The 144,179-nt window shown below is 41.9% G+C and overlaps 1 protein-coding gene across 1 annotated transcript; it reads right to left on the reverse strand.

The window, feature by feature from the left end:
• Positions 1-24,646: 24,646 nt before the first annotated feature.
• On the reverse strand, positions 24,647-100,179 carry ca10a (carbonic anhydrase Xa). The gene is made up of 4 exons (XM_030078419.1): positions 100,064-100,179; positions 90,261-90,335; positions 26,559-26,701; positions 24,647-24,703 (listed from the first exon to the last, which is right to left on the reverse strand). The coding sequence occupies exons 1-4, from the start codon at positions 100,107-100,109 to the stop codon at positions 24,647-24,649; spliced, it is 321 nt and encodes a 106-aa protein (XP_029934279.1). The 5' UTR covers positions 100,110-100,179.
• Positions 100,180-144,179: the final 44,000 nt, after the last annotated feature.

Below are 144,179 nucleotides of genomic sequence, written 5' to 3' on the forward strand. Positions count from 1 at the left end.
CTTCCACCTCCACCTCTCAGGGCTCGGAGAGCTTACAGAGTGGAGTGTCTGGAGAGTGCACTCGAGTCCTTGGTTACCCTAAATCATAAAAATAGACATTTTCAGTTTACTGGTGTTTATCTTGTGCCTGCGAGGGCCACCGAGGATGACCAGTCTACATCGCTTAATCCTTATTGGATTTCCCAAACCCATTCTCTCTATTTCATGCATTCTCCAAAAGACCGGCCTGTGTGAGGCGCTGAAGGGGAAGGCCAGTAACGAGGTTTAGGAGAGAATGACAGAGAGAGTTTGGGATAGAGCGAAAGATAAAAGAGAGGGAGGATGGCGTCAGAGAATCGCAAACACGGACATATGGAAAGGAAAGAGCAAGGAGGACACGCACACACTCAGGAAGAGGAAGAGAGGAGACAGGGAGAATAAGGCAGCCAGACAAACAACAGATAGCTGGGTGCTGATGGGAAAACAGCCCTGGCATGAGCTGGAATGAAGAAGTGCCCTCCAGTGGCTAGGACTTTGGAGAGAATAAATGCCAGTGTTGCAAACAGCCCAAACCAGTATTAATCTCCCCGATAGCCTTCATGCCCGCCGTGCATTAGAGGAAATAGCGTGCTAAGCCAGAGACCCATTCAATCTTCCCTGCACGCTCCCAGAGAGCAGCCTGCAAACAGCCAAGGCCCAATGCAATAAGGAATGATGGAGGACCAGGGCATACAAGCAGCCCCATCCACTGCGCAGTTTACATTTTAATCACATCACACAATAAGACAGGTGGAAACCACGTATGGGCACGTAGAGGCGAAGCAATTAACAGTGACACAGTAGAGACAGGGCGGGTAGAGAAAGAGAAAGAGAGAGAGAGGGAGATAGAAGAGGAGAGTGGAGAGTGGAGTGACAGAATTAGAGAGAGGAGCGTGAGGGGGAGTTAGTTTAGGGAGGGGCATTTTGTCTTTTTGTCATTTGGGCCTTTATCAATGTATAAAAAAGGGGCTTTAGAACAGATTTAGAGGCTTTTAATTCTCTGGGCATTGATTTAAGGTTGGATGCACACAGAGCATTTGATGGTAGCGAAATTATGGAAAGTGTTCAAAGCCATAGGAAAGAGGATTAGCGCTTTTTTGTCCGGTTAGAGGACTGTGACCTTGGTTACTAAAAACCTCAAAGAGCCACATGGGTAAGAGGACGCGCACACCAAGACTACTGTTGGAGCCTCTGGTCACTGTTTGAAGGACAAACTGAGAATTAAGTCCTCAACCGCGAATTAATTGCTCATCAGGCCTCCGCTTTGTAAAACCAGGCTGCTTGTTCTTTTTCAGATCTCAGGAGGGTCTCATCGCGGCGCAGACAGGGGGTTTGGTTTGCTTTACGCAACGAAACCTCCCAAAACTCCGCAGCAGACAGGAGAACACCCAAAGAGACCTGGGTGTAATTCTCCAGGCACCCGGCCAAAGTCAAATGGAGTCTTATGGAGTCAAATGGAAATCTTATGTTTTCCTCATTTTCTCCCGACTCCAGTCATCAATCTTTTAATCTGCGGTGAAGTGCAGTCAGGGTGGTTTCTGCTGGGCTCCTACAGCACGCTGCACTTTCAAGGTTTTACTGCTAAGTGTGACAAATGAAGAGTGGGACCGGGCTGCGCACAGGCTCCGCCGCCGCCGCCGCCTTGCACACTGATGTTGGGGCGCAGGCGCCGTCAGCTTGAGTCAAAACCAAAGAGAAAGCAAAGGCGTGGAGGCATCTCAGTGACGATCAGAGGTAAACTGGAGTTCAAGTTCAAACTCAAATTGAAGTTTAGTGCACGGTGCCTGTTATAATTCTCAGTCACGCGGTGGTGGTGAAGACAGCATGTCTGCATTTTGACAGGAGCTGCAATGGAGTGACAGCAAAGAGCACAATATAGGGAGCTGAAGTCCCGCCCCCACTTCCTGCTTAGCCTTTGTTCCCGTAGCTTCTGTTCCACTGTGCATTTCCCCATAGGAGCTATTCATCATCAATACCTTAGGAAAGCAGAGACATTACAGTGGGGGTACTCTGCTCATATCCAAACTGTGGGTTTCCACTACTGTCTTTGTGAATAAAAGAATAGTTATTTATATAGTATAGTATTTTATATTTTTGTTTTTTATTTTTTATCTTCCCATGAGTTTTGATGCCACTCAAATAATATGTCAATGGCAGTTAATCAGCTTGGGTTCTGCCTTCTGAAATAGCCAGCCGCCAATTTAAAAACCACTTATGCCTGAAGACAGCCAGCCTTTTGTAGGCTTTCTGGTAAAGAAGCAGCAGATTTTGGCGTGACACCGGTCTGTAAAGTAAGCTGAAGTTAAAAGTAAGGCCAATTTGGACCATCCTGGACTATGTTTTAGTGCTTGTTCATTTTTGATTATGGGTCTTTTATTGGATGATGAATGGCAAATCATTTTTTGTTACTTCTGGACCAAAACTCTTCCATTTTCACCTCAGCTTCCTATTAATGAGTACAAACCTTGGACCAATGGAGCAGCATGATGGTTGCCTTCTTGAGCACTAACCCCAATAGCCATTCCAGTGTGATTATGGATTTATCGGCTTCCAGCAGTGTCATTCTTTGAAACTGATAATCCACCAAAAACAAATGTATTAATCTGGATTTCATCATATAGTCTAAATGGGTTTTCCACCCTGACAACAGTCAAATACAGAGGGAAAATTGACAATTGAGGAAAAGAACATGATCAGCCGCCGACAGCTTCAGCTGAAAAACATCAACAGCGCTATCAGCCTCCAAGCGCATGTTGGTCAAACCAGGAGCGTAGAGTACCTCATGACACTGAACAGTTGAAGCAATTAAAAAAGTGAAGTGCAACTCAAGGAGCAGGCTTTGTGTAGCCCTGAGCGGACTGTATGAGCACTCTGCAGAAGACATGTCAGGACTGTCCCTGCCGCTGCTGAGTGAGCATGTTAGTCTCGGGCCCTGCAGCTAAGGGTTAACAGCAGAATGAGAGCGGCCAGGCAGAGTTGAGAGGTCAAAAGCAGGGGTCGCTGAGGAAGTCGCGGCACTAATGGGGTGCTCGGCTAACTTTGCACCAGCGCACACTCGCACGAGCGCACAGGCTGACACACACGTCTCCCCTCTATCGATCGGATGCGATGGATTTTCCTTGTGCCTCGGCTTTCACTGACTTTAACATTTCAGAACCTGTATGTATGCGTGTCTCTCTGCAGTATGTGATATGAAGACATATATTCACTTCATTATCCGGCTATCCTGCCTATGTAGCTCGCTGAGGAGGGGGTGGTGACCTTTTGCGCACCATCATCCTGCACCTCCGCTCACCCACGTCTTTAACCACCAACCTGTGGACCCTGACCGCCCTCCCCCAACAGCAGAGCCTGGTGGAGGTTACACAGAGACAGGCAGCGAGGAAGGGCGGGGGATACAGAGATGGATAGAGAGCGAGATGGCAACAAAGCGAGATGGTGAGAAGGCGGGATGCCCGTAAAGGTCACATTTGCCTGTTCCCCACCGTGACTTCATCCCTCCTGCCTCTCTCATTAGTACTGAATGCTGCACGGAGCAGAGGGAGGGATAGGTAAACAACTTATCTTTAAGAATACACTGAGCCTCTTACTAAACTACCCAACAGAGGCTCTTTATGCCGTGCCTCAGCCTGACAGAGCAGCATATGTTGTTTGCATGCTAAATTAGGAAAATCTTGTGAATTTTTAAGATGGATACAGTCTGCTATGTGGCTACCGTCTGCAGGAAATCTGCAGCAACAGCAGATTAGACCAACTGTTTTTGGCTTTGGGAGGTAGGGTCAGACTGGATTATCTGTTTGTTGACATATCATGCTGATTTTGGACTTTTGTTGTTTATTTTGATTTCATTTATTTGGAAGTCTGACCAGAGAAATCATTCCAGTGCTGTGTTGGAGGACATTACTCAAAATATTCATGAGTGTCAGTCTGTAAAATCAGCAATTAAAACGGCTTCGTCCTGCCTTAAGAAGCTGCTAGCCCCGCTGAAAGAATTTATTTTTTATGGCTTTCAGTGGAAAGTTTCAGCATCTCATAATGGCCTGCTTGCTGTTGCTGTTTCTTGCTGTTTCCACCCCGTCAACATGAACCCATACCATTATTCACATTTTTGGCATGAAAATAGTTAGATCTAAATATACTGAATATTTGCACAAAATCATGAAATTTCAGCATCTGTATTCTTTGGCTGTAGAAAAGCCGTATCGAACCCTCTTTTGTTGTCTTGTTTTTTGTCAAGGCACATTTTCAGTGGTGATCTTTACTCATAAAGACGGTGGAACAAGGCTCTAATTAAGTTTCAGACACATACAGCAGCCTGATTTTCCATTACGACGGCACAGTATCTGTATCAATAACTGATTCGGCACGGGCCTGTGAGCATAACCAGGTGGCTCCGCGGCAGACCTGCCATGCTGGCTGGGCTGAGCCTGTCCAGGGACACATTACGAAATGAAATAGCTTGATGGTGCCTGAGGGATTAAAAAGGCAATGCAGAGCCAGAGTGAGCAGACAATAGAAACTCAGGTTAATAACACTTAACCGATTAGAAATCGCCGAGGGAGGGAAAGAGGTACGGGTGTGTGCTGTGGTGTAACAAGATGGTGGTACGACTGAGGAGGATGAGAGAGGCGAGAAAAGCTGAGCAGATGGCTGTTTTACCAAACCTTTAGCAAAACTGAATCGACATGCTTCATTTCGCCGCCGGTTTGGACTAGGAGCTCAATTCAGTTCAATTCGGGTCAGAATACTGTATTAATCCCAAAGGGCAATTCATTTCTACAGACTCTCCCATTCATGTAGCTAAAAATAAATAGATAAGTGCATTAGGAATCAGACAACCTCCATATCAACAACATCAATCAGTGACAAGTGCACGGATCAACCAACTAATGATTTTCCTACAGACACATTTGTGCATTTGTGTTTAGACAATGGCAGCATTTTATCAATCACAGTATCTGGGTATCTCCAACTACTGTGGCATCTCCAACCAACCAAAAAACAGCGTTCCTTGTACTTAAAAGTGAGTCAAGACTGGCAGGAAATGTCTGCTGTGCTGCCCTCTAGGGGTTGAAATTTCCAGCCGCGTTGCACCTGTGGCCACAATCAATCAGCGACCAACAGCAGCAATTGATGAATGTTAAAGCGACCTGCTGCTGCATCACTGATTGGGTGCGGCCAGAGGTGCAAAGTTCCTGAAAGTTTCAACCACTAGTGGGCAGCGCAGCAGATGTTTTCTCCTGTGCACCATTTTGCCCTGAGTTACTCCATAATGCCATAATTATCACAGTAAGGTTTGTGGTTTGTGGTTTGTGGTGTATATATATTTGTCAGCTGAGTCTGAATGGTAATTGCTTTTTTTTTTTTTTTCAGTTTCAGTTATTGTAGCTTTAAATGAGCAGACACATGTTTGTGTTTTCTTTTTTTTTTTGGTAGAGTGAAAGTACAGAAAATAGTTTTTTCCTGGTTTTGGCATGGATGTCGCAAACTGGGATGTTATTTCAATAATGTTAAAAGACGGTGCTTGTATGAGGCTCTCTGTGGGAAATAAAGTCACCAAACACAACAAGCCAAGTCAGAATTGGCCCAAGTTGTTTTGTCACACCTGGGTCCCATCAAAAACCAGCCAATCACTTAGACTCTCAAACAGGCATCAGCTTTTAGGAGCCCTGTGGTGTCGCAGCCATTGTGAATATGATGGAGAACAGCGATGCCACCATGGAAATAAAATATTTCCTCACATTTTATTTCATTTAAACATCGGAATTTTGTTTTTTCATAGCATTTCATCATAAAAAATTGCCAAAAATGATGAAAGTACCCCCCTTTTAAATGGAAATCTGTAAAAGACCCACCTGCACAACACAGTATTGTCTCAGCTGTCTCTGTTTCTTGCCTGCTTGCTTTATACAGACATCACTTGCATACAGCCGATTGTCCAATAGTCCTGACTGTGATGCAAATGCGAAGCCCCTATAGTGCAGTTGGCTAATTAAGGCATACTGCCAGGTTTAGGGGTTTCATTCTAAACGTGAGAGAGAGGCAAGGGAGGAACCTGCAGATAGAGGGAAACAAAGAATTAATGAGAAAGAGAGACGAGAGGCCCTCATTGCTTCTGTAATGTGTAATGTAGTAAAACACCTTGACTTGCACCAGGTGTTGGTCAAAGCTATGGCGTCAATGCCAACTCATTTGGCAGTTCCAACAAATGTTCACCCTTGCGCACAAACACACACACACACACACACACACACAAACAGCCTCGTGCATGCAGTGTTCCTTGTATTTGATCTAATTAGAGAAGGAGCAGAACGCTTCCTGCGTCCACAGCTGATACTGGCCTCAGTGGAAGCCACAGGGCTGCACAGTATGGACGTACACCATGTCTTATCAACCCGCTTCACTGACCGTGATCTGGCTTAACAGCAAAACATGACGCACTTCCAATTTTCACTCCTCCAGCTCCAGCTTTTCTTTCTGCGACCAGTGGCAGACTGCATGTTATGGCATGCAGCCATGGCATGCTTTTTTCCCCCCATTGCCTTTTGTTGGCCGTAGTTACAGTTACATTGTGTGATACTGAGAGTGGGAGTGGAGGTGATGGTGGGTCAGGGATGTTCAAGGAACTACTTGCTGATCCTTCTGGAGCGGTTGCGGATGTAATTCAACTGAATACCCACTGTACAACAGAAGATGCAAACTTGAAAACCGTGGTGGTGCATCCGCTCTCACCCTTTTTCCTGTCACATTCAAACCAGGTTTCTGCATCCGGTGTTCATCCAGTGTTCAAGCAGCAGATAGAGCAAGGGTTAGTCACATCAGAATGTGAGAAAAAAGAAAGGGAAAATCAAACAAACATATTAAAAAAGACCACACCATTGATTTTGTCCTGTGTGTTGTGTTTGTCCTGATTAGTACAATTTACCCACATTTTCATGCGGGGGTACTAAAGATTTCACAACATGTAATTAAAATCCCTTGATTATCAAATTTGAATTTTTTGGATGAAACATCAACCATATTATAGGCCTTGTTTACTAGTCGTTTTTTTTTTTTTCTTAATTTGTTCTAAATAAAGGTCCTAAAAGAGTTGAAATGCCTATGCCAGATTCATGATGCCCTGCCCCACGATGCATGTTTGCACCTGTATTCTTAAAATGATGAATCCAATTCTCCTCGTAAACTAAAAGCATGTGCCAGTTGATTCTAATAAGCATAGGTAAACCAAATTCCCCCCAAATAAGGGGGCATGAGACTGCAGGGCCATGTGCATGCACAGAAATCACACACACAAAATGATGAGTTGAGAGAGGTCAAGAATGCCCAAAGCAAAGTCTAAAGAGGTGGAGAATCGGACTCCAATCACTAAAAAAAAAAAAAAAAAAAAAAAAAAAAAAAAGAACCTTCAATAGTTCTGAAGTGGAGCCACTGCTGCAGGAAGTGAGCTGTCATATTCTGTAGTGTCAGATGCATGGGATGCTATTACTTGTTCAGTAATCTGTATCTGGAGAACGACGCACAGCTGACGAAGTAAAAAGAAAAATAGTTCTGATCTCAAACCTGAGGCCAAGAAAAAAAAAATATTATTGGATGGCATGGTTCCTAATTAAAATAATTCATGTGAACTGAAGTCTTATTATAGTATCTATTTTAAATTACCATAATGCTTTGTAAAATAATGAAAATAATTATAAATAATATGAATATTATTGTTAATTAAAGCCTATAATATTATGCAGCTGTAGAGTAAACATGCAGAATCAGTAGTATGGTCCTTTAAGTCCCAAGTCAGTTCCTGGTAGAGTAGCTGTCTGGTTAATGAGTGAACATGATGAACAAATGAATATGGCTGGTTGAATAAATAAACATATGTTGTTTCTGCCTCTTTCTCGTCTTTGCTCTCTCTTTCATTCCCACATGCTCTTTCTGGGTTTGGCTTCATCATTTCACCTCTCTGAAGAGCCTGCTTAACGTGCTGGAGAACGCACATACATGCGTGTTAATATGTGTGTGCGTCGTGGGTAAACATAGCTCAAAGAAAGCGTGTGGGTTGCCGTGCTGTTTCAGAATAGAATGCATACAGGCGCTTCCACTTGACATCCAGGCCATGATATTCTGGGATGGACTGCAAAAGCGACCCGCTATGTACTGCAGTATACTGCATACAATAAATCTCTGTGGCCGTAGCCAAACCATAACATAGATCATATGACTTAAATCCTTGCACAATAAAGGCCTATCGACGCTCATTTATGATAAATGACACCGAGGCGATGAGGAATTCATGTAAATCGTATAAATGGAGAATAATTATGGCCGAAAAGGCTCTATAAAGTTTTGTGCGGTCACGCCACAGTATATCAAAGGTCTCATCTTTATGGCTGAAAATGCAACCTAGTCGCCCCTCTTTCCCCACACAGTATTTCAAAGCACTGTGGTGCACGGTGCAAAGTAAAACTCAATTTATTATGGAGGAAATGTATAAGAAAAAGGCAGAACTAAGCAAACATCAAGGACCAGGGAGCATCCCTGTGATCTTCCTCTAAAGAAGGGGGACTGTATATATTCTGCAAACTGCTGACGCCTCCCATGCACTCTATACTGTACAGAGAGGGGCGTGTTGCACATGAAGTACAGCAAAGAAGCAAAGCGCGGAGGGGGATTACTCGCTTTTGGCTAATGTTGACAATTTGCCCATGTTAGCGTTTCTTTTTACCAGATTTTTATGCATACGTGCGAAATAAATTCCTGTCACAGTGTGTAATGAGGGCTTCTTCCAGCTGTTCACTTATCAAAGCGGTGGCTGTCCACTCTGCACTGCTGCTCTAAAAATACAAAAAGACACCGGTGAGGGATAAATCTGACAGTGGCAGTGAAAACGGGGAGGAAAATAGCGACTTCCATCTTGCCGTGGCACATTCAAGGTAAGAAGCAGTTGAGGAAAGGAGGGGGGATGTATGGCTTCCCGTCCTTCATTTGTCATTAGTGATACACTTCCGCTCTATGGCACTCATTTTTTTTGGAGTGTCTCTGCAGGAGGAGATGACAGCGCGACAATCTCCGTTTAGACATCGCACTTACCTCATCAGTTGCTCACCTTGCGCCTCTCTGCCGCAATTAAATTGAAATTTCCATCTTTCACAAAGGTGGCAAATACTCTGCATGCAAAGGCCATTATGGCATCGTGCACCATACCTATAATTCTGAAATATGTGGCGAGGCTGAGCAGAACGAAGCACGCCTTTATGTAAATGCACGAAATGAAACAGTTTAGCGCGCAAAGTGCTGCCATCTCAGAGCATTTACAGGTACGAGGGAGAAACTGCTTGTCGACAGAAAGGGTTTTCTCTCCCAGCTATAGTTATGGAACGCTACAAGACAAGCGAGCTGCCTCTTTCATCTGAAGACCAGCACGCTCCGTCTCTAATTAGTTCTCAAAACAAATCTCGGCGTCTCAGGAAATCACGCAGCTTTACGCACACAGAACAGACAGAGAGACGGAGGCAGGGAGGGTGTCGTTATGTGAAAGAAATGGAGCTGTGGGTAGTGTTCGTTCAGGTGTAGGCTGGCCAAGGACGGGAGCTGAAGCAGGACAGGACTATAGATTTCAGAGCAGTGCGAGCCGACCCTGCCGTCATTAGCAGTGGGATCACGTCCACCCCGAGGCCCCTCGCTCTTTCCCTGACCTCGTCCTTCACCTCCCCGGCCTAGAGATGGAGAGCTGGCGGGCTGCGTTTGGACACACATAAGGAGTCTGGCTGATTTTCACTCACACACAGCCATACCGTTACATACCGACACACATCGGGCAGGAGGTATTAAATTCAGCTCTGCAGCACCTTGTGATGGGAGTGAGCACGGCTCTCCCAGACGGACAAAAGATCCTCGGCAGATTGATCGCTAGCCCTCTGCATCCTCTACTGGAAGTGTTGCATCACACACACACACACACACAGACACAAAAAAAACAACACGCCGCTAGCACCCATCTACACCTGTGTTTCATCTCACACCATGCTGAGATGACTCCAAACTGAAACTTCTTGCTCTTGCTCTGCTCTGTCTTTTTGCTCTGCTCTGTCTTTTTGCCACTGGTTCTCACTGTGACCCTGATGTAAAAATTCCAAGACCTTTCCCAGCTTAGCATATAAATATATGTACAGTGGTCCCTCGTTTATCGCGGGGGTTACGTTCTAAAAATAACCCGCAATAGGCGAAATCCGCGAAGTAGTCAGCTTTATTTTTTACAATTATTATAGATGTTTTAAGGCTGTAAAACCCCTCACTACACACTTTATACACTTTTCTCAGACAGGCATTAACATTTTCTCACTTTCCTCTCTTGTTTAAACACTCTCAAAGTTCAAACCTTCGTAGAAAAATAAGGAGGAGATTGATTGACAATGGTCTACAGTCGCTTAGCCAATCAGGACGCAGAACACAATGCGCTGTTAAAAAAAAAAAAAAAAAAGCATGCCAAATTGCACTAAAAAAAATCCACGCAACTGCGAGGCCGCGAAAGGTGAACCGCGTTATAGCGAGGGACCACTGTATATTAAAAAAATCTTCCATTTTGGTTAGTTAAAGGACCATGCCAGTAGTTTTGAATGTTTGGTCTGTGTACTGCAATTTATCCACATTTTGCAAATCATGGCGGGGTGCTAAAAATTTCACAACATATAATCAAAATCCCTCAATTTTCCAATTTCAGTGTTTGGTTGAGACGCCCACCTTGTAATGTTCTGCTTCTGCAGCTAACAAAGTCTTCAACATTCATAAACCACAGCACTGATCATTGGCTGTGATAAGTGCAAAGTCACTTTAAAGCCTCACTATGCACGCTGGAGACACCAAATGTCAGCAAAACATATCAGTCTGCAATAGAGATGTCCCACTCCCGCTTTTTTTTTTTTTTTTTGTCCCCAGTTCCGATCCCAGTCATTCATTGTAGTATCTGCCGATTGTGAGTCCCGATCCAATCACAGCTACACTCTGCGGCTGCACTCAAGCGAGTAAAACCAGCCCAGAATATTGGCAGGTTAAGCTTATTAAGCACCTATTCTGCTTTAAGAAAAATAGCCCACATCATGACTCTTTCTCTTATTTATAATATGAGCCTTCATTGTGTTGTAAGAGGCTCTGTTCTTACCGCCTCTAGAAATGCTTGCGTTGCTGCTCGCAGTTTGTAAAGCAAAATAATTCCACCCAGCTGACATTTCAACAGTGTGCCTCTCTCCTCAATCATGTTGTTTACTGCCACAAGTGGTGGGAAATGACGCTGTGTGGCACTACGTCTTATGACAGTTGACATAAATAGGGCAGAAGAAGGTAATTATAATGATGGAATTTGATCAGTATTTTGTAGCCGATCCTGATCCCTTTAAAATGCCTGGATCAGGCCCTCACACTGGTCTTTGATAAATAGGGACATCCCTCGTTTGAACATTAAGTGCCGTTAAATGATCACGTCCGTGTTTAGCAACCTGGCCAGTCTGTGATGCTTTATGCTTAAGGATACCAGAGCGACGACCAAGGGAAAAGATCTAACCATGCTGTATCCAGCTGTCCTTGCATGGGGCAATCACTATCCACAATCCACTGTGTAGAGAGATTATGTTTTGCTGTTAAGTTTTCTTATGCCACTACCTGTTGAACAAAAGTGCTAATCAGATTTCTTGCCAATAAGCATTGCAAAATCTGATTTTCATTTGGGCAAATAAAATCAAACTATGCCATCTTAATGAGGCAGGAAAGGACAATCTCCTTTGTATTCCCCTTTGTGATTTAGCCAATAAGATGGTTGTATTTGCATATAAAACTCTACATGCATGCAGCTTTACTACTGAACCCAGAAAAGTCCTACAAAGATGAGGTGAAAACCATCTAACCATCTCCATCGAATGCACTGATTGTGTGAACCGAGTTGCAAAAGACGTGCACCTGTGATTCCTGTAAAATTCCTTGTTATTCCCTGGAGATTTTTTTTTTTTTTTTAATCAAATTCCCAGAGTTTTCTGCTAAAAACTCCATTGATTTCCAAAAATTCCAAAAGCAAAAAGAGCCGTGAACTCAAGTGACAGAGGGGAATGGGTGGGATGTGCGGTGACAGCGGCAAAAAGGTTATTCCCAGATGAAAGAGGCTGAATGATAATAGACCTCAAGGCAGGCCCAGAGATGATTAATACCATTCTCCTTTCCCATTTGCTGTTCATTAACTCACTGTCTGCCATAATGGCCTGCGCCAAAATGGAAGGGGAGGGGAGAGGAGAAGTTCGGGTTCAGCGTCATTAGAATGAGTGGAGATGGAAAGAGAGAATAAGAGAAGGAGAGAGAGAGGAGGGGAAAGAAGGGATGAGAGTGGAGAAGTAAGGGCGCTGATTAGTGCAGCAGTTACCTACATCTTAATCAAGCACAGCATTGCTCTCTTGCCCTGAAGAGGCCACACAATGACAAAACACAGCCTCATTTAGCGTAGCACTCCACCTCCAGAAAACTCTTTTGTAACTGCTGGTGGGTTTTATTGTCTGCATCACCTTGTGGAATAAATATTCAAGAAATGACATACAAAATAGAATAATTTTGGATGGCAAAACACAGCTTTTTAAGGCGAGCACCGAGTGTCAAAACCTAGCCGGTGCAGAGCCGGGAAAGCTGGCGTCCAATTTTGAGATATCTCTCTTATTTTGCTCGTCGCTAAGCAGTGAGCGCCTGGAGGGAGCATGTGAAGTCAGGTGGATGGGAACGGGAGAAAGGCAGATAACACCCGAGTGGATGTACATTCAGAGAGGCGTAACACATAGCATTTCAGTTACAGTAAACCTCTGGCAGAGATAAAAGAATCAGGCATTATGAAGGCCTTTTTGCTTGTGCATTAAGGGTTGAAAAAGACAGACGTGCAATTCGATTTGGAGGGCTGCCGCAATGTATTTCAATCTGCGTCAAAGCTAACCTTATAAAGTAGGAAAATATTGAACTGATAGAGAGGGTGGGAGAAAAAGCACCCAGGAAAGACAAGACTGGGTAGAAGACAGGATGGAAAAATAAGCAAGGAGGAGGGGAAAAAATGCCAATGTGTGAAAATAAAGAGAGTTTCTGAGTGAGCCCCATGCATTGTTGCCATGAAACCAACAGCCTTGATTCAAATTCTACAGATTCATACCTTCCATATGCAGTACAAATCCCCTTAAACCCTTTAAACCTCAAGTTCTTGCACAATAGGGCCGATGAAACATGCCTGTAAAGCAACCAGTAAAGGGAGCTGATCTCTGAAATCTCAACATGTGCACTACACCTAAGAGCCGTGCGCCTAGACGGGAGCCACTTCGATATTTCATATTGTAAATGGAAAAGTCATTATTTTTAGCGATACAGCGGCGTTCATATTTAATACCCTTCCGGCACTGTGTCAGTCCCTTAAGTGCATCCCTACAGCTCCAATAACATTGCCAAATGCATCATTATGTCATCAGCGTCGCTAAATGCCACACTACGGGAGGGGAAGGGCTAGGTGGGGGTCTGGACAAAAGGGAGAAGGTGACCTTGAGGTGCTGCCCCACTGCCAAGGGGCCACAATTATTTGTCTTTGAATGTGTGTGGGCATCGACTGTGAAGGGAATAAGCGGAGTATTTATTTTAATTAAGGGAAGGTGCAGTGGAGAGACCACTGAGGTGCCAAGAGGTGAGGTGATAATGTAAAGAAAACTGGACACTGTGTAAGTTCACATTTTCGTAGCTATTACTGCAACAAAAATGGATGGCCTCCCACCAAGTACCGTTCAAAAGGCACATTCTGAATTCATAGGTCTTACATGCCGCAATATACCAACCATGCAATGGCAGGAGGCAGGACCAGCAGCAACACATTAACAACACATATTTAATTAGACTTTGAAAGGCTGCTCGAGGGAGATCCCTAAAAATGAAGAGCGGTTTCATTTCAATATAAATGAAGTCACTTGAAATGATTCTAATTAGAGAATGTGTACGAATAGCCACTGCAGTCATTCACTCTTGCTGCTATTATCTCCTAATATAATTTGGACAGTTTCAAAATCCTACCCACCACTAGTCTTCAAAATCAAAAAAAATCTTGGGGGTCCGTGACATGGGAATGTGCGGTTGCCCCTTCTTTTATAGCAGCAAACAAACAGCCGACATAATTTCCCACTGTGCTCACTGTTCACCGTGATGCCACCGCTGCTCTGTCTGACAGATTACTCGCACGTGTTCAACGTCAGCTCCAGTGGAATGTCACAACTGTTTTGACAAACAGCAACGGAGTTTAATGCAGAGTTTTAAACGGTAGGCGTGGTTTTCAGCGGGAGATCAACTTGTTGCCGGCACACAGCTGCGGCAAAAACCAGGTCACCCAGAAAGTGAGGCTGCCAAGAGGTAGCAGAGCTTTCTGTCTGTGAAGTGATAAAATAAAAGATCATCGCTCTGTGATGCCTCTGGGGACCTCGACTGGGTGTTGGCATATTCCTCTTCTGTAATGCCCACTGTCTTACAGATACAGAGAGCAGGAATCAAACAAAAACAGGTGCCATTTGGTAAAAATGACTCCCTATTATATTCCTCTCCCTTGTGAAATACCAAACCCATAAACAGAGCTATCATTACTGCACCATCAGGGTCCTAGAATGCTCTATGGAGGACTGAGTGGAATGACTGCTGAGAATAAGGGATTATGGGAGAAGGAGATGGAGAGGGAAAAAGAGAGGAGGAGTGTGTGAGTGGAAGGGAAGAGTGATGGACCAGGTGGACTCCCATCCATCTTGCCCCTACGCATGGATATATATGAGCGGCAGCCTCGGGCTTGCCGTCAGCCACTGTGATGGATGAGAAATAAGTAGTGAAAAACCTGCATGTAGATTCAAGTGACAACCATGCAGAACCATGCAAATGTGTCCTAAAATAAGAGTGGACACGGCTAACAAGCATGGTGAATCTTCAGCTCTATGCACAGCTAGCACAGCTCTGAGCGTGTTTATGTTTCAGTCATTTAACTACATTTCATATTCAGAGCCATTTACCAACAAGGTTTTTGGGGATTTGCTTGTTGGCCAACTTACTGCATCATCGATGAGCAGACTAGCACCAAAATCAAACGTGTGCCCCTAGTAGATCATTTACACCAGAGCCCTATGCTCACTGTTTAGCATAAAAGTGTTCACAAAGGGCACTAAAAACACTAAAAACCTGTTTCTGGGTTTTATTATATGGAATGTAGGTTCATATAGTTATACATTTAATTATTATTGACTCAGTGTGGCTCATGTGGCCAGGTTTACCTCTGAAACTACTTCAAGTGAGCACACATTTATCTGCTGGGGAGTGATTTTTTTTTTACTGTACACAGGCTGCCATCACCTACTAATTTTACTTCCTATGGAAAAAGGAAATTAAGCAGTTCCTGGTAGTTCAAAACAGAATGGTGTTCATTTATCGTTCAATATAATTTATCATATAATGGAGATACCAGGTGCATGTAATTAGCTCTGTATATGTGTATATGTGTTGATGTACTAAATCATGCCACTGAGGGCAATGTGATATCCTTTGTATAGCACATTGCACTGGGGCATTTTCCACATTACAGTGAAAGCAATCTTTTTTCCCTTGTGTCAAATAGTGTGCAGATTCTGTGTGATCTAAAAAATTTTTACCAGTCTCATACACAAAATTGCCTGATGTCAATGAAGCCCAAGAGCAAGCAATGTACTGGCAAGACATGACTTTTGGTGCCTATGTTCTTATCACTTTACTGGTAAGCTGACACTTCATGGCCAATCCCCTGTAATCTTGGCATCAGCCTGTTCCTTTTAGTGGAGTGCAGGAACCACAGCATCAAACCTCGGGCTTTCCACTTCTGAGTAACAGCCTCTCTAACCACCAGGCTACACTGCTGTCCAAGAGCATGTTCGGCACATCACCCCGATGCCATGTCTTGCTATTCATTATAGAGACAGAAGATAAGCTGGTTATGGTATCTCGAAAATATTGCTGCAGTTGTGGTATTTATACCCACAACCCTGAGGAGATTAGAGTTGAAGGTTGAAGGTTTCTTGGTTGGTTTTCCTAGTGGGTATGACATGGTTTTCAGATTTTGCCACCTTTTATGACATGGATAAGTTTAGCACTGAGATATCAAAAACCTCTAAACCCTATATGAGCTGGATCGCAGCCTGAGGTCCTCAGGCGGTTTCTTATCGGCAGTTCCAAAATCTGGATGAAAACCAAGATGTTGTTATTGGCTGTTCCAAATTATAAATAAAAGAAAGAGGTTCCTATTGGCTGTTGCAAACTCTGGGTTGAAAACTAGAGCAGCCGCAGGCTTCTAAATCTGAATTATCTTTTATATAATTCCTTTAAGTCATTTTTATAGACTTTATATAATGATCTTTGAATTGCTTTTGACTTCCCTTTCACACTTCTTACCTCACTTTTATGGCTAGTATGGTTGATTTTATCTGTTTTTTGCCATTTTACTGAGCACTAAAGATTATTGTTATTATTACTATTATGTTTCCCCATAAATCAGCACAGAATAGCATCGGACCTTGAACTGTTCCAGTATATGTGCTTATTTCATCAAACTGTGTTTTCCAAGCCCCGTCTCTCCTTCTTCCTGGAGCCTCGGCCTCCTTGTAAGCCTGCAGAGCTGTGTAGATGGATTGATATCTACAGTGGTGGAATATACGCCCCTGTTCCTTCTTTCATCTCATCTGCCAGTCTGTCAGTGAGCTGTCTGCTCTGTTGCAGCTGCCAGCTCCATCGTGGCCCCCCACCCCCACTCCTTGGAATGATGTTACTGCTATACCCACGGTGCATATGTGCCTGTGTGTGTGTGTGTGAGTGTGAGTGTGTGTGTGTGTGTGTGTGTGTGTGTGTGTGTGTGTGCATGTGGTGTGTGTGTTCATGAGACACTGTTGGTGTGACAGACCTGCCAGTAACTGTGCTCTAATTACTGGTTTGCATGTCCAAGTTCCAGGAAGTCTCGTAACCTTGTTAGGTTAAATAATTCGTCTTCATCAGGAACAAAAGACTTGCAGACAGTTCCGATGGCTGCTGGCTTGACTTCATCAATTAAAACAGCCACGCTTCTTTAGATCAGAGTCATATATGTCACACAGGTATTAAGAAAAATCAGATATCAGCCAGTCATTATCACCCACCAATGCTATTATGGAAATGAAGTTGTTTGGATCATGTATTTGATGTCTAATTGCTCATTAGTACACTGGTTATCTAAGTCCTTAACCTGAACTGATTCCATTATTGTGACTAGATTCCTAACAAGTAATGCCAGGAAACATTAATATTAGCCTAAAATGGAGTTTTAGCAGCCTGTGGTTTGCATTTTTCCAAAAGGTTTTCCACCCACAAAACCCTTGTAACTCTTGAAAACAGTTACCGTGATGAAAATACTGAATATCTGCTACTGGCACTTTCAATCTAAGAGTGTTAGTATCAGTATCAGGCTTCAAAAACTAACATCGGCCGTGGCCTAAACCCATAAGATAGAAGACTACTGAACTTATTCCTTCGAGATGTCATTACCAGCACTTTGAAAGGGTATCCATCAGTGGAGGGAACAGAGGGAGAAGTTTTCAAACAAGTCTGATAGAGGCGAACAAGCAAGATGGAATGGCTACAATGTGCTAACATGGGACAGAATCCAACCGAGCTCACAGGAGACACAGTGACTCACTTTGATTTGAGAACATTGGAAAATCATAGATCCTATGTGGTTTACTAAAGATAGAATGTTCTCCCTATAGCAGTTGCATAATCACAATAAAAACTTGCGATGTTCATATTTTTTCTAATTCAATTCTTCTAGGATTAGCATGCTTTTTTTTTTTCTTTCATCAACCCTCTGAGAGCTATTTGAAAAGGCAAGATGGAGGCCTTGAGCCTCAGTCATCAGCTCACGCTGAGTGGTGGCAGAGCCCTCCCCCTGCCCGTGAATCTGTGGTGTGAAACTGCACGATGGCGGCAATAAAACTACTCACCCTGACCCACTTCTTTGTGAATCATGCTGCCATATGCTACAGTGCTGCACACACACATCCTATACATACACCATCTCTTTGTCTCTCTGCCTCTCCCAAACAAAGACCCCAAATCTCCCCCGCACCTTTCACTCCAACAGCCTCAAGATGCAAGTACAGCATTAAACTCATTAAACCGGTTATACAATGACCTACAGTATGAATAATAATGAAGTATAAACAGCTTGCCTGTAAAGCTCTATTTAACAAACTGGATGATGTGCAAGCATTAACAGAGATTTAAAAAAACAACAACATGGAACAACTGTAGTTCTAACCAATTTTAAACAGGGAAAAAAAATCATCATCATGAATTCACTGTATGGTTGTATAAACAGGCCTTTGCTATACTGTACATTAAACTGACTGCAGTGAAACTCCAAAAGATCACAATGTAATATGGCTTGCAGAGTGCAAAGTAAGGCCACCATTTGCCCCACTTGCATCTATGTGGCCTGCAGCATGCTAAAATAATAGGGTTCATGCAAATCCTAACCTCAAATCATTGCGTTATATCATAAAGACTATTTAGTGGGTTTGCTGGTTTGTTGATCTGTCACCTCCACCAAGGAGATTATGTTTTCACCCATTACTGTCTTGTTGATTTCCATGAAATTTAGTGGATAGATACCCTTCAACTGAGGACGAATTGATTCAATTTTGGTGATCATCCAGATCTGGGATTCTTAACAGAGACTTCAAAATCCTATGTCTATGTTTGCAGGGTTACGGAATCAACTATTTAAGTGATTCAATGATTTCTTTAAGTGAAACAGCAAATCGGAGATCTGCTCAGCGTTGGAGGAGGTTCTGCTACCCAGGTGGCTTGGGTTTTGAAATTCAATCTGTTACAGGCAGTGCTGGCTAAACTGAAGGGAATGGTGGACTTGGACAATGAGTTCAAAGACAATAAACAATAAAATCAACATGTTGAGTGTTAATTCTGTTTATGCTCAAAAAGGAAGGCATTGCAGAAGCTGACTTTAACCAGCTGGCTCTTGCCTTAGAGTCTATCATCAGAATTTCCTCTCAGCATGGGCTGTTTGAACTCAAGTAAATGAAACGCAAAGAAAAATGTAATGGTTTCACAAAGAACCTTTCAAACAATGGATCTTTATAGAAAACATTTTCTAAATGGTTCAAAGGTGCCTCAGAGAACCATGAAAAAAAATCTTTGAGGAACCAGCGATGATTCAGACCACGGTTCTTTAAAGAACCATTTCTTTAGATCATTTTTCAAAGAATATCCAAAGTTGCTTCAAAGACCCATCAAAATAGTTCTTTCAGGTGTTGGTAAAATGGTTCTTCAAAGACCTGGAATTCCCCTGGATCCACACAGTCTTTAAAAACTATTTTTAAAAAAAACTTCTGTGTGCAGTTCACAGTTGAGAGAGACAAGAAAAACTTCTTCCTCTGTCCTCTGTCCTCCTTCTCCTCTACTGCTCTGTTCTGCAGTTTGTAATTGAGATTCAGGCCCACAGATGGATATGCCATGGATGGCGGCTCTGACATCAGTGCTACACGTCCAGCTATCTGTGGAACCGGAGACATGAGAAGAATCCCTGGGCTTCAAGGCCCCTGCATCGCAGAAGCAATTAGAGCAATCGGCCGCTCTGAGAAGTGAGAACGGAGCTTCACTCAGACAATGGTAATTGCAGTTTTCATGTGTGAGCTCGCTCCCTTTTGTAATGCTGTGACAACCTTGCAGGTTCAGCCAACCCAAACTTGTGTCTAATTAATTTGAATCGGCAATTTGCATAATTTAATATTTACGTTATCATAATGCCTTCCCCTCTTTTGCGATAGACATCTGCTTGTGTTTGCAGAGGCTTGCATTTGTCAGGGCATTGACTCTTCCGTGTATATCAACAAACATTTGTACATGACAGGTGTTTGAACGTAACACTGTCGCATACAAAAACCTGCCAAACGTTTTTCAGATTCAGTGTCATGTTTGCACAGTGTAATGTAATGTGATAAATAAAAGCCATCGAAGTTGCATTGCAAATATTTTGAAGGGATGGTGAACTAAAATATGTCATTTTTCTTTTAAATGTTTTTATTGTCATCTTTGGGAATAAAAAACATCATGAAACTGCATGTGGTAATCTAAATTCCTTTCTGTTTCTATGAGTGGCTGTTGATTTCTCCTGAGTCAAACCAGCAGTTTTGCTGGGGATACTTGAACATGTAAGGGTGGAGTGATCCAATCAGTGCACCACACAACAGTTTTTATCAACATAACATGCCTCCAAAGTGGACATTTTTAGCAAAAGAGCTCTACAGCAAGCAATAAAATCATTTTGTTGCAGCACAAAACCCAGATCTATTTCAGTTCCAACAAACAGGATATTTTGACTGTACAGGACATCTGGTTGGTCTTACCAGGGTCCAGACAATATAGTTACCCTGCAAGGGTGGCCATGTTTTCCCTACAAGGTGAAGTATAGCCACCCAGCCCTGCTGCAATGTATCACTGCAGAAAATGAAGCCTCTAAAACTCCATTTTACTATAGCGAGTGACTTTAGGAGCTCTCAATTCTTGGTGGTTGATGAAGATAGCACCCAAGAATAATACTAGATAACAAAATCCACCTAACTTTGTTAGGGTGTTAGGTTGTGTAGCTCCCTGGGTGTGATGAGTCCACATGGTGGTGAAATATCCTCATTAGTTGCTCTGTGCTGCCCAGGGCTGCTAATCCACCAATACTCGATTTTTGTGTCTCCATTCACTTCCACAGTGCGACAAAACTGGTCCCAAAAATGACACTTTCCGAACACAAACAAAGTGCATTATACTAATATAAAAACAAGTTCCAGTACGCATTTGTTTCCATGTAATTATTACTGCAAGCACTTGGTTGTTTCTTCTTGGTGCAAGGTTAGCATGAGGAACTTTCCAGCAGATGTGTCCTGCTGGATCTATTTTCCAATTCAAATAGGAAGCAAAACAAGCAACAAGCTGCTTAATTTCCTCAAAAATGGTTACTGGGACCTATTGTTGTTTATATTGGTATAATCCACGTTGTTTGCATTCATTTATGCTCTAAAAGTGTTGCTTTGGGACCTGTTTTGCCACACTATGGAAGAGAACAGAGATAGAAATACAGTATTACCAGCCTTGGGGAGCAAAAAACAACTAATGAGGATATTTCACCACCATATGGTTTTTTTCTTTAAAAGTCAGGTAGATGTAAGACTGCAAAAACATATAGGGTACATCATTTTCCTGCACAGATAACTGCTATGCTATTTTGTTCATGCCAGCAGTGGTTGGTAATTGAAAGACATCTGGACGCATGGCGGCATTACAACTGAAAAGCCTCTCTAAACAGCAGAACACAGGCTGCACTGTGGCCCCTTCCATGAAATCAGAACCCCAAAAATATTATCTAGAGCCCAAAGCCACATCTTTGGATGCCCCCGGCAATCTGCAAACATCTGCGGTGAGCCGCCCTGGAAAGGACCCAACATCACCAGCAGAACCAGTACTGGCCCGTAGACAACTTCACAGACAGGTACACACTGAGGGTGATATCAAACACCTGGTATCAAACACAGGATATTACAGCCTCATGCAGAGAGAGCTTTACTGACTGGTTGGCTGGCTCCCTGACTGATATCTGATTGGTTGGCTCACTGGCTGGCTGCATAAACTGGAGACCGCGGTTCCCTCCAGAGCGGAACTACAGCTGCCATCCAAGTGCCAGGCGTTTGTTGTTCTACCTAACACTCCCTGTAATTAGGCAGATTCAGGGCTGCCAGTGCACTACACGCAAGATTCAACACAGACACATACACACACACACATACACATGCGCATGCCTGCATGTCAACCTGCCAGTGAATTTCACTCCCCGATTGTCACTCCTTGTCATATCTCCCCATCTGGCTGAGCGGGCCTTCTGCAGGACAGGAAGGCCTTCTTCATCGGCAGTCGAAAAAGAAAGAAAAAAAGCTCGAGAAAGACAAAAGAAACTGCTCCTTTTGTGTTGGGAGATTTGTCACACAGGCTTTCGGAGCTTGTTTAGCAGCACAACTATGATTAAAGGCTCTAAAATCTCCATCTTCGCTGCCCTCTGAGTTTTCGTTTAACTACACATCATTACTAAATATCCTCTTTATGGAATATTCCACCTGGCACTAACGCTGTTGATCACAATGGCTTCTCTGCTTATTGCTCCAGATACGTCTGACTTCAAAGCGCGAGAACAAAAGCAGGAGAGAGCCCCGTGTCCCAAATGTGAGGAACACTACCAATTTCACAGCGCTAATAGATTCCCATGCAATTGTTTGAAAAATAAACCAGCAAAGGACAAAAGAGACCTAATCCTGTTTCATAAGTACTATTCATAAACTTGAAAAAAAAAAAAAAAAAAATCCTCGACTTCGTGGAGAGCAGGACTCACTGGGCGTTTTCCACCACCGCAGCCCCAAAGTGATTGAATTCATTAAAATCTCTTCAAGTAATTGCAGCTCATCTATGGCAGAGTAAATATTCAATTAATAGGGACATTTTAATAACTGTGATTCCTTCAATCCGCTGTGCACATAACCTTGATGCATGTCTCCTTCGTTAATTAATATTTCTCTTTGGAGGTCAATTTAATTTCCTTTAACTATTCATTAGCCAGCCATACAGGGCAGCACAAAAACTCATTAAAAGGATGGTTCATCTCGCTCTCCATCCCTACTTCCTTCACTCTGTCCCTTTCTCTTGCCTTTGCTCTCTTTCTTGTGCTGTCTCCAGGTGTGTGTTTGAGTGAGTGTGTGGGTGGGAAGCGTGAGGAGGGGTTTAATCTTTTCTCTTTCCTTTCCTCCTGGGCAGAAAGTAGGCTTAGGCTTTCTGTGTTGAGGTGGCGAGCGAGCGGCTGAGCTGAGCTGTACCGAGCCGAGTGGAAGCTCTTTACTGGTCTCCGTTGCGTGTTTGGCCAAGGCTGACTGGCTGCCAAACAGCCAGAGACAGAGCGGGGATGAATCAGCACTGACAAGGTGAAGCCAACTTCGTGTTCACCGGCTGACAGCTCAGGTGCTCAGAGAGATGGAGACACAACAGATTACATTTAGGCCGCTGCAGAGAGAGAGGGGGAGAGAAAGGGAGAGAGAGAGAGACAAGGAAAGAGTCCAAAATGGCTTTTGGACACCGCAAACTTTTCTCAGTGATAAATGAGAAAGTTGTACTTGGGTGTGTATGGGCAATAAATGTGTGATGATTCTTAACCCTGCCAAACATGCCATGCAGAAGCAAGCAAATAGTGTTTTTTTTTTTTTTTTTTTTTTTTGTGAAACCTGGGGGGCAATATAGATTTATCTCTCTCTGCATTCATTCATTTAGTTTGCTTGTCATGTGCAATATCTTGACACAACTCATCCCTGACTTTGATTAAACCTGAAATGTTGCATCTCAATACCGTATTCTGGGATCTTCAAGATTACACTGATTGGCTCTAGGATGTTCCTATGATTATATTTTTTTATTTAATAGCGACAATAGAGCGAGACAGGAGAGGCAGGGGGGACAGAGACAGAGGATGACCTGCAGCGAGAGGGTCAACAAACGACTTAGAGAAGTGGTACACACACCAGGTGAGCTACTGGGTCCACCCCGCACAAGTCAAACTTTGAAATGTCAAGCGGACAGTAAAATACACACATTTTCCTCCAAATGTCTTTAACTAGGATCACTGGGTGTAGAAAACACCATCCAGCTGCAACAATCTGAAGAGAGAGAGGCCTGTCGGGTGTGCTGGGGATTAAAAGCTACTTTCACAGGTAAGAGTGCGGTGATCCAATCAGAACACACCTTGGTTTTTATTCCACCAGCTCTCATTTAATGGACTTGTGCATCTGTTATCCTCCGCTTGCCTCAACAAATGGTAGGAACAGTAAGGCCGATTGTTATCTTGTTAGGATGCCACGTGGATTTTGTGGTGTTACATTAGAAGAGAGAGAAGCAAAGAGCTTTAATGTAACGCGGAGCTTTCGCGAAGGCATCAGTCAAAGATCGTCTCACATTAACTCCACAACAAGCTTGCATAATGTCCGTTTTTAGCAAGTGAGCTTTAACACTTTGTTGCAGCACTAGAGCTGTAGCTATTTCATTAAAAAAAAAAAAGAGCAAGATATTTGGACAGTTGTTGGTCTTCAGCGTCCAGACAGTATGGTTACCCTGCAAGAGGAACCAAAGCCCACCCAGGCCTGCTGGAATGTATCACTGTAGATAATAAAGCCCCAAAAAACTCTTAGGAACATTTGGGAACTGTCAAATCTTGGCAGATGATGAAGATAGAGCTCAAGAATAACACAAAATGACAAAAGCCACATCTTAGACGATCAGATGTGTGTTACTGAGGAGCCCGGAGGGGGACTGCATGATCCATAGGGGACGAGATGTGTGTGTTTACTGTAGTCCAGTGTCAAAATGTATTTACCACGGCACCATCCCTTAATGTTTGAGCTTCAACCCTAAATAGCACAGAGCTCTCTCTCACTCCTTCCCTCTCTCTGCCCCCTCCATTCCCTCTGATCCATCCTAATAGTGATAAAATTGGGCTGTTGTGAGTGATGGTCTCTCCTCAGGCCACAGGGCCGTGGCTCTCAAATGGAGTCCTTGGGGGGCCTCCGGGGGATCCCTAGCAAAATGAGGAATCGTTTAATTTCATAGTAATTTAATTCAGCAGAAATGACCCCGGCGAGAGAATGTATAAGAATGACTGCTGTAATCATTGGTTTGAGTCCCACCATTATTATCTCCTCTATGCACAGTGTGGGCAGCTCCACAATTCAATACTAAATCATCAATAACAAAAGCCACATGGGTCCCTGAGACAAAATCGGATCAAATGCTGGTCTGGACGTCTTCCCATGCGTCGATTCGAAGATCGGTGAGATAGCAATGTTTGAGAAGCGCTACCTTAGGGAGTAATCTGCATTGTAAGCCGTGTATGTCAGCACTGTCATTGCCCCGAGCTAACCCTGTACCCACCGCTGGCATGTAAACATAAACTAATCATAACATTAATCTCACCATGCAACTGTACACTCTTGAAAGCAGCCCATCTGTGAAGGTTTCCCAATTAGCTGCTGTCATATGGCACGGGATAGAGCAGATTTTTGATACACACTGCCCTTGATAAACCACACTGCAGAATAAGAGTGCACAAAAACATACTGTTATCCACTGTGAGGGTGTAAAATGTCATTTGTCACTGCCATAAGATAAAGTTGAGGCTTCCTTCACGCCAGTGCATATTGTAAGCTCTCACAACCAATGCACGTTGGAATAGTAGGGGTGTGATTATGGATATCAAAAGTATCGATTCAACCAAAACGGAGTATTATCTTGAGAAAATAAGAAAAAAAAAAGGATCCATATCTCTCTTCTAGGTTGTACCCATTTTTCCTGAAGTTCAAGTTCATTGTTTTGCACCACTAAACACTTACACTTTGTTTATATTATTATCATTTTTTTTTTTATGATTGTAAGATTGCACATTTTTGTTATTCACCAATAAAACTGCCCTGTGTTTTCTCATGCATGTGATTAAATACAGTAACTAACCGGGAGCAGTAGCAATAATTTGGGGTAATATAAAAACAAATGCTTCATGTTTGGCAAATAATTTGATGCTGACAAAAATGCTAACAAAATGATGCCACATCACTCTCCCTATACATGAATGTATATTGGTGGCTTTTTAAATCACACTTTTTTTGGATATTCCCCTATAGACAGTCAATTAAATGTCAACGGATATATAAGTTAAATATCAACATGACTTATGTCAGCAGAATATCAATAAGCCATAAGTTATATTTCAACAACATTCAGTTGTATGTGTTTGCTGTTGTAACAAACATGTAGGCCTAGTTGACATCATTGCTGGACGCCTGCTGCATTTTTATGAAACCCACCAGAGTGCTTGCCCACAACTAGGGTGGGATCCATAATAACACTTACGTTATTGAAATGTATTTTACTGCTTATTGATATTCTTCTGAACTTGTAGGTATTAAACTATATATAAATTAACCTTCGGTCGAATGTCTATAATGGACTATCCAAAGAAAGAGTTACTGCTTTATAAAATCAAAAAATATTGGTACTTAGTGATTCTGGCCCTAGTGTTACCTGGTGTTGAATCAAAACCAAATTTTGTGGTATCATCCACCCCTATTGAATAGGTGCATTGTTCTGCATTTTATCTCTGAGAGAGCGCTCACCTCAGACAAATAGCCCGCTTTGTCTGCCAAGAGAAACAGTGGTCAGGAGCATCGATCAGCAAAAGATGCTTACCATACTGTACAATACCACGGGAAGAAAGAACACGCACAATAGCAAAGTGTGGCAAGTGTGTGAGGTTGCCCCAACAGCTCCGAGATGCAACCACCAACAAAGAAGACAAGTCAACAAAGCAGCAGCATTCATTTAGCAGACAAACAGGAAAATAACATGGGCTTGTGTGTGTGTGTTTGTCTGTTTTTTACCTTCCGTCCACCTGTATTCAGCTTTATGGGTGTGAGGAAGGGGTCAAAGATCATGTGGCTGGTCTCGATGTTGACGGGCGACTGCCTCTTCCCCACCGAGCACAGGTTCCAGGCCGAGTTCACCAGCCCCCAGAACGACGGCACTGCAACACACAGACACAAGGTGGGCGTACAAAAGGGTTAGCATCTGCACGGATGAGATAGGACTGCATTCTTTGGAGAGGTCGCAGGGGAAAGGAGCGAGTTTGCGCTTCAGCATTTTTATTTCAAACCTGCCAGCCTTACTGTATGCGCTCTGGCAGCGGTGGAAACATAATTAGCAGGGCTCCACCGATATGAGTTTGTGAAAGTTGATATGAATGCTTTTGGACTCAAACTGGCTCATGACTGATGTTTCTGCTGATATTTTTTTTAAATGGGACCATTTTCATGAAAAAAAGAAAGTCCCAAATTTCTAAGGGACTCAGTTTTTGTTGCTGAATTTTATTCTTATCAATGTGAAAAAGTCATTGAAACACCATTTAGACCATCATGCAATGCTAAAAATCAACATTTGACTGATAGTAATAATAATAATAATCATAATTATCACTATCGTCCTTATCATTATTATCACCATCTTCATAAACATATTCACACATATACAGAATCTGATCCAAACATTGCATAAGAATCCAGTCAGGTTAAGGTCTTCTCATACACAACCAGTGCAGTGTTGATCAATATGTATCAATCAAAGTGCATCATATCAGTATATGGATACACCTTGTTTGATACTGAACCTCAGTGCTGTGACATAGGACCACCTAGCCGTTATGTCAAAGGCACTCTCTGTAGGAGACGGCTTAACATTTTGACCTTTGCTACCCAGAAAAATATCTTGCAATAATGCAATAAACCACTGGGCTGATATTTGAATTCATACCGATGGAGCACTTAACATACAGGCTTATGTGCAGTACAAAACATTTTTTACAAGACTTCGTCACCTTTCCTTAATTATCTTGGTCAAAGAATTACTAATATTATGCTAAAAGGGTTGGTAGATTGTGAGAGTGAAAGTCAGCAAAATGATAATTGATAGTTTTAAATGATAGGACCGCAAGATTTTTAATACAAACAATAGTTACATCTCCAGAGTGACCTTTCATTTTCACAGGCTGTTGCTCTGCTGCTGACTGTGACTGTGACAGTGTCATAAGTATCTATCTATCTATCTATCTATCTATCTATCTATCTATCTATCTATCTATCTATGTGTATGTGTGTATATATATATGTATGTATGTATAGATAGATAGATAGATAGATAGACAGAAAGAGATAGATATACGTGTGTGTGTGTGTGTATGTGTGTGTGCACATGTAGTAGTAATGTACATTTTTTAGGCATTTCATTTGTTTTTGTTTCTATGTTGTGTTTGTGTGTTAAAGTGAAAAGCATCATCAAAATATTAAAAAAAAAAAAAAAAAAAAAAAAAGTATAACATATCCATCAGATCAGTGTGGATGATCCTGACTGAGGTACTCAGGTATCAGCCACACATATGAGCAAACTGTTACCCTGGTCTGAGAGCCTGATAATTAACATGACCTATATTATGGTATTCTCTTGTGCCACATACAGTATATGGCTCCCTGGGTATGAGATCAGGCCACAACAGTGTCCTTTGCACTTAGATTATGTTACAAATCAAGGATTATGGCGATTCAAAGCCACAGCAATGACTATAACTCCTTATCAGTGCAGTGGGAGTCAGTCAGCTTACAACCTCCCTTAGCTCCATTTGCATTTGACTCCACTGCCTATCAATTTTTTTGAAAGCTGCTCCATCAAACATGTCATTTAACTTTGAACATCAGGTTCATGTCCGTATCATCCATCTCCAAGACAGCGAGGACTGTCAGAGCGACGCTGCGGGCAGACACGACCGAAATCAGAATCACAAGCCTTTGTGGGCGAAACTAATCTGCGGTGACTTTTAGCATTTTGGCCACTATCTTCATCTGAATAGAGGAGATATTATAGAGCTGCTCCCTCTGAGAAAAGTATGATCGGCCTGCATAATAAGCTAACACATGTACCATAAAGCTGACAGGATGGGATGACACAGTGAGAGAATGTCAGCACCGTGGGAGTGATAGGCATCTAAGCCAGTTATTTTCTTATGTAAGAGTTGGCTACTGGGGGCAAGAATTAATTTCCTTTGCGGGGCAGGAAGCGTGGCTTATCGCTCTCAACTCCACTGGAGTAAGAGGCAGTTCCACTACAATATCTGCTATAGCCTGAGGCACCATTTTCCATTTAGGAACATGATATTAAGCATATGAGTCACTGGGATTGTGCTACGCATAACTACGCACAATTCCACTGTAAGAGATTTCTAACAAAACCACAGATAATTTGAAAATATGCAAATCAACAGTGAATCACGGGGAAAGGAGACACCAGACAGTGTCTCCGAGTTCACAGTCAAAGACTCAGCAAGTCGACAAGTCCTGTGAGAGTTTGTTTGCAGTGCTAACAGACACGCTCTGTGGAGAAAGCACTAAATCACTGCTCAAATGATACCGTGGAGTCAAGAGAAACAGGTGGCAATGTATTCATCACCCTCTCTTCCATGCACATGGCCTTACTTGGGGGTATGTGCGGATTTCATGGTGTTTCCCACACTGAGGAAACATCCACTGCAAGCCATTTACCTAAAGAAGTTCACCAAGCACAACTAATTGAGTTGTCTGAGCTAACAAAAGCAAGTTTGTACTTTATCTCACCTCAGATCATGAAGCTTTCAACCGTTTAAGCCAGTTACAAGATGAAGTAGACTTGAGCTGGCATTAATGTGAAGTCAGCATTTTTCTTCTGGGCTCAGACTTCGCAGGTGGAATTAAACGTGGGATAGTAAATATGGGAACTGTAGAGCAAATGCAAAATTTTTTAATCCACTCCGTTTACAGAAATTAAACAGTGGTGACTTTATGAAGTTAGCACAACTTTACATTGCATTTCAATTTAACACCGACAAAATCCTTTGAAACATTTTAAGGGGCTGTTATTGGAACTATTTGTATTGAAAACTAATAAGAACAAATGTCCCAGGTCATGAATCTATGGCATAGCGAGTACAAGGTATTCAACTTTGCCCACTGAGAAAGCCACACAGCCTGGTAAATGGCTTTTTAATGCACAAGCAGAGACCTCTTGTTGCATATTATTAAACAAAAAGTTTCCCTGAAGCTTATCTATTATTCAACTGAACTCACATAAAGCAGCATTAGTGCAGTACGTTGATACAGTGTTAAAATTACACTAATGCATTATTATGGTCACGGCAAACACATTTATGAATTACAAATCACAGATATATTATTTGAAACAACAATCCCCAACTTAGTTTTTCATTTAGTGAATTATGGATGATGGGAAATGCCATATCAAACAGTAAAGTGACTCCTATAGGCTTAGTGCACTAGCTTCAAAACACTCAGACATTTTTTCAATATGTGTAATTGTTATGTTGAGACTCTATCACTTTTTGCAGAGTGCTGTGAAAAGCTTCGCTTGGTATTTGGTAATCCTACTAAAAGTGTGAGCCTTCCCTGGGTGCTGTCAATACTTTGACACTCTAACACAACTGCAAAATAAATGTAGGCCCACTGCAACATGCCACAATAAACACCATGCTCTTTAACATTTGGCCACAAACACAGATTCAGTCGCCTTGCTTGCTTTCTTGCAGAGGGTGCCTTACAATGAGCGACACATGACTCTTGTGGGAACTGAGTCGGTCATCTTCCAGTTACAACACTGCCACCCTAACCACAAGGCCAGACCTGCTCCCAAACGCAGCATGATTACTTGTGCTTACAAGAATGAAAAGCGATTTCTAGCCGGCGCTCCATGGGTCGAATGCATTCGCAAATAGCCCTTGCTGCATTTAAAGAGGCATTAAGTAATCTACGACTTTCATCAACCTCTATGGGCGATTGGTAGGAATTGCAACAACCGGTCCCTGTAATTGACACATTGTCGCACGAGAAAGCAGCAAGCTGGCTAATTAGAGCGGAACTTCAACCGAGGAGTCCAGTGAGAAGGTAATATATATCATAATGAAAAATAATGGAATGCTAAAACTGTTCTGGCGTTTGCCTTTTTGACTCGAGAACAAGACAGTTTAACCTTTGTAGCTGTAATGTGTTTATTCGTTTGTAGCGCCGTTCTCCATCCTTGGGCGGCTGCAAATGGTATTCTTCTCATCAGCAGCCCATTTTGTGCTACGAGGTAGAAAAACTCTTACTTATTGCCCTTTTAAATAAGCCATATGAGTGAACAGAAGCCTCCCAACAGGACAGGACTGTGCTAATAATGGACTGTGTGGAGTGGGAGACAAGCACAGACTAACAGGCAGTGCTGTACATATGCACTTACTGCTTAACAAGTTGTTTATTTGACAAAGTGCATCTGGCCAGTGTGCATATATATATATGTGTGTGTGTGTGTGTGTGTGTGTGTGTGTAGGAGACTATAGACACATACACACATATCAGTATATGTTCTCACAATGCAGCATCTCACCGTGTTAGCACATCATACTAAAGCCACCCAACAACCACTGTTCATTTCAAAGCCAGGATCCCTGCTGTCAACGGAAAATTACTCCATCTCACAAAACTGCCTGGTGGGGAAGCAAGAAGGACCGAAAAAAAAAAAAGAGCGAGAGAACGAAAATACATTAGAGATTTGTTGAGTCATCACTTGTTAAAGGTAGCATTGAATTGGGCTGTAATATCTTTTGGGAAAGAGGGAGGGTGTAGAGGCAGAAAGAGAGAGAGAGAGTGTGTGTGTGTGTGAGAGAGAGAGAGAGAGAGAGAGAGAGAGAAAGACATCCATTCTGATGCAAGATCCTTCATGGAAACGACAGGAAATCCATGGCCAGAATGGGAATTGGAGTGTGAGGGAATCGATCCATTAAACCCGGGCCCTTGTCGTAAATGTACACATAATTATTAGCCGTTGATAGATTCCCAAATGCGACCACAGCGGCAGGGGACATCATTCACTGCTGACAGAGGCACAACCAGCACTGCCAATAATCTACAGAGACCCTCCTATATAGCAGCAATACTCCTATATATCACTTAGTCCACTAGCGAGCATTAGAGACACTTTCATTTCCTATTGGCAAGCTGTAAAAGCGGACAGGGATATATGGAGTGGCCTTTTGCAGATGTCGGCCATACTAGATGTGTTATGTGCAAGTGAAAAGGGCAACAGAGGGCGGGGGGGCTGCTGTATATATGACCAGTCCTTTCACTCTCCTTATTTCTCAAAGGGCCTTGACAATAGGGATTTCACATGGTGGAATATATTTGGAGCTATTTAGTCACACTGCCAAAACAGTAATAAATATCTTTCCTCCTTTCAAATGCCTCACTCCTCCCAACTGTCCTCTCTTTCCCTTTGACTGTAGTTACTGTACGCAGAGTTTAGTTAAAGTTGCATTAGGCAATTTCACACGTTGGTGGCCCCAAATGGCAGCGAGAGGCAACTTTTTAATTTAAGAATTTCACTAGCAACGGGTCATGAGATGCGGCATGAGAAGCAAAAGATCCATCATTGGTGAGGCCAGCTTTTTATGTATAGAGCGCTCACCTGCTGCTGTTTGTATTAAAGAGATAGTTCACCCATTTTGAAAATTTATATATTATTTCATTCCCCCTCCAGCTGTTCTGTAGGACGGTAGTGGTGCTATCTTCCTCTCATTGTTACTGAGTGCTGGATACTGGCTGGATGCTCCCAATGCTAACTGTCAGCCTCCTGTCATTGAAGTGGACCTCCCCCCAGCTAACGTTCTTAAAAATAACCACCTTAAACCACTCAAAGAAGACTTAACATCACTTTACAAGTGGTGCTCTCCAAAAACTAGAATGCACATACAACTACTCAGTGCACACTGATGATAGGTGCCAGGGGGCTAACAGTTAGCATTTGGAGCATCCAGCCAGTATCCAGCACTCGGTAACAATGAGAGGAAGATAGCACCACTACTGTGTTACAGAACAGCTAGGGGGAGTGAGATAATATCACATTTTTCAAAATGGATGAACTATCCCTTTAAGTTACTATTCATTACTTCCTGTGGGCGGAGATCATTTCCCCAGCATAGACTATACTGTCAGCAGAATTTCATTAAGGCAAATGGGGTGAATCTATGGGTTTTCAGTTAGCAGGGAGGGGATGATCTTCTTCTCTGTTGCAGCCCCGCTTTGCCATTTAGCCTGATAAGACGAGGATATTTTTACATAAAGAAAATCTTGCCGGTGCAGCTTTAGGCTCGGTCCTGGGTGCAGGTGTGCGAGGCCCTGTTTGCAGACTAATTATGTGGCTGCCTTCACTGGGCCTAAAGAGTACATTGGGTCGTCCCTGTGGGCTTATTAGAGTTCAGGGTTGAGGTGAGGGTGGGATCCAAGGTCTGAGGAGACACACACTGCACAATTAGGCCCTTCATTAATTACTTCCTCAGCCGAATATCTCACAGCTAGCAATGTACTCATAAATCCAAAGCCTGGAGAGACACACTTTCTCATTATAGCGGGCCGCTCTGAAAATGCCAGCATCAAACTGTGTTCTATGGACACACACAGATACACCCATAGGGGTTAAATTGGTAGAGGGAGTGAGCCAGTTCCTGTGCCTATGCCAGGCCAAATTCATCAATAGTATAGACTTCAGCAGGAAAATTAAAGGCAAGGCTCCTCCAATTTCCCAATTTAACCCAAATGCAAACAGACACTACACTATATGTGCACGCACACACACAAACACACAGAAGACATTGTTGCTGGCTGCAGAGGTATGCATTTCATTAAATAGGCCCTGGCGCAGAGATAGCCTTAATGAAATGTCTTTATTCTGTCAACTGGATATGGATGAAAAGTTAGAGTAATAGTCTTTGGGAAACAGGAGGGAATTGGAGAAATGCAAAGTGCATACGCATGCACGCTCAGATGCACACACATACATGCACATTGTGTCTATTTCTCTGTCATTTTCTCTGCTTCTCCCTCCCTCTCTCTCTCTCTCTCTCACTCTCTCTCTCTCTCTCTCTCTCTCCCCCCGAGACCCAAATGCATTCTGTACATCAATTTCTTGGATGAGCATCAAGAAAGTATAAAAAGTGCCTCCCTTTGTAATTGCTGATGCAAAGCTGTGTTGCAACTTTGTTCGCAATGGGAGAGAAGGAGAGACACAGAGAGAGAGAGAGAGGGAGAGAGAGAGAGAGAGAGAGGGAGGGAGAGACAGAGAGAGAGAGATGAACGAGACCTTACAGCTTGGGGATATCTGCTTACTTAAGCAGGTATGGAAAACAACATCTTAATGATAATGAATGTCTGAGAGTAGCATTAAAGAAAATGTCATATTCCGTTCGCTCTAAATTTGAAACACTGCCCTGACGCTGCTGGTTCCATCTTGTTTACTCACTGGGGGGGCATTTTAACAGACATCTTGGTGCTGCTGTGAACAGAAGGAGATGTGCTGTATATAGAGGCTCTGGACAGACACCAGGTGCAATTCATCTATGTAAAACTTTTCATCCATTTTTTGACACATTTGGGAACCTGGATGAAGTGAGAACAGACTGCATGGATCTTCATTTGCACTGCTGTAATCATGTGCCACTTTTTCAAATGAAGAAATGTCTATTTTGCAATCCAGTTCATGAAAACCTTTGCATTTGCTGTTCTAAACATCTGGTCCTGGTACCTCTTCCTCTGGAAAACTCTCTTCAGCACAGAAAATGATGTGTTTCGGGCAGCAGCAACAGGCATTTTGTTTGGAATAAAGAGAAGAAGAAATGAGTATAGCATGACCAGTGATAGCCACAGTGGCTGAACAGACAAGGAAAAGGAAAAAAATCCAAGGAAAGGAAAGTAAGTGTCTCTGAGGCAGAACCAGACAACATCACTACTGCTTTCCTCAGATAGGGGCCGGTGCAAGACGCTAAAGCCGCTTATCACCAAGCGTGTCACCTCAATCAGGAAAAACAAGAATCTTATCACTTTAAACAAGGACTGTGTCACTCTTTTTGGGGACCAACCGCACCTGTAATTCATTTCTTTTGGTATGGATCATTAAAGAAAAGTTTATTTTGATGCATTTCATTTGGTTTGATAAAATTCACACTGTCTAACTGAAGGTTTGCCAGAGCTAATAAAAAGAAGTCACATGACTCACACAGGGAGTAATGGGTTACAAGTAATGGTGTTTCACAATGTAACAGTTACAGTTACTGAGAGAAATGTTAAAATTAAATTACAATTACTCATCAAACTGCTGGTGCTTATGAGTTTCAGTAAAGAAAAAAAAATGTAGAATTTAACATTCATTCTGTTGCATATCATATATGTGCAGGCATGCATATTTTGAGACAATGAGTGTCAGCAAAGCCAATGGGGGAACGAATTTCGGCACAACACCAAGGAACTGTCTCTACTTAGTCTGGGCAGGCTCCATTCATTTGGCAGTATTCACTCCGACTCTGAGTGTGGTTTTTAATTGGTTCTCATATTTGAATTCATAACGCCTCTCAACTAAATGTTCATTGCTCTCAACTTGGAAGCCATCAGAGTCTGGTGTTAGCCTGGCTACATAAATAAATAAGTTATATATTACATATATTTGTTAGAAAAGTGATCAAAGTGTTCCTTTACTTAGATGATGTAATCAGAATCGCTCCATTGCTTATTACACTTTTAAAACAGTAACTGGTAATCTATAACTGATTACATTTCAATAGCAGCCCTCCCAACACTGCTGACCTATACCTATGTTCCTAAGGCCCTATATTCCTCCCAGTTACTATTCTGTTAATAGATATTCAATATTCTTTTAACAGAATATAACCCTAATCCCCTGAATACAGAGCTGGGGAAGACCTTGTTCAGGTTCCCATTATGTGTTATATAGAGCTGAGAAACATAGGACCCTGGGAACATAGGACCCTTTGTCATGTTCCTCTTATGTGCCATATAAATCTGGGGAACATAGGACAGAGAATATAGAATATAGGAGCCTGAGAACATAAGAAAATGACTCCCTGACAGCTCAGTTGTTTATTGGAGTTCTTGTAAGCCATTGTTCTGCTAGGTAAGAGGTTTTGTTGGTGGTGGGAATTAAAATAAATCTGCTTCCAGTCTCTAGCCGAACATGACAGACTTATCTGTGCTATTTGCTGTAATTTTCCTCCTCTGGTGTTCATACCACTTAATAACACATGAAGAAACAGCTGAATATGAGCTTTAGTTCAGCTTGTTATTCCTAGCTTTCCACACTGGCTATCAGATGTTAACATCTGTCTCCCATAGAAAATGGGGATAGGTGTGAAGAGAATATGTTCCCGTGCGTGTGCTTTTCATGAGTCTTTTATCTCTTTACCTAACTCTACATCTAATGCATGCCTAGCCCTTTGTAGAGGAACATCTGATGGGCAGGAATATAAAAGCACACATGGAAACACACTCAGATGGTGGCTGCTGCAGGTTAGGCACTGCAGTGTTGCAGTGGAGACTTTTAGCACCTGGCCCACTAGCTCATTACCACAGTTCATCAATGGACCCTTTTCATCAGGTGTAGCATTAGCAGTAATGGGGCTAACACTGGTGTTGCTGACGATTAGGAGAGCTGACTGTAAATCATTGAGCCTCCATTACAAGCAGGCTAACTACCTCAGGGGCTAAACACCTTTCAAAACCCATGAGTTGAGTGACGTTCAGTGGATGTACGTGAATGTGTGTGTGTGTGTGTGTGTGTGTAAGAGTGAGGAAGAGATAGGGCCCAAGAGGAATGCAAGAGTGTTTATATTAATTGCAGACTGCAGAGTTTGTGTGAAAGCTGTCTCTACAGATGTACATCTCATGCAATGCTGCCATCAAGTGATGTTGGAAATATAGTAATTATGAGCTGAGCACCCATGAATGGCCTAACAACGTGGCAAATAGGACTGGGAAAATCAGGACCTTTTCAGCGTCATAGGAGTTTCAAAGTGTTAATTTTGACAGTCAATTATGATTTAGTTTTAGCCTTAGTCTTTTGATTAAAATGCATGTCAGTTTGAGTCACATTTTAATCATTTTTTCCTCTGTAAATTTCAAATTAAAAGATTTGTGAGTGACCTATAACACAGATTGATCTACATTATAGCTTCTTGTGTTTTGCATGTAGTTTTTGATTTTATCCTGTACTTAATCAAAAGTAAGGTTTGCCCATGTATTTGTTCTCTTCCACACTGAGATTGGGATGTTGTGTTTTTATTCGTCTATATCTGGATTTTTTAAATCTCTTTTGGTTTTGTTGATGAAAGTGTCATTATATTTCATCATTGTTTTTGTTTGTTTTGATCCTGAAAAAAAAAAAGTTTTGTTTACTAACACTTTTTCAGGCAATGAATTTAACACTGGCTTCAGAGGTGTGACATTCAAGGTGCATAGATCAGGCAGGTGCCGTGAGATGGCAAAAGTGATGTTTATCACCAAAGTGACACAATTAATTAAAAAATCAATTACATGCCTGACGCACATTTTCTCTTCTTTGTTCTGCTGCTGCGGCACAAAGTGGCTCCATGCTGCTTAATTTTGAAAATAAAACAAACAGCCACTAAAAATGACTTTTGTCACAGGGTCCACTTTATTAGAATCACTTGGGACCAAGTGCACTGAGCTGATGTAGGCAGGATTACGAGCTTCAGAGGTGCACTTGACTGCAGAATGAGTGCAGCATGCATGTTCAGGTACGTTAATGTGTTTGCGCGGTGTAACAGCAGTGAGTATGTGTGCACGTATGTTTTAGGGGATGGGTGTGTGTGTGTGGGTGTGGGTGTGCGTGTGTTTGTGTGCGTGGAGGTTTCTCAGTGAAATGCTTGGTGACAGAGGTTCTTGTTTGTGCTTGTCCTGTGATGCTGGGGTAATCCTGCTGGCCCAGCATAGCGTGAGGGCCTCATTAGCACTGCCCAGTCAACAGAACAATAAACATGCCAGTCAAGCTAACTCCTCCTGTCATGTTGTTAATGGTCTGGGATATACAACCTGGCGGCCAGCAGAGGCTTTCGCTCTCTGGGGTGGAATAACAAATACAACGTTCCACGGGGAGGGAACGCACATACAGATCTATCATGGGCAGAGTTGGAGGAGTAGTAGAGGAGGAGGAGGAGGCGGCTCCAGGGCGGTACACTATACTGGACTACAACATAAGTGGAGTGAGGAGTGTAGTAGTGCATGTTTTTTTGATGTCATGGGATACTGGGAGTTGAAAATAACTGAAAAAGGTAGTGCTTTGAGGGTTGGGGGTTGCACAAATGAAGGTGTCAGTACATTTCTACATGAGTGAGGACAAGACTACATGGACTTTACTCTGAGACGCCACCCTACTGAATGGACTGTGCAAACACTGGACAGCATGCACTTATTGGCTGGCATTTGAATGTAATTTTTTATGCATCTTGTGCTGTACAGCTTGACAAACAATTTGTTTTTAGGGAGCACACAACTGATCACCAGTGTGGCTGGTTTGGGTTTGGAGAACACACATTTGATGACCACTTGGGTTTTGAGAAGACACAGTTGGTGAACATTTTGGGACTGAGGAACACAAATCCAATTGGAAACACACAAACAAGTGTGTTTCCAATTGGATTTGAAAACACACTTGGCGACCACTTAGATTTGGGGACACACTGGATGACCAGTTGGGTTTGGGAACACAAACTTGGGAACTACTTTACACTCCCAAGATTGAACACCACTCATGTCATGTGTCTGCTATCTTGCTGTAGATAAACTCAGAAGAATGAGCTGCCTGGAATGGGAATCATGCAGTTTAACAAATAAGCAGAGGCCTGACTTATGTAATTCCAAAATTCTGACACCGTCAAAAAAAAAAAAAAGGCGAATAGTGAAAACCTTACAAATTCTTAATGCCACGACTTACTAGAGTCAAGCTTCCAAACACTTTGCACACTGCATAAGCAACTTATCTGAGTTGTAATGCAGCTAAACAGTCTCATCCCTCAAAGGCAGAGAGAGCAAGAAAGAGAGTGACACACAGAGAGAGAGCGAGTGTGTGACAGTCATTTGGTGTGTTAATTACTGGCAGACTCCAGACTGCAGAGGGCAGACTCCAGATTGCGCTTGGAAGCCAAACCCCCGACTGATAGACACCTTGCGACTTAGCAAAAGCACTTTCATCTCAGGAGTTTTGCAGCACTAACTTTGCCCCCATAGAGACTAAAGACAGGTACACGCAGAAAAAAAAAACAACTGTAGTAATTACCTAAAGGTAAAAGACCCATGGTTTTGCCAGTGTGTCCTGGGGATAATCTGTTTTTTGCAGATAGCTACCATGTGAAGTGGTTTAAATTAAAAAGGCAGACGTCTTGCGGGGAACCGAAGCATAATGGGCAAAATGCTTAATGGTCCTGTTTTAAAGGAGAGTTTATGATATTGGCTTAACGTACCACAAGGGTGGCAGCTTACACACCAGAAAGGAGTATGACAACATTGCCTGGGCATACTGTAGAACAGGAGCAAGTGCTGGGTTCTCTTCCAATTTCCCACGTCTTTGTGTCTCCATTTCCATCACGGCAGGGTGCTTCAGCTTTCCCCACAGTCCATGTCATTACATTTTATTGTGGTCTGCCGGAGTACGTGTCAAGCATGTCCAAGTATGTACGTGGGCTTTATATGTGGCTTCAAATCCCTGCGAGAATGTGCAGGGCTAATCTCTGTCTCAGTCTCTCTCTTAGCTGTACATCTAGCCAGCACTTGGCCTCCTGGTCTATATGGACGAGGAGGGGGATGTGATTAAAACACGCAACGACACACTCCAGGCGCCAGGGGGGTCAAAATGCACAGCTCTTCAAGAAAGTAAATGAGAAAAGCCAGGAATAGCAAAGAATTAATAAGCAGGGTAAAGAAGCTTACAGCTCAGTGACTCCTCACTCACTCTGTATTTACGTTTTGCTTTTGCTTCATTGTTCAGTCTGAATGATGTCCTCTCTGCCATCCCTGGAGTAGCTGTCAGTGACAACAAAATCCAGGGCATTCAAACCCGATTCAATAGCGACTGGATCGTCTCCTCAACCCACAGAGAGTCTCAGCCGGTGAACAATCGGCGGCCCGGCATTCTCTATGGGTTTGGCAAACCCACTGTTTCTGAAAGGGTGCTGATAAGTCAGAGCTGAAGTTCACTGAATTTCATTTGGCAATACACCGAGAGAGCCGGCGAGGACAGACCCTGAATAACAAAGAAATTTTGAAAATGTGGCTATTGATTGAAGGGCCAGTTCCAGGCTAATGAATCCATTCCTTTTTTCGTTTGCCTCTCACTTATAAGCCAAGAATGAAGCTGAATTTCAAAAAAGACTTCAACACTAAAAAAGAGTGAATTACTAGTACTAATCTCTTGGCTAAGCACCCGATAAGGTCCGGTAATAGAAATCATTGTGTCCTCTTTCATGTCCCCCAAAAAGGGACTTCAATGGCAACACATGATGAGGGTCCATATGCCTCTTCTTTTTAGACTCATTTCAGAGGGGAAATATTAATAAGGGCTCTCCTTTGACTTTGTCTGCCAGTGAGTGGGTTTTTTTAAGCGTAACGGCAGCGGAGTGACAGCATCTTTCAACTTGCTGTTCTCTCTCTCTCTCTCTTTCCCACATCCACACAATCTCCCACTGTCACACACGCACACGCACACACACACACACACACACACACACACACACTGTCCCTGCTAATGAGGGGATGGAGGGTATTAGAGCTGAAAGGCTCAGCTGCTCACTGTTGTCGCTGGTATTAGAGACTTCTTTCCTCCCACCAGCGACATAAAGTCTCACACACCCTCTTTACAGGATGTGGGCACTCACAACCTGATGATAATAATGCGATATGTTACTGATCGATGTAAGGAAATTCTGTTTTCCACAGGGAGGTTCAAAGGTCAGGCGCTGACGTGGAGCTCGCGGGGATTCAGCGCCTCGCTCGAGCCAGCGGGAATTGAATTTAAGCCCAATTTAAAAACCACAATAAATCAAGAAAGGTGCCAATTCCTGATAGAAAACGGCTAATGGAAATTGTGTAACTGGAAATGGTAATTATACGAAAATGAGCGACAGCAAATTATTAAGCAACATGAACACCTACTGTGTTTAGTACACCAAATATAATGAAGAAACATGTTTTGCATATTGTACTGTCAACCCTAATCTTTATTAACATCAGAGTGGGTAGCAGCATAAAGAAATGATGAAAAATGTAGTAATTCTATTAAGCATTGTTAACCCATTTTACATTCTTAGCTGAAGGTCTTTCCAGGTTTTTCTAACACCTGTGGCTGCTCCGTATGTGAAAAGACTTTAAGACCCCTTATTGGTAATGCTCAGAGGGATATCTTTATGTTGTATATCACTGGTGCAAGCCACAATAGATTTACAACTAATCAATGGCTCATTTTTTACACTGATGGCACACTTTCACACAGCCCTCATAATGCATTTGTGTTCTGTCTTGGATGAAACATTTTGTCTGTAATGTCTCCAGACAGGCTTTTGGAGCCCCGAGTATACTAATGTACATTCCCATTATTCAAAGGCATCTCAACAAAGAGATATGAATTGAAGTGGGAGAGTGTGTTATATCGTGTTGTATCATCCAGGATGCGTTGGAACACTCTTCTAAAGACAGTGTGGGAGTGCGAGTGGGTGGAATGGAGACTTGGCTGCTCATTAATCTGGTCACCGTAGTCAACACTCAGTGCTAAAACAACCATAAGAGGCTCACATCTTGCAGAGATGCTATTCTTCCTCTTTCAAATGCTAAAAAGGCCCCATGAAGCTGACATTTACAGCAACCTATTTTTCTTATTTTCTCTCTTTCTATCCCCCTACATTACCCACACTTCTATTGAATCGTTTGCCAGATTCAATAAGTGCTTATGTCAGCTGTCTACTGTATGGCATCACATCGAGAGGCCCGTCCACGGAATCTGTTTTACATTATCATACAAATAGCTGCTTCTATGCATGGTCGAGGATCACATCGAGATAGCAGCCACGGAGAGATAAACTGACAATGAAGTCAAACGCCTCCATAGATCTTCGTTAATATTTTTTTTTTTCTGGTTTTTGTCGTGTAAAGGTCAGAGTGGTGGTAGCACAGCATCATGTGCTCTGCAGTGGGTCTGCGCCATGCATGTCCCCGGTGCCACACACACAAACAGGCATGTGTACACACACACACACACACATTTTTTGTTTGTTTATGTGTTTCTGTTGTTTTTGTTTTTTTGGGGGTTTCTGGTATTATCCGCTCAGCATATGGATTGGACATATGGACTGGACCGGAAGAAACTGAGTAAACAGCTAATCTGTTCCTGTGCTCCAAACACGTGCGAGGATGGAGAGAGGGATGGATGTAGAGGGTGTATGAGAGAGAGAGAGAGAGTGAGAGAGAAAGAGAGAGAAAATAAAATCTAATCAGCTCTGAAGAGGAGAGTCAGATCTGGGCTGGATGCCTGGTAGGGGAGAGATGACAACAGATGTGCAGATTTGACTTCTCTGCGCAATCCTGACCGACGCCGCCTCGCTGCCGGACATCAGGCTCAGGACAAACGCAGGTTTGCGCTCATATCTGGCACACTTGGAGCAGTTTATTCCCTGCAAACATGCTTGGTGCAGTTTCATGCTGGGAGCAGTTTAACTCTGAAATCTTCACACCTTTTTGGCTAGGTGAGAACTACGCCAATTTAAATATTAAAGGGACAGAGAACCCAGTCAAAACCAAAGATTTTCTCATTTAGCATTATTCTTGAGTTCTGTCTTCACTATCCACCAAGATTTGAGAGATCCTAAAGGTAAACTGTAGAGTTTTAGGAGCTGCATTTTAACAAGATTGTCTGGACCCTGGTCAGACCAAACAATTGTCCAGCAAAGTCAAAATATCCTGCTTGTTGGAACTGAAATAGCTATGGGTTTTACTACTGCTGCAACACAATGCTAGCAAATGTTTTCCAAGCGAGCATTGTTGTGGCTCACTCACTAACAAATTCCATGACCGATGCCATCACTATGTTAGATTGAAGCATGTTGCTGGGCCTCACCTGCTCTAACACAGAGAACAGTCAAACAAACGGGGGTGGGAGGAATAAAAACTGAGGTCATGTGTCGATTGGATCGCTCCACTTCTACATGTTGACAGGCCCTTCTCTGCATAGAAAGGACCTCAGATTATGGCGTTTCATTAATAAGTTTTACACACCCAGTGATGACAATTAAAAACATCTAATGAAAAAACACATATTTTACTTTACCATCCCTTTAAAAATTGCACCAAGATGCCTGAGAATGTATCTTCAAAGAGAACCGGCGTGTGATTTATTAGGAGTGAAAAAGAGAACCAGTGAACCAATGACAGGAAAACACACCAACACACACAGGTTCCTGGTAAAGGAACCCAAATGTCGGCGTGTTGATAGCCAGCAGCTCCTCTTGCCTCAAGCCCTACATAACAACATCTGGACTGATGCTCATATCAGCTATTTGTTCTTGTGTTCTTAAGTAGTATGAAAACCAAGAAGGGAAATTACAGCAAACAGAGCAGACAAGTACGTCCTGATTAGTTACAGGGACTACAGCCACGCTTGTTTTGACCTCCACTGACCCAACTGTACGTACTATGCTAATGTAGCTATCTGGACTATAGGTTATCAAAGCAAGCAAGTGCAGTTCATGTAATGTCACTCTGCTTATTCATATGGCATAGATAAAGAGGCAGTTTCGCCTGCATTACAAAAGCAGCATTAAAACATTTGTACTGAACCAAGAAAAACTGATCTTTCATAGAGGATTATGGTTTTGCCTCATCTTCAAAAGCTCATATAAGACTACATCTGGTTTAGCATGCACTGGTATTGTGAGACAGTCATAATCAAAATGAACAACAAAAAGATTACCAGTCACAATCTCTGTTTCAGCTTAAATTGCAAAGCTCCTTGGCCAGTGCCGCTGATGCACACTACATTGTATGCTGAGGAGTGTAGTGCACTCACGGTCTCACAATTAAGGCTGAGTTGGGATGTGTGTGCTCACATGCATGTATGTATGTGTGTGTGTGTGTGTGTGTATGCGCACACATCTTTGATCTACATTGGCACATGTGGATGCTTAAGGAAAATGAATGGAGTATGGTGCGTGTCAAAGTGTTTTAATTATTCTGAGCTATTTCCACAGATTATCCCTGGTGTCATGTGTCCCCAGGGCTGCAAACAGCCAGGCACATCAATGAAACCTAATCTGATTTTCCTCTATCCAGATAGCGCTTCCATCTATTCATCGTGCTTGGCCCCCCATCCCACCCCACCCCACCCCACCCCACAGCGACTGATGGTTCCTTCCTGAACATAAACCGAACAGTTTTTAAAAATGCATTACATGGGACTCCGGTGTGACAGATAGTGGATGATGTATGATATTGTGAGGTAAAGTAGATGAGTCATCGTTCAAGGTTGCAGGCCATTAGGGACAATATATGTGTTTTTTCTCCTCCCTGCGTGTCCCGAGCAGAACTTTAAGAGTCAGTATTGTGCTGTGTGTCTGAAGCTGGGGGCTAGCCCTAAGGCTGGTTCTGGCAGCTGGGCTACGTGGGGAATACTGAGCAGACAGGGAAGAAATGCCTTCTGCTTTGCAGCAAGTATTACACATCTAAATGTTGACTTGGCTCCAGAATACATTGTGAAGTGCTCAAACCAGACAGTACAAAGCCCTCTGCTGAAGTCAGACATTGTCTTCCGTCGCCTTTAGTCTCCGATAAAGGTCAAATGGGGTCCTATTTGCTGTAGGATTATTTCTGTATTTACAGCAGAGTGAAAACTGTCGGGTCTGCGGGTTAACAAGGGAAGGCGACAATCAGGCTTTGTGAACATATCCAAAACAAAAGGATATTCAGTTTATCCAGACAGATATATCCCCTGATTTTTTTTCCCCTGCTGATTCCATGATACAGCATGTCTAGCAGAGGGGTGTATTCAAACTCGAGATGTTCATGCTGCTATTTCTGTGCCAGTACAGGTGTATTAGCTTTATAAATCATGGTGAAAACTTCCTAACTATCCAGATGTCCATGGTAGCAAGCATGACATTTGATATCATAGGAATGTGTACATAAAAGTAGGCTTAAGTGCTGTATATGTCATGAAAACCTGAATTACTAATTACGCTATAATGTCTATGCCCATGCTGGTATGTGTTTAAAATGTTCAAAGCTGTAGTAGGCAACATTTTATGTAAAAACACCCAAATCACAAAGTGAGATGGCAACAGAAAAGAGCAGTAATTAAAGAGTAACCAAACCCCAAACCCAAATCTGTGTGAAGCCTTACCTCTAATGGTGATAAGCTGCATGCCTGTTCTTTGGTGGCAGCTGATTACACCACCAATGGAGTACAACAGTCGGTGATATCACCTTTCGCTAAAGACCAGGCATGCTACTTTTCACCATTAGAGGTCAGGCTTGTCAGAGATTTAGGCTTGAGGTTTAGTTACTTTGAAGCCTGAATTCGCCATACTTCCCCAAGCAAAAACCACAGAAAGCTGGTCTCACCAATGCTAGATCTTTTGCCTCTCTTGTCCCTTTGGTTTAAAGCAGCAGATGTGTGAGATGAGCCTCCTGAAGGGGGCATCTCTTTGTCTGCAGCTGGAAGATATGTCAAACAGCAACATTAGGCTGTCTTAGCTTAATTTCTGGGTGTCTATGGGATCAAACAATAGCTGATTCCAGAGAGTCCCAGGAATGGAGCTAAGCTAGGGGACCACCTTTTTTTTTTTTAAAAAAAAAAAAAAAAGATTTGAATGAGGGGAGGGCCAGAGTCTCAGCCTTTCAAACCACAGTCTTAAGGCATCACACACTGCTCAGGGTCGTAAAGCATGTCAAAGGATTTTGGGGAACTGAAGTTAAACGGTTTCAAAATGTTATCTCTTGCTGCCATTTGGAGCCACCAACATGTGAAGCTGCCAAGCGCAGCTTCAAAATACAACACTAAGTCAGAGGACAATGCATCCCCTGTCTGAAACATAATCTTATACTTAGTCACAGTGAGTTAAACATTCAGTGCTATTGCCAGGAACAAAGGTTACAATATTGTAACCCTATTTCTTAAAGCACTGGCTCTTGCCCTCTAACTGGGCTCTATGGGCAACAGCTCCTCTCAAATCACATGCATGGACTCACTCACTGAAATTTTGCACACACACTGGCCTGTGAAGTCATGACTACAGAGTGTGTGTATACCCAGAACCATATATAAATGCATACTCACCCATACTCACATTTGCAATTGAGTCTTCTGAGAGTGGCGGGGGAATCTTATTAAAGGGCTCCACCTGTGCCTGTAGAACTAGAGTTGCAATTTCATAACGTTCGCTCTCTCACACACAGGCTCTCGCCCTCTAACTGGGTTCTATGGGAACAGTGGGCTGAGCCCGATTCATTACTCCTGATGCGACAGAAGCCATTGGACTCAACACCACACTAATGTCCTGAACAACTATAGTTAGGTCAGCATTTCAGTAAACTTTAAGTTGCCAAACACCGTAGAGAAACGGTTTTGGGAATATCAGTGAGTATGGATTTATATATGGCTTTGGGCACACACACAAACACACACACACACTCTCTGTAGGCGCGTCCTCATAGGCCAGCCAGCTTGAAAAGGAGCTATTACCCATAGAGCTCAGTTAGAGGGCGAGAGTCTCTGCAAGATAGAGACAGAACAAAGCCATAGCATGACACTAGAATTACTACCAACGACCAGTGCAACAGAAATCCACTAAAACTGCAGTAATGTGATGTCTCTTAGCTAGTTAAAGGTTTCACTGCTGCATGTTGTACAAGCTGCCTGTGTAAGAGGACCTTTTCACTGAAGATTTGCAGCAGCTTGAAAGAGTTGAGATTAAAGCACGGCTGATGTTCAGCAGATTGCCAAAAGATAAAAACTGACTAATTCTGCACCTTGGAACATGCTCTTGTTTGGCCTTTTGTGGCAATGGAAGAGTGTTGGTAGAGGTAGTAGAACCCCTCACCACTATTTTAATCCCACTCTTTCCATGTCCTCCACACTATTTAACACTCCTCCTTCATTTGCCACCCAGGACAGAGGGCCACAAAGAACTGAACAAGAGCATGGATCTCTTATCTCCATTGTATCGATATCTCATTTCCAGTCCTTGTGAAATCCAGGAACCACTATTTCTGTGTCTATCCACAACTAAGGAGAAGCATCAGTAAGCTGCCTATGTTGTAATTCATTCATTAATGTGCTGGCGAGCCATGATCATGCATCCACTAATCCAGAGGGCATTAAACAAGCATGTGGCCCATGAATGGATTGGACAAGGCCGTCCAACTTTCTGTGTCAATACTTGTGTATTATCAGTCACTATGCATTGCCGGCTCTGGTAAACAGCTTAGGTCTTCTCACTCAGAAGCTTATGGTCATGTGCTCTGATTTATTGCATATATACAGTCCCTGACCTATGGCAGCAGTGGCCTTGTTTGACTTGATAGATCTAGAAGGCACGGACCTTCCATAATTGATCTCCTCGACTTGTGTGAATGACTCGTACGAAGATAGAGGGCGTCCAAAATTGGGAATTAAGACGCTCAACCGGCCGAATGAATGCGCAGACAAATAAATGGATAAATGACCAAATTAAATGCCTTCATGAGTCATCCGAGACGCACCATTTGCTTTCAAATTATGAAACTCCATTAGTTGAGCATGCACTTAATCAAATAATCTCTACAGATCACACCAATCTTGCTATACTCCTCTCCCTCCATTCAGCTCTTTAATTGCTATGAAGAACGCTGACGTCACAACAAAGCTTATGAGATTATAAAAGCTTGTGTTAGTGCAGAAAATGTCTAGAAATGATGGGGAAATATACTGTAGGCGTGGAGGGACCTGGCAAGTCATGGGGAAAGCAGTATCTGAGATATCACATAAACGTGAATTCACTGAAAAAACAATAAATGCAACCAACGAACATTTGTGCCAGAATGGATTCTTACTCAAGCACAAAGAAAGACCACAACACCAAATTTAAAATCTTCATATTGGCCACCTGTTGATTTCACAGTGGATATGAAAAATTTGATGGATCACTTTCAGATTTGACCAACGTATGGCTGTGGATTAGTTCATTGCCATCCAGGGTCCTAGATTCAGCCTTCCCGAGGAGCTGAAGCTGCTAAATCTGCTGCTAAATCTTTGAAATCATCTCTTCAGAACACTTTTGTAAAACTACTTTGGCACAATGACTTACTAAAAAATTCCACCTTTTGTTGTTTACTTGCTTTTATATTTTTCATTTCACCTTCATTTCGGTTGCTCTCCATTATATTTTTGTTACTCCTTTGTGAAGTGCTTTGTCACTGTGCTTTGGAAACTGCTACATAAATAAAGATGATGATTATTACCATAAACATCTTGGGTGAGTTTGGCATACATCCCTAGATTAAGATAACTCAAAATTTCATGCAATGTAATAAAAAAAAAAAAAAAAAAAAAATCACTCCGCATCTGGACAAATTCTAACACATCCATTTTAAGCAATACAACATTGTGGTCTTAAGAGTGTTGCGCAGGTAGAGATCCATCTGTGAGAAAGCCCAGATGGACCGATGGTGCTCAATGAGAGGATTCACAGTGAGCTAGTGTCCAGCTCTAAAAGGAAGATTTCCCATGATGCCTCAGTTAATGGAGCACTTCTCAAGGAGCCCTGTCGTTCTCAGAGGACCCCAAGGTCTGCTGGTCTTTCATCAGTCTCTGGGCATCTTCGCTGCTGCCTGGGAAATAATTACTGAACAGCTGAAACACCAAGCAATATTTCTCCTGTCTCTACTCCCCCTCCTCTGCAGAACAACCCCCGAGGCCTGATTGCCAAATCATTTGAAGTATGATATGAATGAGGCAAGAGGAGCTGGAGCCTATGCATGAATAACAAATAAGGGATATAAGTTTCATGCCTGTTTTTTCTTCCCTCCCCCATCGCAATTCCCTTAAAGTTTGAGATAGGGATTTGATCAAACATGTTGGGATTTGTATTCCTCAAATATATATCAAAGGAAATTGAAGGCAATCATTGGCACACAGTAAATCATGACTTGAATGTGACACTGTTGATCTCTGCAGCAAAATTAGATTTCTGAGGACTTGAATTGTGCATACAGCTCGTCTTTTGAAGGGGACATGAATGCCTTTGATCAACCAGCTTCATGACAGCCGTATCTCTTTCACTCTCTCTGCCTCTGCCTCTCTCTCTTCCTTCCCCATTCTTCCCTTTCTCCTCTCCTCTCTGATTTGATGAATCATTCTTTGCCTGCCTCTCCTCTCTCCACACTGGACTCTCTTGTCCTCCCTCTCTCTTACTCCTGGCAACAGGATCTTGCTGTCGTTTCTTTCATCATCGCCTCTCTCTTTGACTTTTCTCTCCCTCTTCCTCCTTCTTCCTCTACGGCTCTGCTAGCAGAACTGCCACTCTGGAAACTCTTGCAGCACTTACAAAATGGACACCCTGCTGCGAGCAGGCACCACTGCTGGTATGAGTGGGAGATGAGAGGAATGAAGAGAGAGAATAAAAGCCAGAGAGAGAGAAAAGTGATGAAAGAAAAATAAAGAAAAAGCCCTTTACTGGTCCTAAATCATTGTCAGTCTGCAGGTAAGAGTGTTGAGCACGGGGATAGCTGCTCTGTCTCCTCTGGCATGAAGGAAGAGTAATTGTGGCTTCAGCTTCTAGGGCTTTCCTTGTAACAAGAACGAAGACACACTGACCTGAAATCAGTGATGTAGTAAATAAAACAGGTGGATAACTGACAGTATGACCTGCACTTAGTGATCATAATAACGAATTACAACTGTACCAATATGAGCAAACACTTGTAAGGATAACACTTGAAGTGCAGTGTGATATTTACTATCAAAATAATATAAGTTAAAACATAAAAATTGTAGAGTCTTTCAAGGAAAAATATTATTTTCAAGGAAGGGCATTCTAAAAACATTGTAAATACATTATTATTATTCTACACAAAACATACACATTGCAGAGAATATATTTATTGGTAAGTTGTATGCATAATGTTCTGATTTTAGATTTATGGCCAATTTCTGGTGTTTACCTGATGAGAATATTTGTAAGAAAACGTTATCTGCGACTCAGATAAGCTCATAATCTGCTTGTACTTATATTTATGGATGTATGCAAGACTAAAAAGACTAAGAAAAAAAAAAAAAAAGACTGACTTTAAACAGGGTCACCGTCCATAATATCCCCGCTTCAAAATACCCTTGCAAAAAGCCACGTAAAAAATTCAGTTTGAATTCAAAACAAATGTGCTTTTTGTTGATTTTCACTTCAGAAAATGTGAAAACTGCCCAAGTCAGATGGACAGTTTCACCTGTGAACTGTTTCTCTGCATTGGGAAACAGAGAAATGTTTTATGTAACAGCTGGTGAAAGTGAGAAAAACATGGGAAAGAAATACTTAGCATATTCAAATTTAGAGTAAAAGCTCTCAATATTGACATCAGAACACAATATGACACAACTTTTTCACAGGAGCCATTTTGACGTGAAATAGCAGGTAAATACAGATGCAGATGATGCTTATGATATTAGTTACAGTTCTGTTCTACTGAAGTCTACATATAAATGTCATTTAAAACACCTGTGTGTATCTGTTATTTCATGCCAAAATGGCTGCTGTGAAAAGGCTCTATTATTCATATAAATAAAGCAAGATGTGTAAAAAAAAAACAAAAAAAAAAACATATGTGCTTTGATCCCATGTGTTTTCTGCATATGGGTTTTTTGTAAGGACTTAATTATGAATCATTAATCATACTCAGTATCTGTCCACCAGCTACCCACATTAAAAAAAAAAAAAAAAAAAAAAAAAAACTCTCCAGAATCTAATAATATCTAGCACTCTTTGACCAAACGTGAAATCACCACTTGACCAGGATGTCATTGACAGAGCAGGTAAAACGTGACTCCTAAAGTAGGTTGCCATGTTCGGAGGTTGAGGCAATGAGTGTGTGTGTGTGTGTGTGTGTGTGTGTGTGTGTGCTAAGGTGTGGAATGTGTGCTCAGCGGTTATCACACTGAGAGTGGAAGGCCACCAACGCACACAGGAGGCTAATGGCCTGAAGGAGCAGACGTGGCCGTATCACTTGATGTAGGGCTATAGGTGCACAATTGCTTTTGTAATCCCGCGGGCCTCTGTGACCTGGAAAGGTACGAGTACAAAGGGCCAGGGCTATACTTAGCCCCGCGCTTTCTCCCATCAGTCACCATGCGTTTACCTTATTGCTGTGGAAGTTGTGCTACGAGTCCAAGACTGGGGAGAAAGTGATGGAGGTTGGAGGAGGGGGGAGAGGGGAGGGTTGCACAGAAAGGGTGGAAGAAAGCTGCACAACAATCCTCTGCCTGTCCGACATCTAATTCGCTCCCAGACCATTTTCAATAAATACTCGGTATTATTTCCCATCAACCTTTGTTTTTGCTGTGAATCTGTGAATCACTGAAATCTCCTAAGAACATGTTGCAGAAACAATGCAATGTTGGAGCTGGACCCACATTTGATTTAGTTGTCCCTGGCCATCGATGTTGTAAATATAGGGATGTAGTGGAAGGGAAAACCCACCTGACCACACTTTACCCACTTTTATATGTGCAGAATACAGTTGCTGCTAGGCTGACTTCAACCTTCAGGACTTAGCCTTGATTCATAGAAGGGCAAACCATGAACTCCACATGGTCACATGTTATTACTATTGTTATAATTTATTGCAACAGAATGACCGTGACACTCACAGTCACAGTCATAAGAGTCAGTTGTTTTTTTTTGTCCTGATAAATGAACATATGTGGCAACTGTCACTTTGACTAATATACACAGATGGGACAACATGCATATCTTGTGATGTGATTCCATGAACAACTGGGGGTTCATGATTCAATTCAACAGGCAACCGTGATACAGACAAAATCAAATATCACAACATCTTTGACCAAATACCTCAGTATTGATATTGTATATAAGATATTGTAGTTATGAAGTTTGGGCTTTCCAGAGCTGCAAAGTAACTTAAGTATTTTTTTTTTCCCTGAACACTTTCATTGCTCTCTATAAACTAAAATCTTGTAAATGAGAGGTGCATTGACACATTTGGTAAAGAGGCAGCACAGTAATCTGGCAGTTGTTTGGGCGACTGAAGGGTCCTGCCAGCGCCTCTGCTCTTACACACCGGTGCTGCTAAGTAGCTGTCAATAGCGATTAATATGGGCTAGTGAGATGGCGGTAGCAGCCAGGCCTTCCAGCAGCGACGCTGCCCCAGCCCCACCTGCTCCAGATGGTGAGGAAGACGAGCACCCGTGGTCAGATCTAAAACCAATGTTTGCTTGTGTTGACGGTAACGATTCATCGAACCAGATTAAACGTCTCTTACGTGTGCCACAAAATTAGGAAAGGTTCCTGTAAAAAGTTGCTATCTTGTGCACCTCCCGCTATCCGCAAAACACCTCCGCTACCCGCTATATTATGTATAGGTGTGTTTTGTCAATAAATTAGTTTACACATAGTTCCACCTCTGCCTCTTGTGTGTGTGTGTTGTGTGACCCGGGATTTTACTCAATCAGTACAACCTTGTGACACGTCCACTTTGACACATGCGGCTCCACCTCCCGAATTAACTCGCCTATAATATAATATATAATATGTATATAAAGCCAACTTGCTTTAGCCTCAGTAGAAGCCCTGAGAAATCTACCTCCCTCTCTCCATCGCGGGTTTAGGATTTAGGATTTAGGATAGTGCATCCTGCCCTTAAGGCATGACACCTGGCACACTGATTGGTTTAACTGGCGTAACGCCCAAAACATGCCTATGGCATAATATAGAACAGTTTTAGGGATGCAGCACATCGTGATAACATTTTGTAACACTTCACATTTTATGTTTTTTATTTTTATTTTGGAAGAGTATGATATTTAATATATAGCCTACATAAATATATACTGATAGATACAGAAAATGCCTTTTGATACGTAAGCACATTTAATATCAGATACTTTAAGACTTTATTCAAGTAATATTCTTATGGGTGACTTTCACTTTTACCAAAGTAATATTTTTGCAAGATATCTTTACATTAACTCATGTATGACTTTTGGATACTTGTACAACAATGGTGCGTTCATATTTCCACAAGAGATTTTTCATAATACTAGATCCTGGTTCATCCACTATACCAGTTTTAATTTCCTGTACAATATGAATTTTTCATATACCACCATACTTTTGAATAGCTGCAACAACCGATGTAACTCTTCAATAGGTAGCAAAACATATAATATCGCTCACTGTGAAGAGTGCTATGGTCAGGTCAAGCAGTGCAGAGTGAGAGGGGCCTCTACTACTACCGCTTGTAACTTCATAACACAACGATTAAAGCCCACAAGTAACTGCCATTAACAGAACAAAACACCCTGGCACACAACATTTTGTGACACATACACAATTTGTAACACTAATAATTGCACATTTACAGAATTACACTGCCAAACGGCATGCTGGGTACAGCTGGCTACCTCGCCAGGTAACATAACATTGTGTGAACACCTGGGAGCGGCTCCATCGCCACAGTACAGTCAAGAAGAGAAAAGAGAGATGTCAAGAGAGATGGGTTCAGAGCAATGATTAAAACACTGGACTCAAGGTATGTGTTAGCAGCAGCTGAACCTGAGGTAAAAAAAAAAAAAAATAAAAAAAAAAAATAAACCTTTAGGCTGCTTTTTCCAAAAAGCAGGGCAGCAGCAGCACAGCTGAGAGCAGAGCAGCTCTCTCAGAGGAGGAGACTATTAAAGTGGAGCTGAGAAGCTACCTGCAGACCGTGGAGGTCAACAGCGACACCGGCCCTTTGGAGTGCTGGAAATGCCACAGAGCAAATTTCCCTCACGTAGCCAAGCTAGCCAAGAGGTATCCGGGTATTCCTGCCACCAGTGTCCCGTCCAAGGGAGCTTTCAGCACGGCAGCACACTGTCACCTGCCACAGGCCAGCACTGAAACCAGGTGCCGTGGACAGGCTGGCTTTCCTGCCACGAAATCTGGAATGTCTCAACGAGCTTTAATCACCAAAGCCTGTATTTCTGCAGGTAATGTTCACACTGTTTCCTGTATATGTAGCAGGATAGCAGGTCAGTTTCAATGTGGATTTTTTTTTTTTTTCCAGTGGAAATACATGAGCAACATAGCCCTTTGAATACTCGAATACTGTACCTTGAAGGATAATAATAATGCAAATTAAAATCTGCGATGTTTTATTTGTTAAAAGGGGAACCAAGGGAATTGTGGCATGTCTGCTGCAGGAGAACGCATCCATTATAATCCACTGAAGCTGCTAGACAGATCATGGAAACTGATCTCTATTTTTATGCGGCTGGTCTATTTTTTTTTTTCTCCTCTACAGGCGGCTACGTGGCCCTCCAGGTAAACACTACACAGAGCTGTGTAAAAAACTGATGCATAATCCGTTTAAAATAAATAATTTAAATAAATACCTCATGGTACCAGAGGCAATATAATTTCCCACCCCTACACACACACACACACACACACACACACACACATATATATATATATATATATATATATAGATGCATATCCACTTTGAGTAATCAGCAGTGCGAAATGATGATAATATCCTGCAATCAGTGTTTACCACAAGGAAAACAACCACCGATGCAATCAATATCAGTCATCATTTTAATGTAAAAAATAAATAAATAAATACATTAAATTGCACTTTGCAGATTATGACAACTTTATATTACACATGTGTGTTGAAAAATAAAGTATATGGGGAAACTTAGTGAAAGTGGGTTTGTGTGCAATTACATGAAACACCACAGTGGCTTCAATCAGGGAAAACATTCTGGCAAACGGGGAACGTGTGCACGGGCAAAACGAACAGGAAATCCCTTCTCTTTCATCCTCTGAACCCCCCCTGCCCCCCAACCACCACCTCCACCGCCCGTCTGACAGGGGTGTTAAAGAGAAACAGGAGTGAATCCACCCGATGCAGTCGGAGCTGTGCCTTTTAGCCCGGCTTCACAATCACACGAGAATGGCCGGGCACAGTGTGAGGAAATGAAAAGAGCTAAGACTTTAAAGAGGATTTTTGAAAGTAGCCAGAAACAAGAATAAAGGGGAAAAAAAAAAAAAAAAAAAAAAAAAAAAACTTGGGCATGGACTGAGGTGCACACCGAGGAGGCAGCAAATGAGCTCGCACTGTGCACAAAATATTTCAGCTCAGGTGAAAGGCTGCAACAGAAAATCCTCTTCATCAAGCTGTTATTAATATTACCATATCAGCAGGCAGTCCATTGATTTTGGGTGCAACATATGGAAGGTGTGCGTAATAATCGGGAGAGTTGCTGTTTTTGAGGCATTTCATGTCCCATATAATTCTTCACTAAAACTCCTTTCTGCTCTTTAAATGTCAGAGCTGTTTTCCAGCTGCATGCATCCCACGTTTGGCCGTATATATCTGCTTTATCATATTTACCATATTTTCTCCTCTGAATAAAGTAGCTTTGCCTCAGAAAGATAATCTGTCAGTTTCCTGTGGTTTAGTGGTAAAATGATGGGCAGCTTTTCCTTGTCATTTCTGTGCTTATGTGCATGTGTGTGTGTGTGTGTGTGTGTGTGTATGATAGTAGCCTGTTGTGGTGGCTGACCTTGCCCCTGTGCCGCTGCACTTGCCCAGCTTTCCTCAGGATTTAAACTGAATGTTATTCTTACTTGCGAATACAAAATTTGCCTCCTCTTAATCTTGTCTACTTTGTTTACTACAACACACTGTAGCACTGTAATTAAAAAGCTGATGCAATAACCAAGCACCATGTTAACTTTCCATCAAGGCTGAAATGTTTATGCACAGTGAGAGCTCATTTGTTGCCTCGGCTGAGTGTGCCACAGTCTCCTTCACGCCACAGTCTTCTTTATTCCTGTTTCTGGCTGCTTTTAAAATCCTCTTTCAAGTCTTACCTCATTTTGTCGCTTCAGAGATCACAGCAACCGAAAAAGAGCTTGTGATTTACCACAGGAACTATTGTCTCACTTTCCGGGCAGCGGGGACACTTTTCATTCATTTTTACATTTAATTTCAAAGTGCTCACTGATGGTTTTCTACTTCAAAGTATGTGATACACTGTGATCTAAGACTTATTACCAATGCTTTTGCTATAACTATTCAACATATTTGAATTTTTGTGTTTGCAGAGTGTCTCTAAAAATCTGTTTTTGTACAATATTTGCATAAAACAGGTTATGTGTAAGCAGCCCTCCCAGTGATGAATTGTGTACAGCCTGTATTTTCATTCATCATTTGTCACATATAGTCTGGCCCCTCCTGACTTTGAACCAGTATTCATACCCAAAACCCAAACAAAAATAAAAAAGTGGGAAAAAATATGATGTAGACTAAATAACACTAAATCTTTGGACTTAAAAAACTGGAATAAGCACATAATTTGAGGGTTGAGGCTATGTGGATTCGTCAGTCTACATATTCATTACCTCAATCAAACCTTAATTATGCGTAGTGCACCTTTTTCATGAACTTTTTCATATAAATAAATGTCCATTTTTTGCTGTTCTCTACCACTGATGGAAGCCATACAAACGTGACACATCCTCTCTCACATGGGAAGTGATGTGTTTACATTTCTGGCTGGGATTTGAGAGCTGCTTTCCAGTCCGGTCACATCACAGTTCCGGTGAAACTGTTGTAAAAATGAACACTGGGGCATATGGAGTGAGGAACAGCCTTACTGATTGTCACTTTAAAGCAAAATTGAACTTTGGTAGAGAGTTGAATTGTATGGTTCCATGTGATGTGAGTCCACATGCTGATGAAACATCCTCATTAGCTGCTCTGTGCTTCTCTGGGCTCCATCCAATTCTATAGTACAGCAAAACCAGTTCCAAAATAACATTCATATAACAGGTAAATGAATGCAAACAAAGTGGATTATGGCAATATAAAAAACCAAAAGTACCAGTACCTATTTTTGAGGAAATTAAACAGATTTTTCCTTATTATTTTCCTATTTGAAATGAAAACTAGATTCGGCAGGAAACGTCATGGTAACCTTGCGCCAGACAGAAACAACCAGATGGTAGTTTCACAAATAATTGTACTTGGGTGAAAATAATGGGCACCAAAACTATGGCGTAATCTTCTTTGTTCGTGTTTGTTAATGTACTAAAGGTGCTACTTTGGGGCCTGATTTTCTGCACTATGGAAGTGAATGAGAGACACAAATACAGTTCTCATTCTCAGGGCGTCAAATACAGCAGCTTGGTCACACCCCTCTCCGATACTGACGCCAAAGGCACCCATTTGAGCCCAAAGACATCCTGTGGCATCCATATGAGATGCAGGGGATGGAGATGGTGTAAACCACGGGACCTTCACACATGAGATCCTTCTGAGACCTTTCATGTGGCCCAGACCATGTCCAGTTTCCATTTTGTTACCTTAACATAATCTTATCCTAACCTTGACCGAGTGGTTTTGTTGTCTAAACATAACCATGTGATATTGACACATGATCAGAGTGTCTCATTTTGATGCTGAAGGGTGCCTTTGGCTTTGGTATTGGACATGAAAGGGGCATGAGCTAATTTGATGACCTGGGAATGCAAATGTGTTGACTGAGATGTTTCATGACCATGTGGATTCATATCACATCCAGGTCACAATACAACCTAACACTACCAAAATTCAATTTTTCTTTGAATTAAGTTTTTTAAGGACTTAGGCTCAACAAAAACACTCAGCTTTTACAAAAGGAGAGGATTTGGGTCAAATTTGTTTATTGTCTTTGTGGCTGGTGTACTTGTGGGGATAACTACCCTCTAAAATGAAAATTATGCAAACGATCCTTTTCAGATTACCATCTGGCAACTTAAAGTTACTCAAGTTTCTGGAGAAATCTTCAAGCGGCGATGCTGTTGAGATGCTAGAAAATGCCTTTCTGGCACAGTTTAACACAGACACATCATCTTCAATCATGTCAGTCATAAAATGAGATTAAAAGAAATTTGGATTGTTGTAGTGGTGAGGGCAGGGACAGAAATAAGAATAGAATAAATTCATTAAACAAGTCCAACAAGAGAGCGTAGAGAGAAGAGTGCAAATGATAAATAAAGAAAGAACGATGAGGCATCTTCATTGACAGATTTACAGGCTAGCAGCAGATGTGCCACTATGCATCATTACCCCTTCATATTATTAAATTTAATGTTCTCCTAAGTCATTATTTTGATAATTCCTGGGAGGTTTATGCATGCTTAATTGAAAGGGCTTTAATGATGACACACTGATAGGAAAGAGTGGAAAGTATGGAATATGTGGCAGAGTCGACTGAAAGCTCTGTAATCCCTCCATATAGGAATCCATATACCTGCTTATGCATGCCAGTCGTTCTCTACTCAGATGTGTGTGTGAGTGTGTGTGTGTGTGTGTGTGAGCATCAGTGTCATGGTGTATCACAACACATGCTTTGAGCCCATTGCCCCAAAGTGTTAAAGTAGCAGACGGCATCTGAGTGGAGATGCAATCACTGAGTATGTGTGTGTGTGTGTGTGTGTGTGTGCGTGTGTGTGTGTGTGTGTGTATGTGTGTGTATGTGTGTCGGGGTCGGGGGTCAGAGAGGACCATGTCTGACCGAGTGTAAAAGGAGTCTGGCCGGTCAGACCTACTGTGGAGTCTCTAGGTGAAATCACATCACATCTGCTGTCTCCCACTGTTAGACACACACACACGCACACACACACGCACACGCACACACACACACCTTACTGGTCACATCATCAACAGACCAGTCTCATCACACACCATACTGTTAATATTATGTAACTAAACCATTGGAAAACATCAAACAGTAATGTATTATGGCAATTCATTATACAGTTTTCACCCTAAATTACATGTAAACTAAAACGCACCCAGAAGAACAATTTCATATTATTTCATTTGAATACAAATGCATAACTATGGGAGTTTGAAATCTCACAGCTAAGGTGTGAAGATTAATTGCTAAAGTTAAATCGCTCCACACACAGTATCTTCTTTTTTTATTCGTTCGATGGCGCCCAGTGAAGAACAGACATGATTTGTAGGAGAAGATTTTCCTCTGCTGGGATGAAATTTGAGAGCAGCCCTGGTAGAGGAGGAGAGTATCTACCCGGCTGATTAAAAACTTGGATCTTTAAGAGGAGAAAGGGCAAAGGAGGAAACGGGTAGGGGGGAAGAAAACATCTCACACACACACACACACACACACACACACACACACACACACCACAGCCCCCCTAAGGTTCTGGCATCCCTCCTCTGTTTTCCCCTTTCCTTCTGTGACAAGGCATCTCAGGGGAGAGCAGCTCCACCTGGCAGCCTCTGTGGCTCCCCGGGTCGGCTTATTAAAACACTGAGACGCAGGGAGCATCAAGCGCACACACACACACACACACACACACACACACACACACACACAAAACCCTTCACAGACACGCACACACACTCATAAGACATTCACCTGGCTGTGGTCTCACTTCTAGGTCCCTCCAGAGACACTAAGGCCTGGGGTGATTCATCACTTCCCAGAACTCTGTGTGCGCACACACACACACATACACACACACACACACACACACACACACACACACACACACACACACACACACACACAGACACACATATACACATGCAGACAGGCATGCACACATACATGAATGATACTGTGTATGTAAGGAGACACACACGCTCACACACATAAGTAGGAGGCACATACACACATGCGCTTAAATACGTATGCACAACCTTCTGACACAGCACACACACATATTCATGTGCTTGTGTATGTAAATGTACACAAACACACGCAAAAGGCCGGAGGTGATTCATCACTTCCCACCACTCTTCACGCTTACACACACACACACATACACACATGGACAAGCACATCCATTATACATGTACACTTTTACATATATGCACACACTTGCATGAACAATCACACATTCCAGCACACACACACACACACACACACACACAACCTCTTGTTTCTGAAACACGCTTTGGTTTTCGCTCCTCTTTGCCCCCTCTGATTCATATTGGTGGGAGTTTATCTGTTTGACTTGGTGGAATTGAGCAAATGGACTCGCCTAAAGCCTCTGAGCTGCAGTAATGCGGCGGGGTAGAGAGGGGCAGCGAGGGGCTGGGCCGTTTGTTGGCTGTAAAATGAAATAACACAATATACAATGAATCTCATCTGAATGCCTCGGCAGGCTGATTTGAATGCAAATCAACAGCAATCACAACAACAACAGCGGCGGCGGCGGCGGTGACGGCAGCAGTGCAGGGGATATCTATCAGCCTGTTGTTCTGGTGAAGCCGGAGGTCTGGATGAGTGTGGTGACACATTCTGATGCACATGAGCTTGCATGCAAACACACACACACACACACACACTTTGATACATCCATGCATGAGCAAACATGCAGACGCACACAGGAGAATTCGGCATGACTCGCTGCGTTGGAATAGGCGAGTGCAAATATATCTGCGAGCGTGCGTGCGTGTGTGTGCACAAGCGCACGTTAGGTGTCTGGGTGTGTGTATTCACTTATTTATACTGACATGGCGGTGTTTGGGTCTGTGTGAGTGTGTTTATGTGTGTACGCGGCTGCATAAATGTATCGCTTCACCTCATTGTGTCATGGTATAATTGCTTCAGTGCTTTTGTGAAGATACACATGATGGGCTGTTGGCTGCAGCGCTGCTACCTTGACTTCTGCCTCCTTAAAGGAACAGCGTGGGATTTTAATCGAGTCGAAGATGGAAATGGGATGCAATGTTCATAAACATGCTTTATAATAGTGTATAAAAAAACAGATGAAGAATCGTACTGTTTTCATAAAGTCAGAATTAGTATTTTAATCTACATAAATGTGAGTCCCGGTTTTATGTGGCAAGAGCGAGTGAGTGTGAAACACATTGAGCCAAAAAGAGAACGAGACAGACGATGGCAGAAAACAAGAATAAATATCGCTGCGGCTTTTATTCGGTGGAAATGACTGAAGATGGCCAAATGTTTTTTCCGAGTGACACCAAAGTTGTGTGTTTTCTCCTAGACCGGTAACAAGCCATAATTCTTTTCTGTTTTTAGTCACTGTTGTGTATGATTTTTATCTAGTGGCACAACATACAGGACATAAAATATTACAATGACTGCATTTTATCTCTGAATAATGATAATTACTTTAGTTTCTTTGATGTAAAATTCTTTGATATTTTGAGCACAACCCTTCCCACATATTGATGCTCCAAAAACTCTAATAGTGGCAAAGACTTTACTTTTACATGTAGGTGCTTTAATACCAATTTGCTGCCTATATGTCAATAATGGGTATATGTGAGCATATCATATCACTAACACTAATGTTCTTATCTTATCTTTCTAACCATTAAACACTTTATCACACATTATGCTGAATGATGGTAGGCATTATGATTACATTTTAGCATGCACTATGTGGATTAATAGTAGGTGCCATGCTAACACTTTAGCATGCAGCGGGCCTGTGCTGAATGACAGTAGGCTCTGACATAATGCTAATGCACTTCTACTGTGTCTCAAATACAGTGCAAAGCCTTTGTTTAACTGTAAGCACAATGGGAAATAATTAGAACTTGTAGCAGCCTTAAAGCAAGATGGTAAAAATTTAAATGATATGCAAATGAGTCTGGCAGTTTTGTGCAGGAAATTGATCAAATTTACATGGAATATAAAGTACAGTAGCACCACTTTTCCTGTTTCCATATAATGTGGAGCTGCTGAGCAATGGGAGACTGTGTACAGATACATCACATCTTGTGAGTTAATGGTTTTTCATTTTCTAACATCCATGCTGGCCTGAAAAAAAAAAAAAAAAACACTGAAAACCTTTTTGTTAGTAAAATGCCGCGGCTATGCTGAGGAGTAAACGGGGGAGCAGCAGAATAAATGACCAAGCAGGGAAACATGGCTGATGTTGCTGTCTGTGGTGTCATTACTTATCAACTGAAGATGACCAGAGCTCCAGCCTCCCCAAAACTGTATGTATTCATGTCACTGCTGGGTCTTCAGGAAACATGACGAAACAACTAAAGCAAGAGGTCGATCAGTCCGTCAGATCTCTGCGCTGACTGAACAGCCTGCTGGTTAATGGGACTTTTTTTTTTTTTTTAAATGATATTTTTTGGTGTTTTGCCAGAGGGGGAAACAAAAGATCAATGTTTTGGGGTCACCACTTCAAGGAACGAAGCTGGAGGAGGTGGCTCCCCCTCTTTGTCTGCTCATTATTCTCTCTCTCTCTCTCTCTCTCTCTCTCTCTCTCTCTCTCTCTCTCTCTCTCTCTCACTGCATGCTGGGAGTCGGGTGTGTGAGCGTGAGGGTGGTTGGTGGAGTGCGAGTGGCGCAGAGTTTTGAATGTGATTTTCCGTCCCTGATTTCGACCTTTCTCCTGTTTTCTTCATCTGTCCCTTGTGCATGATCAGGTAAGTTGGTTTTTGATTATATTTACCGAGCGTAGGCTGAGTGATCAGTGGTTTGTGACAGGAGTTTTTTGTGGAGGCATGGCGTCCGCCGAGATGCCACCTCCGTCTATCCGGCATGGGGTTAGGATAGTCCCGCCGGACAGCAGCGTTACCGTGGAAGAGGTTCTGTTGGCTGTCGGTGAACAGGTAGGACATGAAAAAATATCTTATGCTTCAAGAATGAATAAAGCAGTGGTTGTGTTTTTGAAGGAGGAGCTGCACGCTCATCATATGATAGAGAGCGGTGCCTTCATCAGGGACACTTTCGTGCAGGTCTCCCCGCTGTCAGTGCCTTCCATGCGGGTCACCGTATCCGGTGTTCCGCCGTTCATACCGAACGAGCTGCTGGAGTGTGAGCTCCGGAGGTTCGGCAAATTTGCTAGTGGGTTTAAATCTGTGAGTTTGGGGTGTAAAGATGTAAAACTGAAACACGTACAGTCTCTGAGGAGGCAGGCGTTTATGTTCCTGGACTCGCCTACACAAACTCTGGAGGTGTCATTCAGAGTGAAGTTTGGTGAGGGCTCATATATGGTGTATGCCAGCTCAGGTCAACTTAAATGTTTCGAATGTGGAGACGTGGGACACAAACGGCTCGCATGTCCGCACAAACAGCAGGCGGATGGTGGCTCCGTCCGCGCCGAGGCGCCGGGCGGCGGCGGCTCCGCCGGTGCCGAGGCCCCGGGCGGCGGCGGCTCCGTCCGTGCCGAGGCGCCGGGCGGCGGCGGCTCCGTCCGCGCCGAGGCGCCGGGCGGCGGTGGCTCCGCCGGTGCCGAGGCGTTGGTTGGCAGCGGCTCCGCTGACGCCGAGGCGCCGGGTGGTGGCGGTGCAGCGGTGTGCTGTGATGGTGCAGTCCGGAGTGTGGCAGCTGATGCTGCAGATGTGGCAGTCGGTGCCACCTTTTTACATTGTGATATCACTGATTTGTGCAGGGAGGGACGGAGCCAGTCTGAGAGGGAGCAAGTTTTTGCAGAAGCAGAAAATCTGAGCAACTCTCAGTCTGCAGAAACAGAACAGTCAGCTGAAAATGTCGAGGAAGCAGCTTCTACAAGTTCTGCAGGTAGAAATCAAATTGTGATCACAGAAGGACGGAGTGTGCCCTGGAGCCAGGTGTCAGGTGAGGAGGAAGATATGGAGGGTGACTCTGAGTCAGATGCAGCATCTGTTGGTGAAATGTCACAGAGAAACACAGATCTCTATTCTTTAGAGGACATTACAGATTTCCTAGATGAAACTTTCGGAAAGTCTGTTAAACTGAGTGATTATTTTGGTGATACTGAAAAGTTTATTAGATCTGCTCGTGCACTAAAAAAAATGGTTGGTTTTGACCTCCTGGATAAAAAAAGACGCTTTCGTCTCAACAAGCATATCACAGCTCTGAGAAAGGAAAGAAAAGGTAAAACTGAAAAAAGGATTAAGAAGTAGAATGATCATGCTTCACATGGTGTTTTCCCCTTTCTACTGTTTTCTGCTTGTTTCATGCTGCCTGTTTCTCTTCTCTGACCTTTATATGAAGTGCCTCAAAATAGGGTCCCTTAATATTAATGGAGGGAGGGATAGGCAAAAAAAGGCATTAATCTCTGAAGTTTGTACTCAAAAAATGTTTGATGTGTTACTCTTACAAGAGACACATACCAACCCAGCAGATGAGGCAGTTTGGGGGCTTTGGTGGAAGGGTTCATATGCTCTTAGCCATGGCACTAACCTTAGTGCAGGAGTTGCTGTCTTATTTAAAGCAACAGCAAATGCAACTGTTATATCATCCACTGAAGTGGTCAAGGGGAGGTTGTTGATTGTGAGGGCAGAAATAGAGAACTCTGTGATGTGTTTTGTTAATATATATGCTCCAAACCAAGGAGCAGAAAGAATAGCTTTTTTTACCTTGTTAAAAAATGAGTTAAGGAATTACCAACAAGATCAGATAATTATTGGTGGAGATTTCAATTGCACTTTAGATTTTACTGTAGACAGAACAGGTGAGGAACCCCACCCGCAGTCATCCCAGAGTCTAAACAGTGCCATCATACATCTGGATTTGGTAGATGCATGGAGGGTTAAACATCCACAGTCCAGGCAATATACATGGGTGAAAGTTTGTGATAACAGGGTAAGTGCAGCTAGGTTAGACAGGATCTACATTTCTAAAGATCTTAGCTCTAGATTAGTTTATAGTAATATATGTCCAGTTGGTTTTACTGACCATCATATTGTAAGTATAGATTTGGTTATTTCGCCAGGTGAAAGGGTTAAGTCCTACTGGTGCTTTAATAACAAACTACTGCAGGACAGTAATTTCTGTCAGAACTTTGAGAATTTTTGGCAGCAGTGGAAAATAAAAAAAGCTGATTTTAGTTCTTTAAAGATGTGGTGGGAGGTTGGTAAGGCACAAATTCGTGTTTTTTGCCAGCAGTACACATCCCATTCCACTGCTAAGATCAAGGCAGCAGTTCAGGCTCTTGAAGCTGATATTAGAAAAATTGAACAGGAGCTACGTAGCGATTCAGATTCTAATGCAGGTCATATACTGCAGGAGAAAAAGTTGGAGCTGAGTTCCATCCTGCAAGAGAGAGTGAAGGGTGCTCTTGTCAGGGCTCGTTTTCTCCATTTAAAGGACATGGATGCCCCAACCTCTTTCTTTTTTAACCTGGAGAGATCTGTTGCACAGAGGAAACAGATGACCTGCCTCAAGCTTCCAGGAGGCAGAGTGACCACCAACCCGGTTGAAATGAGGAGCCATGCTTTAGATTTCTATGCTGATCTCTTTGGTGCAGAGCTGTGTAGTATGGAGTGTCGTGAGGAGCTCCTGAAGGGGCTTCCACAGCTCAGCCCAGAGGAAAAAGTGACTTTAGACTGTGAGCTGACTTTGGAGGAGTTAACCGTGGCTGTCAACCAGATGTCATCAGGGCGGGCACCAGGCATAGATGGTCTCTCATCTGACTTTTACAAAAGATTTTGGAATATCATTGGGCCGGATTTACATGGTGTATTGTTGGAGTGTTTTACAACTGGATCTCTGCCTACCTCCTGTCAGCGAGCAGTGCTTTCTCTATTGCCCAAGAAAGGAGACTTGGCTTTGCTGAAGAACTGGAGGCCAGTCGCTCTTCTATGTACAGACTATAAGGTGCTCTCTAGAGCCTTATCAAACAGACTCAAGGAGGTCCTGGAAGTAATTGTACATATGGACCAAACATATTGTGTACCTGACAGGACAATTATGGACAATATTTTCCTTATTCGAGATGTTTTTGATGTGTCCAAATCTTATAATATTGACTTTGGTATTGTCTCCTTGGACCAAGAGAAAGCTTTTGATAGGGTGGATCACTCTTATTTGTTCTCTGCACTTAGGGCTTTTGGTATTGGTGATGGTTTTTTGCACTGGGTTGGCTTGTTATATAGTGGGGCTCAGTGTATGATAAAGATGGGAGAAGGGCTGAGTCGGCCAATACCTGTGCAGCGGGGTATAAGACAGGGTTGTCCTATCTCAGGTCAACTATATAGCTTAGCTATTGAGCCTTTGCTGTGCAGGTTGAGAAGTCGGCTCAGTGGTCTCTCACTGCCTGGGGCCTCTAATTTTGATCGTTCTTTTACTCTTTCTGCATATGCTGATGATGTCCATGTTTTTGTCTCGGGCCAGAGGGATATTCAGTATTTGCATGATGCTCTGTCTCTCTATGAAAAGGCCTCATCTGCATGGGTAAATTGGGCTAAGAGTGAAGCTGTGCTGGTGGGACAGTGGAAGGATCGGGTAATGCCCAGTTTGCCTGGAGGACTTGAGTGGGGGAAAGGAGGTCTGAAAGTTTTGGGAGTATTTTTGGGTAATGAGGTTTTTCAGTCCAAGAATTGGGAGGGTGTAGAGGAGAAAGTGTGTGCTCGGTTGTCTAAATGGAAATGGTTGCTACCCCAGTTGTCGTATAGGGGAAGAGTTCTGGTTGCCAATAACTTGGTTGCCTCGACTCTGTGGCACAGACTTACTGCTCTGACACCACCAACAGGATTAATCGAACATACTCAGAGGGCCATTCTGGATTTTTTCTGGTCCGGACAGCATTGGATCCGAGCAGCAGCCCTGTACCTGCCTGTGGTGGAGGGGGGACAAGGACTCATCAATATCCAATCAAAAATTGCTTCACTCAGACTCCAGACTGCACAAAAACTGCTGTATAATTGTGGCCCAGCCTGGCTAGATACTGCCCGATTGTTGCTGAGGAAAGCTGGGCGGTTAGGCTACGACAAACAGCTTTTTCTCCTACATCGTGAGGATGTGGATGTCTCTGGGCTGAGCAGCTTTTACAGCTCTGTGTTACAGGCATGGAAGATGTTTATGTTTGAACGTGTTGAAAAACAGACTCAGGGTTTGTGGTTGTTTGAAGAACCGTTGTTTTTCAACGGTTTTACAAGGAGTCAAACACTGCAGTCTGCTAGCCTGCGCACCAGTCTCAGGGAAGCTGGCTGTACAAAGCTGGGTCATTTGATGAAGGCAACAACAACAGCTATAGAAACCTTGAGACAGAGGAGTAGCATCACTTCTGTTAGGCTAATCAACAGAGTGGTGGAGGAGGTCTGTGCTGCCTTGCCATCGCACTTGAGAACATTTGTAAGAAACCCGGCAATGTATGACCAATGGAGTGAGAACTGTGAGTACAGCTTCCCTTCCCTGTCCATCACCCCAGCTGTCGGAGAATGGCAGGAAGGAGGGAGACAGATTTTATCCTTCACAACCCCTCGCCTGGACAAATTTAAGGATGTGGGGAAAAAGGCACTTTACCAAGTATGTGTGAAACTTCTGAATCTGCGCTCTTTAACAGGGATAAAGGAGTCGAGGTGGACTGAGTTTTTTGGCCCAGATGTTTCCCCGAAAGGCAGCTGGCGGTCCCTGTACAAGCTGCCCGTTGAAAAACGGACAGCAGACCTCCAGTGGAGGATTGTACACGGAGCTATAGCTACTAACAGACACAGAGCGCACCTGGACCCTGGGCAGGGAGAGCAGTGTGATTTCTGTTCACAAAGTGAAACCTTGGTACATTTATTTGTTCAGTGTCCTCGGTTAGTAGTACTTTTTGAGATTTTGAAAGGGTGGTTTCAGAGTCTTGGGGAGGATTTCTCTTTTGGATTGTTTATTTTTGGCCCAAAATACTGTGCTAAAAAGAAGGCAGTATGTACACTTTTGAACTTTTTATCTGGTTCTGCCAAGTTGGCCATATGGCTGACCCGCAGAAACCTTTCTCAGGGTGTCGGCAGTGTAGAGCTTGTGCCAGTTCTGAAAGGACTGCTGAAGGCCCGACTGAGGGTTGAATATGCTTATTACAAGATGATGGACAATGTGCAGGCTTTCAGTCAAATATGGGCTGTTGGGGGGGTTTTATGCTCAGTGGGGGAGAATGGTGAGCTGATTGTAAACGTTTGATTAGAGAAACATGCAGTTAGTGTTTTGGCTTATGGTCTTATTGTTTAATTTTTTGGGGGGGGGATTTCTTTTTATGGGGATGTGAAGAGTTGTAAGTGATCTGCTTTCGTCTCATGCATGGTTGAATAAAGAGACCTTTGAAAATCAAAAATCTCTCTCTCTCTCTCTCCTCTCTCTCTCTCTCTCTCTCTCTCTCTCTCTCTCTCTCTCTCTCTCTCTCTCTCTCTCTCTCTCTCTCTCTCTCTCTCTCTCTCTCTCTCTCTCTCTCTCTCTCTCACTGCTGGCCCAGATTCAATTGATTAGATAAGACTCCTCTGATTTCCAGCATGCCCCAGACATGATCACTCTGGAATGCCAATAGTCCTGGATTGTCTGGGCCGTTTTTCCTGACCTGCGGTGAGGAGGTAAAACCCAAATAACTAGGGTTAGATCGATATAGGGGCCCATATTGAACTTCCTTTTCAAAAAATACAGATATTACCCACTCAGTATGATGGATATGGTGCTGTCTTTCGATTGTATAGTTACTGCGACACTGGTTGTATACGGGATGATTTAATCTGAACTGATTGTGACGTGAGAACAGATTCTGTGGACTCCACACAAGAATGCATGAACATATTAATATGTCATTATTACTATCATCTAAGACTTCGCTGGAGAGTTTTAGGGTCCCATGGCGTAAATGCTGTTTCAGAGGACTTTCAACGCTGACATGGATGAAATCCTTGGGAAAACACTCCATACACTGAATCAGTCAAAGTTGACGCTATCATCAGCGTCAATCCAAAAACATCAGCGTCTGTAGAAGCTTCCAAAAATCAGTCAAGCCCTACCGAGGACGGATGATGGAAGAAAGAGGCCGTGCTCAATAAAATAACACAGTCGTCCCAGGAAGGGAAAGACAAAGACACAAAAGGACAGAGCAAATGAAAGAGGAGCGCAGGTCCACGGGGAAAGCACGCACGGTAGGAAGACAAACAAGGGCAGAGGACAGACGGTGACGTGTTAGAGTAGAATAAACCACACAAGCCAAAATAGATGAGCAGCTCCACGATGGGAAACAAAAGCAAACAGCGGCATAATGAATCCATCCAAACACAGCATCGTTGGGGGAACAGCACTGGCGGAGCTAATATTAGATGTACTGCAGGGGAAACCTGTGCAAGCAGATCCCCAACAGATGTAGAGGATCTGAAGCGGGGAAGGCCCACTGATAGCGCACTCGCACAGTACACAATTACTTTACGTTTGCTCTCCTCCGCCATATGCTCCCATTATAAACACACTGGAACATGTGAAATCGTGCAGGCAAACATGGGAATTTGCACATGTGCTAGTTAGATATGTATGTTCACCATTATAAAGAAACTCGCGAGCGCATGTTTAACAACACATGCATGCACATACTATATATATATCTATATAGCCAAGAGAATCCTTTTAAGCCTGCAGTGTTAATTTAATGAAGGGACATATTGCGGAAAATGTATTTTGAGCATATCAGTCCAACCCTATAGGCCTACACTGATAAGAGGCTAAAAATAGTTGTAAAGAGTGAGGGGACACAATCAGTGTTATACAAGACCTACCTGGAAGAAGAGAGTGCAGCTAAATAGAACATCAAGATTTTTTTTCTTTTTTTTAACCATCTGCCTCATGCAACTTATGCTCAGTGTACATCAAGATGTTAAAACATCAAGGTGATACTTTGGCCAACAGGTGTGGGTAAATAGTCTGGCACCAGTACAAGAGATTATGCATTTGTGTACGTATTTATGTCAGGATATGATAAACTACACCCACACGCAGGTTTAATGCAGCGTTGATAGCCGAGCTTAATCTTTTAATGCTGCATATACTGGGAGCAAACAGGTTACGTTATGCTTTAGTGCTGTTATTTTGTAGGTATAGGTATAGGTATTTTGATATTATTACACGTGTCTTAGCGGGGAGGCAGGAGCTTTCGAGCTTCAGTGGGATAAATTCAAAGTTGCGAGTGTGTTCCCGTAAAATAAAGGAAATTAATAATGAATAATTTATCCACTGTGGTTATGTCCTGCTTGACTTTGCACGTTAACAAATATAATTAAAATTGGTTAATGAAGATGCATGCTTCTCGAGGAAAATCTTGCTTCAAGATACTGAGGGATGACACAAACACCCCAGACTTCAAAACAACAGTGCAGTCTAATTAGGCCTACAGATAGGAATATTAACAGTGAGGCTCTACCTCTATTTCTGTGTTTTCCGTTGTCAGGTCTTTTACTTGCCTAGTCAAAGCCTCAGATTTTTTTCAACACTCATTTTGCACCATTTCCCATATCAGAAAGGTATTAAGATCCTTAAAGGCAGACTAGGCCGTTTCAAATGGGAGGGCACACCACATTGTTTGCTAATGTTAAGGATGAGGCTGAGGAAGGATAAAACTAATAACCCATGGAATTAATGTAACACTTTCTGTAACACAGAACTTTATTTTACACTGTAGAGCTCTCAAGGTTTCCAAAGATACTTCATCCTGCTGAATTCCAGGGAAATGTGTATAAAATGAAGCGTTTGATGTAATGCTGCAGCCCTAAAAGAATGGCATCTTGGCTTTGAATATTTCACTCAGTATAAGTGTGATGGAGCTTCAATGAAGCGCTGCAACCAGCAGATCCACAATAAGTATGTGACACTGTCCTACAATATGGGATTTCTAACTTTAAAACTACTTAAGGAGAAATATGAGAGAAAATCAGAGTTCAAAGGTTCACAGTTCAGAAAGGCATTTTGAATGAATATTAATAAGCTTTGTGGCACTATAAGTACATGGTTTCTTAGCATTAGCACACAGGTTGTAGCATCAACCTTTATTCAGTGTAAGAAAGTGTGCAGGATTTCTACAGGTTTTTTTTTTTCTTCTTAATATTACATTTGTTCAGTTTCTTATTAGTAAAATACACCAGGGGACACACTTGACCTGCAGCGGAGAGAGTGACCCTGAGCTCCGTCGTCCCCATCCAGTTTAGTTCTAATGAATGAAATATTCATAAACCTTTCATCACTCAGACGACACATATGCACTCATGAACATACACACACACACATACACGGGCAAATCACACCGGGCCCTCCAAGCCTGTGATTTGTTTGCAGATGCTGGTCAACTGGATCCATTTGTCGGCTCTCTCCCAGCAGCCGGACAGCTCAGTGCACCTCTGCACAGCTCATAAAAACGCCGGCTGAATTTACATCAGGCCAGCCGGGTGTAAATTCCTCCCCAGGTCTCTGGCCTGACAGGCCGACATGCGCCCCTTTGCACCCAGAGGGAAAAATGGATGAAGTCAAATGAAGCGAGGGTGATAATGAAACCGATATTACCCTGGTTAACCTTTCGCTGTGGAGCAGAGCCCTGTAGGCGCCTCCCGTGGGCCGCCATGTGAGATGGTTAAAGCTCTGCAAAGTCAGCTGTCAGCACACGAGAGGACGGTAGGTGGGCTTCCACAGTCAGACTAGTAATAATGTGAAGGCAGATACAAACAAATAGCCAGCAGTGATGTGTTTCATCTGGTGCTCTGGGAAAAAAAAAATATCCATCACAACAACCACAACAATGTCATCACATTCTCATTTTCAAACAGCAAAGAAAAAACAGTTACTGGGAGTCAGCTCAGTCCAGCTCAGCAGCATTTGGAAGCAATTTGGCTACTTAAGGTAGACCTTTACTGCATTATATTGCTTCTCTTTCTCAGTGTTTCATTTAATAACATTTATTTATTCAGGCAAGTCTTGCTGAGATCAAGTCCTCATTTTCAAGGGAGACCTGAACACACTGCATCAGCTTAAAAACATATTTCAAATGCACAGTATCAATTGTGATAATTACAATAACGCCATAATAGTACCACAATAAGAATAAAAACCAAGATAATAATACACTGCAGTTCATTCCAAGTGTGTGGTGCAAAAAAAAGAGATTAGTGTTAATTCTAGGAACCCGCAGCAGCAGCCAGTCCTGTGAGCGGGTGTCATGTGCTCCAATTCTCCGGCCAATAAGTGCTGTCAAATAAAAGTGCAATTTTAGGATAAGCCCTTTATAAATAAATAAAAATAAATGCTGGCCTCTGGTAATCGAGAGAGAAGGCCAACCCACTTTTTGATACAGAATACAGTGATAGCTGTATGGTAGAGCATTAGAGGTGTAAGAAAGGATGTCGCTGCATGTGTGTAAATCACATTATGTAAATCATGTAAATCAGATTGCCTCCATAATTTTTCTATGTAAAAAGACAGGCTTCAGTCTTATCTAGTTAAGATATTTATAAAAACGACCATGATCTTAAAATTATACCATAAAAAGTGGCTTCAAACTAGATAAAAAATCAGCTTATGGCAAAGCTTCTCGGGGATGCCAGGAGGAACTCACTGATACAAGCCATCAGGATTTAGAAGAATCAGGGTGTGACTGTGTGTTCAGACCAAATCCAAAGCATGTTTCCGCATCATGGACTCACACAAATACAGCAGCAAATTTTTCACTCAAGTTGAAAAATTTTAACTCACATGTTTGCGTCATTATGTGTCATTCATGAAAATTCCTGTCACCCACATGAATTTGTGTCTATTCTCATCTTTGCATTGACTTTGTGTGTAATTGCACTGCATTAACTGCATTTGGTCTGAACACACATCCTGTAAAATACTGTACACCAACGTCATCTCATGAAATCTGCGAGTGAGTTAGCGGCCCCATCATTGTTGAAACACACAAATCCAGGTAATGAACTTGAACTCTGTTTGACTAGCTGGGCACCCCAAAGGTGTCAGTATCGTTTGCTGTGCTTATTTGCTTGCTTGCTTGGACGTGTGGGAATGTATTCCGTTATGGTTGACAGAATTTTCCACAGACATAGTATAGTATAAACATAGTACCACTGTTTATGTGGTAGTAGACTATGCGGTTAGCTAATTGGGAGGTGCTGAAGGCAGATCAGAACCAGACAGACACTTGTTCTAAACAGTTCAAACTGAAAAGCTCCTATAAAGCCGTTCTGTCCTGGGAGAAGACAGAACGGCAGCATTCCCGGGAGCTGGAAGCCTTCTTTCTGAGTTAAAGGTTAGGTAAAGGTAAAGTTAAAATCTTTAAAAAAGTAATACATTTGCTGTTTAATGGCGAGGATGGAAGATGCTTTCAGTTTCTAGAGAAATCTCAAAGCAAGTGAAACTGCATCAGACGCAAGAGGAATTATCGAGTCACCCCACTGGCAGAATATTCCATTCAAAAGATAAATAAAAAATAATAATAATAAAAAATAACAAGACTTCTTAACTGAACCAGAGGCTTAAATTGCCTCTTAAAATTGACTTTTTCCATTTTGGGTTTAGACCTAGTGGTGGCAGATAAAGAACATTTATGAAAATGTAATGTTTCATAATAGATTGGAAGTGGGAAATTTTATGGCCATGGTAATATTTCGTGGCAGATTATTATCATACGTTTGATTTGCCATCATTTTTTATGAATTGAAAATCAGAGCTATGTGCTGATCACAAGCTGGTATAATTCAACACAGCATTTATGTGTTAAAAAAGGAACTAGTTATTTGCCTGGACCATGGGCCAATATGATGGTTTAGTAAATGCCTCATTTCCCTTGGCAGCTGCTCTGTGATTGATTGATCTGGACTGGTACAATTGCTTGCTTGTAGATAATATCATAATCGTACCTGCCTCACACTGCGATCGATTCACACAGTCATTGCTATGCAGAAGGCTTGCTGAGTTTAGAAGTTTACAGTCAGGAAAGTGTATGAAAGATGGTGCGGAAACTTTTCAGTGCAAGCCGCACTGAAGCTAAAAGGAGTAATCTGTCTTGCCATGCATGAAAAACACCATTAATTTTGTTCAAGTCACCATCTTACAAATGTGTTACTTTACAAAACGGTGAGTCAACAGGGCTTTAGTTACAAATCGCAGAGGGTCTTTTTTTATGACCTTTGAGAGAATACACTGAAATAAAGGTAATGAAGTGGGCGTCAGTGGGGAGTGATGTGAATTATTAAGGACAGTCGAGGAGCCTCGGTAAATTGATCTTGTTATTTTAAATCAGTTTTTAGGTTGAATTGATTTTCCTGTTGAGTGTCTCGTGGAGTTGATGTGAACGCTCAATCAGACAGAGCCAGGAAAAGGTTATCCCAAAAAACGTTTTTGGTAAAAAGGCTGTCACACTGCATCAGCACGCACACTTCATCCTTCCTTGCTCTCTCTAACACACATACTCACCATTCACATCTCCCATTTGCCATCATTTGGCAATCCCGGTGACATTGAACACAATATCATCCCACACCTCCGAACAGAAATCACTGCCAGCCACAAATGACAAAGAAAATGAAAGAGGAACACGGGGGCAAATGAGCAGTTATGTCATTATCTGCCTTTTCCAGTCACATCCCACTGTGAATTCCACGTCGCTAATTCGTCTTTGTGTCCTTGCCCAGATCTGCGGAGCAGATTTCTTTATCGGCGGGGGGTCACCCGGCTCAGAGGCCCCCCTCCTTCATTATGGTCCCACCCGGCGAGGAATCCTACAGGCGGAGGAGTTGAACTGCAGCAGAGTCCCGCTGTGGAGCTTTGTTTAAACAGTGTCGTGCTGTATTACCCCAACTTAATGGAGACTGTGTCCCCACCCCAAACCTCAGCAGCTATGCCTGATTTAGAATAAAAGATGTATTTACATGGGGTTATCTCTCTCTCAATGTCGGGTGAAGGGCGGTGTGCCGGCCAGGGAGAAGCTGGGTTGGAGGAGCTGTTAAGAATGGGACTGGATCTCTAAATGTGGGCAGAGATAGGAAAATCTCATTTGCTTGGCCAGCTGCTCAATTGACCGCTGTTTTGAAATGAGAAAAAGCAGTGGGTTTTTGGAGAGGTGTAAGAGAACACCAGCAAACGGTCAAATGAAAGGGGTAAATAATATTAGCCTTTTAAAACCCACCATTTAAAAAATTTCACCTATTTTGGCATACCCAGATGAAAAAGCTTAAAACAGAATAATTGTGAGGCCAAAACACATGTATGAGACCTCATTTGATAGGCAACATTCTCTAGTTTCTGGAAATGTGCTCATCTGGCATGCGGCTGAAACTGAACTTACACTACAGCAGCTCAAACATGAAGGAAAAATTATATATTTTTCCTTGTTCATGTCTTCAGTAAGTCATATTTAAATAGTAATAATTAGGCCAGCCTCAATTTTAAAACGATAAAAACCACCAACTACCTTTTATATTATTTCAACTGTATCTGATCTGTGTGAAATTTTTGAGGCAAATGTAATGGGAGTAAGGGAGTTTTCAGTTTGTGGTGTCACTGGTGTCCCCAAACCCTAACCGTAAGCCGGTAAGGAACAGGCACTTCAGTGAACATCTTAACCTTTTCAACTCTGCCGCTGCCATTGGTGGGTTTGTCATTTTAAATTCTAGTGAAGATCCAAAGGTTTCCAAAGAAACCAAATATGTGCTACTGAATCCCAAGGAAATTGGAAAAAAAAAAAAGTTAAAGGAAAATCAGAGTTCAAGGGGATTGGATTGTACAGAAACCAATTCTAGCAAACGTCATGGAGGGACACTTTGAAGGGGGAGATACAGTATTTCATGTCAAAAATTTAAAAAAGCAGACAATGCAGCATGGTGACACCTTTATGGTGTTAGAAGTAGCAAAAGAAACAAAAAAGGGGGCATGGGGAAGAGACACGTTGAGAAAAATGAAGAGATAAATAAGGAGATGGTGAAAGAACGAGGCTTTGGCATTGGATAGATGTTGATACGACAGATAGAACTAACTTTGAGAACCCGTGTAAATATGAGAGTTGAGACTATGATATCAAAAGAGTAATATCAGAAATCTGCACTTTTTGGCTTGACTTTGAACTTGGCCACGTCTGTCAAATCCTCGCTGGGATGGAATATTAGCCGCTACAGGAGGTGATGTCTTCGACCACCATTGATCTGTCTGTGTTTGATGGAGCCAGCGTCTGCCGGTCCACTCTGCATACTGCTTTCAGAGCTCCGCTCCCCTCGCCAGCCTCCTCATACTTACTATGCATGCTGCTATTCTGCCTCCATAAGCAAAATGGAGTGCGCAGAGAGCTGGAGCGCGCAGCTTAATCCTCACATCTCACCCAAAGTACAGCACCACACCAAACGCCGGCTCCGGCTGATGATGTAATATTCAGCGTTTGCATTCCTCTGACATTCCTCTGCAGATCCCTGAAGACAGCATTATCAACAGAGTCACTCCGTAGCGATTGTTTTATTTGCCTGCCTTTTGCTGCAACTTTGGTTATCGATGGAAAATCTCAACTAAAAGTCACTCAAACAGCATAAATCCACAATCTAAAATGTATTTTCCTTGTGCCCTTTGTTATGAATCAGTTGATATATAAAAAAGCAGGGGCATGTGTCATAAAGCCCCTTGAGGCATCCATAAGCAAATCTGTCCTTAGCGCTTCATGCCATTTGTTCCCCCCCCTGTGGGAGTGCTGTATGGGAGAATGCCTCACTTGGCAGCACAGGCGAGAGGTTCAGCACCATAGGATTTACTAAGGTGATGTAAATCAAACAGAAGACGCAGACAACACAAATATAAGCATCAGCAACTTGGGCACTCAGTGGTGCTGCATACACACAGTAATTCTCGCCAAATGCCACTCTGAGAGGCTAAACACACAACGCAGCCGCGGTCGGAGTGGTATATCACCGAAAACAAACACAACAGACAGACAGATGAGGGAAATCGGATGTGGCCATGTATTTTTCTGTGCTGTAATCTTCTTTCTCCTGTATCGCGTCGCATTCAGGCGACCACAGATTATTTCGGTTTTATCACAATATCTGTAATCCCCTTTGCACATGATATCAATTTCACTGGTAAAAAAGGACAAGCCACATGTCACTTTGTAAAGAGGTCCACAATGAAGAATAATTCAGGCCATCTTTGGATTTTCTTTAAAGGGGCAGTTCACCCATTTTGAAAAATATGATATTAATTCACTTAACCTAGCTGTTCTGTAGCACAGTAGTGGTGCTGTCTTCCTCTCATTGTTACTGAGTGCTGGATACTGGCTGGATGCTCCAAATGCTAACTGTTAGCCTCCTGCCATTGAGATGGACTTCCCCCCAGCTAACATTTTTAAAAATAACTTCCTTAATCCATTCAAAGAAGGTTTAACATCACTTTACAAAAGTTGTTTTCCAAAACTAAAAGGTACGTATGATTGACAGCTGATATGACAGCTGGAGAGAAGTCAAATTGTAAAAAAAAAAAAAAAAAAAAAAAGAAAAAATCAAAACTATCCTTTAATATAACATCTTCAGGAGTTTTAGTGTTTGTGAGAAATAAAATACATACTTTTGCCTTCGGTGGCGTTGCTTGAATCTTGATTTTAAAACTGAATAACGTCAGCCAGACAAAGGTTAACCAATGGGGCTACAGCAATTCACTGTGGAGAGATCTGCTTACGCACATGCAGCCCAACGTCATGCAAACCAACAGTATGCTATCGTTTCTGGGGACTCGAGGTTCTTATTTTCAAAGAGAACATGTAATGACTGGAGGGGCAACTGAAAGACCCATAATGAGCAGCAAGTACAATGTATACATATATATCTACATATATGTGTGTGTGTGTGTGTGTGTGTGTGTGTGTGTGTGCTACACTCTGTGGAACTGTTAAACAACTACCAGCCTGTATTTGACAGCCAAGGAAACTCGTCATCTTCGAGTAGGAAAGGAAAGAAAAATCAAGACAGTGACAGAAGAAACAGGGAGCAAGAGCGAGACGATGCAGATTTGAGAGAAATGAAAATGGAGGGAACGTCTAGCTGAGCCCAGACATCCGTTTTAACTGAGCCAAGCTCAAGTGATCTGTACAGATCAAAAGAGGGCCACTGTGGGAAGAAAGTTTTCCTCGGTGTGTAAAGGCCCATGCCGCCGCTCCGTTGATTGACAGCCAACTGGGGATTCACACTGACCTGTGGAATTGAAGGATTTAAGAGAGGTGAGGGAACTGTCTGCGCCCATCATCACAGGGTTACCGCGTACCGTGTGTCATTTTTCAAGGCTCCAAGATTTTTTTTCTTTTTCTTTTTTTTTTTTTGATATCATCTTTTAAGAAAATCCCCCACTCCTGCACTAACCTTCAACTTTATTTATCCCGCTGCTCTTATTCTTTTAACCTCCAGTCCGCTCCCCCGCCTTTCATCTCCGCACTTGGTCTCAGTCTGACTTGACTTTTCTCCTCACATACACCGGCTTTCAATCCCGCGCAGCCCGTCCCCGCCCGCCTACCATCTAACTCTGCTCTCCTGCTTTCATCTTGTCTCGTATCCCAACATCTCCACTTCTCTCATCTCCATTCCTCTCATCTTCCCTCCTTGCTTCCTCTCCTCTCGCATCCTCTCCTTTAATTTCCTCTCCTTTTGTTTCTCCTCTTCTCTTCTCTGTCTCTCTCTGCTGTCAGTCAGTGGAGGGTAAATAAAGGGGAGGTTATGAGGGCCATCCTGTCTGAACCCCATCCATCACACTGCCACTTAATACCCACAGCTGTCACTGAGTGTGTGTGTGTGTGTATGAGTGTGTGTGAGTATTTGTTGCTCTATTTAAAGCGGCTACAGTACGTGTAGGATTTTCCAAACAGCACATCATAATTTGACAAAAGGTTATCAAAAATGGAACCATTGCCCATGTGTATTCCTTCTCTGTGAAAGTGTGAGTTTCTGTGTAAGGTATTATCCACAGTGCGCGCGTGTGTGTGTGTGTGTGTGAGTAAGAGAGCATGTGAGAGAGTGTGTTTTGCACAGGGGCCGCTGGGCAGCTCCACCATTCCTCCTCCGGTTCTCTCTGACTGACATTGAGTGGTAACACCGTGCAGGTTTTTTCCCCCCACTGAGATTCTTTACCTGTCTGAGCGGGCTGCATGTGAACATTATCACACACACACACACACACACACACCGTCTGACAGAGCACGGAGGACGGCAGCACATGGATTCCACAGGAGAAAATCTTCTGTTTGGGCAAAACATTAGTACGCAGCGAGCGTTTCACCAGACGTGCAGGATGTGGCCGAGTTTAACATCAGCCCAAACAAACTCAAAATTACCCGTGTTATTATGGCAAGATCGAGATTGATATACGGTTTGAAGGCCGGTAAAGGATGCTGACATGTAGACTGAAATATTCTGTATCTTTAAATTTGATCAATTTCATGCAAAGATGCTAAAAATGACATGCTCTGAAACAGCATTTAGACCATGACGGGACACCAAAACTCTCCACGGTAACCCAGACTAATTAAATTCTTTCAGGTTTAGCAGCTCTTTAATGCAGAATGACCCACCACACCTATTCAACTGTATAAAGATTAGGATAAATTAGGCCTTTGAATGAAGAATTAATTCACAAAAAAAAAAAGACATTACTGAACAATTGAATAAAACGTGTGAGGGAAATGAAATGTCACTGCAGGGTTTGGGGGCTGTTTTTATGTAGCTGTGATCAGGGAGGAAGGCAGATGACAAGACATAATAGCTGATATTTAATAAAAGGCTAATTTCAGCCTGGGATACTGAGAAACTGACAGATCAGTCCGCACTGATATGATTGAATTATTTGGATAAAATTCATATTAAATGGCTTTGAAATTTGTTTTGAACTGATATCTGAGAGATGTTTAGATCCTCGTTTCACAAAGCGATGCGGGCAGCAGGTATGGATGTGTGCAGACATTGTCTCAGCTTTCAATTTGGTTTTGTTTTCACGGCGCGGGCTGCCACATCAACATCTGCTCCACGTCAAAATGTTTGCCGGTTGTTGACAAAGATGATGATCAGCGAGATGGGTTTTGCGACATCAAACCGCTGCCGAAATGACAAAAAGATTGCGTGTTGTTTTTGAATAGGAAAACTTTGAAATGTCAAGTGGCTGTTGTGTTGGGCACACACGACGGTGAAGCCTTTTGAATTATGTGTGGCATAAAGACAAAGGAAGAAAATTTAAGTGCTGAGTTGATTGGAGAGGCTTGTTGGCTCCTCAAACATTGCTTTGTGTATGGATGTGAGTGTGTGGCTGCGTGGTTGAAGCTGTTTGTGTGTACAAGTGGTAAGTTATCCTCTCATTGTTACTGAGTTACTGAGTTACTGAGAACCGGAGGAGGAATGGTGGAGCTGCCCAGTGGTCCCTGTGCAAAACACACTCTCTCACATGCTCTCTTACTCACACACACACACACACACACACACACACATGCGCGTGCATTGTGGATAATACCTTACACAGAAACTCACACTTTCGCAGAGAAGGAATACACATGGGCAATGGTTCCATTTTTGATAACCTTTTGTCAAATTATGATGTGCTGTTTGGAAAATCCTACACGTACTGTAGCCGCTTTAAATAGATATCTTTATCAGTGTTACTGTAATTAGATTACTTTTTCCAGTAGCAAAGTAATGTAGGGATTGTGTCTGAATTTTTATTACAGTAATATTAAGTAGCGCTATCTTCCTTTCACTGTTACTGAGTTCTGGATACTGACTGGATGCTCCAAGTCCACCTCAATGGCAGTTAGCATGTGGAGCATCCAGCCAGTATCCAGCACTCAGTAACAATGAGAGGAAGACAGCATCACTACTGTCCTACAGAACAGCTAGGGGGGAAGTGAAATAACATCAAATTTTCAAAATGGGTGAACTAACCCTTTAAAGAAAATCCAAAGCTCCAACTATCCACCTTTCCTTTTAGCACATGAAAAACAACAGGTTACTGATGACAGTATGGAGTCATGACAGTGGCCTTTGTCAAAACCCTGCCCTGTGGAAAATGTGGTAAACTTTGCTGACTCTTCCTGATTGTATTATTTTTGAAAGATCCCCAATACTGGTCATTGTGTGTCGGTGTATGTGCATGGTTAGTAAATGTATGGTGTGTATGTATGTGTGTGTGTGCGTGTGTGTGTGTGGGCTTGTGTCTGCTTGTATACACTTGTGCTTCAGTCTGCGTTGCGTGTGCATGAGCATTCAGCATTGCCAATTTGTTTGGCCTACCACTGAAATAGCAAACGTTCTGTGTGTGTTCAATCAACAGAATAAGCCATGTGATTCAGACTACACACACACACACACACACACACACACACACACACACACACACACACAGGCACACGGACACACTCCACTGAAGGACTGAACAGCAGTGGCAGAGTAAATCCTGCCTCAGATAAAAGCATCACATCTCCCCACAAATCCATGAAGACCTTTTTTTTTTTTTTTTTTCCGAGACGCAGGCAACCTCCACTGAAATGAAATACATCAAGCGGAGCTGATTGATCCAAAGTGTTACTCAATCCATCTGTGGATAGCAGTAAACTACAAAGAGGAAAAGACTAGGATGGTACCACTGTGTACCAACTTGGAATAATAGTGCGGCAGATATCAGTGCGGGGGGTAATATTTCACCATGATAGGTGGGAGAAATCTCTGCTATAACTGTCGTCCCCACTGCGGCCAAATGTGTTTAGTCAGGCCTGTGGAACGGCCTCTGGTGTGTAGTGCTGGCTGTCAAAACCCATCTCCTCCTCTCCGTAGGCAACGGTCCCACCGCTGGGAGGCCTCATCTCATCAGATCGACTACACCTTACCACCCATTCCGCATGCTAACCCCCGCAAATCAGAGAATCTTATTTACACCTCCCGGGCAGGGGGGCCCGGCTCGGGTACACTCGAAACAAGCCGGCGATGTACTATTGGATATCCATTTTCCTTCGATAACCCCGCTGGTGGCAAATCATCCGTGGCCCTGCTGGTGATGTCTGCACTCCTTTAATTGGTTTTCGATCAGCAATTGTCACTTGCAGAAGAGCTCTTTACCTGCCAGACATATACAAAGTACCTGCCAATTAGCCTTCTCCATTGATTCAGACAGGGGCTTAGCTGGTGTATTAAGTAAAAAGCATTTAAGGGGATTTTTCAGAACACTGCCTTTTGGACTTTGTGACTGGGGGCTAAAAATGCTTTAATTGGTACTCGGTTCTTGTCTCAGTAGGATGTAAACTGAAAGGAGGGGGCTCTCTCGTTTGTTAATCAGCTCACAAGCCTGCTAGAAAAACTGTAACCGCTTGTTTGATTGCTGGAAACAAAAGTGGCTATGAAACAAGACTGCGAGCAGAGGAAAAACACAGGATTAAATTGAATTCTGGTGATGGGAAATTGTAACAAAACGCTTTGACAGTGCTGAGGGCCTTGACAACAGAGCGTCAGCAGCATTGTCGGAGGATCTAGGGTTGTGTGATTAGATCTGATGTTTGCACTTGTTCAAGATCAAGAGCCGTCCGCCACGCTTTGTTAACAGCAAAAAGCACAACACTAATCTCGAACGGAGCGCCGTACATAACACAACACTTGTGCTAATAAGATAAACGATACGGAGAATGGCTCCCAAACCTGATCAGTCAATCAGCTTTGCACTGGGACCTTCTGATTTGCACAACCTCAAAGGATGAAAAGGATCCAAGTCTGTTGTTGAATCACCTGTGCAGTGTATTGTTTACAGCGGTGGTTCTTAAAGTGGGGTCCAGAGACGAGTGGGGTCCTCGAAGAGACCAGCAAAATGACGAACAATTTATTTTCACTTTAAGTTAAAGGGCCCCTGTTACAGCAATCACAATTCTCAACTCAAAGTAATCAAATTTAATGCAGACATTATGAAGAAATGATTTTATTTGAGGGGTTAACCACTGGAAATTTGGACTCCAACAGCTGATATAGTTGTAAATATGCGTGAAAATCCCTGCCAAGTGCCATTCAACCTGAGGATACCATTTGTGACGCATCACTTCGTCACATACAGTTTGGTACAACAATGTACCAGGTCCATGGTACATAATCATATCCATGTAACTTCCCTTCTTTCTTCAACCATAATGTGTGTCAATGATTGCAACATTGACCAGGTTTATCAGTAAGCAAGCATCAGTAATCTTAATAATTCACTCCTAGTGTTCACTGTTCACATCTTAGTGGGTGATGTCATTCGTCCAGCATCCTGGCATTCCAGCGGACATACACTACCAATTATTTACATCAGTGACTCGTTATCACTTGAACTAAAACTACATGGTACATACACGTTGGTATCATGGCATTTTTCCAACTTTATAAGCTGATGAGGATCACCTCAGTGCAGCATAATTCATGCAAAATGGACTTTGGTCCTGAATTCTATGGGACCAATAATTTGCTTGAATAAATAGCCCATATTCTAATAAACTAATACTAAATAAACACCAACTTCTTCCTCTATGGATTCCTGGGACAAAATGCTATCAATTAGGGGAACAGCAACCTTTGAGATCCCCCACTTTGCAGCTTTCTCATCCTCATTTTCCACTGTGAATTCATTATTGCAGCGATGGCCCAATAAAAGCACCTCTCTCTCTCTCTTTCTTTCTCTCTCTGCCCACCAGTTTCCCCTTCAACACCTCCTGCCTCTGTTCTCCCCTCCCACTCTTCCTCGTTCCATCTCGATCATTAGCTGGCTGGGACCTAACATGGGAAAACGCCAACTGGTGCACACTCTGCCACACAGCCCCATCCCATCGCTCCAACTGGGAGACCACCAGCAGGCTACTGGCCACACGGTGACACAAACATACCCAAACTGTGGCTGAACTGATCAGACTGCTTTTTGCCCAGGTAGTGAGAGTCAGAAAGTCATTTGTGAAAAATTATACCACTGGGATGAGAGAGGGGCACTTTTTTTTTTAAGATGACAAGAGACAAGGCAGATCACTTCACCAGCATCAAGAAAATGATTCAAAAACTCTTGATTTGCATTGGAAACAAGCAATTTTATCTCATGCCACTGGCACTCTTTCATTTGTTTTAAGAAAAATAAGATGTTCAGACTCAGTGCTAGATTTAATTACTTTGTCAGACGGAAATTTTTGCTGTGAGGGTGATAGATTGGGAGTTTTGATGTTCTTTAATGAAGACATCACAGCAAAACAAAAGACACAGGACCTAAAATAACCTTAAACTGCACACAACTAAACACACAGTCAACAATATCAATATTCAACACGCTGGAAACCCTCCTAGGTACAATCAACATTCAAATGCAATCAGACCCACTTCACCCACTGTACATATTACCTTCTGCAGTCCCAGAGCATTCATAAATGTGACAATATCATTTTTTTTTTTTAAAGAGGATCACATGCACAACACCCCAAGGTACAGAGACCATCCCATCTCTAAATCAGTCTCTCAATCTTTCCCCTGCCAAGCTGCTCCACATGAGCTCCCCTGCTAGATGTTCCTACCAAGAGAACCAAGAAAACAATCACAAACTGGCTGAACGCTGCACACGGGCCCATAAATAACATGGTGTACCAGTTATTCATAAAACTCACTGGCAGGGTTAGCGTGTCTGCTGCGGGCTGAGACTGTCACAGTGGAGTGTTTTCTCATATATAAAGGTGCATTACCAAGTCAGGTTTTGCAGTTTGCATTTTTGTGGCACTGCCACCTCCTTGGTAATTTGAATATTCTGTAAACAATTCATGAAAACACAGATATAGAACGTGCTCTAGTGAGAGGGCATACTGAGGTTAACCGAGTAACTCATGCATCAAGAATAAGGGAACACTCTGAGCGTCATCATGAGCTTCAGATGGATATGGCAAGGGGTGGCACTCACTACACGTGTGTTTAAGTGGATCCAAATTTGATTGTGTTCTATTTTTCATGATACTGGAGTGGAAAAGCTCAAGAAAAACAACCATAAATCAATCTGGGAAATATTCAGTACCAATGTTGCATCTAGGTTTAAAGTTCAATTACAATAATTCTAAGTATTCATCACACTGACCAAGTATGAATATCTTGTCAGTTATGAATCATTGTTCCTCTTTATTCCAAAATATTTAGTTGATGTTAGGGGTTTTGTTGCAACACAGTCACCAGAATAAAAGGTTGCCATTTTACACTTCTGCAAACCAACAAATACATTAAAATGTCTATGTTCTGAACCCAAAATACACTGCATTTCCACATTTAGAACTAAAGCCAATGTGATGACGTCATGTGGCTGGCTGGCTCACGTTAGCTTGTTAGTTATTAAAACTACTTGGTTAAGCTTAGGAAAAGATTCGTCGTCATGGTTAAGGTTAGGGAAAGATCGTGGTGAATGTTATGAATGCTTGTTATGAAAGCTAAAAATGAACACAGTTCTCATTTGACACAGGACTCAAAACCCTGGTCTGCAGAAGACTGTGACATCCACCGCCCCACCTGCCTCCTAATGTGATGTTTGTCGCTCACTTTATACGAAGTCACAAAACATGAAAACATGACATTTCAGCATGTCCTTGGTTTGCAGAAATGTAAAATGCCAACATATTTTCCTGGCAAGTGGGCTGTTTGTTGATAACAGTAGACATTTTTGTGGTAAATAACATTCAATGAAGGGGCTCAGCCATTAGAGTCTAGTGAATTTCAGATCATAGCATGGGTTTATGAGCTTTTCCAATTTTAGATCATGTGCTACCGACCTTTTCTTTAAAGGTATAGTTCACCACAAAATCAAAATGCTCTAATTAATGGCTCCCCCCTGTTTGAGCTGAAACTCCACTGAAGTTGGCAGGACCAGCAAACACAGTTCAACCCACCTCCGCTTTCTCCCCAGTGATTCTAGTTAACAAGGTCATGATTTAATAGCTTCAACATGTCCATCACATTTCTCCAAACAGTTCATGCGGCATAATCTAAGCAACCAAACGAAAGCACTGTGGCTCCAAAGTCTAATATTTACCTCATTATCTTGTGGATTTTCTCCAGTTGGAGGGGGTCTTTCTGCCTTCATGTGTTCCTCCTAAACTCCTAAACGTCTTCCCACAACTTCCAAGTTGAAGAAATTCTGAAATATATCTCTGTGCATTCAGTTCCAATAAGTCAGAAACAACAAAACAGACTATGAAATATTTTGAAGTACCTTTTTTCATGATTAGTTCAAAAATCAAGTGGCACAGAGCTATTTTGTATTGTGAAATGAACAGTTTTGTAATTTATATTTTAATAAGTTTATTTTTTAAAAGCTGTTCTACATGTGCAAGTTAAACAAAGTGCAAGTCTCATATCCTGGCATCTCAGGTATCACGTGAAATTCAAATTTTCCTGTCATATGTACTGCTATTCTGTGTCGTATGATATTTCCAACAGCATTTGAAGGCATCATCTGCTCGCCACTGTGGGGTGACTTGTAGAACAAATGAGAAAAATCTAGGAGATGATGAGGTAAATATTGGGCTTTGGGACTCACACTGCAATCATTTGGCTACAAAACATTTGTATTACACTGCACAAGCTGTTTGGATAAATCTGACAAACATGTTCTGCCTTTTTTGGTGGGTGTTTTTTTTGTTTTTTTTTTTAGCACAGTTCTATTAACTTCAATAGTGTGTGATAAAGCTGAGATGAAACCACAGGGGCTAACTCGCTGTGTGTTTGCTGACCCTGCCAACTGCAGTGATGTTTCAGCTGACATGAGAGTGAGCAGATAATGAGGGAATTTTCATTTAGAGGTGAGCTATTCCTTTGAAAAACAGGAGTTCCGCTTGGCAGAGCATTGGCTTGCCTCTGACATACCCAGTATGCAACCCATTAAACTTTCACACAGTTAACAATGTTACACCAGCTATAAGAGCAGAGGGCTTGTGCTCCTAACTTTCAATATAAACCCTCTCTGACGAGTGTGCACTTTAAGGTCTTAACACAAGTAACACAAAATACAGAATCAAAAATAAATAAACATTCTTTTGTTTGAAATATCTTTTCCACAACATATATATGAATATGAACAAGGGGGCAGTCCATGTGAATTTCTTCACAGCCATACTTCAACATGACCCCAGCGACTATGTTGAATAAATTTATGACCTTCAAAGACACTTAAAAGTCTTAATTTTTAATGCTGACGAGGCTACAGTGTTTACATTCAGATTTCAGTGCAGTGGCTTGGAGAGGAAGCTCCCGCTGCTACTACGAGTATAAAAACAGGTGTTTGTAAGATAGTAGGCACATCAGATTATCTGGGTAGAAGACTTTTGGCTTAAGCAATTTGAGAATTTTTTGGTGGATTTGCACATTAATTAATTTTCATTTGAGGAATTCTGCATGCAAAATAACATGCAGAGTTGAATAATGAAGGCAGAAATTAATCAGAACAAGGGAACCATATGTATCCTACACAACTAAATTAATCAAACTTTCAGCGTGTACAATACCATTTCATGCCCTTGATTTGGAAAACTGTGGCCTTGATATATCATTTAAAAAATATTTTTCACATTATTCTACGAAAAAGCAGGATTTCAAGATTTTATCGTTGACTTAATGACTTGTTTTTTTGCAGTTTAGAAGGAAGCATATTAATGTGTGGCATCACAACCCTTTTGACCTTGCGAAAGACTTTAAGAGTTCATGCAGATTAAACATTAAGACGCAGCCGAGGAAGAGGAGGTAGAAGCAAAGTGGAGATTGGTACAGCACTTAAAATCATATCTGACCTTTTTCAAATGTTAAAGCTAATTGGGAGAGCTCAGAGAGGCTACGCAATATTCCAAAGGTCAGCTGCTTATGACACTGAGACCTGAGAGTAGGATTACGCTTGCTTTCATAATGTTGTGGGGAGAATGTTTAAAGCCGCTACACGACAGTTTCTCGCAAGTTTCCGGGTGACACAATCTGCTGTTAACAGATGAGCAGAGCTAGAGAGGCCCTATCATTTCAGTAATCCTCTGTGCCAGCGTGGAATAATACCCCAACAGGAGTATTATTATCTCTCACAAAAACTATTTAAGATTCTGTGATAGCATTCCAGTTATCAATTAAAAACACAAATTATGGGGTGCCCCGGTAGCTCCCCTAATAGAGCATGCACCACACATCAAGGCTGTGTGCTTACCATAGCAGCCTGGGTTTAAGTCCATTTGCTGCATGTCATCCCCTCTCTCATCCCTGCATTTTCGGAATCTCTCTACTATCGCAATCAAATAAAGAAAATGCCAAAAAAAAAAAAAAAAATCTCAGAAAACAAAACACAAAATTGTCACTCCTGTTATTATCCTCTCCAAATGTCAGATTTAAGATGAATTACCCAAAAACTAAATCCCACCTCCATCCTGAACCCTTTTGCTTATCTGGAATTACTTGGTGTCTTATTGTACTGAGCTAAACTTGAATGGACATTATCGATCGTAACCACCTCCACAGTGTATGGGTTAGTAGGTCCCTACTGCAACCTCAAGTAGGTCAGGAAGCTGTCATTATCTATTCCTACCAGCAGTCGTTCTTAACCAATCAAACTTAAGCTTTAGCCATTTTCATTAGCTGTTGTTAACTACTTGATTTAGGTTAGGAATAGGTCTTTGTTAAGGTTGGAAAAGGGTTCGTCATGATGGTTGAGTTTAGGAAAATGTAACGGTTACGGTTAGGAAAAGGTCTTTGTTAAGGTAAGGAGAGGTTTTGTTGTGATAGTTATGTTTAGGAAAAGGTAATGGTTAAGGTAAGGCAACGTCAGCAAGCAGAAAACAAACATGGTTCTTGCTTGAGTTGGAACTCGATACCCAATCTCCCAAGTGCAAGTCCGTGTGATTGACCCTTCCACCACCCCAACCACGTCCTTATGCAACCAACTTTGTCAGCCTTTATCCTATATCACAATATGTCTATTTCCAGGATCCCATTTGACAGGTTCATTTATGCTCCCTTTATGTATGAAAATAAATACGTCCGTCTCAAACGATGTAACCCTCACTGCCCACATACGTCCATGCGTCCTTCACGTTGCCATGGATGCTCAGCAGTAAATCCACTAGAGGGCAGCGAGAGAAATTTCTTCCTTATGTCTCGCTTACAGAGCGATCTTGTTGGAGCTATTAGCCACACTGCCCCTGTGAATTCTGCTGGTACTGCTTTGTTTCGTTCATATCCATAAGTTTCCTGAAAGTGTGCACAGACGAAATGAATGCAGAACACAGACAGAAGGCACCATCCGTATCCATATTTAATGTTGAGTATAAATGAGCCCTAAGACAGACTGGCCAACACGAGAAATGGCAGAAAAAGTTGACTTTCACTAAGTGGAAGTATTCCCAGCTCTTTGAATTCCTCTAGTTAAAGGACAAGAAGAACACTGAACAACAAGGCTGTTTGGTTTCCAGATCACTCACAGCAGGGGAAAGTGCTTATCTGCTAAGCAAAGATAAAGCAAAGAGTCTAATGAATTATTGCTCCTGGGTGTAATAAGTTAAAGTAATTATATTTCCTCTAAAATGATTAACAAGTAATGAATGCTATGTTTTTTTTTGTTTGCTTGTTTTGTTTTTTCAGTGACGAGCCTACCAATTTCGTGTTCACATATCAGTAGAATACCATTGTACAAACAGACTAAACTCTTTTATCCTCACTGACTTTAAAAGTAGAAAAGGTGTAACAAGAATATGTTCAATCAACATTATTTCCCTCCACGTCATTAAACTGAGCTTCATTTGCACAGAAAAGCATTCTGGTCTGTTTTATGTCCTAACTATGAAATCCTGCCTGCTGCAGAACAAGATAACTAGAGGTGGGAATTCTCGGCGAGGCCACAGGAGGTTCATAAACAGCGTTTAACAGCTCCAGCTGTTGTACGGCGGTTCGCAAAGCAAGTACGCCTTTGAGAACTGGGAGAACTGGGAGTGATAGCACAGATAAAAATGAACCCAGCTAAGCACCAACAGGTTGGTGACAGATGGAAGGACAAGGATATGTGCAGGAAAAGTTTGTTTTTAGAAGCAGACATATGCAAACATATTCCTGTAGGAGCTGTGTGCACACACACATACCTCGCTACCATATGAGGACTTTGCCTTAACTGTGTTCATTCCCTCTTTCCGAAACCTAATCTTGCCTCTACTCTTAATCCTAAATCCAAATCCTAAACCTAAACTATCCTCATGTAGAAGTTCAAGGTCCAGCAGAATCTTCTCACTTTGGAGCATATGCTTCATCTTTCCATCCTTGTGAGCACATTTGGTCCTCATAAGGACAGAAGTACCCACATGTTCACACTCGCATACAAATAGACACCTGCAGGCTTTATCAAAAGCACTCTGGCTCAGCAGAAAAACACAATCTTGGGAAAATAATTGGCCTGACATGCACATACACAACAAGATGGAAGGGGTGGAAAGAACAGTGAGTTGCTGCCAATCAATCAGTGCAAAAACAATGTCAACTGCGCACGAGGGGCAGCGAGGTCTTGTCAGAATGAAAAAATAAAACGATTTGCCAGTGGCAAGGTGGTCCGACAAAATCTTAAATATGCAATAAGCCTTCCACTTCGGGATGAAACACACACTGCGGTGAGAGTGTACTCAGAAAACAAAGCAAAATTTAAAAAAAAAAAAAATCTCCAGGAAACATCCAATGCATCATTGTAGTGTATATTGTGAGGGGGCTTACCTGGAACAAAGCTGCCCTGCACCACCTCCTTGTATGCCCACCATCCTTCGTGAATTTTCGGCGGATTTGGCTGCGCTGTGAGGTGAGGAGAGGGAGAACACAGAACAGGCACATCAATCACTTGAATCTGAAATTCACACAAGAAGGCAAAAAAAAGGAGGCGTCGTCCCGCTGCGTTCAGTCGCTCTCCAACTGAAACGGGGCAGTTTTTCCACCCTCATCATTTCCAGACGCCCCGCTAACCTTCACAGTAAGAGGCCTCCGTAAATACAGAGTCCCTCGAGACAGCCTCGGAGCGAGCGGGTCTCCAATTGGAATCCCAACCCCTGTTTTTCAGTCTAACAGTCCTCCCTTCTTTCACACACAGAGAAACACACACACACACACACACACACACACACACACAAACAAACTCCCCCGTGCTTTGACTCCCCAGGCATTAGTATGGAAATGCATTCTGTCATGTTGTGTGAGCTGTGGAAGAAAGCTCCAGATTAGAGCAGGGTGGTACAGTATAATTGAGGTGACTAAGTAAAGGTCCCACTACAAAGGGAGGGTTGTGACCGAGAATTACCCAGCGAGCCTTCAGGATATTGCTTTTTACACCTCAACTTTTTTTTTCTTCTTTTTTTTTTTTCTGTTCATTTGCCAGCCGTGCAAAGCCAGGCTTAATAGAGGGGCTAGAGGTTGCCGCGCCTTGCCTGCCTTTAATGGAAGTCGAGGTGGCCGAACAACCCCCCCACCGCCACCACCACCACACAAATACACACCCAACAGCCATGTGCCAGCAATGCAGGTGAGCGGTTCAATTCCAGAGGGGTGGGCCGGCTGGACATGGCGGTCCGAAAAGGCTATTTTCTCAGAGGGTAATATCAGCACCAAAAGCCGAGAAGAGGGGGGCGAACGGCAGTTAGCCTCCCAGAAAAAAATGGATCTTTGCAATACCGTTTGTTGAGTTGTTTCTCAAAATGATAGATTGCTTCTCCCTCTTCGATGTAAAATGAACTTGAAGTAAACACCACCTTTGATCGGAGTGTGCCTAAATCACTGCAGACGCCAACTGAACAACAATAGTGAGTTGAGTTTCCAAACCATTAGAGGGAGCCTGGCCCCCTGCCCGGCTCCGTTAGAGCTCCCGTCAGTTTCCTCTGCTCTGTGAAAGGACAGTGTCATGTGGTAGCATTTAAACGGCACCATATCACTGACAAATCAATTGTAAAACGTATGAAACAAATTTAAAAATGCAACAAAACATGAATAATACTTCTTACAGGGCATAACTTTGATAAAACAAAAAAAAAACATCAAATCTAAATATAGGATATTATAGAATATACAGTTTTTAAAATATATATTTAAAAATCACTACTTTAGATAGATGTGCTTTATTGATCCCATACTGGGAAATTCTTGAAATTCTTTAGTGTACGAAACTGGGTGTAAAAAAAAATTTACACAGCATTTGAATTTGTATAATCTATTAGATGAGACTGTGGTTTCCAAACAAAAAAGTTGCATTTTTGTTGTACAAAGGAGCAATTTGTAAATGTTTTTAACAGAAATGAACTGCATGTCTTTTATCTCTCAGTGTTAACAGAACCGTGGTCTCAAAGGTTCCTCATGGAACCAGAAAAGATTCAACTGTGCCATGACAGATTCCGTACCAGCTGGCGCCCTTGCTTTTCTGTGTGTACCCCATGTTGTTAATGTCAGTGTTTCTCCAGCAGAAGATCGATTTTCTGATTTTCCATGGATCTTGTTGCTTTCTGATGCAAAAAAAAAAACAAAAAAACACACAGGAACATTTTGCTGTTCTTCCAATTTTGTGCCATAAAACAACCCAGCACATTTCCCACCATGTTCAACTGTCCTCGTTGAGACGGTCTTGTCTCTTTCTAGAAATTCTGTGAATGTCTCAGGGTTAATGTGATGATGATTTACCACTGTTTAAAGCACAGCAAATTCAATAACCGAACTGTACAGAGACCCACTGAATACAGCATGAGAACAATAAAACATATTTTACTGTATTATTTCTATAATGCATCGAAATTAATTACATATACCTCATGGACCGATAGGGAATAAAATGTTGTTGTGTAGCACTTCATCAGCCACAGGACTTTTTCATCATGCTTTATCAGATAAAACCCCTGGAGTAAGGAAAATAATGAGGGGTCACAGCGAACAATATTGTGTACAGTGCCGCTTTGAGTGTCTATGTGTGTGTGTGTGTGTAGTGTGTGTGAGAGAGGCCCTTGGGATCCTAGCTACTGTAAGTAATAATATAAAGGAGATTTGGAGGCCTGTGGACATGATCCTCTTACAAGCTGCTGACAACAATACAGATAGAGCTTTCTTTCTCTCTCTCTCTCTCTCTCTCTCTCTGTCTCTCTAATTCTGGACTGTAATGCATTTCACCACAGCAGCTGCTTCTGACCTAAAACAGATTAAAACATAATGCATGGACTGACTGACTGACTGACTGATTCCCATTGCCGTCTAATTGGACTGAGTGTCAAACATTTTCATCACAATCCATTTTAAAGAAGTGGTTTTGAAATATGACATTGATGAATACCGTAATATCAGTTGAAACTTAATGATCCCTATGGGAAAACAGCACTATAGAAACACACACACACACACAGTGAACAGTTAAAAGCATGTAAGCTGAAATAAAGCAGTAAAAAGTATCAAATTGCATGAATTCCCACATCATTTACACAGGATCTACAAAACAACAGCAGTAGAACATACTGAGATGAATAAAACAAAGGAAAACTGAGTGCACACTAAATAAAATTTAAAAAATGATAAATATTATTATTAATACAGTATTTAAAGATGTGAGATATATGCATCCAAAATAAATGAAAATCCAGCCGTGCAACAGGACCCCCCACAACAAGTGCACCCAAACACCCAGTTACGTTTCGTACTTGTACAAGAATTCACACAGTTCATAAAATGGATTATCTCTGGATACCTTCCAGGTTTGTGTGAGTGGGAGGCAGCAGTTTTTAACATCTTTTCAACACGGCTGGGACTGAACTGAAGGGAAAGCTAGCTGAGTCGCTCTGTTTTGAATCAGCCTCCGTCACTGAATCGGTCCTTTTCGGTGAACGAGAGAGTTCCACTTGTTCACAGGCTGAACATTGTCATGTCGTCTGAATGTGTTCAGTTCATCATCCGGTACAGCAAACAAGACAGGAAACGCTCTCTGAATGAGATGATGAGACCACCCAGTGAGATTTACACACAGAGGAGAGGAGAGAGGAGGTGAAGTGACAGTAAGTGAAATAAAAGCTTCCCAACAAGAGTAATTTATTAATGTAATCCCTCTAAAACCAAAGATGGTCAGACATCGACTCCAAACGTTTGAAATTCCAGCCAACCTGAATCTGGCGCCAGTGGTGAGGATGCTAGAAGCTCTTGCCTTATTGTATTTAATTGGGTTAGCTACCCTAACCACCCCCACCCCCCACTGGGCCCATCCGCCCCCACACAGCAGTCAACACTGTAATAAATGGGAAAAGTGTGAGAATAGGACGCCTCTCAGATACAACTGTGGGTTTCACTTTTTTGTCAAGATGCAGGTCCGTAGGCTGCTCTTGCAGCTGTATAGGAGCAACTTGCCTACAGACGAGACTTAATCACATCCTGTGGTTCATCAGGAGAGAGAGAGAGAGAGAGAGAAAAAAGAGCATAGTGGCATAACTAACACTGCCCCATTTCTCACAATGTCTGGCCATGGCCCCAAAACACACTTCCTGACATCAGCAGAAAGGAAATGCCTCCAATCTATAAAGGGAAATGCAGACACGACTCTGCAGGAGGTGGGTGGTGGGGTTGGGGAGCGGGCGGGGCTGGGGAGCGGGTGGTGGGGTCTGAGAGGGTGACAAGAAAAGTAGAAATGGAGTAGAGGATGAGCGCGGCAGAAAATGATGGATCGCCATTTTCCAGCTTTGAGTCGGACCCTGGTTATCATATAAGTAAAATAAGGTGAAACGTCTAATCTATGGATTAATAGAGTGGAGAGTCAGGTAGCAAGTAAGGGTATGCCGCATACTGATAAGGTATTAGAAAGTATTAGTTAGGGTTTTAAGGAATATGCCTTGCTTTCACATGATAATATGACCTTTTTCCTCCAAAGTGAAAACCAATTAAAAACTGTCTGAACTGTACGATGTCTAACCAACACCTACAAAGCCCTACAAGGACGAGTCATGATGAGTCACGGGAGGGAGACAGGCCACGGGAACCGGCAAGTCAGAAAATCCATTACTGAGTCAGCCTGTGTCTCACTTTATTACAACTAGACGGTTTTGAAAACTTTGAAGATGCATTAAGTAATCTTTGGGCGGATATCAAATGCAGGAAAGGCCAAGTAATTACTGATGTCCTTGTGGAGAGTTCTTCCCAGGTTGTCAGAATGAACTTCTCAAGGAAGTGAGCACAAAGAAGCTTCTGATTGTTTGAGAAGGATCGTGTTCTTATGATTGGGACAGCGGTGGGTTGATTGTAGAGCCATTCTCCGCTGTTGAAAATAAAGCCCTGAATGGTGGGGAACTTTCATTTTTTCATTTCATTTTCATTCCAGTGACCTTTGAAAGCCAGAGATCTCGGGACCAAAGTAGTCACCTGGACCCTAATATTTCACTAATTATCAGAATAATAGCCTGATCAGAATAAAAGAATACCTCATGTGAACACCTAAATTGTCACAATTTGAAAGAAACTTTAGCTGGTATAAAAGGATTGGGGCAAACCGAAATATCCAATTCAAGAGGAAAATATTTGCATCTCATGGCACTGCAGTTACTTAAATTGATCATTACCTTGAGTTGGATTTTTTTCCCCCTCTGCATTGTTGTCCACATGGAGATAATATAGAGAGACAAGTCCTCCAGGAAGGTTTGAGTTATGTCAGGTGCACAACAAAACTGGCTGACACAGCTTTTTTTGTTCAGGATTTAAGTATTGTTGAATGCCTTTGAGGGCAAGTGGCGTCAGGTTTATCACTCTTGATAAGCTGCAAGGCCTCTTGCCTTCCTCTGTTTAATGACTGCAGGAGGAGTATGCTCTGCTGAGACTGCTGCTTAATTAGAAAGACTTGCAGAAACACGAATATTCCCAGCACACAACGTCCATCTTTGAAAAATCTGCTCGATGACAGAATTATTCTGCACGTCAAAAAAGTTAGATTCTGCTTACCTGCTGAGGCTTTGGGTCATGAAAATGCACATCTTATTAGACTGCTTTATTCGGCATCCATGTAAATAGATGTAAATAGAAATATTCTACATGTAACTAAAGAATATGCCAGTAGTTGTTCCCAGCAGGTAATGTGAGGTTCATATGTCACACCTTGGTCAAATGTGAGGCTACAGAATTCCCACAGAACACTGACCATCAAACAAACAATCAGATAATCCATTTCCACAATCAATAATCTCCGTTTTAAAACATACATGCCAGCATTAATCTGGTTTTACTGGACACCAGCATCAGTGAAGGTCTGGAGTGGCATCTGCCAAGTCTCTAAGTCTCTTGACAACAAGTACGGATGCACCCAGACAGGCTGGGCTCAGCAGTTTGAAATTCTGTCCTGCTGTTGTCAATTCCATCCAAACCGCTTATTAAAAAACTGCAAGACTACTGTAGAGCTGATGAAAACGTGTATTTTGTGTTTTTGTCAGCTTGTCATGATGCAGGCAATGCTGACCTTTCCAAAGGCCTGTTTGGGTGGCTCCGCTGTCACCAGACATGGAAATGGTAAGAACTGATAACTCTGTAATGCTAAACAAGTGCAATATCTTGAAATGAGGCAAATGCCTCCATTAGGATTAAGATAGTGTCACTTGATTTAGGAAAAACATTAGAACAAATTGATTTAAATTGGAAAGTGGTAAAATTACCTTACTCCATTAGATTTTTTTCTCTCTTTTAGATGGAATAAGATTTAAGACTCTGTGCTTGGCTAAATGACTTGTGCTTTGATTTGCACTGCTTAGGCTTGATAAATACTGAACTAAAAGAATCAATTAATCTAAGTCTGAGTTATCTTCTAAAAGGTGATACGCTGCACTAAGACAAACACCGACCTCGTTGAGATGTTCTCCATTCATCCTCCATTCCCAAACAATGACTTGCTTTGCGGTAGCATTGTTTTGAATAAGAAGGCTCCTCTAAAGCCGTATGACGGATCTAGTTGGCCACAGCCTCTTACTGACCTGAATCCCATTTAGCAGAGCACAGGCCTATTTCATCCTTATACTTGGGAGTCTGGCAGCGTTCAGCCCACCTCTGCCACCTCCCATAAAGGCAAAGAGAGACGGTGTAAATAAACAGTTCATTTTCATATAATATCCCAACTATTCCATTAATATTCATTGCAGGGCAGAGGCAATCCTGAGGCCCAACCATGCAGAAAGAGTGAGGGAGGGAAAGATGGAGAGAGAGAGAGAGATGGGGGAGCAAGAGGAGGAGGAGAACAGACAGCAGAGAAAAAGAGAGAAAGAGACAGAAGTAACAGACAGATTGGAAAAGACGGAGACAAAAACGAGAGTGGCAATGCGCGTCTATAAATGAAACTTGACCTTGCCAACAGCTGTGCTTACTGACTTATGAGACAATTATCTAGAACCTGGCTCCTATTGGTGCCTCCCTTTAATGGCCCCAACTGTGTGTGTGTGTGTGTGTGTGTGTGTGTGTGTGTGTGTGTGTGTGTGTGTGTGTGCGCATGCCAGGATGCATTTGCCTCTGTGTCAGAGAGTGAAACACCCAGGCCCCGAAGACACTCTGAATCAAACCAAAGCATCCACAATTGGTTCCCCATCTAAAATGCAGCAGGCAATATGCTGTCGCAGGACTGCTTAATCTTCATCTGCTGGCTCAGGAGACACCAGTCACTCAGTCAAACAGGCGGGCAGGAGGGTACAGAAGGTATACTGTGCTGGAAATCTACCATAATAGGCCAAACTATCATAAAATGTCCAGATGGCTTTCCTGATGAAACTGGTTGCAGTTAAAGTGATAAAATTCTTTCTTTGCTTCGTAAAGTGGTAATCCATGGGTTTCTTGTTGGTTTATTTTTACCCTGACTCCATCCTTGGTGCTAAGAAATCACTGATTCAGTCTTGGGGACCATTTGTCAAAGAAACACCGCAACCTGTAGGCTAACTGTGCCGTCTTTTTCTTTTAACTGCTCTTTGTAATTACCCAACTCTTCTGTTTATTTGAAACAAACCAGACAGATAAAACGCATCACTTCCTTTGTGCCAGAGATTTTTTTCCGAGTAAAGGCCTACCAGTGTCTAGAACAGCAAGTGTTAAAGGGGTAGTTCCCCCATTTTGACAAACGTAATATTATTTCGCTTCCCCCATGCTGTCATAGTGGTGCTCTCTTCCTCTCATTGTTACTGAGTGCTGGATACTGGCTGGATGCTCCAAATGCTAACTGTTAGCCTCCTGCCATTGAGCTGGACTTCCCCCCAGCTAACGTTCTGAAAAATAATTGCCTTTTAAAGCTTTTATGAACTGGATAAAGGTGGAATTGCTAGCGTTAAATTAATCAGTGACAGTCAAATGTAGAACTTTTTGCTTCGAGACAGGATGTATGCTGTTAGTCCCACCCTCCTCCCCTTCAGTTAGTCAAGTTCCTACCCAAACTCTTATCGCTTCTTTTAATGAGCCATCCACCTTGAAACGGCATCTAGTCTGAGGCTGAGGTAACCATCATCCCTGAAGCGATCACAGCTGTTGCAGAAGCAGAAGACAAATGCAACTACTCTGGGATTTCAGACACAAACAAATGAACCAACAAACAAAAAAGGTGGTGTTCTGTAGCCCGCCTGGGATTAGGTTTTAACATCCATCTCAGGTGATCCAATCACAAGCAGACAGTCTAGACAGATCGCCGCTCACACCTGGCATTATCATGCGTCTCAAATGCATCTCTAGTAGCCAGTTATGATTGGATTTCTGATCACGGCCTCAATCCCATCAGAATTACCTCTTTCCTTTCTTTTCTCACTGTGATTCCTCTGTACCTTACTCCAACCCGCTCCCCTCCCCTCTTCCTCCTCACATCTATATCCCATGCTGTCACTGTTTTTGCAATATTACAGTACTCCACAATACTACAAAAGCAGTTTTACCCAATGTTCCCACTTATCAATAGATTGATTTGTTTGATTACCCCACAAAGACGTACCATCAAACTGCAAAAAGCCAAAAAATTCACATTTGAATTTACTGCCAACAGTCCATTCAATCAAACACTTCCTTCCACAAAGTGACAAGGTGGTCTTCCCATGTTGTCAAGGACGCAGCAGGATGCATCAGCGTTCACGCTACAAATGCAGTGTGGTGGGCTGTGACCACCTCTGAAGGTGGTCTAAGTGACTGGATCACAGTGTGTCTCTACAACACCCGAAGCCTGTTCTCCTCGACTAAGAATGATCCGCATGAGATGTGATCACTCAGATCACCTGAGAGGCATGTTGAAACCACGTGTGAATGGGGTTCCTACGGTTTGTGATGTATTTTGTCTCCCGTACATTTTGCTTCACAGTCTCTGCCGCAGCAACAGACTCTGTGGCTGTTAGCCTCACCTTGACCCCCACAACACAACTAATTGCTGGCTATAACCACAGAAAATGTCTATACCCCAAAACATCCCAAAAAACCGCACTCAAAAGCTAATTTGAGGCAAACAGGTGAAGGGAGGGGGAGTTACACAGAATAACAGACATATACAGACTGATAATGTGTCCTAGATCCTAAAGAGGATCCTTAAGATCCTATTTGTTTTTATTATCTTGTCAGAAAGTTGAATACACTAGCTTTAATATCTAAATCTTTGTATTTAAACGGTCCATTCAGCATAATCCGACATCAGGTGAGAAAAATCAAACTGTCTCGCCACTAATAAGCAAAGTTGGCCCAATAGAGCAATGTTCTTATCATGATTGTGTCAGAGGTTCGTTGAGGAGAGCCACGGAGAAGTGGCTGAGCGTGGGAGGATCGCAGATAACACGGAATCTGACTCTGAGCCTGACAAGAGCACCCTCTCTAACCCCGCCACCCCCATTTTCGGGTTCACTTCTCGAAAAGTTTGCCGGTGTTTTCCTTCCACTGAGTGTAGGATGAAGAAGAAATCCATTATTTTATTTGTCCTCAAAGACACAAGCAAGAGAAAGCGATGCCAGAGCAGAGAAAGGAAAGTATCCATCAATAATTGAAAGGGCTTAAAGTAGGTGAGTACCTTTGTCCTCATGGGCCTGTGATCCTATTGAGCTGAAAGCCATAAAACCCCCTGTAACTCTGCCAGTGACTAGACACTGTACTTAGTACATTCTGTTGCAGCTCAACTAAAGTCATTTCTCTCTCAGCACGCACGCACGCACACACACACACACGCACACACACACACACACACACACACACACACACACACACACACACATATATACTGCACCCAGAAAAGTTAAGACAAATAGGGTCCTGCAGTGCCCTAACAGAAACCCATAAAAACGCAAAGTCACTCTGTAATTATTTATTGAAGACCAGCGATGCAGTAAAGGGTCAATGCACCTGAACTCAATTTACTCCCATTTTTATTCTGCATACAGTTTACGCCCATTTTTATCTCGCCATAAAAACTGACAATAACATGATATTTACGATCCAATCAGTGTTGTTAGACTATCATTTCCCTCAGATATACTTTAAAAAATGTACACTTACATGACATGATGATTCAAATTGTTTTGTAGGCTTAGAATAAAATATCCTACCCAGGGCAGGTCCCCCTGCGTAGGAGACAGCCATGTTCACCACCATGTTTAGATCTTCTTCTTACTTGGTTTATCTGCAGATTGGTCTCCTCAACATGGTGCCATCGCCGCCACATGTCTATGGGGTGTACTACAGCTGCTGGTCATTATGCTCTTCCCTTTACGGTGCTTTGTTTTAGTGCATCGCTGGCTAGCAAGCAGGTTTTCTAATACAATGGAAAAAAAGTTTAAAAAAAAATAACCAAGAATGGGGGATCTCAGTTACACGTTACTGGCTGACACAGCGGGAAAGTCTGAAACCTGGGGGCAAAAAAGGGTAAAAAAGATGAAAGAAAAATGCCAGTGTTGGCAGAAAAGTTGGAATATTGGTGCTAGGAGTGTCAGTGAATGTACTTGATCTGCGATCCGTGGGGGATAACCCTTGACAGTTCAGCACGCATACCATAGATTACCTCACAAAAATTTTGCCATCAGAGGGAAATAAAGTTATACTACCACTGTTATTTTTTATTTATTTATTTATTTATTTTAAATTCCCTACATCTTGATGCAGAGTTGCAGTGAAAAGATCCTTGCTGTGTTTTACTCTGTAGTACAAAATATTTGAACCCATAGTATGGCCATGTGAAGAACAGCCTTTAAAGGGCTCAGAACGTAAAGTTATATTTGTCTCCTTTTTTTTTTTTTTTTTACCAATCTAAAAAAATAACTTTAAAAAAACTAACAGAACGGATCATTATAATAATAGTAATAATAACAATAATAATTACTACTATTATTTTACATTTTGGCTGTTCTCACGGACCACTATGGTGGATCAAATACCTGAGTGCAATAAATAATGAACTGATAGACAGATCTACTACACGAGCAAGGTCATTTAGTAAGATATGAAGTAATGTTACAGTCCTTATGTTTACACCTCACCACTTTTATGGTAGCACTGTGTTTTGATAATTAGCTACAGAGCTAAGGAGGCCCAAACTGGCTGTTAGTCAACACCAGAGTTGTCAGGGGTATGCAGAACTCAGCATAACACCTGTTGTTATGAACAGTTTTTGCAATGCACTGTGGTTTCATCTTGCTTTCTTAGCAATGATAGTGAGTTTCATACTGTACTGTGGTGTCCAGTATCCTCCAGATCAAGCACCCAAGCCAATGGTTTTAAGTATTTCGTTCCAAGGATTGTGTAATATGTTGACCTTTAATTCCTAGAACACGTTATGGTCAGCAGTATCTTTTTTATGAGAAAAGCATAAAATAGTTTATTCTCTGAAAATATCGCTGCTTTTTGTCCATACGGTTGATGGTTCGCCTCATGATAATGTCACTGGAGATCATGGTTTACCCACCTTTTTTTTATTCAACACGATCACTGATGGAGACTGCAGCCAGTCATGTTCATGATACACCACAATCCATGCCACTATCTATGTCTATATCTATTTATCTATCTAGATATAGATATAGTGTAGATGTATGCATGTATACAACATTGCATGCAGGCTAGCTTCAGTGGCTGCACCTTTGCATGGACTTGTGTTATGTAACTGCATTGATGTGTTTTGGGTCATTGGCTCTTAAGGGCCATTGCACAACTCGTTGTGTTGAATCCTGCTTTAAGTCTTTAGTCTCTCCTATATAGCACCATGGGTAGAGCGGGGAGCTTAGAGCTTCATATCCATATATAGTAAACATTTATAAACCCTTGACAACGTAAGCTAATTTGGATTAAAGAGTTCACCAAATAGGTTAGAGCTGCGTTAAACGTAAACCCACGCGGACCTGTGTAATCACCGACGCAGATTATTCCAGAAGACGGGGTGACACGGCAAAACAAACAGCTACTGTAACAGGAACGGAGGGGAAAGCGAAGCCTGCATCAACGCTGGCTGTCTGTATCTCAGCACCCACCCACATACTGTAGAGCACATTCACTTACTCTCGCTCTCACACAAACACACACAATATCTATTCCCCTTACGGGACACACATCTGCACAGGATTATCAGATTAGCGGCTGGAGATTTGGTTTCCCTGGCAGGGCCTGCGTGTGATGGTGAGTGAATTGGGGCGCCACGCCGGCGCTGTGGCCGTCGCATACAGACAGCAGAGGTGCTTTGCATTGTCGCTTGGTGAAAACTCGCTGCCCACCTGCAGTGCGACGGCCTGATATCACCGCCAACGCCGCCCGCCTGCATTTCGCCTCCTCCTTCCTGCTTCCCGTCCCGCTTTCTCTGCCTGTCCCTGTCAACGACTTCATTTTTTTGGGTTTGTTTTTTTCTCACTCACTCCTTCACAAGCACATGTGCACACATACACATGCACATAAACACACATACACACACTCGCCATCCCATCTCCCCATGGTAAATTACAGCTGGCATGGAGGTCGTCTCACTCCAGCTGACTGATAGACTTGAGATTCCTGAGCAGCAGATGTGATGAGCACAGCTGCTTGGGGACTGACAAGGTGGTCAGTCTCACACATAGACACACACACACACACACGCACGCACACAAATATGCACACACACTTATTTTACTATACATGTGAGGACTTTCATTCCCCATCCCCTATCTTTAACCTTAACCCTGATCATTACATGCCTATAATTTTAGCCCTCACCCTGACCTAAATCCAGCTCTATAGCAATTCCAACCTTAAAGGGAAAGGACACTAAAATATGTAATGTCTCATTAAATTATCTTTATTGTCATGATTAGGAATAAGTACCATGCAACTATGAGAATCTGAAGTTCTTTCCATGCAGAAAGAGACCTATTGGTTTATTTCTTCCCAATCAAACCAGTGGCTTTGATGAGGAATAAAAGATACTTTCACATGTGATCCAAACAGAACAGAACCTCAGTTTTCATTCATCCCACACCCATTGGATTGACAGCAGTGTTAGCTAGGAAACCATTTGCTAACATTTTGTTGCAGCCTAGACCACAGCTATTTCAGTTCCAACAAGCAGGACACCATACTGTAGAAATGAAACCCTCAAACCCTTTCTTATTACAGTTATAGCCCTTTTTCACAGCAGCCGCTCTGACATGAAATAGCAGGTAAACACAGGTGTTACTAATGATATTAATTTAAGTTCTGTTCCATTAGCAGTGTGTAGCAGTGTCTGTCCAGTGGTCCGGCATGGACACCTTCATTAATGTCATTAATAACACCTGGGTTTACCTGCTATTCATGTCAAAATGGCTGCTGGGAAAAAGGTCTGTTGACTTTTAGGAACTGTCGGGTCTTGGTGGATGAAGAAAATAGGAATCAACAATGCTACAAAATCTGAAAATACCCATTTTTAACTGAGGTTTCCATCCCTTTAATGCAAATGCACTAAACTAACTGTAAACCAGTGGTAGGGCAAGAAAAAACACATCAGTAGGAATCGGTGATGACGTTTTGATTTGCCCATTTGCCACAAAAATCTTTGGTTGAACATTAGCCATGCAGATGTATTTACATTCGACAGACCTAATGTCAAGCATTTTGTCCTTGATCACAAAATTGCTGAGAAGTATATTTTCCATGCAGCTTTTGTGTGCATTTGTTTATGTGAGCAGAGACTCAAGGCTTTAGGGAAGTGGAAGTGAAATGAGCACACCTCTAAATCTCTAAGCAAACAAAATACAAAATAATGAAAATGAAGAGACTGTCTAAGAAGACAGGGGCTCCTTCATCCTGTGGACATTGTGTGGTTATGAAACACTAGAAAATATCAGCTGCAAGCTTTGGCTTGCGACTGTTATTGCCAGGAGCAGAAACATCAGCAAGTTATTTTACCACCTGAAGGCAGAACACAAGCTCGAGTATTGAATAAAAAAACATAACAGAAAAGTAAAAATGTTTCAACTTTTTGTCTAAAGTTTATGAGTCAGAGAAGAAAGTGAAAATACTTATTTTGTGTTGTCTCTTCTTAAATTAACAAAATGTTCAAAGTAGCTGCACTTTTGAACCTCAATACACAAAAACACTCCCACATGGTTCGTGTATTTTTCTGACATTACCAGGAAAAACAAGTGCACTGTACATACCACTGCCATGCACAAATGCATAGAAATAATTTAAAGAGTGGTTTAAAGCTGAGGCCATATTGCCCACTTCTACTTTACAAAAATATCCTCAATCCTATGTTCAAAGTGGTGCTCAAAAGGATAGCAAAACAAGTGCACATACATGCGCATGCATACATACATTGACCAGACGGACGTGTCAAAGCGAGCGGGCACAGATTCAAGCTGGGACACACTGCAGGCGCCATGTGGCATTGGGTTTGCAACATGAGACACATCCACTAACTGTTTAGGAGGGACTGATGGCAGGCGTCCTTGGTAACATGGGAGTATGCTTCGTGGCATATGGCTGGCTGGTGAAGACACGTGTTATTGTCAGGAATACACCAAAGGCCCCTATCCAGTGATTTCATTCCTCCCATTTGAATTTCTGAGCTTCGCAGAGGGCATATCTCTCTCGCAGAGTAATGTGTGATTACCTCCACCGTTCCCAGTTCCTCTCAAAATGAGTTTCAGCAAAGGGGACCAGCAGCATGCCTGCCTGGTTTGTCAGGTGGAGTTTTATCACTACCTCTACAAGTCTTGTGACAATAAATGGGAATTTCAATTCTAATTCAATACCGCTGCAAAAGATTTGAGTTCCATATTGAATTTTATAAACTGTCAATACTGTCATTTTGGCACTGCCTTCAGAGGGTTTAAAGCACAGACTGGAATAGTTAGAGGAAGAGGGATAAGAATACTTATAAGAAGACATGGAAGAGGAGAAGAGGAACAATAACAGTAAAAAGAAGCTGAGAAAAAAGAAGATAAAAGATAAAAACGTTCACTTCTTCTCAAAGTCTAGTCTAATAACACTGCACTCTGAAAACCAATAAGGTTTCTCCTTTGAAACACTCAACCAACCCTAAATGTGTGCATCATGTATGTCGCTGGAAATGTCAGTGTTGACATCATGCTCTCATATCTGCAGTACACGATGGAGAGGAAGCTCCTGTGCCCTGTCCTTTTTAAGGACTTTAAGGAGCTGGAGGAGGACTAAACTAATGTCAACAGTCTGAATGTTAACTTACATTTAAGAACAAATTCCACTGGAGCGGCATCATTTTTTTTTTTTTTTTTTTTTAATCAAATTGACTACCCTGACCTATGTTAATTAATCAGAACTCTATGATCTTTACATACACATACATGTCTGGACACTTTCATCTTTTGGAAAATCAGGTTTGCATTGTGGTTAGATATTGGTGCTAAGTTTCTCACTTTTTCACATTGACTCCAGTTGTCTGTTTGGCGGCTCTGCATGTTCCCACATTGGATGCATGAGGTTTCTGTTTTGGAGGATGTAGTCTCGTCAGAGAGTAGGCACAGAGTCCACTATCTTTGTTTTTATCTGTCATGTATGAGGAGAAGAAGATGAAAGAGGAGGAAGAGGAAGACTGGGAGAAGATATCTGAGAAGATGTCAACAGCATCCAACCGCTCACAACATCTAGAACTGGATGCCAGTTCCCTAAACTGGTTGATGAACTGGTGCCAGGAGCCAAGGCTGCAAACATTTCATCTAAAGAGATTACAAAGAAGGCACCCAACAACACATCTAAACTCTAAAGCAAAAATTTGTTCCATAGCTGTCCAGGTTAAGTTGGGTAGCACTCCGCTTCAGGTTTTTTCATGTCTTTTCTTTATTTGTTTTTACTGTAGTAATATCATTCTTTTATATTAACTTGGAATCAAAGTCAAGATTCTAGTATTGTAACAATACCGCAGTCTATACACAGCATGCCAAGGTGATATCTCAAGTGATATTAACTAAGGACAAATTCCTGTTTATGCACAACAGAGAACATGAAAAGCGTTATTAAAATGATGCAGGGTAAACTGCATTGTTTTTCACTTGAGTATTTGCATGCCAGGAGAGCAGCATGATAAATAAGTATTAGGCATAGTCATTATTTAGGCAAAAAAGAAATGCAGCACGCTTTCCTCTGGGGACCAAACCAAAAGTTAAGCCATTCAAAACTGCTTTTATAACATTTAAATATCTTCTGCTGGGGTTCTAAAACTAATAAAAGCCCTTTTTTAAAAAACTGACTTCAAACAAAGGTATTCCTTCCCAGTGTACTTCGGGGGGAAGAAGACAAAGGATGAAAAAGAGGGAGACAGACCCCCTGCTGTCAAACGAGAAGTTTCAAAAGGGAAAGGCATATGTGTTAGCATCCCTTCCGCATTTGTTATGGAAAGCCATCACATTCAATTTCAGACTACCAAAAAATCCTATTTATTAAAGGCCGGCTATAATTGCACACTTTCTTGAATCAAGGGGCATCTAGCAGAGAGATCTGCCGGACGTTGCCTTGTTGCAAGGGAAAATTCCTGAAACAAGTTGATTTGGATTTTAAAAAGTGAACTCTTCACCTGTAGGCACAGTGGCTTTTGGTTGAAAATTGAGAAAAGAATTCATGACTGAGGCTGACAGAGGCATGGGGCATGGGGAGGCAAGCTCAGAGAGAGTCAGACTTTGACAGACAGAGGAATGGATGGATACTGGAGTGGAAAAGTGTCAAGTACAGGACCGCTGCAAAAACTGTCCTTTCAAGTTGTTTCATTTTGAGTCTTAAAATCTTGTTTTCCACTAATAACAAATGAAAAAATAAATCCTTAAACCCTCAAATTAGGAATCTCCCTTGTTGCTAATGCAGTTTCACCAATCAAAGTGTTTCCTGAAAGTGTCATTATCTTGAAAGAAGGCAGAATAAGGCAGATAACTAAAGTAATATCAAAACTGAACTTGTATAAGCCAAAAGTTAAATAATCTTGCTCTGTTGGCAGATTTTTTCTTCTACTTGAAAAATTAGATTTGGTACAAGACTAAATGACTTGTTCAGAGTGATATTTTGCATGGACAGAAGGTAATGGGGAGGAAAAAAGGAGCAGTTCTTTGGTCTCAGCATGTGGGAACATAAGAGTTTCTGGTGAGATCATTTTTAGGCAAGACCCAAAAGGACAGAAAAAAAGGGCAGTTCTGTGGCGGAGCAGACGGAGAATAGTGGACAAAACTGCTTGTCTCACACAAAAAGTCAGCTCCCTCATACAGTGGACTTGTGAGTGCTTCCAATCAGGGGGAGCACACTGCTGCAGAAAAAGAAAATATACTGTAATTGAGGATAAAATAAATCGCTTTTGTGAATATGTGCTCCACCACACTACAAGACATTGTCTGAGTGGAGTTTTGCCATGAAAGAAATGCACAGTGCAGAAGTGCTCACAGTCAATCGTTTTAGATTTTTCCACAGCTGGAGTCTACCGTAAGTCAATACTCTTCTCTTAGAAACAGCTCAGACATCTTGCTCCTCTGTGTATCTGTTTTTCTTGAACTTTTGAGCTTTGATCCGGTCAATACTAGGGCAAAGCCACACTGATCATTTTTATGACCTTAGACAGTTTCACCAATATTTCTAGTCATGAAAAAATACATATCCCAAATCTAGAAACCACAGAAGCAAAGTTTTGATCGTCAATAAACAAAACCTTGAAAGACATCGCTGAGATGCCTGGCCTTAATGTCTGATTGAGCTTTTTCTCCACATGAGCTTGATTTGGGCTAACTTCTTAACAGCGCACTCCATCCACACTAATGGTTTTAAATGTCACATTTACAATTGCACCACTTTACAGTTCTCCACTTTACAGCACAAAACCTCCTTTGTTTGTGCCGTAAAACAAAATACCTGTGTGCCATACAGCAATAAAGCATATACCCTGCTAAATCTGTCACGGTGGCACACCCTATAAAATACAGTGTAGAGGCCTACAGCTGTCTTTGCAATGGTCTCATATCTTTACAGTAACTATCCTGTCTCAGAATTAATGTTAGGATTTACTAGCATAAAAAAAATGCTTCACACGGCTCCTTTATTTAAATATTGGAGAGACTGCACCACTATCCTCTGCACTCCACTGGTAATTTAATAACAAGACTTGCTTTGTACACTTTAACCTTGTACAATATGATAGCTGTATGAAGACTGGTGCCTCTCTAAGTGGAATTAATACACCATTTGACGCTATCCTGAACCATTTAATATGTGGACATGCACAACAGTCAAAAGTCAGACGACTTCCACCTGACTAGTGATGCCACGAATAATCTCGCTCAGCCTTAGGACAGCATCACTCTGTTGTGATGTTGTTCAACACTGAGTTTCCCTTGGAATCGATCTATCTATCTACAACGTGTCTTTTACAACCAACTGAGGACTCTTTTATAATCACGAGAGCGGTTCCATCTCCCTGGAAAAATCACCTAAGGGTGCTGTCACAGTGTCCGCAGAGTCAGTCTCCCATTAACTGTCAGTGGAGCGATGCCAAGCTTTGTCTCTTGATTACATCATAGATTAGAGTCTTGACACTGAAGAGACTTTCATGTCCCCGAATCCAGGCTTAACTGTGCAAGATAACAGGAGTAGCATTTTGCCTTTGAAATCTGCTTCAGTGGCACGGTCCCTCCTTTGGATTTTGGGGCTATCAACCAGCACGGTCACGTTTGGCTGTGTAAGTTGACGAGCTCGACGTCTCTTTTCACACACAGACATTTATGGAAAATGGACCATCGAGATGAAAATAACAAGACTATTTAATAACTTGCATCCCAGGTGTTTCATCGGAGGAAGATGTTTGCTGGTACATACAACTCAAAAAAAACATCAGGAAAAACAAGTACAGATTGTGCTCAGTCCCATGGTAATGACATATAAATATAATTAATTAATTAGGCTTAATTGAATGTGCTGCCAGATCTCTCACTCCCTAGTTGATCAGCTGCCTTTATCTCCTCTATGGAGAATACAGTACCTCTCATAGCTTCAAGCATACTGAGGCACTGCTTACACAATAGTGGGCTTCATTATAAAGTGCCTGCCTGTGTGGTGTTCTGTGCTGCATTTATCTCATATGGGAACAGACACTGGAACGGACTAATGATTCAAAGTAACGACTTGAGGTGTTCATGCACCCATCTGAAGACATCAGGGTACAGATTTACAGATGAAGTTTTCTTTGATCACTCCAGATAAACTTTATGACACTAAACACACATGCATTCATTGATAACACATTTGAATTCATATTTTCCAGAAAAAAAATTAACACTGCAACATCAACTAAACACAATAAATCCAACACGTCATCGTATCCTATCATGGCATTTTAAGAGTTTTGCCACAACATGACTTACATGATGACTTACATGAATTGTTCATGTGGTTGGTATGAATCTTTCATTCCCTCCACCTGACTGCAGGTGTTGCCTTTTTGGTGACGTCAGAATTCAACAAGTGTAAGAGTACTGAGGTCATTCTGACGTCAGTATTTTCATGTATTTACCAAGTAAAAGCTGACGTGAACGGCGGAAAACTCCTATCTACTGTCTTCCCCATGAGGCCTGAATGCACCATAAGGTGCACATTTGTCAGGTCAATATTCATAGTGTAATTTTAATAACTTTAATGTAATAATACAATGCAACTTTTCAAATGAATCCTTTCACTTCATTTTAATTCATTACTTAATTACATAATTACATAATTACATAATTACATATTACTCAATAGAGACCACTCACACCCCATAATGAAGTTAGGTGAGTGAAGTGTCTCATCCCTGATTGGCTGACCTAAATTGAAAAAAATCTAAATTCTTAAGGAGAAGCCAATCACAAATCGGGGGGTGGCAGGTGGGGAGGGTGAGTCATTGACGGTAGCTGTCGTCACTAGTGCTCGCCCCCCATTTCCAACCTGGGGGCTGTGTGTTTGTACATTTATCTTTTGCAACGTTAAAAAAAATAAAATAAAATAAAAAAATAGCCCTCGGGGCTGAGGTATAAAGAGGAGTGCCTGCTGTGCGTAATGCGCTCTCACTGTCATGGATTACGCACAAGGTATTACAGCGTAGTATCCCAGACACACGTCATTCCCGGGCACAGCTTCCACACTAGGAAAAAAAATCAGACCAGTCCTTTAGTGTCTTCTGCTCCATCAGAAAACGGTATTTTTCTGAAAACGAGTGCTGTTGCGGAGAGACAACACCACTTGTTCCAGTGCAGCTTCACTTGTTCCAGGACTTTCCTAGCGTCAGTGTCTTGAACCAAAGGAGAATAAGGCACATCACTTGTGTTTGTATTCGTATTTGTGCCGAGAGATCGACGCTGGAATGAAGAAAATGAATGAAATAAGTTGATTTGCACTGGAAACAGGATAAATGCATCTCACCGCAAAGGCATGTGTGTTTTAAGAAAAATAAGAGAGGGACTCAACACCAGATGAAATAACTTGTTAAAATGGATATTTTTGCACCAGAGGCGTCATCTCTGAAATCCTAACGGGAATTGCACAGCACAAAGTGGGTAAATCCCAACTCCATGATCCGCAGTAATACACTGAGACACATGTTCTGTGAGAAAAAAAAAATCCTTTCCTCTGAGGACTGCATGGTGACGGACAAGCAGCTTCTCCCTGCACAGCAGACAGGCTTTATTACAGTGTGACCTGCCACGGCGCCGCAGCCGCGCTTCACCGCAGAGTGCAGTGCGCTCACCGGTGCGCACAACCGCTGTATTTGATGAGAATTGTTAGTGGTTTGCAGTGATGAGCGGGGTAGCAATACCACGATATGCATGATATAATGTAAACAAAATGTGAATAATAAACTGATAAATAAACAAATAAAATCAATATCAGTGCTGTGGACATCAGAAGTGCTCGAACACATCTTGAGTGCACCAGTGCGCATCTGCTCTGTCTCTCGCTCTCTCTCTTTCTCGCTCTCTCTCTCTCTCTCTCACACACACACACACACACACACACACACACACACACACACACACACACACACTACCATCATAAAGCTTTGTGTTGAAATCTACAGTATCCACGGTGCGCTAGTCACACACAGTCGCCTATATGTAATTCCACACACTGCAGGTTGAACAGTTGCCACCACGTCCCTGGAAACATTCATGTGTATCAGTTGAATCCAAAGCCCAAATTCCGCCCCACCGGCCCCACTCACCCCGCACTATTTCAGAAAATGCCTCGTAAAACTTTGGAAAAAAGCATTCATTTGCGGTGAATGTATTTGACGCACCTGCCCCTCTAGCGCCCATAACCCGTGACGCCCATAACTCACCTGATATACAGACAATGAAATTGGCCTGAAGAATGATCAATATTTCCCAAATTATATCCATCCTCTGTCTTCATTCCAGGTACATTACGCTCGTGTAAAAAAAGAAAAGAAAAGAAAGAAAGAAGAAATAGGGGCTCTATCAGTTGCAGATGTCTTGTCCTCCCAGGCTGGATCCCGCTGTACACCTTCCACCAGGTATCCTCCACATCAGACTCATAGCAAGTATACAAAAGCCTGAGAAATGTCGCACCTTCCCCCGGTAAATCTACAATTCCAGAGATGGGAAACGGATCAACTCCAAAGAAGCGGAAAAAAAGGAACGAAGAAGAGCCAGGTAGCCCGCCGGTCCTCGGTGAAGTCAGTCGCTGTTCACTGTATTATTCCAGTGCGCCCTAGGACGGACACATACATCCATCCAGCCGCTCTCGCTCTCACCAAGCCTTCATCCCGGCTTTCCGCGGAAAGTCACACATCATCATTTCCTGAAAATCTCGGTATGGGAAGAGAAAAAGAAAAAAAAAGGCACAGACTAATTGAGTGGGACAGCTCGGGGATAGGAAATAACACCTGGACAAGCGTGAAACTCAGCAGAAAGTCGCATCGCCAGGTGGCGAGCCTCCGTTTGAGACTTCTCTCTCACTCCGCCGGGGACTAGCGTCAAGCCCCACCGAGAAAACAGGCACACTTCCGATTGTGCATTCCTAAATAAAACTACCATTTCGCCACCACGAATAACGTTTATTTTATGTTAAAATATTTTATTATTTATGTGTATTTTATTTTATTGCATTAATGTATTTAGAAAAAAATATTTAAAATATTGAATCAGTTTAAATAAAATATTTAAAAAATATTTTTAGTAGGCTGCAGAAGTAAAAGAAAGTGTATATATATATATATATATATATATATATATATATATATATGTGTGTGTGTGTGTATATGTATATTAAATAATACTATAATATAATAATGATAAATATTGTTGTTGTTGTTACAGTATATTCATGTAGGTCTATGTAAGATGCCACATATATGAGCTACCAAAAATCAGAAATACACAATGGCATTCATGAGCATGGAACCAGCCAGCACTGACAGGGTGCTTATGTAATAAAGTTTATTTTAACTTGTTTCATTGTGTAACAGCAGTTCTTAAGTGGATGATTTTTATTTATTTATTTAATTGTTTGTTTGTTTGTTTGTTTGTTTGTTTGTTTGTTTGTTTGTTTACAGACATTGAATAACCTGATTATTCCACCTTTATTCATGGACAAGTGCCCACTTGATTCACCTTGAATGTCCCTCTCCCAAAGGCACTGAACTCCTGTCTGACCTCTCAGTATCCATTTTACAGAAGGCTCAGTTCCAGTGAGTCAGTACGCGCTCTGATGTCTTGCTTTGTTGGTCTGTCCAGCACGGCGTTTGTGTGCTTTTATTTTGGAGGTAGAATCCCTCCATTTCCTGCCTTATCTTGTCTACCTCGGGGCAGCTTGACGCAGCTGGCCGCCTCACCATCCATCCCACACAGCCAGTGCACACTCCCAACTCCAACTGCTTAAAAGCATAGGCCACTTGTCCAAATAGGAGCAGGTGCATGATACACATCAGGGAGAAATAAACAACACTTAGCTCCACTGATCGAGGACAAGTCACTGCAAAAAAGGAAGCTTGGACGCACCACAGAATATCGTGGCATGATACAGGACTGTGTTCATGAAAAATAAATACACAAAAAAACAGAGAAGAAAATGAATCCAAACTGGTAGAAGACAATATTATGGTGAGGACTGCCCTCAAAGAAATGATGATGAAAATATTGACGGTAATAATAGTGAAGTGGGTGTCCAGATCCAAAGAGGCTGATCTGCAGGCCCGTGTTTGTCTTCATAAGCGGGTTGGACAGGAGAGTTGCTGGTCCGGTGCGGCACCGGGCGCCCGGCGATGCCACCCAGCTCACGCGGGTGCACGCACACACACCATCAGAATTCAGCAGGCACGACGCGCGGTCACGTGCGCCGCGGATGCGCGAACAGGCGGGGGCACAGGTGGAGAGAGCCGCGCATTACAGAAAACGTCAGATGAGACTGGAAATATTACTTTTGCTTGAAGATCGAGCAAATTCCCCCCCCCCCCCCCCCCCCCCCCCCCCCCCCCCCCCCCCCCCCCCCCCCCCCCCCCCCCCCCCCATTTCAGTGTATGGTCACTCCTGTTAGGGAAATTTAAGGCATCATAATAAAACCCTTAACAAAACGCTTGAAACAGCCTTATTTGAGCTGAAAACATTTTGATTTATCGCACCCGTTTGATAACACTCTTTGTTTTTTCTGTTTCATTGGTATTTTTTTCCGCTTCAGTTAGGTTAGTTAGGATGGGAAAATAAGAGAGAGAGAGAGAGAGAGAGAGAGAGACGCACGCAATAATTAGGCCTAACAAAAATATTATCTTGCCCCTCATTTATTTGTGTTTTCTGTGGCTGCTACTCATATAAAACAGGATCTTTTACATATTTCTCCACTGTTGCTGATTGCACTGCTTTGCACGGATTATCCAGCTCGACATGGAGCCCTATTGCTAGATATTTATCTCCGTGTATGTTTGAATTTAATACTGAGTTCAGTGCTCACACGGGAAGTGGGGAGTTTGTGTGTGTGTGTGTGTGTGTGTGTGTGTGTGTGTAGGGGTGGGTGGGGGGTTGTTCTACCCAAAAACAGTATAATTAATTCCGTGCATGCCTTGCATTGCAAAACTTATTATACTACATTAATCACTTAATGTTTCTCACATAGTTTCACATGTTCCAATTTTTCTATTTCTCTTTATAAAATGAGCTACTGCAATCCTGTAATAAATTTTAGCAGACACACACACACACACACACACACACACACACACAGACAGTCACCACCACTTTATCAAGTCCACCTGTACAGTCTAATGCAGTTCAACAAAGGTGTTTCTAATTTTTTGTCCTCCCTATTTATATACATAAGGGGGGGACAGAATAGTAGAAACAGCTCTCAGTAAAATGCAATCCAGTCCAACAGCAGCACTAACTGTGAGCTCAATGCCAAACATAGAAGTGAATGAACACCTCTATTACTGTGACAAAAAGAAAAGCGAGTATTGTTCACTGTAGACACACTGAGTCCCGATGGGATTTCTATAGGAAAAGGTCTCAAGGTGTCTCATTTGAACATGTCTGTAAAATGATCTTATTTTCTCTGAGAAGTGGTAATCAGTCAGGGCGGGTATACACTGGCCCACCCTCCTCAACAGACCTGACATGGATGTCATACACACTGTATGTCTGGCCGGTGGTTTCACATTTAAACAAACACCTACAGCATACAGTATATATTGATCTTCCCTTGTCAATAAGGCTTACCATGTCGGATCTTGGCCTCCATTTAAATGCAAAACCACCCCATCATACAACCCGTCTGCAGGGCATAATGTGAATACAGGCACAGCTATCAAGGGAACTGCTGAAGTCCTTCGCCAGTCATGCACCACCTCAGAAAAACACCCTCCTTGCTATAAAATACCAATCTCATTACTCCACCTGTTATTTGCTTTGGCGTGGACTTCTGAAAACCCTGAATTTGTCAGGAGGTGTTGGGGTGTTTGAAGCTTTAAGGACTTAATGCTGTGATTTTCCTCAATTTATCCATTCCCGCTTGTGGCCCCTGTGATGTTCCGAGTAACAAAAGCCGGGCGGGAGGTAGAGAATGACGGGCAATCAATACCATACACAGGCTGTTTTTTCAAGTGCCACTTTTCCACATCAGAGAGGTACATCCCCGCAGACTCCCAGTCCCTTTAGACCACAATGCTTTTACTAGTCAAGTCTCATCCCATATCTCTTTCCCAGTATGGGGGCCTGCTACAAAGCAGGGTCTTTTAACAGAGACCTTTCAAAGGTTACTTTCTCCTGGAAGCACACAATAGTGCATTCTGTTGGAACTGGAGATATGATTGTTATTCAGCTGACAGAAAGGTCTTTGTGCTGCCAGCATGAGAAAATTACTGTTTTCACAACTCCTGCTCTGTTTTTTTTGAGGCCCATTCATCCATCCATCCATTCACTCATTCATTTGCTCATTAAAAAGGTGTCATGCGGTTTTCATGATTGCATTTCCAAATTCTGGAGTAATCATGCCTTTTTTTTTTTTTTCTTTGCAAACAAATGTAGTATGGTTATTGAATAAAAAGTTATAATACTGACGGCTGACTATTCAAATGAGGCAAACCTGCAGTTTGGAGGTTTTCCAGAGAAGGAGGTGTCAGTTCAAATGCTGCTTGCCTCCAAACTTCAAACTCGCCTGACTGGAAGATTGCCTGAGTTTAGCAATTATAGCAAGGGGAGCTGATCAAGACCAAGTCCAGCTGTGCGGCATTGACTGGAGTTAGTCTGAAATGATTTTTGCAAATGAATTGACTTTACATTCAGCCACTTACATAGAGCCTAATTTCAACAGCGTTTACATTATAGATCTTTGCTCACACACACAAAGAGAGACAGACTGTGAGTGAGAGGAAAGTTTGAATTAGGCTTCTTTAAAGGTGCCATATGTCGCAGTGGCATCAAATAGTATGAGAAAATTTTTAGCCTTACCTCAGCACTGCATTTTACATTGTGTGAACCTACTGAGCTGCTCTATGGTATACAGTGATACTGCTTTATGGCACAAAACAGAGAGAAGATGCAGTTCCTCATGTGCAAACAGAGCTAAAGGTTTCTAGGAAACGGCAAACAGGTGAAGGAGTAAATGGACGATGGAAATGTCACTTTCAACAGTTTTATCCTTCTTAGTAAAGAGAAAGACAAAACCTCTGGCTAAGGAAGCTGTTTCCTCTTTGTAACTGGACTTCAGGGAATTGTTTTCTTATTTTTTAGCAATAGAAGCACTAGTAGTACCACTGGTACTAGACAGAGGCCAGCTGAACATTTTCACAGGAGTATTTTGACATTAATGAAGGTTCGGCTCCTGGTGTTGTTCATGCTGGCTCACTGGACAGACTCTGCTACACTTACATGGAACAGAACCTTCATTAATATCATTTGTAACACCTGTGTTTACCTTTATTTGTTTATTTTAAGTCAATATGACTGCAGAACTTTTGTTATTTTGTTATTTATTTTTTTTTTTTCAAGAATTATACCAACAGTGGTCAATATATCAGTCAGTGCCATGATGTTTTAAACCTCTGCACACAGCAACACATCTGCTAAGGATTAAGGATGAATATGAGGAGCTGATGGGAGATGGTCATAATGTCAACTGAATAAGACAACTGGAATGAACTTGTGTAAGGGGACGGGAGGTATTTTTCCTGCAGCACACGATTTATTTAATCCAAATTCAGGTCAGTCCATGAAATCAGAGATATTGCATCACCTCATATTGAATGTTGTTAAATACAGCTTTGCAACTGCGATGGCTAACCCATGCGTGACAAAAAATATTTGTTTGTTTGGTGAATATTTTAGTAACAAGAAGACATAGCTAACAAAGCAGTCCCACCCGCCTTGTACGATGTATTAAAGGTAAATTATGTAATCTTATGATGCTTTAGCACCATCTAGTGGCTTTCACTGTCCACATCTGATTACAGATTCAAGATGTTGGGAGTTAAATAGAATAGCTAAATATAATTTAACTGAATACTGTTAGGGGCAATTTTTTAAAATTACAGCAAAAGTTAGGTTTATGCATAATGCTACAAATTGTCTCAGGTCAGCACTGAAATGTTGGTGAAGCTTGATTCAATATTTACTGGGAGCTATTCACCCTCATGAAAAAAAGTGAAATAAACCACAAATCATGTGAAATCATGTGAAAGAAACCACATGTGGTTTTAGAACACGTGATCTACAACCACACGTTTTCTTTTGACATGTGAAAACTTAAAATCACATGTGACCATTGCCAATCACAAGTAAAAATGGTAACTGAATATGTGAAATTTAAATTTTCACATGTGAAAAGGTGTATTTCACATATGACATTTTTGTAAGGACAGTGTGTGTATTGTGCTTTTTTCTCTAGCTGATGTTTATTTGTCCTGCACCTGATAAGAACTTTTTTTTTTTAATGTGCGTGCAGTGTTCTCCTTTATACACCACACCAAGTGTTAATGCTCACCTTGCAACAATGAGAGCAAAGGAGAAGCAGAAACAAATGTTAGTTATTAGTTAAACACATGTGGTCAGTTTGCTATGATCACATTATTCCAAACTGACTGAGAAAGTCCAGGCATTCAACAGCATAACCTTTGCATATAGGCTTTTTCATTACATATACAGTCTATGCAATGTTTTAAAGGTGAAAGGTCTATAGATAATCTATAAATATATTTTAATATATTTTACTTTTTATTACTCTTAAAGGCTGTGCAACATTTTTTCCTTTTATTCTCATATTCTTTGTATTGATCCACTTTATTTATTTTGTTGCTTGTGTTTAATTTTCCTACAGATATATATTTCTCTTAATGTTGAGAGGTAGATTTTGTGTAGTCTACAATTGTCTCCATGCAGTGTCTGGACAACCTGCAGCTGGAACACAAGAACTTCCCAGTTTGGGATCAATAAAATACATCTATCAATCTGTCTAGCCTGGCTAACAGGAGACCAGCTCTGTATGGGTTTGTGGTGGGGAGCGAGTGTGAGGAAGTAGGGGAATTTCTACCGAACAAAACAAAGAGGCTGGGATTATTATTATTGGACTGGAATTATTACATATTGTACCTTCAACTTTGGGCAATGCTAAATAAATATTTTAGCTGACAGTCTGCTATAATAGTGTAAAATAACTAACCTGTCAAAGAATAGCAATGCAAACTTGGTTACTGTGCACACTGTATTTTTGCATTTTTCAGTTGAGATTTAGCCTACTATACCATATAAAATAGTTTTAAGTTGTAACAATTTTATTATACTGTTTTGTCTTTTGCAGAAATTAGTTATTTTATTTTATAAGACTGTTTCAATATGATTTACAGCACTTTTATTATTATTTATTTATGTTTATGTGATACATTTAAGTTACTATTCATAATCCTTGGATAAGGACCAAGTAATTTTTGTTCCTATCTATCTTGAACTACCTGTTAGAGTAACAGACGGTAGAGAGTAACCTGCTGTAGGGTACAAGTCTGAGTTGTATCTGAAAACTGGGTGTACTGTCCTGCCGTATTAATAAAAGAAAGACTTTGACACAACTGTAGCCTGTTATTTACTCACAGCCCAAAGTGCTGGAGGATATGAAGAAAGAAGGGTTACAGCTATATAACAGCATAGCAAGGGTTCATCTATTCTTAATACTACACTGGTAAATGATGTGACTATCCTGATTATTGCAGGACTGTAGTGACTTCAGCTGTAACACAAGCTGCTGCTGCACATCCAGCAAGGTGCTGTGGGACCGCACTGCTTCTGTACTTTGTTTCCATACAAACCAGCAGAGATGTTCTCTTTATATGCACAATAAGTCTGTGCTGCACATCTGGGGCCAAAGCCGGGGACACAGAAAACACACATGGAGAGCAAGACCCCGGACCAAGCAATTTTCACTGTGCTGATCTCATTTTTCTATTCTCATTTTTCATTATATTAAGCCATCAATATTAATCTGATGATAATATAGGGTAACATATTCACTAATTTACTCATTACTTACTGAATTCACAATTTACCTCATAATGTATGAGGTAAATATTCTACATGTGGGGGCTTTTAAAAATCTGTGCAAATAGTTGGCCACAGACACATCTCATTGTTGCTACTTCAAATTCAAAGTTAGTCGAGTAGTTACCTAATTCCTTCTATAGACTTCATTCCAGATACTAGAGGGCAGACAGATGTTAGGATCAACTCCAACAACCTCGACAGAGAGCATACTTAGTCTAAATGAAGCAATTAATATTATGATCTCTTTAAAGGACTTGGAACATGCAGCCATGCCTTCCAGGCTTCGGCTCCTGTTAAATACCACTGCAGCAGCAGCAGATAGTTGTGCTGAAATAAAATGTATTAAGAAGGCCCTTTTTATTAAGGCAGGTTTGGGCATGGAATGCTTTTTACAGGACAAACGGCAGACTGGGCACAATATTTCAATTTTAAGGCCTGACGAGAAAGAGAAAAACAATTCGTAGTTATAAGACGTGACCTCGCTCTGGAAACTGAAGCAGCTGCATGCGAAAATGTTGCCACTGCAGAGAGGCGATGTGATATTTGGAGATTACAAAATTTATGAGATGAGAATGAAATGTATTTCATACAGTGTTTGGCAGTGGACTCATAAATTCCTGTGGTGTCTGCTGTATATGGGTTAAATGGAACTTGCAATAGCTTACAAAATTTTTCATGAGATCACTCAGTGTGTGTGTGTGTGTGTAGTGTGTGTGTTGTGGCCTCCAGCTTGCCAGCTATTATTATTCTTGAAGTAAGGGTCCAGGGACTTCCTTGGGTCCTTGAGGGGTCTCCAGTGGGTCCCCCACACTGCTGGACTGGCCATCTGGCATACCAGGCATTTGCCCGGTGGGCCAGTAGGTCTTTTGGGCTGAACGAACAGTTTTTTGTTTTGTTTTTTTTTCTTTTTTTTATGTTGACTGATTGAACAATAAAACAGGTAGATCGGCCCATTATTCATGATTGATTCTGACACTGGCCCTTTGGGCTGCACATTTTTTTCGGGTTGTTGTTGTGGTCTGATTGGCCCATTATTCATGATTGACACTGGACTGGCCCAATCACTGTCAATCAGTCACACCTCAGCCAGATAGAACAAAAGGTAAAACGGAGAGGAAACACAAGGGAGGTGTGGAGAAATCCAGGAAAAAGAAAAGACAAGCCCTTCATGGCCAGATGCCGCCAAATGTGCAAAAACTGTTGAGTGCTTTCTGCTGCAGCAGCTGGAGCCGGTGGACTCTGCTCAGCACCTGTGGCAGCGCTGGCGGCCAGTGATGACAGAGGTGGCCGTGAGGGGGATGAGGATTCAGGCGGGGTGAGGGATGACGGCGTACAGGCGGCGAATGGTGCACTTGTGTGTGGCATTCAACAATTAAGCTGGTTCTAGGCCAAAAATGTCAGGGCTGTTTTTTTTTTTTGTTTGTTTGTTGTTTTTGGCTCAGTCAACACTGGTCTTCCAGAAAAAAAAAAGAATACTGTAAATTTACAACAATTGAATTAACAAGACATCCAACGAGAGAACGTATAGAAATTCCTGTTTCAAGTTAGCTCTGACTCTCTCTACTCTATTCTCTCGTACATTCAGTATCGATTTCTGTGCAGTTCATTACTAAATCAGCAGGTGAAAATCTCCCAGTTGGGTCTGTGGGATAATTCTCTCCAGTGGAGGGTCAAACTGTCAGATCATTATCTCTTTCAGGTCTTTGGATCATGACAATATTTTAGAAACACTGTCATACAAGAGTTTAAATCTGTATATACAGATACTGTACAGGCTTGTAATAAGATTAGCTCAGCCAGGCTTCTCCTTGAATATACATTGCCCTTTTCCCGCATTTTAATGACTGCAGAGATAGTAGTCGCTTTTTGGTGATATCAATTATCTTATGCAGGCTAATGGGGAACTGTGAAGGGATGATGACATTCTGGAATTTTTAATGCTAATGGTGCAGCCACGGTAAAATGACATTTCAGGTCTGAATACATACGAATAAAGACACACCCTCAATGGAAGCATTAGCGTTACGGAGACGATAGCGAGCGTGCACATGTTAATGACCTGGCCGGAGTTTATGCTGTTAATGCCTTCTGATAAACCAAGAACCCGTCCTCATTTCATATCACTCAGGCTGCCACAGCTGAGTTCTCATTTGCAGGTATGCTGCGGCTCGCAAGCCTGATCGATATTCTGCGGTTCAGAGGCCAAATTTATGCAGATGGAAAGACACTAATTATGCTCATGCCTGTGTGAGGAAGAATGACTGGGTTGCTAATGGGAAAATCAAACACATTAAGGACAGCCAAATGATTTGATTTTTCTTCAATGACTTCGCCCTTCTCAGAACAGATGGAGAATGGAGGGTGGGGGAGAAAGAGTAGATTAGCTGTGGGCGGAAAAAGGATAGAGAAGGGGAGAAAATGCAAACATGTTGAAAGATTTCATTTGGGGCTAATTATGATTAATTCAGAATATATGCGTTCAAAAGATGGCCAGGTCTCATTATTATTCGGGCAGGGTTTTGTTTTTCTCACGCGGTGACAGGCATGTTGCGGCTGTAAACAGACAGCGCTCCATTCGGCTCAAGAGGCCTGAGCATGTCCATCAAGGAGAGATTTAAAGCAACGCCTGTCTGCTTCTGCTCTGCGAGTGAGATGTAATGGAGGGCAAAGCCACCTGAACCCGATTTGATGACATGTTTATTTGCTAATAAAAGAGATCCAACTTTTTAGGCTGACATAAAACTTTCATGACTTGACTTTATTGTATACATCATACCAAATAGCCTCAAACTGATGAAATTTACAGGATTACAGCTGTACAGTTGTTGAAAACATAATTGGTGGATTTTGGCCTTAAGGTGATTTTTTAACCCTCTTTTTATTTAACACTAAACTACAGAAAACACATAAAAACTAGTCTTCACAAACAGTTGATCAATGAGCTCCACTACCTTTATTATTCCACCGTTTTTATACTGTTTGACGTTTTTGGTTGTGTATCCCCAACAGGAAAATGCACGTCTACTCTTTCTTTATGAGGTTAAAAGTCTAGAATCATCGCTTGCTCCTTCGTCCTTCAGCATAATTATTCAAATTACAAGTGAAGAGGCTGGTTTCATAATGAGATCTCCACTCACTGAGAAAAAGTGAAAACTACTCCTCCTGAACCGAGTGACGGCGCAGAATGAAAACAAGCCATAGTACTTTCTGAAAGCGACTCTGGCTGATAATTTGACATTACCTCTACAGACTGGAGACCTGAATGCTGAATTTCAGGTATTGTATACTCGCCGAACACTCATAGTGGATGAATGATGACTAATTACATGACTAATGACATGACTAATCAGTGTTTCATTATGTAAAAGTTTTTGTTTTCTCCCACTTTGGCTTTCATTACTTTTTTATACGCAAGTGCGACAATGAGATGGCAACTTGAATTATTATAATCTCAACTTGAAATATGTTACGTAAAAACTAATTTGCTGACTAAAGCCGCGGTCGAGAGGTAAAGCAAAGAGCTTTTCCAGCTTGTAAGTCGCAGCTCCTCAATCGTCCAGACATATTAAAAAGAGCCATAAACGTCAGATTGTCAAGGACAGACAGTCTCCGAGGGCGGCTGGGGGCTTTTCGTTCCTAAAAACAGATTTATCAAAACTCAGTTACAACTCCGCTCTTTAATTAAGCACTTCTTGTCAGTAAAACCCCTCAAACTACAGTCGTGCACATCAGAGTGTCCTTTAGAGAGAGATTACCTGATAACCATAAAACCTCATCCATCAATCAGCAAATGGTAGCGGAGTTTTAAAAATATCCACCTTCCCGACAATACTTATCAGCTTAGCGCCACTAATGAGAATTGTTTCATCTGCGCTGAAACGGCTCCATCATTTAATGTGAAAATTTAAAAAGTTGCCAGAAAGCAAAGTGAGAGCACACCTTTCTACACTCTCCATCCATCTTCTAAGCCCGTTTTATTATCTTTATTTAATGCACCCTGTTCTTTTAATTTCTCTTTAATTCACTTGAGTCTTCGATAAGAGTATAAGCCTCAGCATTCACGGTAAACATGTTTTGGCGCGTGCATTACCGTAAGTCTTTCGATTGCAGTTTAAGTGGCACAAAGGATGCAAGGTCAGGTATCGAACAAGTTATTATCATGCTGCACCACGCTCCATATTTCTCCTCGAATCATGCTGAAAGAATAGGGTTGCAGTTCAGCAGGCCTTAAAGTTTTATTCTCTTTCCTCCACTTCCCACATCTCTGGTATTCTGTCATCCCTTCTTCCAAACCGCAATCATTTGTTTTCTCGAGTTCACAAGCCACACTGAGCCCGACATGATGTACGTGATGTATTTCCACCCAAATATCATGACACCTGAAGCTGTTGTGGTGTTCTAAAAATAATGTTCTTTACTGAACAGAATCTAGTGAAGAGAAATTAATTAACCCGCTGACACCTGAGCGAATTCACTTGATTTTTTTTTTTTCAAAAAACATGGGAACACAGGTAATAAGGAAATTAGACCAAAAAGTTACAAGAAAATGACCAGAAAATAAGTGAATAAATGAATGAATGAACAGATAAATAATACTAAATAATTAGGGGAAAAATACCTGAAAATTAGTAAATTATTACAAAAAAAAAAAAAAAAAAAAAAAAAAAAAACAGCCCAGGCTCCTGTATTTCAAAGGGTTGAAGTTAATTAAATTGAATTAACTGGCATTAAACTAGAAGTCTTCACATACTATGAATCTTAAATGCAACATTAATGTCAAATAATCTTACTTGCATATAATTTTGATAACTTACGTCATATTTCTGAATACTATGGATCTTTCTTCTAAGCTAAGTTATGTTTGGCCATACATGGGTGTTCTGAAAAATATTGTTTTAAATACCAAAATATGTGGCTAAATCATTTCATGATGATAAGACAACACATCCTCTGGCGTTTTTCAGTAACACATTCAGTGTTTAAGCCATGCTTCCCTCCATGTACTATTGCAATGTATGGGAATTGAGATGTCAGTTTAAACATAACATAAAAAGCAAAGAAAAGCAGCCTGACAGTGAAGAAAATGTCTCAGTCAGTCTCTGAGCCGGGGGAGAAGGAAAAGGATCACTGAAATCCTGGGGACACTTGTCAATCAAGCCCGCTTTCAGAGTTTAGCGGTAAAACAGTCCGACTGCAAAAACAGACAAAGCAAAGGGAGTGCTGACTTGTCAGGTTCCCTGGGATGAGTGGACTCCTCTGGCATCACTGCCGGCTCGGTCCCCGCGGTGAAAGCGGCTGGGAGTGATAGTAAGCATCCGTCCGGTCATTCATCCACATTTTTCAAACAGCGCCTCAGTATATTGAGGTGAGGACTCCTGGTCACACACTGCTGGGGGAACTGTGGAAGAAAGCAGTGACCTCTTCCATCTGTGTCTTGCCCAAAAAGAGATTCTTAATCTCACCGGTACTTCTCCTGGTTAAATAAAGGTTAAAAAAATAAAATAAAAATATCATCCTCCAGGTTAAAAGGGCTGTAGTGCTGCTGTGAATTGGCAGTGTGGTAGCACTCAACTGCAGAAACTTGGCCTCAAGTCAGAGAAACACAGACGTCACAGACTTGACTCGGCTTTCAGACTTAACATTTCTGTCCCAAACTGCCAATTATGCAAGTCAACTAAAACATGGAATCCAAATGATGTAAATGACTGTGGGAGTTAATGCTGTCCTTTTAATCAACAAAAGCCTCTGCTGCCTTTAGGTGACAGGTTAATGCACGCCGTGTTGTTGGATGGAGGGTGTCACAGTACATTATGGATGCTTAGCACTGTCACAGCAATCGAGATTGGTAAAAATGAAAATTATTCCTTACGTGACAAGATGTGTACTGTACCAAAGAAAAACAGAGAGCTGAGAACCACATTCAACTGTGTGAGGCACCTGGTCCACATGCATCCTGAAAAGGCTGTGGATGTTGTTATCAGCTGGAAAGATGGTGAGAAAGACGCCCTCGAGCTAACATGAAGTTAACATCAGTGCTAGTTGACTCCACAGGAGCACTGACCTGCAGCTTAGCACGGTTTATAAATATATGGTCCATCATCCTTGTGGTGGTGGAGGGCAGCTGCAAAGACAAAATGGCCTTTAGCTGAATCAAACAATTCAAGAAAAAAGTTAAATATTGTAACTTCTAAACAGGATTTAGTGCCTGTGATTGGGTGACTTGAACATTGCAGACTTGGGACTTGATTTGGACTTGAGGGAAACTGACTTGGGAGCTACTGAGCTGAGAGTCAATCTGGACTAGGAAAGTAACTTCACAACAACATTGCTAATTGCTCACAGATAAATCCAATTTAAATTCCAGCTGGCTGCAGCACGAGGATTGGAAAGTTTACTGATATTTATCGAGCCCTGTCTCCTAAAAATGATGTTCTTATACAACTCAGCGGCATTCTCAGTTTTGAATCAAGCACGAAACAACGGTGGTATTTGTTTGTTTGTTACTGTAATCAAGCGGTTTTAAGCTTTCCTAACCTTAACCAAGTGTTTTTGTTATCTTAACCTAACCTTTCCTAACCTTAACCAAGTGGTTTCAAGGCCTAAACCTCACCTTTCTCTAATTTGACGCAATTACTTTGGTGGCTAGAGTAACAAAACTGACTAACCAGTCCACCTCCTAATGATAGCCACCATTGTGTTTAGTGGACACATGGCCAGAACACCACTAAAGCATCATATTTTCACCATGCAATTTCCAATCAAAGGGGGTGATTATCTGTGCCTTAACTCATGCTTTTTATATGATAGAATGTCCCTGTGACCTTGTTGACAACAGAACCAGAAAAGAGAAAAACGGAGTACAAACCATAAGTGTACTATTCATAGAAAATACAGGGTTTATGTGCTGGCAGTCCATTTCAGTGACGCCACACATGACATTTCCTCCCTGTAATTTTGTGACATAGTGGGAGTCAATTTGCTGCCCACTGTACAGGGATGATCATGACCGGCTGTTTTTGAGCCACATTCTGCAGGCTCTGTCAACCAAAGGTCTTCACAAAGAGCTTCATTTTGTTCTTTTCCCCTTTTGGTTCATTAATTCAAATTTAATTCACTGAGATATGTTTTTTTTTTTTTCAAGAACTGTATTCATTGTGATGTTTATTTCCTGTAATGTGACTGGGGCCAGTATTTACACAGATCTTATCAGTTATTCTGGTGAGTGTGAGCTGCTCTGCCTTCACTGGGCATAGTCCCTGCTCCTATACTGTTATTTTTCATATGATATTTTTTATGAAATACCAAATTTGCCTCCTCAATCTGGGCAGAACATCTCTCGCCTCTTGGAATGCCACAGTGTATAAGATCTTACAAGCGACGGTTACACTGCAAACATTAACAAGCAGGCCAAGTAGCATCACATAACTTTATTAGCATTGTAGAATGAGTCTTTAAGGTCCCCTGAAGCAATTTGCCAACGCAAGAACAACAACAGCATTGTGTACACACAGAATAAATAAATAAGCACCACCTAATGACTGCAACGCACAGAGAGTGTGGATCCCATGAGGTTAACAGCTAAGCATAGCCTCCTATACAAATTTATTCAGAATGTAAATAGCAGCATGGACAAAATATTTTCTGCACCAACTGGTCCCACGCTAAGGAACCTGAATGTGCATCTTCCTCCATAGAAAAGATGAAGGCAGCTGATCAGCTGGAATGCTAGAGGGTTGGGATTACATTCAGATAAATTGGCAATTAACGTGGCCATATGCGCTTTTTCTGCCTTCTCTTTCGTTTTTACATTAAACAACAATACATACATAGGCTATATCAAATACTATCGTTCTGTGTCCATTACCATATGTGTTCATGCCTAAATCCACCAATTTTTTTTGTCTCAAAGTAGCTTTTCGGTGGTGTTGGAAATGTTTCGGGGAATATATCGTGTGGCCAGCAGTGAGCTGAGTTGTGGCTTTGAAGGTGACCAGCAGCCAGAGCTCATGTCCCTCTGTAGGACATGAAAGGGTTGAGAGGCAGCCTACCTGTTCACTGCTGGGCAGGTAGTTTGTCACAGCTAGTTGTGCCTCACCAGACCGAATTGGAGTGGGGGACCATGAAGGAGGACTTCCAAATACATGCTCAGATTTCCACCGAATTTGGTGGCAAGATTGCTCATGGGCCGAGGAAAAAGTGTGTAATTTTTTTGCTTCCTGTTGGGGGTACGGTCATGGGTATGGCATATCAAAACAAGGCTCGTATCCTCTGGACAGACTCACGCATCATCGCAATCATAAAACTTTGACCAGGTACGTCATGGGTCACAGAAAAACAAATGAATTTTTCAGGCTGTTTGGTCAAAAGTGAGCATGGCATACCAGACAAGGTCACATAACTTCCCAGCTTATGAGCGGAACCCACAAAATTTTGATGCAAGGTTTGCTGTAGTCTAAGGAAGAAGATTTTAACTTCTCACACAGATTGGGTCACACCCACTTCCTTTCAGGCCATGCCCACTTCTGTCCTTTTTTTTCCAGTTTCTCCAAAGGGGGCACTTTGGGATGTCCTCTGACCTCAGAATATAGCTGCTGACAAGTTGGTTGGCACACAGCCATGCCCGCTTCTGATTATGATTTTTATTTCAGATTCTGGACCTAAGCTGCTGCTTCAAATATTTGGAGTTAATGGGACAGGCATGAAAAATCTCTCTGCTGTTTGAGCTCTGACAGGACAGAGACTCTTTACATCATGCAGACTGGTGTCTTTGTCCATTAGCTGTCCTTGTTACTGGTCTCTAAACATCAGGAGTCTGTCCAGCAGTCTTTCCATGTCACATAAGCATAAGCAATGTGACATTATCCTATCAAATTCATCAAACAGGTTATGAAGATGAGCAACAAGTTGGGGCATGAATCTGACCAACTGGAGGGCAGGATTAGCTAAACTTGCAGACACTTACAGGGAAAGGTTATATATTGTAGCTTTACGAAAACACCATGGGAACAGAGTGGGATAGTGTGTGTCATATTAGTTTGAAATGTAGCTCTGCAGGATGAGTGGGTTTCTGTGAACACTGATGTTCACATGCAGTATATGAAACATTCACACCCACTCGCTGTTGGGTGATATTCTACACAGCACTTGTGGCTTGAAACGATTTATCTCTCTAAAGGGTTCCAGTGAGATGAGACATATTGTATGGTGTTAGATATGATTCCATGGTGAGGAATATCACAAGTGCACACAAAACAAACACGTCTCAGATTAAAAAGTTGCATTGAGGAACCGCCTTAATCCATGTCTGCAAAACATAATCAGTATGAACATGGAATTCTCACACTATTACATGAAAGAACCCCTGCAAAAGTGCGTCCAAAGATGAAAACGATTTTGCTCATACTCACTTGGGTTTGTATAAAATAGCCGACAAAGAGCTTTCACTTTTACTTCAGTAGGGAAGGTGACATTGACCTATTTCACTCGAAATTTCACACGCAGCACAGTACAAGGCTAAGTTAAGCTGTCACACCTGCCCTAATACCCAACATTTTGTCTGATTAAAGAGTGCAAGTAGATTACCTGTTTATAACCTCAGAACACTAAAGGTATAATCTGGGATTAAGGAGCATAATACAATTGGGACAATCTGCTACTTGAGGTCACTCAGGGGCACAGGAGTCAGCATGCCAAACAGACAGGAGCAACTTTGACATGGCACATAGTGGCCTTTGTCCTATTCAGTAGAAAAATCATAAATAAAATATTTTAAATAATTATAATAATGAAAGAAGAGCAAAAAAGAAAATAAACAAAGCCGAGGGGTGAGTGGCATTTGACTTGTGATAATTCTGACTGAAAGCATGGTGTCATGGCTGTTTTAGCCCTCAGCAGGTTTGAGCTGCTTGATGAGTAAAACAGAGATTGGGGTGGCAGATTGATTTTAAGAATATTGTTGTTGGTGCTCCACTGAATGCACCTTCATGCCAGCCAGTTTAATCTGTACGGATCGGTGTGATGCTGTACGCGTTTTGATGATGATTATGTCCAAGGCAATGCACATTGATTGCAAATCAAACCAACACACAGAGCATGTCAGGAATCAATTTGTTTATCTCGCTTAACCCACAATCAATAGGAAGTTATGCACTGAAAAAAACAGCTTTGTTTTGCTGGTGACGTCCAGAGTGTGTTCAGAAGGTTAGAATACTTACAGCACCCATGGGTTAGGGGGTTAACAAAAGGCCTACCTTCAGTCATAGACGATAACCACATCCATATGCACACATAAACAGACTCACTCACACACACACACCCACACACACACCTCAGCATGGGATCGTTATTGCGCTGCAGCCCACATATTGAATGTTCAGTGGCCCCGCTGTGCGAAGGATGGGTACTGGGGTGCAGTGTGTGTCTGGACACTTAACCTCTGCTGACCTGGACACCACAACTTACACATACAGTAAAAAAGTTTCTCACTTTCTACATTCATAGCATAAACCATAAACTACAACGCATGTATATTTGGAAAAAAACAGGTTAATGGTGTGGGTCAAGGTCTGGGGCATGAATCTCCGGGAGAAAAAATACACCCAAATATTTATTTTGGTCTGCCGCTGAGAGAAAGATCTACTTTTCTGTCATTGTACCTACAATAATAAACAGATAAAATGACCCCCGATATCTTATTTGGTCCAAGTCCATTGCTGAAATTCAGCTATCAAATGACAGAAAGTAGAGCAACAAAGCATCTCTATTTGCTGCATGATTCTCTTCAGATTATATAACCCTAACAATAACCTTGGCCTAACTCTAACCCCAACCACCCACACACTCAATCTGCTTTTCACACCACAGTATCACCTGAAGCTCTGCAGACTTTTCACAGAGACATTACAGAAACACTTGATGATGAGTTGAATAACACTACTGGAAATAATATGAAACTCTTGCAGTGGCTAAATTTTGTGGAACTGCAGGGATTTGTTGTTCCTTATCTTTATATGTAAGGACAATTGATCGCGTTCACCTGGCGGACATTTTGTACACTCAAGATGAGAAATTTACCGTGAGACACTGACATTTATTGCCTTTAAAACTAGCAAAACTTACATTTATCTACCTTTTTTTTTTTTTAATTTGCAGCCTCAGGAACATCTGCAATGACACACAACACAAATTTAGCAGGGAAGTTAGCTAGCTGGCTTACTGGTTAGTGAACTGCTAGCGAGCTAAAGTGGCCACACTGTTTTAATGAGCGCTAAAGGGCCAAATATATCAAAATGTGATGTGAAAGCCCTCTGGATTGTTGATGTCCATTATTAGATATGTTTTTCAATAATGTGAATCTGTGAAATGATAAATGTGTGTACGATGCACAGAGCTGCTGGACTCGCTCTTCAGGTAGAGTTTCCCACCCCAAAATGGCCACCAAGTGACTAAAGTCAGTTATAAGGGTTTTTGAAATTCCTGTAGCCTGATATGTATGTGCTCCTCAAGTAATATTAGAGGAGGAAAGTGCCGCAGAAATCGCAATGCAGAGGTGTCTACAGAGTCATACTGTTAATCATAAGGTAGCCTAACTATTTGAATGAGAAAGAAGATCCGGTTCACTGGATCTACTTTCCAGGTCTTGTGGAACACCGGATCTACTTTCTCATTCAAACAGTTAGGCTAATTTATGAAAATTCGGAAGTCAGCAGTGAAAAAAAAAGAAAGAAATTAGACCACAGCTTTCTTATGTGATACTTTGAGTTATATTTGTAACTTTTTAAAAAATTATTTTAGTTTGTGTTATGTTTTTGGCAATTGTTTTCTGATTATTTATTTATTTATTTATTTATTTTATTTTATTTTATTTTTTATCAAGCTCAAGAATATATACACAATATATACTCATCAGCATCTAATAATTCATCATTATGATCAAATATCATGCTTGCTCCATTTGTCCACAGAAATTTAACTGGTAGGTTTGGAAATTTCATCATGAATGACACCTGACTGTTGAGTTGCTAGAAGACCTTACTGATGCCAAGAGAAGTGTGCAGTAAATGGAAAATTTGCTTGCCTCTTCTCCTCCTGCCTCACACTAATTAAATTAACCTCAGGGATCATTTCCAACACTACTCCAGTTAACCAATTAGAGAGCTTACTGTTAACCCTGTGGGGGAAACTTTATTCTGCAACCCTCTTCCATGTGCACCAGAGCGAAATATTTGCAGGTCCTGGTGTCAGTGTTAGCCTGGGCTTTAAAAAAAAAAAAAAAAAAAAGAAGCTCTGGAACATTCTTAGCCTTGAGGTAAGAGAACTGTGAAAAAAGGTTTGAGATAAATGATACATCTTTTGTCAATTTTAAAAATATGCAAAACACCACAGAGAAAATTGACTTGTCAGGCGGCCAGTGATATGACTAATAGCATCTGCTGGTAGGGGCTGTTTTTATGCATGGTCCAGGATGACTCATCATGCACTGCTTTCTAAATCAATGCAATGAGCATAAGGTTAAGAGAGAAATGATTGAAGGATCACACAAGAAAGTTCACTGGTGCCCGCCAGAATTCATAAGCCCCCATGGATTTGTCTTTATTAAGCAAGAAGAGTGCATGAAATTGAGCGCGAACAAGCAAACAGCAAAGTAGTTGGTGCTGCAGTCGAGCAAGGTGTGCAGTAAACGCATCGCAGTAGTCACAAGCTTCTTTGCAATAAACAAGCTGAACTTTTAACGTGAAAATTTCAAGTGTGTACACTTTTGCGTTGGCAAGACCGAACTCACTCAGCTGCATTATTCTGCACAGTTAGAAACCATTCATAGCTATACCAGAAATAGTCAATACAGGGAGATTTTCCACCTACATGAACATGTGAGACCACCTCCAGGGGGCGACATAGAGCGCTACAATTGGGCTAAACAGAGCTTGCCACAAAATCAGCTCTCTAAATGAGGATTTTTTTTTTGGGACTGTGCATTGGTAAAATGAGCAAACATTGATTAAGCAGATCCACATTTCTATGAGCTTGGATGAAGGAAATCTGGAAGCATTTAGGGGAAAAATAAATAAATAAAAAAGGTTTTTAAAGCTAGTGGAAATCTTCTGAAGTTGTAATTTTATAACCATCGATTTCACACCAGCTTAAAAATATTGGGCCATGTCATAATGACAGTAATAGTCCAGTTACTTGTAAATAGCTGGGGTCAAATGCATTTAGCTCCATTGATTGCCATATATTCTACTCTTTAGCAAGTGATCAGCGCTGCCCCTGGTGGACAAAAGATGGTACTGCACTTTGTTCGGTTTAACAGCAGCTGATGGCCATGGTTCAGGTTTCTCTTCCAAAGGCTGTTATAATACAGTGTGGGAAACTGATTTACTGTACCATGCTTCACCTATCGTTCTATCAACTCTGCCTTATACTTGGGAGCAACATCCTCTTTTCTGCAGCCAATTCCACTCCCAGCTGAAAAAACACCATCTGTTCCTGAGCCCCTCCACTAGCATGTAGTGCCCTTTACCCCACCCATACATGTTGGAGCACTTTCTCTGCAGCACACAACCTCACAGGCAGGCAGTCATCTGTATGCACCCAGCCTCCGTGGCTCCATTCCAGGGTCCACACCGCCGAGCGCCGGCCTTCACAGCTCCCTGAGGTGGAACTGGCTCCCCTCTCATGAGAGTTCACCCCACAATACCCTTGTGTGTGTGTGCAGGTGTGTGTTGTATTCTATATTTGATTTTTTCTTTTTTTTTTTTTTTTTTTAATGGCACTGCTGTATGCTGCGGTGATATTGGATGCACAGAGGGAGTTCAGGCAGGGCATTACTCAATCTCTTTTACCCCGTGGATTCGTGGAATACAATATATTGTGCAATATATAGAAAGTGTAATATTCTCATCATTATTTTCATTTGTTTCCCATGTTTTTAAAGTGGCCAGAAGTCAAAGTCACATTTCATATTTAAGAAACTTGGTGGTAAAGTGGTAAAGTTGGTGGTAAAGTTTCTGAAACATAGCACCGTTGCTCATGCATATGAAACAATAGATGTGGATTGTTTTCTTGATATTTTTGTACACACTCTCACCTTTATAATTTGATTCACAAACATTTCATTCTCAGCCCGGCAAGCCTTTGTGCCATGTGTTTAACTGTGAGCTTTTGCTGTTTTGACTGTTTGGACATTATTGTTGAAGGCACTTTATTGAAAAACAGGGAGTACTGGCAAAACAATAACCATACAAAAGGCCAATTTACACCGCAGGACAGTAAACAAGTCCTATTAGTCATCAGAGCTTGTTAGCATATAATTGCAACGTTATTATGTTTTCATGTGGCATAAATGAACATCAGGCAAATTTCTATAACACCATAATTGATTGCAAATACACTGGTGAACTCATAACAAGACAATTGGGAGAAGGAAATCAGCGAGTTGTATGGCTGTGTGAGTGGTGAACTGAATCAAAATCACATTCTTTCTCTGTGAAAGACTCCCATTGGCTGCCTCACTCTCACACCTCTCAGTTTGGCCAGGAGGACATTTAAAGTGGTCCTGCAAACTGAAGCATTCTGGGAAAAAATAGAGGGGGGCAAAAAGTGATATTGTCCTCGCCTTGTCTTTTGCCACCATTAGCGCTGAACAGCTCTTGTCCAGTTTGGCATGTCAAGATAACCCTGAGACAAGGAAATAACTTCAGTATTATCCTCTGAGGTCTTTATTCGGGGGAATAAATGAGCCTCCAGGATTCAGGTCGCTCAAATTCAATTTCCTGAGGCTATTACCACTAACAGTATGAATGTGTAGTTTTGTGATTTAACACCTCCCTTTGTCCTGTGTTTCAAGTTTGGTAGTTTTTAGAATTATGATTTTTTTTTTTTTTAAACAATCTGTGGCAAAATGTATAAAACAAACCAAAAAAATGTCAAGTGCAGCCCAGGTTAAAACCTAACAGTCTAGCCAATCCCAGACCATGTCTACAGTATACATATTCAAATTAGGTGAGGTCACTACCTGTCACTCCACCCGGGCTGCTCAGTGTGTTACTGTGTTCAGGCAAAATGTGAAACGAGGTTTTCATGCTGCACAATTACAGACAGTCAACGACATGAAAGACGCAAATAGGCTCAAATTTGTGCCGGGTGACGCGAATGACATGAATTTCCAGGTCGTGAATAATGCAACATATATTCTCATGACTTGAAAAATTCATTGCCGTAATTGTGCGAGTCTGCCACACAAAAATTCACTTGGCATTTACAGTCGGTGCTGAGCCTTGTCTGCTACATTATCAGGACTGTGCTGAGCAGCTCCCACTGGCATACGGTTGAAACGCAGTTTAAGTGAGAGTTGAATGTTAAACTGAAGAATGGGTTGAACCATCTGCAGTGTTTTGACTATAGCCCTGTATGTATTTTGGTTTGATCTTTTTGTATTTGAATAATTGCCGACATATGGTGTGGCCTTGGCTAAAAGGTGTCCTTAATTTTAGCTGTTTTTTTTTTTTTTTTTCCAATGCTATTTGAGAACTTGGAATATTGTCCAACAATAATATTGCAATTTTAGAAATTGTATTCCTCATGACTTTTTACAGGCCAGGTTTTTTATAATTATTATTATTATTATTATTATTTTGTCTGGATCATCTGCAAAAAAAGCTGTGAAGCAACCCCTACCTTTCACAATAGGACTGAATGAACTGAACTCTTTACTCTCTTACTTCATTACTTCCCACTTGGAAGAATTGGACTGTGGACTCTGGAAACTATGTTTATGTTTATTTTGAAATTACTGCAATATAGCATTAAAAACATACCTGGTGTCTCTGGTATTCACACACACTGGGCTCCCAACCAAGCCTGTCGTCTGTACATTTTTGATCCAATCCAAATTTCACGTCACATTTCACTATAGCAACTTCTCACTCACTACACAAACAAAGAAAAATACCTTTTACTCCATTTCAAAGTTACCATCCATGTTAGGGGGCATTGTGGCATCTGTAACCTCTATTGGCTAGCGGTTGTGATTGCAAATTCATATTATCATCTTATCTTCTCTTACACGAGTTTCTGACACAGGTCCACCAACAAAACTATCACTAACAATAAAAATAATAATAAAAATCTAAATCAAAAAGTGCCTTACAACCAGCACATCAAAGAAAACTTGAACTTCAAAACAACGCATGATTAAAAACCATCAAAAAAACCACCAGGGATAAAATGAATCCCAAACTCTCCCGGCTACCCCTCCCGACTCGCCCGTCCCCATGCGGGAGCCACGGTGGACTGTAATGGACAGTCAGGTTTTCCCAATAGAGAGGAGTAAAGTAGATCATTAAAGCAAAGAAATGTCTAGTAAAGAGCTAATGAATGTGAGCAGCAGGCCGAGTAATTGCTGGGTCTCAGGTATTGATCAACAGCAGCGTCAACACCTGCAGATATATTGTGGTCATTATGTTGGACGTGCCAGCAAAAATATGACTTGAAGAAAACACTCCAGCCTTCATCGCTTCATACTGTTCCCCTCCCCGCATCATCCCCAAACACATGCTCTCAGTTTTTTAACCTTGCTACTGTCTGTGGGGTCATTCAGTGTTTAATGTCTCTAAATACATGATTAATGCCCTTTGTTGGCTTCATTTTTAATTACTTTTCCAAATTTAATTTTATGGGGTCAACTGGGCAAACATGAAATGAACATGATGATATGTTTTCAATGTCCTGCACTGAGTTAGTACCCATTAGTCTGTTTGACCCCAGGCTGTTTCAGCTGTGTAAATCATATAAGACATATCAAAGTTTTACACACATTTGTTTTAGCTGTTTTGAATGACACTGAGGAACTATATATTATGCCATTTCTAATAGTCAAAAAAAATTCCTGGGGTCCAGTTGACCCCAATTAATAAAAAATGTTGGTAAATTTGAAGGTAACAGGAGGGTTGTAGAGGTGAGAAACACTTTACATCATGTATAGCAAACGACTTCTTGAAATGGTGCAAGTGCCACACAATAATTTGCGAATGTTCACCAACAAAATGTAAAAAAGTTTGTTTTGTTTGAATTGTAGCATTGTAGCATCAAAGTAGAGGCGCTCTAAAATTTTGAAAAAAATAGAGGAACTCTTGGGAAGACAGACTGCAAAGAAAATTCACGTTGCATAAACACAGAATTGGTGATGGCGTTTATTTTTTTCATTTTTCCTTATCTTCACATAGAAAAGAAATGGATACAGAATTCCTCCTCTGGCTATTGTTTACTGTCGTTATTGTAATGTTCTTACATACTTTGGCCATAAAAATATATATCTTATGCAAATAAAGGACTCTGACACCCACCACTCAGTTTCCACCTCTCTCTCTTTTCTGAACAATCATTCTTTACATCATGCTTTATGAATGTTAATCAAGTGTCATTCTTCAACAAAAATCTATTACTTTGATGTTTTTCTGTCTTTTTTTTTTTCCCCATTTCTTCCTGAAACAATGTAATCGGAGCTAACATTATATTGGAGTGACACACCCCAGCTGAAATAAAACATCTGCCGGAGAGTTTATGAAAAGATATTTGTTTGTTGTGACACCGACACTGGAAAGCAGTAACCTATATTTAAATATATCTGTTAATATTAAGTTGGTTGTAGATAAAGATCAGCTGTGCCGCTGAGTCACTGTCAAGGCAACTGTTAGATTAAAATGACTGAGAAGTCGGCAGAAGTATAACTATCAGTCCATGAAAAAATATTTTTTTCAAGCAGATATAGTTGCATGATTGAGCTAGCAAAGCAGTTTTGTGTTGCGAGGTGTGGTATTTATTCAATTTTGGAGAATCACTATGTCTAGAAAACATGATAAGCCCAAGCTGGCTGGCTGACAAGGACTAGTTAACGTCAGATCTCATATATTTCCACTGAAACGGAGAGAATACTAGCAAAAAACTGTTATATTTTGAGAGCGAAATGCCCACAGTATAGATACATTTTGATTATACATTTTATTTTGTTGGTAATAGATGTATAATCGCATTATTACATTCCAGGGTGTGCTTGACCGTCTCGTGTAATAATGCTTAATAAAAACAGTGATCACGCCAACATGGCCTGTATCATGTATGACAGAGCGGTTCACGTTCACCTGCTGCATCTCAACAGGATTTACTCAACAGTCACGTCACGCCAATCAATAGATTCACCTGTATCTCTCAACAACACAGGATTTGCAGCATTTGAAAAATAAAGAACAATAATGAACAATACAGTCAACAAAATATCCATTTCTAAACTTGCACACAACCAGTTATTTCTATCCTGTGTATTCCACCGTTTGAATGAAACGACCAAATTGATAAACTGAGAGAGAGAGAGAGAGAGAGAGAGAGAGAGAGAGAGAGAGAGAGAGGGAGAGAGAGAGAGAGAGAGAGAGGGAGAGAGAGAGAGGGAGAGAGAGAGAGAGCGCAGATGGACCAAAGCACCTTACCTAGCCAAGCTCCCAGTCAGTGCACTCTGTATCAAAGTAGATAAACGTAGCCTACCTTCTGCCTGGAAGCCAGCAGGTCAGCTCAGGGTATGAAGAAGCTTTGTAATCCCACCTCCAGCTTCACTGTCTTCTCAGCCACGCAGTCATTTTATAGCTAACGTTACACAGAGTGTAGCTTTGTGTTGTCTGTAGCTACTAGCTAGCTAGCAGACAGAAAACTAAAGGAAGTCCAGAGCGTCACCGTAATGTTGCGTTAGAGGCAGCGGGGGCTATCGCCTCAGAGAGCTGCGTGGGCTCCTGGGTCGTAGCTGAGGATGCCAGGACTGGATCGTTGCCCGACAAATTAGACAAACGAGTCAGCCGACGGTGAAGCGCCTTGAGGGTTAGCTTGCTACAGTGAGAGCAATCCTCCGACTCAAAGGCGGCTTGAGTGTGTTTCAGCCCCAGACACATGGCGCACAACAGGTGAGTGTCTCCGATTGAGATAGTATTCCTGCAGGGACACACTCGCGCCGATGTCTTTTCCTCTGCTGAAGCCTTAGCATCGGTCATGATGGCCAGTGGGACAATCAAGCAGGGAAGTTAGCTATACCGACTGGGAGTTTTGCGACTTCCAGGTGGTATGTATAGGGAGTATTGCTACTCGAAGAAGAGCTAACATTAACTAGCAAGCCCACGGTAGGGTGTTAAGTATTTCTACTAGATGTGGTATTTCTACCGTGAAGTGTTGCCACTTTATTAGGCTAGCTGGTTGTGTATTGCTACTGACAGTTAGCGCTAACTTGGATTGGTATTTCTACCGGGAAGTGTTGCCACTTAGCTTGCCAACTGTTCGGAGTATTGCTACTCGGACAGTTAGCCGTAGCTCTCAAGCAGCTGTGCGGACCGACAGCAAAGTGTCCGGAGACTGATGTTTCGCTCGCATCAGTGGACAGTTGAGCTTTGTTTCGGGACGCAAGTACTCGAGAGAGTGAATGAACTTCTGCTCGTAGCAGTGTTGCCAACTCCTACGTAAGAAAAGTAGCTATTGGCTGTCCTAAAAGTCGCTAGAAGTCGCCAAATGACGTCATCGCCTAATTTGCATAATCGGCAATTTGCACGTGATTGTAATGGACGCTGTAGGAGAGGAATAACATCGTAGGAGTATGTTTTAGAACTACAAATTTCCGGGAAGGTCGGGACCAACGGCGGCTTTGCGCATGCGCGATTCATCTGCTGCCTGGCCGCGAAGTGGTGGGTCTCCTCTCTGCTCCTCTCCTGACGCGCGGCTCGAGGCTGTGACCACCTGTGAGGACTTTGGGGCGGGGGAGGGGCTCGCGGCAGCACCCGCTGCTCGCTGAGAACAGGAACTGCAGAGGAACGATACGAGCTTTCATGTCAGTCTCCAAAATACCAGAAGTCTCCAGTAACACCAGGAAAAGTCGCTAGATTTGTCGCTAGTCGCTTTTGAGAAAAAAAGTCGCCATGGGGAGTTGGAAAGTCACCAGATTTAGCGAGAAAGTCGCCAAGTTGGCAACACTGGCTCGTAGCGAGAAGAGGTTTTTGAATGACCAACAGTGCAGTGACAAGCCCTCTTATAGGAGGAGGGTCTCTGTCCCTCTTGTCACTGACGCTTCAGTCCCAGCCAATCCTGGCTGGCAGAGTGCTATAGGAGCTTCTGATGAGGTCACGCCGAGGGCGTTCCCAATGTGAGACACGAAACGAATGCTATGAAAGAGAACTAAAGGAAGTCCAGAGCGTCACCGTAATGTTGCGTTAGAGCCAACCGACTTCAGATGTTTCTTCCTGCCTCTTCAGGGCTCACTCACAGCTATGCGGCCGGCATTGTTCTTGCTAAAATAATTAAAAAATTGTTTGGCATCCATATTTGTAATTAATTCACTCCCATCAAGTTTTTTTAATAGACTAACGTTAAGTCTCTCTCCCTCACTCACTCACTCACTCACTCACTCACTCACTCACTGCCCTCCCTCGCGTGGCACGCGAACATGAGCGGTGCGTTCCTTGGTTGGGATTGGTCAGGTTTTAGGCCAGAGGAGTTCGATTGGTTAAAGTAATATCAGGTAAGCCAATAAGATGCAGAATAGCCCGGGAGTCATGACAGATATTTAATGTGATGGAGATTTAACTTAAAGAGAGAGAGAGAGAGAGAGAGAGAGAACTTAAAGAGACAGTAGTACAACATTTCGTGTCGCTTTTCATTCAGGGCGGGCCCAGCTGATGATCAGGAAGTCAGCAAAACATATGAGAAGTCAGCAGAAGTATAACTGTCAGTCCATGAAAAAAAAAAAAATTTCCAGCAGATATTCTAGTAACAACATGATAGAACTAGCAAAGCAGTTTTGTGTTGCTATGTGTGGTATTTATTCAATTTTGGGAAATCACGATGTCTAGAAAACATGATAAGCTCAAGCTGGCTGGCTGACAAGGACTAGTTATCGTCAGATCTCATGTATTTCCGCTGAAATGGAGAGAATACTAGCGAAAAAACTTTGATATTTTGAGAGCGAAATGCCCACAGAATGGATACATTTTGATTATACATTTTATTTTGTTGGTAATAGTTGTATAATAGTTGTATAATCGCATTATAACACTCGAGGGTGTGCTTGACTGACAGAGATTTAATGTGATGGAGATTTAACTTAGAGAGAGAGAGAGAGAGAAAAGATTTAACTTAAAGAGACAGTAGCACAATATTTCGTGTCGAAAAAAAAAAAGAAAAAAAGCTTTTCGTCGCTTTTCGTTCAGGGTGGGCCCAGCTGATGTTCAGGGCGGGCACAGCCCCCTAAAGCCCGCCCTTGAACACGGGTCTGCATCACACAGGTGAGTCATGATGTCTTTTGCACCAAAGCAACTTGATAGATTTGTCTCCTAAATTACACAACATGATCGAGTCCCGAAACTCACACCCAGTCAGCTCTCCAAGTCACAAAGAAGGCTGTTTTAAAGTTTGCAAATACACTTTTTTTTTCTCCACGAGTGTTAACAGAATGGCATCAGATGAAACATTCTGACACAAACTGTTGTAATAAGTGAAGCGTCAGCTGCTGCTCCTGATTCACAGTCAGCAGTCAGCTGCACAGATGGACAACACCCTGGAGGGAGACACAGCTGTACTTTACAGTATTACTGTACCACGTATTGTACTTATAATATTACTTATTGTTATTTATTTTAAAAATCAAATGCTCAGTGTGTAGATACTATTGAGTTACGATAGGAGCATTACTACAGACAACTAAAGCCTGCAGGTCTGTGCTGGGCTCAGACTCACTGGAACAATTTATAAGCAATTTGTAAGAAAACCACCTGCTGTTTATGCTGACTTAACCTCGGCACATGTACCTTCTGGTTGGAAATGTGATCAGGATGGCTTTTGTTTTTTTTTTTATTGTTTTGTTTTTTATGGAGGTGGGGGGCAGCTTGTATGGTGCCCTTGGCGAACAATCCACCCCACTCCTCAACAAAAACTGTGTGTGTCTACCTGCCTAACCCAAGAAACACAAACTAAAGGAACAGCTGCCATCAAAACCCAAATAATATAATGTAATATATAATATAAATAATAAATATGAATATAAAAATATATACAAAAATAAGACTCAAAAAGAAGTAACAAAGATAAATAGGAACAAATTTTGGTAGCCTATATAAACACAAACAAAAAAGAGAATCAAATTATTACACTATTAACGATTAATGAATGATTGGTGGTAATGTTTGGTGCGAGATCCAGGCAGTAGAGTAGCCTGCCTGGCTTAAAAACTAGAATCAGGGCGCCCACTCAGAAAAGGCTATGAAATGACAACATGCAAATGAGCAATGGAAAACCAATTGTGCAATGTCACGTCACTATTCATAAATAAATTAATAAACAGATGCCGCCCCTAGCGAGATGCCATCCTGGGGCCAGATATATAAATGTTGGCTGCAGGCTGGTGGAGAAGTGGTACAACATAACACGAAACTGGGAATTTACAGGGTCTACATGATTACTGTAACTTTATTATTTCAGTTCAAAAAGTTTATCCAATTTCACTGTGTGTATGATTTGTACAAGCCTATTTATTTATGTTTTTCTATGATTATTATTATATTTTTTGAGTGTGAATCTGTGTGTTGCAGTGTGTCCAGATGTGATTAATGGGTGGATTGATTTAGAGGCACATGTGTGATCAGTTGATAGTCATTCTGATGAGCTATAAACAGGCTGATTCATGTGTAAGGGCTGTGTGGAATGACAGCGATGGCGGCTTTGGCGCTGCTAAAGGACCTCACTGCCCCTGCAGTCGCCAAAATGAATGAGCAGCAACAGGTATTTATATGGAAATGAGCTAATTAGGGGCGTGTCAACCTCCATTAATGGCTGATTGTGGGACTGGGCATTAGGCTTGTGCACGTGCGAGCAACTACACAAAGACTGAGATTTATAAAATAGAAGCATGTGTAAGCACGGCTTTATAAATCTAAATAAATCCCTAAACCTGCACCCTGTTCCTGACAGCTGCGTACCAGCACTGAATTTTTCAATGGTACTGGACCATACCGCCCACTTTGACCCCTGCCTATTGCCCCTTTAAGTGTCAGATGGTTGACAGAGGGCACTACCAACACTGACCTCATGATTTCCCCAGACATGTTTAGCGAAATATATGTTCCGTGCAGACATGTGCATTAATTGAGGCTGTCAGAGGGAGACAGGTATGGAGAGTATCAGTGTTAATGAATGATTAGAAATGCTGTAACAAGATGCCTCAGCCTTTCGTGAAGGTACAGCGAGGCCGCAGCTTAAATGGGCTGTAACAGATGCCTTGCGGTCAAACGGGTGGCAGAGTTGTTCTTTTAACTCCACATTAATAAGCTCCCACCATCTTCACTCTGTGTTACACTTTAATGTTATACACATGGGAGAATCAGTCATTAAATTAAAATGTGCTCAATGAGTAAATGACTGGAAGAAATTTCAACTTACGGTTAAAGTAATGCTTTACTTTGGAACAATATGTTCACTTTTGAGCATGTGTGCTTTAAAAGTAAAGTCCAAAAAATTTAAAGCTGCATTTTTAACATCCTTATTCCAGCCTTACTTTTGGGACCGTTTATGATAATTTCTGTAAACTGAACAAGACTTTTACTGCAGAGACTTTCAGCCTCGAGCAGCCTCTGTGTTGTGTGCCACCAGGTCAGATTTGGCGAGCGATTGCTCTATCACACAAAACAGCAAGAGGCAGCTGTTCCTCTGGTGCTAACAAAACTAGAGATTTCAGATGATTGAGCACAGGCATTCTTCACCAAATGTCTATTTTCAACAGCACCTGTCTTTCAGTATGTAAGCAATGTCCATGCCACAGAAACTGAATGGATAAAACCGGTGTGGGCCTTGTTTTCACTGTAAATCAGAGTATTTCCAGGTGGTTCACGTTGCTATGGCAACAGCTGTAAACATTCAACTGATGTCATGGCGTCAGTAGAAGAGCAGAGTGCGAGCTACACCATGCCTTTTGGGGAGCTATATTTATTTATTTACTTTCACACTGTCACCTGTAATATTTCTGTAATATTCCTATAGTTAGTCAACTGCATCTAGAGAAAAGGGACTGTGAATTTGTATCTAATATACACAATAACAAATTGTGACAATGCTTGTTTTGGTTTTTTTTTGGTTTTTTTGCAGAGGTCCTATAAATGATTTAATAAGGTTAATAATACTAAGAATAAGAATAAGAATCACTTTATTGTCATTGCCATGGTTAACAACGAAATTAGGTGCAATCCTTCAGTGCAGTATAGAAAAACATACCGTAATACATAATAAAATACACTCCTTCAAATTCAAATATTGCATGTTTCACCATTGCACAGACTTGTTGTTAGCGAAGATGGCGGTATTTAACCTTCCAATATTGCACAGTACCATTTCAGTATTGCACTGTGAAATACTAAAGTTGTACTAAGGTTAATAAGTGTATCTCCCTCAGTTTCTCCTCCGCCTGTGCAGAAGCTGATTTTCATTCAAGAAAAAAAAAGTTAGTTTTGTGACTCACGTCTTAATAGCTAAATATTAGGCTATGAATTAGCTTCTGATAAGCAGCATAATTTTTATATAAGTTTAGCAGCAGATGATGACTTTAATTAATTTCATGCATTAACTTTAACTTCCAGACAGAGTGATCCACCCAACAGCCAAGTTCTTGTTTTGCCATGATGCAAGTTTCAACAAACAAACTCTTCTGCCGATGCGGTGACACTGGTAAACGCTACAGCTGTTGCCATGGCAACGTGAGCCACCCGGAAATACCCAGATTTGCCATGAACCAAAGGTCTACAAATGGTCACACTGGTTCAGCCCATTCAATTTCTATGGCCCGTGAAACATGATGACACGCTGCTGTCTTAATGTCCCAGTAAATTACACAATCTTTGTTGCTCTGATTTTGCTGGACCCAGGTAAACATATTGCAAGGAATGGAGTCACTGTTGAAAAAAGTGAACAGTCCACGAACACTGAGACAATGTTTTGATCATCGGACTGAATTTCATTCACCATCTCATCAGCCACGCACAGGGTGCTGACTAATGGCATGTTCACACCCAGCATGTTTCATTTAGCTGGTGACAACAATCCATTTAAGTTCTGGTAGCGGCGAATAAACACCCTGATGCCTGGAAATGAGTCTCAGGCCTCTCCTTAGAAAAATGAGGTGCAGTTTATTAAGAGTGAGATC

The sequence above is a fragment of the Myripristis murdjan genome, chromosome 19 (assembly GCF_902150065.1).
Source record: "Myripristis murdjan chromosome 19, fMyrMur1.1, whole genome shotgun sequence".
NCBI classification, from domain to species: Eukaryota; Metazoa; Chordata; class Actinopteri; order Holocentriformes; family Holocentridae; genus Myripristis; species Myripristis murdjan.

Excerpts from the sequence above, each read along its gene's own strand:
- ca10a (XM_030078419.1), bottom strand. The coding sequence starts at position 100,109 with ATGGTGGTGAACATGGCTGTCTCCTACGCAGGGGGACCTGCCCTGG. Across the intron at positions 90,336-100,063 it reads CGCAGGGGGACCTGCCCTGG|CGCAGCCAAATCCGCCGAAA; the intron begins GTAGGATATTTT and ends CTCACCTCACAG. Across the intron at positions 24,704-26,558 it reads TGAATACAGGTGGACGGAAG|GGATCCCCCGGAGGCCCCCC; the intron begins GTAAAAAACAGA and ends TCATTTTGCTAG.